Raw genomic sequence first — 144,179 nt, forward strand, 5'->3', positions numbered from 1 at the left:
ATAGTGGGGGCTCACCTCTCTTGCTACTTAAATTCCATCCATCTTACACATAACATTACTCCGCTATTGACATTTTTGTCGCAGTCCGACTTAGACAATTTGATTCCAAATTGTTTTAATTTTTTTTTCTTTTTTTTTGAATTGCCATCAACAGTCAACAGATATATTATACAAGAAAAAAAAGTAATTACACAAGGTTTTTAGTAGCATAAAGTTCTCCTTCACTCTAAAACTTTAATCTATACTCATTGCTATTCCTAATTCCATTCGAATTTAGGTCACCGTATTCTATAGACTAGCTGTAAATTGTGTTTAATTAAAGTATACTTCAAAAATATGTTGCATGGATACGGGTACGAATATCGTATCGGATACGATACAACAATTTTCAAAAATAAAAAATACGATACGCCTATTATATTATAAGTTTAATAATACTTGTATTATATAAATTAAACATCAAAAGTTCTGGATATACTTAAATATAAATGTTACTAGATTATAATATCAAATGTGAAGTTGTGTAGTGGTGAAGACCTTTGACGCTCTCAGCAAAGATCTTAGTTCAATTCTTCCTTGAAGCGTTAGAAAATAAAGCTTCAAGAAATTAAATAAAGTTTTTGGCGCGGTGTGCACAGGGAGTAGCGACCCCGCGGTGTATGGTGAATCATGCACAGTGCACGGTATTCAGGCCATATCCAAACGTGTCAGAGCGGTGTCCAGACCGTATCCAGACGAGTCAAAGTGTATCGGAGACCGTATCATAGGATTAAGGATACCATGTAAGTCGATACGCCAGCTGGCGTATTGGATACATATCATAAACATATCGGACCTGTATAGATTTTGAATACGTGTTTGACACGGATACGGAGTCCATACCGGAGTAACATAGCTTCAAAGTTAACAATTTTTATTTGCCATTCAGTACAATTTTGTTGGCTACATATTTGCGTTTGGGGAAGGTACTGGGGACACATTTTGGGTGCACGGTAATATAACTAGGGATGCAGCCGTCCATCTCTCTCTAATTAAGCTTGTCAGAAAATCAAGTGGGGACTAAATCAGTATATCCTCCTCGCACAAATTGATTTCTTTATGTATTCCAGAAAGGAATAAAGAGAATTAAGGTGGTCCTGGCGGCATTCATACTTGATAGGTATACATTGTTATTGTTTTTTTTCTCCGTGCAACCTTTTGTAGCTCTACTATGTGATAATTATGCGCCCAAAATGCACAACAACATTTCCCTAATTATTGATAATTATTGGGTTTTGTATACTCTATTATTGTATAAACAAGAATTATGTACTATAATATGTGCCGAAAATGCACAACAACATGTCCTCAGAAAATATTATAATCTGAGGCAAAGGTATGCAGAATGAATGATGTTAATTGATCCTATTTTTTTAATTTATATATTATTTTCTATATAACTTAGCGTAAAATATTATTGGTACTGAAAAATTAATTTTTATTCTCAATATGAAAATTGTATATAATCGATTCAGATTTATATTTGATCTCTATAATTTGAAAGTCTGATTTCACATTTTTCAATGTTATGATAGCCAAAGAGTTGATGAGGTAATGCCACAGAAAATCTATAATATCAGAATTAAAAAGCATGTGGCAGAAGTAGGGGTGCACAAAAAGCTCATGACTCGAAACTTAGTTCGGAATCAACTCGCTAATAACTCGAGTTGAAACTGACTCGAGTTTACTGACTCGGTTGATTTATGAGTCGAATCAGAGTTACCTCCAACTCGGTTGGACTCACAGCAAACCCTAATCCATATATTCCTAATTATTGCGTCCTCAAATCTTATATTAATTTGTTTCCCACAATCTATTGTAATGCTACTTGAAACTAAACAAAAAATCATCACTTCTCAGACGAGTAAACCTTATCTGTTTGGTAAATTTTAATTATGTACTGCTTTAATTGTATATTATTTTAGTAAACTATGTAATATATATTTCTTTTGTTATAATTAATTAGATTGTCTCTGTATATACTACATTATGAGTCACGAGCTGACTCACCTCGACTCGAGTTGCTCGTGACTTGATTCTAAATTAGAGTTTTTGACTTGGAAGTGAATTAGCAACTCGGACTCAACTCAGCTCATGAATTCGCGAGTTAATTTCAAATTATTCTTAACTCAGACTCAACTGAACTCATGAGCAGCCCTAGGCAGAATGTCAATTTTGGCTGAACAAAGGAATTAAATAATTTATTTGCCGCTCAAACTTGACACCCTATTTCAAATCAAATTATCGTAAAAGATATCCTAAACAAGCTACTCTTGAGCTGGAATATTTTTTTCTGCTTTCTATTTTTTTTTAAACCCGTAGACAATTGTATTTATAGAAAAAGTTAAAATGTAGCTGTTACATAAGATTAAATAAAAAGTGTTTGTGAAAACATACAACTAATTAAAAGTAAAAACGCACAGAGGTATATGTATTATGTGAACACAAATTTGATCATCTTTACTTGATTGGAGTGATAGAAGTCTAGTATTGGTTTCCTCTGTACGCATATCACAGCCAAAAGACACTAAATTCAAACTAGACTAAAAATTAAATCGACCGGACCAGAACAATCACCCATCAACTGCGAAGCACTGAATCTACTATCTATTGTTTCAAACTACATTTAGAATATTGTAGATATTTATAGCGTGTTGGAACTAATTGAAGATTATTTTCGGAGTTTCAAAACCAACAACCTCAAGATCAATAAAGTTGATCCGTTTGTCCATTTAAAAATTGCTTTGAGGGAATTTAAGATGATCTACATGTATTTTTAAGATCCTGATTGATTAAATGATTGAGAATAATATTCTTTTTCAAATATTTGATAACTTTATTTTTATTTTTCTAGATTCACTCAATTTTGTTTTATCATCTCTCAAATGCAAATACAATATATAGCATCTATTTCACATACTAGATACTACTAATCTTTGCTCTCAAATATTTATGTGCAGGGGCGCGGACCTACATGGTTCAAGGGAAGGCAATCGTCTCTTGAATTTTGAGTTTTAGTGGTTATTTATCGGTTCCGACCGACTTTGTCTCATATGAATATTTTTTTCTGTCTCTTTATGGATATTTGATTTGTAATTCGGGTTAAATTTAGTGTTAAAATCAAAATAATTTTTTTGAATTATGATTGGTAATTATAATTATAAGTTGCATCATCGGAAATTACAAGTCAGAGAATTGGAAAGTATAAGTCAAAGTATTGTTTTTTTTATCGAATACCCAATTAGTTAATGAGTTTAAATCTAATTAGCTATTTAAACCCGATTCGATATTTTTTCGCTCTCCTTCTCCTGACAAAAATCCTGAATCTGCCCCTATTTATGTCAACGCATGTTTTCAAACAGCTGTAATTCAGTACCTTAATGCACATAAGATATTAAATGAACAACAAGACAAACACATGCTTTCAGATTTTTCTTTTTCTTTTTTTGAAATAGAAAGATGAAAATTTAATCCTCTAAATTTCATTGTTATTATTGTTCATTAAGAACTGTTTATCTGAATTTCAAACTTATGATCTCCTCATAACAAGTGTTATTTTTTTAACTAGATCAAAAGTTTGTTCTTTCATACTTCTAAATATTATTATGTTTTAATATTGTTTGATGATAACGCCAAAAGATATAGCGAAAATTACTACTTTTAGTACGGAAAATAGTGGAAATGCGTATGCAAAGTATCAATTTTCCTGAATTATTAACCGCAAACGTGTTTTTAGGCTATTTTGGCAGGTTTTGCAGAAAGTTGCTAATTTAGGCCGAAAACTGAGTAAAAATGTCATATTTAGATCAATTCTAAAAAAGACGTCAAAATAGGGCAACACATGGAGTATGCAAACACCTCACATGAAGTGCACAACATGCAACATGGCAAAATTCACTGAAATTCAGCTAAGTGCAGTGCCCTATGGCCTCGGGAATGTCGCATGCGGCATAAAAGCCTATACCGCAGGGGCACACAGATTGAATTCGTGGACTGTCTAGTTTGGATTAAATCTCAGCCGTTGAACAACAAGCTTCTAGAAGGACGCATTTCCAGATGTGGCAGGCCTTGCCTCGCCTTGAAGTCCGTGTTTAGCGCTCCAAATATAGCATTTTATGCTATATTTGGCACCCATGATCTCCATGTTCTCCATGACTCCTCACCCTTAGGTTAGGTTATATAAACCCTTCTTATAATAGGAATTAGTGTACATGTTTTAGTTGTGTAAGTCCATAGTTTAGAGCAGAATATTGCGTGAAATATTTGAAGTCGTGGAGAAGAAGAGGCGCTCAAAGTCCAAGGCAGAAGAAGGAGTCTTCTAAGGAAGAGGTGTTATAGGTTTTATGTTATGTCTTTCTTTTATTACTTCTTTTATTTTTGTCATGGCTTTGAGTAGCTAAGCTCCTCCTCTCTAGGGATAGATGTAATGAATTCTAATTGCTCTTTATTATAATATTTATTGTTCTTTTATGTCTATTTGAGATTTCGTTATACTTAGAATGTTATTGAAATATGTCCTTGCATAAATAGTTCTGTCTACAGATGGTCCAGTGTCCTCCACATACCAATAGGTATTATAAGTCGTTGTACCTCGATGTGAGACCCCATATATGTAAGTACTATAAACACTTCGGCTAACGAGGCCTGGCCACAGTTTAAAGGCTAGGGTTCGAACCCAGTGGGCTTCCTTGGCAGGATATAGATTAGATAGCATCTCGAGGTTTAATTAGGAATTTATTTATTACTTGTAATGAATAGGGTTTAGGGTTATTACTTAGAGAGTAATAGGGGACAATAATTAATTAGATTGGTGTGAGTGGTTTAATTACATTATATCCAGCGATAATTAGAATTGTCCCCCACAAGCCGACCTTAGAGTCGGAGAACCTTTCAAATACGAATAGAACCGAACCCAAGTAATCCGTGGAGAATAATAGTACCGATATGCTGCTCTGCGGGGTGGTCTATATCGCATACGGCAGTGACAGAAGGCCATAGGCAAGGTCGTATGCAGCAGTGACAGTGCCGTATACGGGTAGACATGAGTACCATAAATATTGTATTGAGTTAATTAGAAGGAATTCTTCCAAAATCCTAGAGGCTCCATAAACTTGGTTTACAACAATTAGCATCTCGACCTATAAATTTGTCAGAGTAAACTGTAAAATCAAACAGCAATTTTTTACTACTACTATTATTATTATTATTATTATTATTATTATTATTATTATTATTATTATTATTATTATTATTATTAGTATTATTATTATTATTATTATTATTATTTATCTTATTTTAATTAGTATTCACGCAACCCAAACAAACCCGAAGAACTTAAACTAGTGTTATTGTTGTTAAACTACTAAGATCTATCTCTGTGGATCGACACTTGACACTACTACACAGTAGGATTATATGCTTGTAATCCAACAGAGTAGCATTATGATAACTAAGTATATATTTATAAATCCGACAGAGTAGCATTATGATAACTAAGTATATATTTATATATACTAAAAGTTAGTAGTTTTATTTCGAGTATTTGAGAAATAAAAGTTGAGATTTAAATCATGAAAATGGAGATATTGTTGATAATTGTTTAACAAAATGAGATGGATGATAATTCCTACCTCAAAATACCCTTCCGTCCTCAAAATCAGCTTCTTGAAAAATAAAAATTCAAAAGAATCTCATCTTTTTTTCATATAGCCACATAATCATAGAAATGCGCCCCGGAAAAAGTAGGATCCAGCTCCTCTCAGGTACCGTAGAGGATCCTCCTCAGTTTACGGTTTGAGATTCGGACTAGCACAAAGGACAGTATTATTGGATTTTGAGATTCGTGACAAGTTAAAAAGAACAATCTGAATCCATTAATTATAAAATATTTCCTTTTCAGGTAATGGAGAGGATGTGATTGGAAAAAAATATCGCCACTACCAAAATAGTCTGGCAAAAGATTTTTTGCTATTCTAGAATGCACCGGAAAAAAAATTAAAACCACATGAAAATCAATTTTTTTTTCCCTATGCAATCTGATTATTATCAACCGGTCCAGAATAATATCAGCACACCTAAAGAAACATAACAATCTTCTTTTAGTTATCTCACAATCATATCTCAGAACTTCGATAGAAATTAAATGCTAAATAGAACAGTTTTTTAAGCCACACAATCGACGCATCAAACTATACACAACTCACAACATCAAATTGATGAAAAACCTTCAATCTATATATATCCTGCTCATAGCATGAACGAACATGGCTCGATCGACTTGTAGTTGATTCGGCTATATATATAAAGTCAGACTCAGTTCAATTTTACTCATTTCGATAAGAAACGAGTTCAAAACTTTACGTAACTTGATTCAACTCGGTTGGTTTACAACTCTAATACAAGGTATACCCGATTTTTATTTTTATTTTTATTTTATGAGGGTTTGATCCACTTTCCATATATATAGGAGCTGCTCATTATGGAATGTGCATGTCAACTGAAAAGCATGGATGGATATTAATTGAAGGCCTGTACATGGACCCCACTGATTAGCTAATCCTTTGCATGCTGTGCATGGTTGGTCTGGACTTGTTCTGGCAACAACTTGTATCATTCCATTGATTATTCCTTCTTTAATTTCTACACGCAACCGTATATATCCATAGAATTTAAATCACACAAATTTATTTTATTTTACATGTTATTATTTTATTTTATTTTACATGTTATTATTTTATTTTACATTGATTAGATTATAGGACAGCAAATTAAATGTTTTAAACAAACAATTGTGTTGCCCAAGACTTCAATTTTGTTAACTCAAGCAAGAAACTATTATGAGGGGAAGGGTTTGTAGGTTCTTTATTAATTTTTATAAAAAGGGGTGATTTCTAACGAAAAAAATTGATATATAGTTAAAGATAATTCTATCGTAAAGTCTGATATATGAGTATTTGATATCTTTAAAAAATATTGCTCAACTAAACCAATTTTAAATTATACATGTTTTCTTCATTTTTTAATAGTGTATATAAAATTCGAGTCAAATTTGGGACAATATTGGTCATCCATTTGAAATACATTAAAACACAACCGTTAAAAGTAGAAATTGTTTGATGGATTGCTAATTATATTATCAAATTAAAATTTGATACATATCTTATTTAAATAATGTGGAAACCTATAATTTATATAATTTTCGTTTGAGTACTATTTTAAATATATCAAATTATTTGAATGTATGTATGTTAAAACTACCATAGCAAATTATTCATGCTATAATGGTTTCTAAAAGTACAACCAAACTAGCTGAAATAACCTTATCAATCGAACTAAAAATGAACAGAACTAAATTTTAACATGTTGAGTTGAATTGAAATAAGAAGATTAATCATAAAATTTACTATTTATGTTGTAATTTTCATTTTTCTCTAAATGCTTTTGGTTTGGACGGGGAACAGGTTTAAATTTTTTGATAGGTTCAGTCTAACCGGTTTTAAAATTTTCTAAAATCAAATCGAACTGAATAATTAAACTGGTTCTAAAAATAAACTGAACCGATCCATTTAACCAGAAAAACCAAACCATTTAATCCGAACTATCTTGGTTTGTTTTAAAATCAACATCTCACCCCTTACCTCAGCTCCCACTTAAATTTATTAGTTCTTGATAGGGCTGGGCAAAAAAGCTCGAACTCGTAACTCGCTCATTTACAACTCGTTTAACTCGGCTCATTTACAACTCAGCTCATTTACAACTCGAGTTGGCCAACTCGTTTAATAAATGAGCCGAGTTCGAGTTGGCCCCAACTCGCTCATTTATAACTCGAGTTGCAAATTATTGGTCACAATAAATTCCAAAATAATCAAACCCAAATCTCTAAACTGTTATTTATGCTTTGAGAGTCGTGCAAAATATGTCTGAACTTGTGTTGTAATACTATCACTGGTTAAACGAGTTATAAACGAGTTGTGAGCCAACTCGAGTTGATAACGAGCTGAGTTTGAACTTGTGTTGTAATACTATCACTGGTTAAACGAGTTATAAACGAGCTGTGAGCCAACTCGAGTTGATAACGAGCCGAGTTCGAGTTGGCTCTACAACTCGTTATTACCATCTCAACTCGAGTTGGCTCGCTCGTTTATTAAACGAGCCAAGTTCGAGTTGGGGGTAACTCGCTCAAACTCGGCTCATTTACAGCCCTAGTTCTTGATAGTCGTGCTACATTCTCATAAGTTAAGAACTAGTCTTTGGTCTAGTGGAAAAGACACATGCATGGTTTTTATGTAGGAGATTATGGTTCGAAATACGAACATGAGAAATTCTTTATTGGAGAAATCCTTTATTGTATTATAAAAATATGGGTAAATTTTGCTGTAGGTCACTAAACTTTATTATTTGTCACGAATTAGTCACTAAAATTTGATTTGTCCCTTTTGAGTCACTCAACTTTGTTATTTGTTCTAATTAAGTCCTTTTATACTTTTACATTCAAAATTTTAACAGAATATTCCTATTCCATCCAAACAATTAACGGAATATACTCATTTCATTCAAAATATTAACGGAATGAGCATATTTCATCCAAAATACTAACGGAATTAGCATATTCCGTTAAAATTTTGAATGAAAAAATATAGAGGGACTTGATTGGGACAAATAACAAAATTGAGTGACTCAAAATGGACAAATCAAACTTGAGTGATCAATTCGTGACAAATAACAAAATTTAGTGACCTACAGCGAAATTTATCCTAAAAATATTAAAGAGTTAGATGGCTTGACCTCGAACCATTATTCCAAAAAACATTCTCATCAGTTAAGATAGATAGTAGGCTATTTTACATTGAATACTTGTAATCAGTTGATGAGGAGAAGTAATTAAAACATCAGTGTTCATATGATCACATCATTAATCATTTGAAAGTGCCATCTCCTTTACCATTACAACTTTGAGATTTGCATCCATGTGCTACAGTCTCCTATTATTGGATGGATAATGAAACATTAATTTGGAAGTTGAAATCTTCTTGATTTTTTTTATATCCTTGTTGTACCTGGAATATACAATATAAATATATTTATATAGATTTCATTAATTAATGAAAGGATAGAATGGCCTAATATCATTTTCATGAAATCATGTCTTGTACTTAATTAGTAATTAGGCAGTCTTCTCTTTTTAAAAGAATAGAAGCCATATATATCTTTGCTTCTTGTTGCCCATACTTAGTATTGGGGAAAAGTACCAAGTATTTTATGCACTTTATCAAAGCAACATGTTACATATATATATATATATCATAGTAGTATCACCTTAATTTACCTTACATAAGAGTTAGCCTTGCCTTTTGGCAAAGAGTAGGCAGATAGACTTGCCCTAAATACTTCATTTATGGTCTCTTTAATTAGGCATGACCAAAAAATGGTTCTACTTTAATATGTAAAAAAAAAAAAAAAAAAAAAAAAAAAAGGTTGGGGCTCCTTGTCTTACAACAGAACTTTTGTTTTCATTTTCACTGATTGGACCATGTACCAAGGGTCTTCACAGATTACTCTTGGGTTAAGAACGGACCGAGATAGAGCGTATCATTCACCTGCCTTTGAAAAGAGGGAAGCATATCCTCTTTTTATTCAAAATAATATTGGAACCTATTTGAACTATAAGACGTTCCTCTTTAAAATTCGTGCTAGGTTAAAAAAGATGATGCAGATCTTATTCTCATTCTATATGGGAGGGTTAAATGGGCTAAAGTTTCCAGCCTGGCTAAAGTTTGCTATTGTTAAATGGGCTAAGCCCAAAATTGTATCACTGTTTATACAGCCCAAAATTGTATCACTGTTTGCTATTGTTAATTTAGGATATCATGTTTGGTTGTCTTGAGAAGACTTAATTCGTATATAGAAATTAAAGAGGTTTAATTTAAGAATAGAGGTGCTTTAAAATTCTCATATAATTAAGATTTTGAATAAAAAGAGGTGATCTTAATCCTTAATAAATAAATAAATATTTGGAAAGATTAATCGACTGGTGCTACACAAATTGAACCACTGTTGTAAAAAAACATCTGTTTAGGTCGATTAATCGTTGGCGATAACCAAACCAATGGATTTTTCTGACTAATTGATCGATTATTCCCAATTATGGTCAATTATTTTCAATTAATCGCTTAGCGATACTATGTCTGTCCGACGACCGCATACCGTTATTTGCAACACTGGATTGAACATCAATCAATTCACCATTGTAATCAATACAAGTCCAACTTGACCTCTATATTTATTGGGCTGGTTGAATTGGACAGGTCATTTATTATTGGGCAGGAAATTTGGCAAAGGAAGTACAGAGTCAGGTAATGGCCCGAAATTTTTATTAGTAGGAAATATATTAAAAAAATATCGAGATTAGAGAACGCTTTTGATTTGTTTCGAGATATAGAGAAAATGTTTTGATTTATCACGGCCTCTGGCCGTTATGGCTTATCACGGCCAGGTTTAGCGTAAATCTCACGGCCAGGTTTAGCGTAAATCTTTCCTCTTACACTTATTAATTAACTTTTAAAAAAAAAAAACCTGGCCGTTATAGACTATTATGGCCAGGATTTTTTTTTTTTTTTTAAAGTTAAATGGCCGCACCCTGCAATCTATCTGGCTGTTGAATGAAATCACAGTATGTTTCCTGGCCGTGACTATCAATAACGGCCAAGAATATATATATATATTTTTTTTAGTTATTAGTTATTAGTTATTAGTTATTAGTAAGTTAGTGATTAGCATCACTAATCCTGGCCGTGATAAGCCATAACGGCCAAAGGCCGTCATAAATCAAAACGTTTTCCCTATATCTCGAAAAAAATCAAAAGCGTTCTCTAATCTCGATATTTTTTTAATATATTTTCTATTAATAAAAATTTCGGGCTAATGGGCCCCTGTAGGATATGCTGGGTCACGGATGAATGAAGAAAATAGGCTGAGAATTTCCGACAGAACCACAGATGCAATAATTGATAAATACTACAATTGATTTTGGGACCAGCAAAACAGTATATCATAAGGTTTAAGCATGTGGGAGGTACAGTATTTACAGTATTTTTCAGAAGTCTAGCTTATGCTATATAGTTGCAATAAAACAGTGGTTTCTTTAAATACAAAAGGGGGTGGAGTTGTAATATTTATGGGCATGATTAGGGCTGTACAAAGAGTTCGTAGTTCGTAATTTGATTTGAGTTTGATTCAAAAAAAAGTTCACAATTAATTCGATTCAAAATTAGTTTGTTTTGAAACAAATCAAACCAGTTCGGTTCGAATCTTATTCAAATCAAATTCAAACTGGATATAATTCATTCGAAATTGATTCACAAACTATTTAGGTTCAAATATCAAATAATGCAACTAATGGGTTTAACCATCAATTTTTTCATAATGTAGAAACAAAACTTATATCAAAGCTCAAAATTATTAATATAATGATAACTTATAATAGGAAAATGTTTTAGCAGCATAACAAATTAACAATGAAATAAGTTTCGTTTGACTAGGTCCATGTCGTGATTCTAAAAAATCCAGTAGCGTAAAAGGTAAGAGAATCTTAAGCTGGCTCATAATCCATCAATGTGAATTCGTAAAAGATAAAAGAAAACTGTGTGAATTTTGTTCCGCGAGAATAAAACTAATGCATAAACTACTGGTATAACTAGGGTTGCCAAAAAAAATTGTTGTTCGTAATTTGATTGACTTCGATTCGAAAAATTTGTAGTTTGCATAATTCGATACAAAATTAGTTTGTTATGAAACAAATCAAACCAATTCGGTTCGAATCTTATTCAAATTCAAACTCAAATTCAAACTAGAGTAAGTTCGATTCGGTTCAATTCGTTTGCAGCCCTAGTTACGCATGATAATCTCTAGTACTACATTTATAGCTTGTTGTATGTAATTAAGATTTGTTTTTTTATTAGTCTCATACTTATTTCAAGCGATTAGATCATCAAAATTGACAGTTGTACTCCAAATACAACCTAAGACATCAAAATTTTATTAGATCAATTTCGAAAGTGTAAATGCATTTTTTATGCATTACAACCTCTAGTAAATTTTTTGCAGTTTGTTATATGTTTTTTTTATTAATCATGTATTTATTTCAAGTGATTAAATCATCAAAAATAACTCAAAATATAATCGAATACATGTTAGAATATATATTATATCAAAAGAAAAGTATAAATGTATCTTTATGAATTATGTCACCAATAATACTAGAAGTTATACTCTGAATATAAGTAAGACTTGAACAAATATTTATTAGATCAATTTCAAAAGTGTAAATACTTTCAGACAGCTTAACCTCTGGTAAAATATTTATACTTTTTTGCATGCATCTTAGATTTGTTTTATTAAAACCAGATAGCTTCTATCCGGTTTAAAAAAAAAAAAATAGATTTGTTTTATTAAATTTTAAACACATTCAAGAGATTAAATCAACAAAACTAGTAGTTATACTCCAACATGATGCAAGGCGTGCAAATATTTATTATATCAATTTTAACAGTGTAAATATACTTCTAGGCATGCAGCATAAAGACTTGGGTCATGTTTGGTTGTGGAGTAAAGTTAAACCGGATTAAATTTCTTACTTCAAGCTAAACCGGAGTAAGTTAATCATGTTTGGTGGAGTAAGCTAAATCACCTCTCTAGGTGGTGTAAGTTACTCTGGTTTAGCTCAAATCTTACTCTATCTTAAACCGCCTATGTTACTCCTCGTTTGGCTCCTTAAGCGTGGAGTAAGGGGTTTACTCCACCTCTTACTCCACAACCAAACATGGCCTTGATGTGTTAGGTTTAAAGATTTGATGTGTGGTTAGATGAGAGATCGGGAGCCTGAACATTATTCTTAATTTATATATCAGAAATTGCAGCCACATAAGCACAGGCGTGGGGCATGTTACCAAAAAATAGAAAGAAAAATAAATGATAAAACTTTACATTAATTTTTCGTTCCCTTTTAAGTTTTAATTGATCTGCCAGTGAAAATAGCACAAAATGTTATATATGAGAAAATACATGTGTACGGGTGTCAACGACTAAGAGTCGGATGGAAGTATTTTTGTACTTGTATTCGTTACAAATTATAATTATTTGTATTTTATTTTTATCCGCTGTGATTTATTATATTATTTTACTCTTTCTCTTTATAGTTGTTGAATAACCAAATAGTAGTAGGTAAATAGCGAGTAATGCTGATATAATAATAATAATTATTATTTACTAAATAAAATATTAAAACACATTTATTTCACACATATACAAGTGTTTTAAAAGTCTAAATTATATTGGAATTTGTTAGAATTTATTTTGTTTTAATAGTTGATTAAGTGTAACACAACTACTTATTAGGATAGTCAATTGTTCAAATTTATAAAATTTAATAAAATGTATTTTTTTGAAAAGACCAAAAGTAGTTGGAAAATGAATATTCATTGCTCATATATATATATATATATATAAATATAACTTTTTTTTATAATTATCCAATCGGGTAACAGGTACGGAATAGACTTTACTTGTACCCCTACCTGTTTAGATAATGAAAAAAAATCTTTACCTGTATCCAATAAGTTTATGAAAAAAAAAAATTCTCAATGCTTGTCTTATCGAATACGATACGGGTCGGATAAACGAAGAAAAATATACCACATTAACACCCTCATACATGTGCTATCACACTATGTATACCAGTATTGTAAATAACAGTATGACTCAACGGGTGGACATGATACTGCCAAACTATTAATCAGCCATAATTAGAAATAATCAGTCAATTAGTCAGAAAAATCTGCGATGGTTTGATTGCTGTCAACAAGTAATTGGCTAATTAATCTTTTTAAAACACTGATGTATCAAAAAAATACATTTTTTTTATGTCAAAATAAGCAATGCGTTTATTTTGAACTTATTAGCGATAACTACAAATGTTTAAGTTAATGAAAAGTAAAATTGAAAAAAAAAAAAAACTCTCTTGAAAAAGAAAAACGATAAAGACTCCAACAAAAGTGAATGCATAGCAGTGGCAAGTTAGAATTCGTATCCTCTGCATTAACTCAAAAGGAATCTTTTGAGTTAATGAATATTGATCAGACTAAATCTGCACTAACATTAAAGGGCCTTCTAAGACCGGATTTGCTCCGTTTAAAATCAGACGGTTGAGATTTATTAACTCAAAAGATTCCTTTTTGAGTTAATGCAGAGGACATGCATTCGGCAATTTGGAGGACTCAAATATCTCCCAACTAAGATATTGTTCGTGTGGTGTACTTTCATCTGTTGAAATCTGATTTTTAATTTTTATTTTTGTGTGAGATCGTGGTAGGTACAAACACTTCTCTATTTCTCTAAATCATCAAAAATAATTCAAAATATAATCGAATACATGTTAGAATATATATTATATCAAAAGAAAAGTAAAATTTATCTCTATGAATTATGTCACCAATAATACTAGAAGTTATACACTGAATATAAGTAAGACTTGAACAAATATTTATTAGATCAATTTCAAAAGTAGAAAAATATATAAATGATAAAACTTTACATTAATTTTTCGTTCCCTTTTAATTGATCTGCCGGTGAAAATAGCACAAAATGTTATATATGAGAAAATACATGTGTAGGGTGTCAACGACTAAGAGTCGGATGGAAGTATTTTTGTACTTGTATTTGTTATAAATTATAATTATTTGTATTTTATTTTTATCCGCTATGATTTATTCTATCATTCTACTCTTTCTCATTATAGTTGTTGAATAACTAAATAGTAATAGGTAAATAGAGAGGAATGCCGATATAATAATAATAATTATTTTTTACTAAATAAAATATTAAAACACGTTCATTTTACACATATGACATATACAACTGTTTTAAAATTCTAAATTATATTGGAATTTGTTAGAATTTATTTTGTTTAAATAGTTGATTAAGTGTAACACAACTACTTATTAGGATAGTCAATTGTCCAAATTTATAAAATTTAATAAAATGTATTTTTTGAAAAGACCAAAAGTAGTTGGAAAATGAATATTCATTGCTCATTAATATATATCATAAAATATAACTTTTTTTTTTATAATTATCCAATCGGGTAACAGGTACGGAATAGACATTACTCATACCTCTACCTGTTTAGATAATGGACAAAAAATCTTTACCCATATCTGATAAGTTTACGAAAAAAAAACTTCTCAATGCCTGTCTTATCAAATACGATACGGGTCGGATAAATGGAGAAAAATATATCACATTGACACCCTCATACATGTGCTATCACACTATGTATACCAGTATTGTAAATAACAGTATGACTCAACAGGTGGACATGATACTGTCAAACTATTAATCAGCCATAATTAAAAATAATCAGTCAATTAGTTAGAAAAATTTGCGACAGTTTGATCGCTGCCAATAAGTAATTGGCTGATTAATCTTTTTAAAACACTGATGTATAAAAAAAACATTTTTTTTTTAATGTCAAAATAAGCAATGCGTTTATTTCGAACTTTTGAGTTAATGCATAGCAGTGGCAAGTTGGAATTCGTATCCTCTGCATTAACTCAAAAGGGAATCTTTTGAGTTAATGAATATTGATCATCCGATCTGCTTTAAGATTCGTGTAGACTAAATCTGCACTAAGATTAAAGGGTCCTATGTCATAAGCAGGGGCCGGATTTGCTCTATTTAAGATCAGACTGTTGAGATTCATTAACTCAATTTTTGAGTTAATGCAGAGGATATGCATTCGGCAATTTGGAGGACTCAAATATCTGAATTCGTATCCTCTGAGATATCTCAAACTTTGCGTGACTTTATGTAATATCCCAACCGTTTAACTATGTTCTTCACGAATCTCAAAGCAAACATAATACTGACCCCTACATCACTCCCGAATAGGCACCGGACACGTCGGTCTCGCAAAAGTTGAGATATCTCGAGGATACGCACTCCAAATATTTCCCAACTAAGATACTGTTCGTGTGGTGTACTTTCATCTGTTGAAATCTGATTTTTAATTTTTTTTTTTTTTTTTTGTGTGAGATCGTGGTAGGTACAAACACTTCTCTATTTATTTATTCTATAAAATATAACCAATCCGCTTGACTTGATTTGGAATTTGCCACTTAGGCAGCTAAGCTAGCTAAAGTAGTGTCGCTAACTCTCCTCCAATTTCTTGGTAGCTTCTTCTACCAAGTTTTTCAAAAAAACAAAACTCTCCTCCAATTTCTTCTATTTATTTTTCTTTTCCCCCCCTCTCTGGCTCTCTCTATCTCTGAGAAATGGAAGAGGAGAAGATAGAAGCAGCGAGAGAGCATCTTCTCTCAACCAAGCAAACAAGTCCGAAGAAAAACAAGTACGCATTGGGATGCGGTGTGCTCGCTTCCATGACCACTATTCTCATGGGGTACCGTAAGTTTCTCTTTACCTCTCTTTTCAGCAAATAATGTAACCGGTTCATGATTTTTGCTATGTTTAGACAGACATAACATATCTCATATCTTTGAGTGTGCTACTTTGGTATTTATCATTTATTCATACCGTACGGATATTCGGTTTAGGAATGGATTTTATTGCTTTCTCTTTTCTCTTTTGGTAACAAGCTTTAGAAATGACACTATGTAGGCGTGTCAATGGGTACAGTAAGGGTCAGGTAGAGGCATTGTCATACCCGTACCCATTATGATAACAAAAAAAATATTTATCCTTATCTGTCTTTTCGAATGCAGTACAGGTCGGAGGTCGGGTAAACAGATAAAAAAGTGTCATTGACATGTTGATTTGTATTTTCGATATAATATATTTTAAAACAAGAAAAAAAATAATAATAAATGCAACTAATTTGTATTATGAAAATTTAATAAAATACAAAACTTTTTTGTATCATGTATCATCTTTGTACAAATATATATCTATATATATAATTTTATTTTTACAAATTATCTTATATGATAATGGATGAGATAACGAAAAAAAACCCCTTAATTACCTTACCCGTACTCAATAAGCTAACGAAAAAAAATCTTACCCTTACCCATGTTTTCGGATACGATATGGGTCGGGTAAATGGATAAAAGGGTGCCATTGACACCCGTAACACTATGAGAATCATTATTGGAAAATAGAAAAGGTCAAAATTGGAAGATTTGGTGGTATGTCTTAATCTAAAATGAATTTTGTTTAGTTAGGATCAAGTACAACAAAACAAAAATGTCTTGTATATCCTTAACAATAACTTTTGTGTGAAATGAATTTAAATAATAACAGCTGTCTATTGGATAAATATTGTCAATCAAAAACTTTTTCGATGTATAGTAAGTTTAGACTGCACTAGTTTAAATTTGTACCAGCCTACCTGCTGGTATTGTAATCCAATATGGCAGTATCATACAACAATTTTAGATTGGTCATATATACCAAGCAGTTGATGCTTTTCTTTGCTTCCCCTCTACTTTTTGTTTGTTTATTGTCTTTGTTTGGTTGTTGTTTTAAACATCACATCCTGACAAAAAGAGTACCAGTCCCTGTCAGTACCGTAACCATCAAGATCAATACTGGTAATGTGAAATCAAATCAATGCAATTACATCTTGATGCCAAATCAATTTATGCAAAATTTGAAGTAATGAGCCTGAATTGAGAGGTTTTCTGATATGTAGATGTGGCAGTAATGAGTGGGGCCCAGAAATACATGCAGGAAGACCTGGGAATTACCGACACACAAATTGAAATCTTATCTGGTATAATCAATGTTTATTCTCTTGTGGGGTCTCTTGCTGCTGGATATACTTCTGACTGGATCGGACGTCGTGCCACAATCATTCTTGCCTCAGCTATCTTCTTTGTTGGAGCTGTTATCATGAGTTTTGCCACAAATTATGCTATTCTCATGGTACTTTTTCTTTCATCCTCGCTGTTTTTTTTTCCAAAGGTTTAAATAGCGTTTATCACGTTATAGCGGAATGGCTAAAAAAACAGCACTATGCCCATATGGCGCCGCTATAGCGCCATAACTTTTATGGTCCGAAAACGCTATAGCAGCACTATAGCGTGCTATTTAAAACCTTGCTTTTTTCGTTCCCATGTTTTAATGTATTATTGATGTATGGGGAAGTGTTTCTGGTGTTAAAAGTTCAATTATACTTGCCATGGACTATGCATCCTGATACCATGGTTGTGATTGCATGATAGTTCCATAGTCAGGTGGTGACTTTGTTCAAAGGAACTACATTGAATCGCAATAATGTCTCTAAATGTAAATTTGTGGTGCATGTGGTCCCAACTAAGCGGCATTCTTTTATATGATCTTTTTTTGGTTGGAATCAAGATCTTTAGACCTCTAGGAGGCCTATTTCTGAGTAAAATTATTCAATGAACAGTCAACAAGCAAAGAAAATCGCACAAAATAAAAGAGGCCCGATCAAACTTCTGAATTCAGAAGTTGCTCGTATATACCAGTATTGTTAAAATTGTGCACAAGACCATGCAGTTTTCAAACAACACAGAATTATATTTGTTTTTAATATTTATTCTGTTCCATTTTTTTTCCTTAGGCTGGTCGATTTGTTGCGGGCGTAGCTATAGGTTATTCATTGATGATTGCGCCAGTATACACCTCTGAGATAGCTCCCGCCTCCATGCGTGGCCTTTTATCATCGCTACCTGAGGTGTTCATCAACTCTGGTGTCTTGCTAAGCTATGTGTCCAACCTGGCCTTCTCGGGTTTCGCCATCAACCTTGGCTGGCGTCTCATGTTTGGTATTAGCTGGGAATTTTATAATCCTATTTTCTGGAACAGTCTATGCATGATGGTTTTTAGAATCCATTTACAAGTGAGAATATAGGTTATGAACATAGATATATATTTGGAAGTCCGTTCCTCAGAAACTTAGATTTGAAAAATATTTGATATTATATTATTTAATTTATAGTTGAATTAAAATTTTGTTTTACATTATTTTAAGTTGACTTATATCTGACTATGGTAAAAATTATATTTTATTCGTACAGGACACCAAAAACTTTTCTTGAAATACATTACTCCAGTCCATTACAATTTGCCTTTTTTAATGTCACTGTCATCAGATTATAATGAACAAAGACCTTTAAAATTTTTATAATGAACATAGATTAGATCCATATTATGCAGAACTTAATTGGACAAATTAATGGTTGCATGAGCAATGCAGATTTAAGCTCAAGACCTGATTGTAATCCTTTTTAACCAACATCCTTTTGTAATATCATTTAATAGAAAGGTTGATTTTTAGCTTCATTCTTATGGGCTTAACAGGAATTGCTGCCATACCACCTGCTTTTCTAGCATGTGGCGTACTCTTCATGCCTGAGTCACCCCGGTGGCTTGTCATGAAAGGTCGTATCAGTGAAGCCAGGAATGTGCTCGTTAAAACCTCTGATTCGCATGAGGAAGCTGAGGCTCGGTTAGAAGACATAAAGGAAACAGTTGGGATACCATCTGACGCTACTGGAGACATCGTGGTGGTGCCTAAAAATGAGAAAAATGGAGAGAATGTGTGGAAGGATATGTTCACCAAGGCGACACCCGCAGCGAAACGAATCATCATCACGGTGCTTTTGCTGCAATTTTTTCAGCAGGCGTCAGGCATTGACTCGGTGGTTTTGTACACACCACGGGTGCTCGAGAAGGCCGGTCTTAAAAGCGATACACAGTTGCTAGGCGCCACTATTTTAATTGGGGTTGCCAAGGTCGGGTCCATTTTGGTGGCGACGTTCACATCTGATCGGCTAGGCCGGAGGGTGCTATTCCTTTCAAGTGTAAGCGGCATGGTCATTTCGCTCGTCGTTTTAGGCCTCGGGCTCGAAATAATTGATTGGACTCATGAAGAGAATTTCTCATGGGTTGGTGTGGTTTGTATTGTGGCTGCTGTGACATTTGTCATGAGTTTTTCGATCGGGTTGGGGCCACTCGCATGGGTCTATTGCTCAGAGATATTGCCACTCAGGATTAGAGGCCAGGGCGCTAGTCTCGGAACGGCCATGAATCGGATTATAAGCGGGCTCGTGACAATGACTTTCATTTCCCTTTATGAAGCCATTACCGTGGCCGGGAGTTTCTTCTTGTATGCCGGCATTGCGGCAATGAGTTGGATTTTTATTTATTTCTGTTTGCCAGAGACGAAGGGGAGGAGCTTGGAGGACATAGAGGTGCTATTTGCAAAGTGATCAGAATGCACTGATATACACATATGCATCATACATACATACTGGTAAACTATTTGTTGTATTGTTCATCGATTGTAATTTATGCAAAATAAAGACGAAAGAATTTTCAATTTCAATTGCTTCATTCAACATAGAATTTTTGGAGTTCTGGATTGTTGATATTTTGCAAGCAATGTGTGATCATCCCTCAAATTAAATCTCCGAGCATTTCGTTAAACATGTACGCTATAAAAATGTAGCCTTTCTACTTTAACCAGCCTAAATACCCGTTATCGAAATTTTTATTAATATCCAAAAAAGTTTCAAAATTTCAAAATCTGCACTCATTTTCAACTTATTTATAAATTTGTCCAAACCAAAAAATTATTTTCTGGATCCAGCGTCTCTTTCCGGAAAATAATTCTTCGGATTCAAATATTTTCTTTCCAAAGAAATAGTTTTCAAATTTGAGGTTCCGAAAAATAATTCTTCACTTGAGACTCTATACTAAACATTCGAATTAATTTAGTATAAAGTCAAGCAGTTAAAATTAGAAGGTTAATGTATTCATTTTTTGAACCTTTTTTTTACCACTTAATTCTATGCAAAATTACAAAATTTTACATTAGATACATCATCGTAAGGTATATGGATTTCAACGGTTCAGATTTATTATTTTAAGATCGATTCGATGAGTTTTAGACTTTAGTTCATCAAGAGGCTTGGTTAACTTAAGAACACCCTAGTTCTACTCTTCTAAGTAATCAACTTTTATTTAAGCGGACCTGGTCAATAGGTTTTATAAATAATAAGTATTGTGTCCCAAAAAGGTCAGATATGACATGTCTTTTCATTAACGTCAAATTTAAAATGAGAAGAACGGGTTATGAAACAATAGAGCGTAATTGAGAAAAATAAGAGATATCTCAATTTCGTTATAAAGTTATACAAAGCATTTGACAAGTTATCCATATTAGTAAACAAACTGTCAACTTCATCAAAACGTTGATGATGTGTACACGTGTGATGTGTATAAAGAATTACATCATCACTCTAGAGGCAGATTCAGAATTTTTATCAGAGAGACAAAAAATTATCGAATTGGATTTAAATTCATTAACTAATTAAGTACTAGATAAAAAAACAATGTTTGAACTTATACTTTTCAATACTCCGACTTGTAATTTCTAATTCTCTGACTTATAATTCTAATTACCAATCATAATTCAAAAAAATTATTTTAATTTTAGCTTTAAATTTAACACGAGTTACAAATCAAACATTCAGATATAGGCAAAATTTTATTCAGAAGAAGACAAAATTGATCAGAATGTTCCAATCTCCATTAAAATTCAAAATTCATAAAAGACAACAGCCATTCTCCTCTCCCCTAGACTACATGGGTTCGCCCCTGCATCACCCCACGAGTGACAATAGAGTTCTCCCCCATACTACGTGGGTCCGCCCCTGCATCACCCCACGAGTGACAATAGAGTTCTCCAGGTCAGCTGAAGGATAGAGCATAATTGAGAAAAATAAGAGATATCTCAAGTTGAGTGAGTCTCTGGTACTATGCATATTACGGGTTGTTACCGTGCTACGGCTCTATATTCGAGTTTTCAAAACCTAACGGTCGATCCGAACCGTTCATCTTGTTCTCCATATTATTATGTGTTTGGAGACCAAATTTTATATTTTTTGAAAAAAATTTACTATTTTTTTAGATATTTAGAAAATCACTTCATCTGAAAATTCTGGACTATCCAAAAACAGTGATTTTTAATAAATCTAAAAAAATAGTAAAAAAAATGTAAAATTTGGTCTCCAAACACATATTAATATGGAGAACAAGATGAACGGTTCGGATCGACCGTTAGGATTTGAAAACTCGAATACAGAGCCGTAATACGATAACAAATCGTAATATGCATAGTACCATAGACTCACTCTCTCAAGTTTGTTATAAAGTTATACAAAGCATTTGACAAGTTATCCATATTAGAAACAAATTGTCAACGTTATCAAAACGTTGATGATGTGTTACATGTGTGATGTGTATGCAGAATTAAACTTCATCACTCAAGAGACAGATTCAGAATTTTCATCAGAGATTGCAAAAAATTATCAAATCGAGTTTAAATAGTTAATCGAATTTAAATCTTTTAACTAATTAAGTACTTGATAAAAAACAATGCTTTAACTTATAATATATAATACTCTGATTTGTAATTTCTGATTATCAATCATAACTCAAAAAAATTATTTTAATTTTAACTCTAAATTTAACTCGAGTTACAAATCAAACAGTCAGAGAGTGACAAAAAATTTTTCAAAAGAAGATAATCAATCGGAAGATTCCAATCTCAACTAAAATTCTAAATTCTAAAAAAACAGTTGTCCTCCCTCAGACTACAAGAATCGTATCCTCTGCGGAGTCGTAAGCTGCGGAGCTGTGCAGAGCTTTTAATCTGGTCCGTTCGTTTTGAATCGAGTAGACCAGATCAGATCTTATCCGAATTGAAAAGCTCCGCACAAAATTTGCCCTGCCCTCAGAAGATACGTTTCCTATCCGCTCGATTCAAAACGAACGGACCAGATTAAAAACTCTGTTCTGCAGAGGATACGCTTCCCGGACTACATGGGTCCGCCTCTGCATCACCCCACGAGTGACCAAATTTAAACATTTAAAACTGAGCTAGAGTTAAGACATTAAACTTCTGTAGTAATTTATGAGATTATTCAGTGATAGTGGCCTACAAAAAAAAATCTAGCAATTAAAACACGTGCTTTTATTTGTTTCTGGGTCTAAGAATCGTTTTGAATTTTTCTTTTACATTCACAGGTGTAGCTGTCGTGCTATGATGATCGAATAGACTTAGTTTGAATTTTTTTTTTTTAAATATAAGTTAAAAATCAAGTCATTTAACACATTTCAAATTTTTGTATATAATACTGAGAATTTTTTTATTTTATGGATTTCGAACTCATAATCTCATATGTAACGGGAAGTATAAATGTGTTATTTACTTATTTTAGCTCATAGATAATAGATAATTTTGATTATGAATGTGAAAAGTATTAAACATCATATTCATTTGAAAAATCGGTCTCAACTAATTTTAACTTTTAAAAATATATTTCGAAACATTACAAATTACAAAAGAGATAAACAAACACAATAAAACAATTAAAAGAGAGTAGAAATCAATCAAAAAAAGGTTGTGCGGATCTTCATTCTCATTGTTAGAACTTAGAAATTAGAACATTATAACAATTCCTTCAACGGATTTGATGATTGATTTTTGAAACTTGAGAACTCAGCTAATGAGACGGATTCGTATCCTCCCAGGTACCTGACTCAACACAATTGTAACAGACGGTCTAGATTTACTCTCAGCCGGTGTGTGTTCTGGATGATGTAGGGGGGCAGTATTATTTGTGCTTTGAAATTCGTGCCAAGTTAAAAAGAACAATTTTGAATCGTCCGATTCAATTCTACTCAGTCCGGTAACATGAGGGGATGTGAATTCCCAATGAGACAACATATTTGATGTCTCTCATTTTTTCCCCCAAAGCTCACTACATGAATATTTCATTCGAATGTTTATGAATTTTTTTTTTTTTTTTTTTGGACAGAATTATCATTATTTTTCCTTTTTTGTATGCTTTGAATCCTCTAATCAACTATGGAGATGAAGTGGTTATAGGATAAATTTGAAGCTTCTTAGAACTGAAAAACGTGCTAAACTTAATTCATCTAGTAATTTATTAATAATCATTCAATAGTTTGAAACATTAATTGTCATAACATTATACATTAATTATTTTTTTTGAATGCAAATTAATAATCTTCAAACTTTTGTCATATTCTAACGCAATAAAACAAAAATTAACTTATTGTCCTTTTCATCAGCCTTATGAAATAGCACACACATTTCTTCTACTGAAATAAACCGAGGAGTTCAGTGCAGGCTGCAGACTGAGGCGTGGAATTTTCCTATTTCCTTTTCTCTTCTTTGTTCCGTAGTTCCAGCCAAGAAATGGAAGAGGCGAAGATAGAATCAGTGGAAGCGCATCTTCTCCCCTCCAATTCGTCCAATCAAGGAAGAAGGCTCAAGAAAAACAAGTATGCATTGGGATGTGGTGTGCTCGCATCCATGACATCTATTCTTATGGGCTACCGTAAGTGCTCCAATTTCTTCATAAATACATATATATATAGGTGCTAATTATAGTTATACCGCACCTCATAACTTGGTTTTCTAGATGGTGGCTAGAACTAGAATATGGGCACTTGCAATTAGCACTTCATCTCTTGTTTGTGTTGGTGTTTGCCTATAACATCAATACCAGTAAGATGTACTAGGGTAATATTTAGGCAGGATTCATTCTTAGTTATGAAATCAACTCAAATTATCTCTTGTTTATCAATTTTGTTCATAAAAACAGTAAAAAGCCCTTGAAATTGCTCAATGTTCTACGGAATTTGTTCTGGCGAGTGAAAGCATTGAAACTTCAGCCTTGAATCTTTGTGCAAAATTCTAATTTCCAAGTGTTTCGAACCTGAATTCAAAGTTTTTTTTTTTTTTTATCATTCAGATGTTGCAGTGATAAGTGGGGCCCAGAAATACATGCAGGAGGACCTCAATGTGTCTGACACACAAATTGAAATCTTAAATGGCATACTCAACCTTGCTTCCCTTTTTGGGGCCTTTGCTGCCAGCTATACATCTGACAGGATTGGCCGTCGTGCAACCATCACTATCACATCAGCTGTGTTCTTTGTTGGATCCCTTATCATGACCTTTGCCACCAGTTATCTCATTCTCATCGTAATTTTCTATCTTACTGGTTCTTTATTTATTTATTTTCTTTTGGTGTACATTTTTTTCTCCTGTGTGTTATTACTCGGATAATATAAGTAAATCTATAGGGGCACTTGTGCAAAAAGCTCAACCAACATTATGGTCCCGATTCTGACCGCATATTTCTTTGTGGTTTTCTTGGCTTGATTATGATTAAGGAGCTAAGTGGGGGGTGAGGCAAGGGGGGTTTTGCCCCCTATAGACCAAAAGAAATTATGTTTTTCCATGTTGAATTGATGCTATGCTGGAAATTTTCAATAAGCAAGCCCCTAATAATGCAAGAAAATTTGATAACCAAGCAGAATATAGTGTTACTTCTCATTGACTAATTTTGTTGCATTTCTTTCTTTCTATTATAAAAAACTTCGACCTCTCTTATGGTAGTTCTCTGGTTCAATTTCTGGCTGCTGGTAATGATTTTGGACAAGACCCTGTAGATTTCAAGTAACATAGATTATTCTTTAGTTCAAATCCTATACTAAAACATCACTATTGTTAAACCATTCCTCAGGTCGGCCGGTTCGTTACTGGCATTGGCGTAGGGTATGCATTAATGATAGCACCAGTTTACACCTCTGAGATAGCCCCCACATCCATGAGGGGCCTACTATCATCGCTACCTGAGGTCTTCATTAACTCTGGTATCTTGCTAAGCTATGTGTCCAACTTAGCCTTCTCAGGCTTACCTATCAACCTCAGCTGGCGCATCATGTTCGGTATTAATTTCAAATCTTATGATCTTATTGAACTTTTAGCACTCGTCCCACGGAAATATGAATACTGCAGGACAAGTCAATAATAGGAGCACATAAATTTTAACTCTGGACCTCGTATACTGGTACCATATATGTTCAGTTGTTGGCTAACAAGCTGCTCAAAAAGGTAATGTGACTATTTATTTTATATTAGCTTTAATTTTTGTGTGAATAGGCCCATCACTTGCAGTTATAGTACCTAAAGAAATCACTAATGATAGCTAACTGCTAACAAGAGCATGTAGATTTGAAGCTGTAGATCTTCCGTTTTAATACATTTTAAGTCTTCAACCATCAGTCCTTTTTAAAAAGTGAGTAAAAGGATGATGATTTTGATTTTCCTTCTTTATTAACAGGGATAGCTGCCATACCACCTCCTTTCTTGGCATGTGGTATACTCGCCATGCCAGAGTCACCTCGGTGGCTTGTTATGAAAGGTCGTCTCGGCGAGGCCAGGCATGTGCTTGTTAAAACCTCCGACTCACCAGACGAAGTGGATGCTCGGCTACAGGATATAAAGGAGGTGGTCGGCATTCCATTAGATTGTAGTGGAGATGTTGTGACTGTGCCTAGAATTGAGAAAAATGAAGAGAACATATGGAAGGAAATGTTCACTGATCGGTCAACACCAGCAGTCAAGCGAATTATCTTCACTGTGCTTGCTATACAATTTTTTCAGCAGGCATCAGGTACCGAAGCAGTAGTTTTGTACACCCCACGAGTGCTTGAGAAGGCGGGCCTCAAATCTGACACAGAGTTGTTAGGGGCTACAATTTTGGTTGGGTTGGCCAAGCTTGGGTTTATTTTGGTCGCTACATTCACCTCCGACCGGCTCGGCCGGAGACTGCTATTCCTCCTGAGCACAGGTGGTATGGTGATCTCGTATATTATTTTAGGGCTCGGGCTTGAAGTAATTGATTGGACTCATGAAGAGAATTTCTCTTGGGCCGCAGTGGTCTGCATTTTGGCTGTGGTGGCTGTTGTGATGAGTTTCTCTATCGGGTTGGGGCCACTTGCTTGGGTCTATTCCTCGGAGATCTTACCACTAAGGCTGAGAGGTCAAGGTGCGAGCCTCGGCACAGTGATGAATCGGACATTGAGCGGGGTTGTGGCCATGACCTTTATTTCTCTTTATGAGGCAATTACCGTGGCCGGAAGTTTCTTCCTGTTTGCTGGCATTACAGCGATGGGTTGGGTTTTCATTTACTTTTGCTTGCCAGAGACGAAGGGAAGGAGCTTGGAGGATATAGAAGTGCTATTTGAAAAGTGAGGAAGATGCACAGGTGTAATGATCTGCACAGGGAATCAAGGATAATATTATATATGGATATACATATTGTACTGGAACACTATATTGTTGTATGGATGATTGATTGTAATTCTTGCAAAATAAAAGACGAAATAATTTTCAATTTGGACAACAGTGAGTCAATATTATTAAATTTTGGAGCTCAGGATTGTTGAATTAACCAAGCAATGAACGATGGATACCTCAACCTGAGTATCTACACTAAATGTGTTAGCCCTTTTACTGTGAACCAGTCTTTACTTTTTACAGAACTCATACATCCCAACAACCGAAATATGAATGCATTTATAAAGTAGGTATTCAGAATGTTCACCTGTGATTTCCTCCCTGTTGAATACCTACTCGTATAAGCCACAGGATGCTGACAATTTCATTGCAGAAACTTCAAGTTTCTGTTTATTGAAATGTTACTTACTGTACATAACATGCTAATTTAACATAGGTTTTAATTATTCTTGCAAGTTAAATAGGTGAAGAAAGGAGATGGGTCGGTAACACAGTTGGCTAGGAGAAAAAGTTAAGTTCTAAAACTGTAGTTACTACAAAATCGACAGCGTTTTAAAATAAATAAATAAATAGGTGAAGAAAGATGTGGTGACAGTATAAAACTAGTACATTTTGTATCTTGCAAAGTTTATAAGCACTGTGGCGTCCTTATAGACGCGATAGTTATAACATCCCAGAAACCATGCCAGACGCCATAAACTAGGACGTTCACCAGCGCGCACGCCCAACCCCCTTAGACTGTCAAGCAAAATGGAGATACCTTAAATCAGCTTTTATTTGAACAAGGGATGAAAAGCGGGGTCATTAGAGAGAAACTTTTGGACAAGGTTTGATATATATATATATATGTTTCGAAGGTTAACAGCTGACAGTATGTTTTTATACAGTGACAACTGTTACAAGTAGACAGGAGTGCAATCTTCATTTTATTTTAATATCAGCTTTATGTTAGTTACTGCATTTTCTTCTACATTCCGTCTGTGTTGATGAAGAAAAGACTCCATGGCACGAGTATGATTTGGAGTACAAGGAAGCACAGAAACACGAGGCAACCAACCAAGAAGAAACCATAGAAAATCAGCTCTATTCGTTGGGCTATATATAATTAATTGTGACCAAACATGAGCTCAAAATTTTTCTTTTCTTTATCATAACATGGCCAATACATTTTTTCCCTCAAATAAAAAAACAAGTGGGCCAAAAAAAATTTAACAAGAGAAGGACACTATTCTACTATCCTGGCGAACTTAACACTGCCTTCATCGACAAGGCCCACTTGCTTCCTTTTCCTGGCAAGGGATTTGAAACCGCTATTTTCATCCACAAATTGAGCTGCAGTTCTCTCTCTCAGTTCCTCCAAACTTTCACCTTCTTTTGCTCTTTCAATGACCTAAACAAAAAAAATACATATATAAATATATTGTATATGAAGTAACAAATGTAAGTTATATAGTTATGGAAATTGCTCCAGAAATTGATTGCTCCAATTAATGAAAAATATTATCAAAACTTGCATCTTGTACCTTTTTTTCAATACATTTGCAGATTAAACGGAAAAATTAAGATTCACAAATTTTAAAAGTTTTATCTTGTTAAACATTTCATGTACTTGCTACCATTTTAATTAAAAAAAACTTGCTTCCTCAAGCTATAATTGAACTAAAAGCTTGCGTAAGAATAATATGAAGCCTACATGTATGTATAGAGTACACATTAGAAGGTAGGAGAAACTTGGTTAGTTTAAAAAGAAATTTTTTTATTTAACTTTGAACAGTAAATTTAAAAGCAGGATTTTATTTGCAATTGATCCAAAAAGATCTCCATGATTGAGATAATAAAAACAATTTGCAAATGCCCAAGAATAGCAGTAACTTATGAAAAAAAGGCAATAATACTGAAGGTCCAAAGAGATGAAAAATACCAAATGTCGGCCATAGAGATGAGTATTGGATAGAGATTGCATGGCATTTTGGGCTTCCTGCTTTGTAATATACTCCACAAATGCAAAGCCCCTGTGGGTCCCAAATTTCATTGGCAATCTAACACTCCTTATCTGAGAATTACAAAAAAATATGAAGTTTCGTCAGCAAAGGGTTCCAGTACTAGAAAAGAACCAAATAACTAGAAAAATGAAAGACCAAAGTCCTCAAAGGGCTGCATTTAATGACAAAATCTATTTGAAATAATCTCAACTGTAAGGGTTCCATTACAACCAATGTATTTGTTCATTCTTTTAGGTTTAGATTGGGTAACACAGAGAGAAGACTAGTCCAACTTTTTTTTAAAGGATTTGTAGACGTGCTTTTATTATGATTGATATGTTGATATACCTTACTCTACGTTATGGTCCTTTTCTGAACATGTAAACTGAAATGCACCAGGCAAACCAAAGAGCTAAATTGTGGTCTAAACATCAAGAGATGACCAAACTACATTTCGAAAAAGCTGGTAGATAAGAGCACCTAAGGGTGATAATTCATATTTTAGAGGGACATATGAGATATTTCACATTTGGCTAGGTTACGAGATATCAATACTTCATAGAGACAAACAGAAATTATGAATTTTAAAAAAAAAAAGGACAAGAAAATTATGTCAATAAACCAACAAAATTACCTGGCCAAAAGGACTAAACAACTGCCTTATATCTTTTGCTGTTGCTTCAAAAGCCACATTACGTACAATTAGTTTTGTAGAACTATACTCCTTTCCTTCTTTCTTTGGAACTGCATCCTCTTTCTTTGCATGGCAGAGTTCTAACATTAGAGCATGCCCATCCAATACAGTTCCCTGTATGAGTACAAAACAGAATATAATACCTTCAAGACAGGTAATTTCATACAAAGACAACAAACCATAATCTTATGTAATATCGGAAAATTTCAGGTCTACCCTGATCCAGCCTGTCAAAGTTACAATTTGGTGCACATCATCATCCCAAATAGATAGAAAGAGAAAGATTAAATAAATTAGCACAATTGAATAAAAATATTAGTTGGGCAGGGAAAATCAAAACCTTCTAAACAAACCCAACACATGCCATCAGCTAATCAAGAAATCATATTCTTCTAAATTGCAAATCCTAATCATGCCTAGTACAACAAGTCCAAAGTGTAGTAGGACCACAAAAGAGAAATGAATCTATAGAAAAGGAGAGCTGTCACAAGCAAACAAGTGCAGCATAGCCCAGGAGGGAAATGATACCTGAAGTTCTTTCAATACATTGGTAGCTGTCTCGACTGAATCAAACTCTATGAAGCCAAAACCCATGGAGACGTTCTTGCCATTTTTAAGGTGCTTTTTGATCTAGCAAGGCGATAAAGAACAGTTTAAGAAAAAAAGTGAAAGCTGAGATAGGAAAAAAAAACCAATTAAGAAAAGATACCTTCACGCTTCTTATAGTTCCGCTCTTAATATTGTTGCCAAAATGTTGCTTTAATAATTCTTCTGTTGTCCTAAAGTTCAAGTTCTTGACAAAGAGTGACCTCGACTGCAAGAAAATGTTGAAATGGTCAAAAGCCATTTAAGGGGTGAATGATGATAATTGACTATCGATAAAATCCTGTAAAGAAGCTTTCAGTCGAAATAATGTAGAATGCTCAAGGTAAGTCATATTAATTGACTTGACACCCATTGTAATGTTTGAATGTTCCTTACAATAAGCCAAAAAAGTTGGAAATCAATACTCAATAAGAGAAATGCAGGGTATTATTTGCAGACAGGTCAGACAACGGGTGTAACTTGGAAGTAGAAAACCATCAGATATTGTAGCATATGATTCTTTTAAGGGAGAGAAGGCAAACCTCAACCCTGTCAAGATCAATTTCTTCTTCGTCTACTACCCCTAAACTTTGGTCCAACAGAACCTTCTTCGTTAACTTCTCCCCTACTGCTGGTAGATCATTTGTTTCTTCTTGAGTAACAGTTGCTGTTGTTTGTGACAATATATTATCCGGTGCCCATTCCAGATAGAGAGGGGCATCTCTGTTAAAACAGAAAAGGGAAGAGGGGGAGAGGGAAAAGGAAAAGAGAAGATTTAGTCCTGGAACTATTCAATAGCTCAGTAAAATTGAAAACCTTCTCAGAGTTTTGCTATAAATTTCAAATTTAGTTTTCTATTTTTTTTTTTTTTTTTTTGGGGGGGGGGGGGGTGGGGGTGGGGGTGGAGGGTGGGGAGGCTCCGAAGTACTTGAAGATCAAATTTCATCCAATTAGATTGAACCAATTATTTGGATGTTCCTTTTCTTACAAATATTGAGACTAGATCAGGCTGAGAGACATAAAACCACTAAACCCCAAATCATTGATCTAAACTGCATTCTCTATTACAAGTAAATATTATAGGCAAAATACAAATCCTTGATCTAAATATATTTTCAAGGACTTGGAAATAGTACTTGTAAGCAAAACCAAAAGTACAGAATGAGGAACTACCTGTAACGCTTGTAGGCTAAACCCTTGAAAGCTGAACGAGCCTCTGCCGGTTCAATATAGATTACCTGAGATTCAGATCAGCAAAAACAGGATGAAGTTCCATGATAGATGCAATGAAAAGAATATTATGCAAACTATCTGCAAATTAAACAAAAGTTTCTCGTAGTTGCAATGTAGATCTAAAACATTTTGGTATATAACAATTAATTGACATGTCAAGCAAAATATTTTATTAAATTACACTATATTTTGCATAATAATTGGAAAACTAAGAAAAAATCCATGCCAACTAGTGAACCCGACATCTGCTTTCCCTTGACCATATCACAGTCAAATATAGCAAATATAGGCTCAGGCAGAGGAAGTCTTTTAATGGAGTATTCATTTCCATTACAATGATCCAATAGTTTTTCATAGCAACATCTAAAAAAAAATGCAAAAATGTCATTTGCAGATGCAAGATTGCCAGGCATTGTTTTTGCAAGCAAGCTACATGTCCAGAATGCCTATACTTAAAATTTATCAGCAATAACAATGAAGAAAAATGGAGCACAGGAAAACAGGTAAATACCACGGCCAAAGCTCGAGTTGGCGGTAGAATAATCTTTTCAATGATACCAAATTTACCAAACATGGCAAATAAATCCCCCTCTGAACAACTATAGGGCAAGTTCTTAACCAAAATTATGTGATTGCTTCTCTTTGTACTTTCACACTTCTTTGCAGCCAACTCTTCAAGTGCAGCCACATTAACCCCCAAATTGGAAAGAGATCTTTTCATCTCAGCTATAATTTGGGTCTCACCAAGAGCAATACGAACTGCTAGATCATCAGCCTCCCTGTCGAGCAACTCGCTTTTTGATATGCCGTGCTTTCTTGCTATATTCTCTACGACCTGGTTGTAAAGCAAGAGACAGAGGTCAACTAAACTAAGGAAGTCAATCAAATATTACGGACAGAAAAATGACTATTCTTACATGCAACAAATATTCTTTTTTGGAAGAGAAAAAGTACTTTATCAAATTTGCAAATAATGCCCAACCTGGATTTTGCAAAACCCAACATTTTCATACTATATCGCATACATGACCATAAGATCTTGAAATGCAGAAGGATTAACAATTTTGGCCCAAATTTATAAAAATATGTTTTATTTTTCCTTATCTCAACTTGAACATATATCGATCCACACAAAAATTGCTGGGTTTCAAATTCAAATGATCCAAATATGAATTTTGGTTATGATACAAATTATGTGCAAATATGGTAAAACAAGAGAAATCAATTTAAAAGAAGGTTGAATTATAACTAGATCTGTGCTTCTGTATTAATTATTCTGCATTTGTGGTTTGCTTTTTGGTGGGTAATTACAAAATTAGTTCATATAGCAACCAACCCAGTAGTGCAAACCAAATAAATAAGAGCTAAATAAACCTATCTACAAATAATAGCACGATGCAAAACAAAACATAAAAAGATATCAAATACCACTTCAAGAGAGAATGCATACAGTGTCTGGCCGCATGAAGAGACTATTCCAGGCGCGTGTATCACCACTTGCTTCTGCATCTTTTCTCTGCTCCTCTCTTTTCTTTTTCAAACTCTTCTTCTCGCCACCCAGTGTATCATCAACACTTTTGAAAATTTAATATGTTAAAACGAGTACTCTTAATTCTCTTGCAGCCTATTAATCTCATAAAGCTAAGTGTGGCAATGCAAATACAAAACATGTTGAGAATACAACAGATAACCCAGATTCAATCAGGATATTTCAGTCCACTAGAAGGTTAGGTTCAGGTTAGTAGGTCATGATCAAACTCTTACCTGATTAAAACATTTTTTATATATAACCAACATGCCAATTTTGTCATTTATACACTAGTTCACCCAGAAAAATTAACTGAGAATACAAATAAGCCTCCTGTTTGTACAAGTTCAGTTTGCAAGTATTAAATATGATATATCAGGTGTCTACCATTTGGCTTAACAGGATCACCACAGCTCTGCTAAGCTTTGCTTTGTTTGTTGGTGATCCAAGCATGGCATGAGCAATGAAGTGTCCCTCCGAGGGCATAGATAGACATGTGCATAACAAAAACAAAAAAAAGGGAAGTATATTGAAGGAATATACTTACTCTGCTTTGTCATTCTTTTGAGGCTTGGCAGCCATAACATGCAACAATCTTCCTTGAAAAATTGAATTGTCTAATTCTTCTAGTGCCCTGAAGTAAAGGATGGTCATTAACTGTATCAGGCTATCAGAAAATAAGGTTAAAGAGAAGAGAGGATTTCAAGTCATAAGCACAATTGCAAAACCAGAACTGCATGTCATTTGGAAATGGCAATAATTGCAGATTACATTGAGTACCTATTTTTCCATGTATGACATAGATGCAAAAAAAACAAGAGATGTTGGGTTTCTGTGGTGGAAAATATTTAATCTATTGATTAAAGATTATTATACCCCTACATCCATACCTTCAACAATTCATTTTTTTTCCTTTTCAACTTGTGAAAAGTAAAATCACACCAGCAGATTTAGATTCTAAATTCCAACCTTCTAGGGTTTTTTTTATGACATGAGTGGTTGAGCTAACATATATTTTTCAGAAGAGAAATATCTGCCAAATAGATACACTTTGAACAAATGAGATGCTACATGCAAATTACCAGATGGTAACGAGTGTTACTAATGCAATAATGAACTGAGGGATGTTTCTTTAAAACATGTCTAAAGTTCTACGATTAATCTTTTTTCCAAGAAAAGAAATAAATAGATACCTGACTGCAGACTCAGGAGAAGCATAAAGCACATAACCAATGCCTTTTGATCGTTTTGAGTCTCTGTCAACCACCACGTGTACCTGTGAAACATCTCCGTGCTGGTTGAAGAGCTCTCTCAGTTCATCTTCACTGAAAATCATAAAGAGCAAGAAAAACAAAAAAGCAAGAAGAAACAATAAGACAACGCCCACAAAAGGGTTATGCCAGAAGGCATACAAGTACACCTCAACTATGAATCAGGCACTTATCAGTGCCAGACTAACCTTGTCTGAGATCTCAAGAGATCTAGGTCTAAAACTAATGGTTTTAAGATTATTAGGGGCTATATAGTCATTATTTTTTGTTCTCTTTTGCCGACTAACCTCAGTTTTTTATACAGCAGAAAAAATTTGATAGCAAGATGCTAATAAAAGAAAAAAGGTGTAATTTCGAGTATTAGTAAGAAGAGGAAAGCTTAAAAAAAAAGGCGAAGAACATAATGAACAGAACTGGATCATCACCAATAGCCAAGATTTAACCTGCAAGGTACAGGAACCTCATAAAGGCCTCAGTTTGTGGCGTGATAGCTTTCAGGTGATACTTTAGACATTTTGAGTTACAAGGACCATCTATACCTTATACCACAAATGCTGCTGCAGGGAACTTACTATGCACAACCTAAATGCTCGGCAAATCCAAAACTACCTTAATAAGGACCAAAAAGCTAACCCAACATTACAAAGTAAAAAAAAATAATATGCCAGACAAACTCACGTCGTTGTGTATGGAAGATTCCTAACAAATAAGCGCCCCGTATCCAAAACCAGCTTCCTATCATCACTTGGGTCTTCTAAATCTGAACCTGATTTCTCATTTCCATCCCTTTCTGTGTGCTTCAAATCCGATTCTGATTCCAATTCCAACTCCTTCTCTGATTCCTTTTCCGACTCCGATTCTGACTCAGACCCCAGTTCTGATTTTACCTCCTCATCCGATTCCGATTCCGACTCAGATTCAGATTCAGATTCTGAATCGGACCAGTTTTCCTTTACTCTGCTTTTGAAATAATCCATATCTGTGACAGCTTCATCCTTTGGTTTCTTCTCCTTTCCTCTATCCTCCTCCTCGGATGGTTTAGTAATTTCAGTAGAAGATTCTACTTCCCTGGCTTTATTTTTCTTCTTGCTAGGTTTCTTCTCTTCGGCTTTGACCTCTTCCTCAATACCTTATTTAGTAAGGAGAACAAAAAGATATGAAAGAAGAGGAGAGAAGAAACAAAGTGCAAGAATGAAATCCAGTTTCAATAATAAAACCCTACAAAATACTTAAATTACTCGTGAAGGAAAGGAATTCTACAAATTAGAGCTACTATGTCACCACAGTTGCAAACAATACACAATGTTTCTCATGCTTCAAGCTGACATTAACTTCTTTATTTTTTTTGCTATGTAATAACAAATCAAATTAAGGTTATGATAAACAAAAAACTTGTTATACCTCTATGATTTTTGCTCAACCAAGTAATACAATTTGGGCTTTAAAGTTGGAAGATACCAACTAAGCACAAGTCAATATCTAACAGGTTTAAATTGCTAAATTCAATGCATGCCAAAATATCCAGGTTTTTGCCACAATTTGTAAATATCAGAAGTACCACACACAAGTTGCAAATAAAGAAACTTATTCATTCTAGTTAGCAACCAAAAAGAAAAGAATAAAAAGCCAATATAAAGATAACAGTGTTTTAATTAAATTGATACCAGTCATGTCATTTTCCCATATCTTGGACTTCGAGCGGGGCTGCATAACATGCAAGAAATCCTGTAGCTTCGGATCAGACAAATCCTTGCTCTCTGATATTGTTGCTTGAGACGAATTCAGGTCTCCTTTATCATTTTTGAATTGAGTGTTACTTTTTATATCTTTCTTTGAAGAGTGTCGAGACCAAGGCCGAGGCAATGCTGTGTCACCCACCTTTCGAGCAACCTAAAGCAAGTTCAATTGATTGTATAAGCATGTTTAATTGATTGTATAAATTTTGGATACTTTGGACTACGCCTTAATAGTTATCATCATAAGTTAATGGGTTTGCTCACTTCACGTACATTACACAATTGGTTCCTCCTCAAGTTTAAAGTTTATACAAATCATTAGAACTAATATGAGAAATGTCACGTAAACATAATTTCAAGATTGGCATGGACAAGATATGAATTTTGAAAGAGGTCACCAGTGTGAATTTACAGTTTTCTCGTTTGAAAATGCTTTGTTAAGATAATTTTATGATGTAAAAGGTAGGTGATTAGTAGGAAAGAAATTATTACTATAAGAGCTAGAGGAAACAAATATTATTTACATTATCTGTTTATCAACAAAGAGTGTAGCTTATATTTAAAAATGAAAAAAGTTAATCAATTAAAGTAAAAATTTAAGATCAAATGAAGAAATGTCAACTAGGATTTGATGCTTCACGTGAATTAGTGGCTTTAATATCATTATATGAGGGTAGTTTGGAGCTTCGGCCTGGTATCTCAGCTGAGATATAAATAACAAGTGCTAAACGAGTCAGGTCAGGATGGATCATGATGAACCAATGTCCTCGACCTTACAAGTAATGAAGGGTACCTCACAAAGAATTTTGCAAGTATCCATGTAGGTGTTGTTGAAGTAACTAATGGCTGCTTGTGCCTCATTCTCAGTACGAAAGCCAACAAAAGCAAATTGCCTACTCTTCCCATCACTGTTTAATAACCAACAAGAGATATAAAATGAGTTTCTCTTTTATGACCAAGAAAGATGTATTAGCTGATTGTACATTTAGCACCTGGCTCGTTGTCTTTCTGTACTAACAAGTCTGGTTATCCTTAGTTAGAAGGAAGGACTATACATCTGCACTAATTCTGTGTGGCTATGAACCCAAAACCAATTTTTCATGGTGATGGGCTGAACCTTAATTTCAGTATAGTAATCTACTAATGCAATTTACCACAAACAATAATGTATACCTAGTGCGTATGACCTTCGCATCAGTAACCTCTCCTTTTCGAGAAAAGAACTCCCTTAACCGCTCTTCATTTGCATATTTCGGCAAGCTCTTTACACAAATCCTGGACCTATTTCATGCAGAGAAATAAGAAAAGGTGATTTGAGAAAAGAAAAAATAAATTAGTAAGATAGTTTGGAAATGAGTGATATTTTTTCTTCCTCTCCAGAGTCCACTTCTGCTCAATCTATCTATCCCTAATTTGCACTTACATCCTTTAAAGAAAGGAACTTCTGGAGATATTAATCTTTCTCCCCGCCGCGGGAGATATTAATCTTCCTCCTCTCCTCTGTCCGTACAAGATCGAGCCGACGAGGTTTTATATTAGGGTTTTACCGGAATTCGCATCCTCTGAGATATCTCAAACTATGCGCGACTTTTTGGAAAATCTTAACCGTTCAAATATGTTCTACACGAATCATAAAGCACAAATAATACGGGTCCCTGCGCTATCCCCGAATAGACGAGTGCGTATATCTCAACTTTTGCGTGACCTACGTGTCCGGTGCCTATTCGGGGGTGATGTAGAGTCAGTATTATGTGTGCTTTGATATTCGTGCAGCACGTTTTTAAACGGTTGGGATTTTCCACAAAGTCGTGCAAAGTTCGCACCCTGTTCATCAATTAAGTGTTCCAAATAAATAACATTGGCATGAAAAGAAGCTTGTTTTTTTCATGAGTAATGATCATTGGTGTGGTTATAAAAAGTGATCAAGGCACATATTAATGTTTACAATTTTTTTAATGGCAGATAATTAAACATATTAGTTCATGTGTCACTTATATCTGAGACCTCAAAAATATTTTGACTTCCTGACTTTTCTTCTATTGACACAAGCAAACAAACTAATTAGTAGAGAATATGATTTTCTTCATTATCATAACGATACATAACATCAATAGTACATCCAAATCCAATCATTAAAATATTATTTAAGTTATATGCGCTATCTTAATTTTTCAATTAAATCATTTGAGACATTAGAGGAGACCAAATTAATACAAAAACAAAAGACATGACACTGTATATTTACTAATAAAGTAATAATAGCATCTCTTGTTTTAATGTCCTATTGTGTACAAAAACTCTATAATTGAATAGATTTCCATTGAAAACCATCAGTAAGATTAGTTAAAAAAATATGTATATTATACAACATATAATTGGACCACCTGTTAAACCAGTAATTACGATGTTCCCAACTAATTTCCCTAAAACATAAACATAACCAGAGCTAAACCCTAAAATGAATACTAGTACTTACATCCTTTAAAAAAATGAATTCTGGAGAGATTAATTCCGCCACAAACAAAATTATTGCAACTTTTTGTAAGCAGGAACGAAGAATTTGGGAATAGATTTAACGAAACCGGTGTACAGCACAGCTCGCGCAGAGAGAGGAGAGAAGAGAGAAGGTTTTAGTTCTAGGGTTTTCGATCTAAAACACCGAACAAGACAGGGCGATAGATAATGAATTGGGCCGGATCCTAGTTCTGCAAAGCCCAGTCATTTTTATTAGGCCCATATCTTAGCAATGTCTTAGAGCAATAAAAGTTGCAATTCATCTCACATCATACCTTTCGCTTTAATCCATAGTAACACTACTCTTCTCTCTTGGGCCTGTCGGCTCCATTATTGTTCGCGTTGGAAAATAAAAATTCAGTTCAACTGAATTTTTTTTTCCACAAAAATAGTAAAAAACAGTTCAATTCTTATGCCTACTTTCATTCCCAATGATGGACCGAATAGGCCCTAATATCCTCCTCTCTCTCTCTCTCTAACCTCTCTACCTATATTTCAGACTTGTCAAACGCAAGAAATGACAATATATACTTGTAAACTGAATTTTATATATTTTTTTTAAATTTACTATTTTAAAAATAGATATAAAAATCACTTAATTTGAAAATTTTGAACCATAAAAAACAGTGATTTTCTACCTATATTAAAAAATAGTAAAAAATTCTAAAAATGTAAAATTTAGTCTGTAAATATACATTCATATTTAAATCATGTTGAATGGTTCGAATCGACCATTAGAATTTTCAAAACAAAGATATTGATCCGTAGTACGGATCCATCCATGCTATGCATAGTGCCATAGACTCACTCAACATTTGTAGTTTAATAAATTAATAGTTTATTTATTAAAGAATAGCACGTCAGTTTGTAATTAAGAATAGAGATTACGTTAAATTTGTCGAAAAATAATTACTAAAATTGTTCATGTGATAAAAAAGAATCATTTAATTTTTAGGAAGAAAAATATTCTTCGGCTGACAATTTGTGAAGCACGACGAGGACCAACTGAACACTTGTTAGTTGTCAGTTGTTATATGTTTCTAAACTGATAAAAGATGATTTTTTTTTTCTAATATCAAACGGTACAGTAATTATTTCTCAATAAATTTCATGTCATATTCCTATGATTTTAGTTATTATTAGTACAATTTTAAATTTTACATCTTAGTAATATTACATTTTTTTTAACATATTACTTATTATTATCTGATTAACAATTCAAATCTTTCTAAGATGATATAATGAATCTGTACAGCGACAGAGGAGAACTTCAGCTAGTAGGCTCAAACAGGGGCGGACCCATGTGGAGCTAGGGAGGGGCAATTGTCCCCGCTAGATTTTGAGTTTTAGTGGTGATTTATCGGTTTCGATCGACTTTGCTTCCTTGAAATTTTTTTGCCTCCTTTTGGATGTTTGATTTGTAATTCATATTAAATTTAGGGTTAAAATCAAAATAAATTTCTTGAATTATAATTGGTAATTAGAATTATAAGTTAGAGCATCATAAATTCCGAAATTTTTAAATATACCATGGTTCAAAAAAAGATAAACCCAAACACTATTTTTTTGAAATTTTTTGAATTTTGACACTGCCGCATCCCGAGGGAGCGGCCACCCTGTTTTCAGTTCAAAGTCACATGAGAAAAAAGCAAAAAAGCAAAAAAAAAAAAAAAAAAAAAAAAGGGCCGCTGCCCCTAGATGCGGCCCGCAGAAAAGTGGCCGCATCTAGGCGATGCGGTCATGTCAAAATTCAAAAATTTTCAAAACCGGGGTGTTTGGGTTTATCTTTTTTGGAATGATGGTATATTTAAAAATTTCGGTCATAAATTACAAGTCTTTTATTGAAAAATATAAGTTAAAGCATTATTTTTTTTATCAAATATCTAATTAGTTAATGGATTTAAATCCGATTCAATAATTTTTCTCTTTCCTAACGAAAATTCTGAATCCACCTCTGAGCTCAAACACCTCCAAAAAAATATCTAACTGTTCACATCATCTACTCCAAGTAGTTTACCTGCTGCATATTTCTTTTTTCTTCCTTTTTGTCTATTTCTTTGTAAAATATTCTAATTGACAATTTACTTTTTTAGCATTTTTAAGTAAAAACCCATTCTTTGTAGTAATTTTAGTATTCTTCCTAAAATTTGAGCTTCCATTATTTCAGTTCGACGCATATATAGAAAATTTTAATCTATTCATTCGGGTACATATGCACTTCAATATAAGCATAAATTAGTCTTTCTTGTTAAAAGAATAGATGGCAAAAATTAGTCTTTTCTACTGTAACATGCTAGATGTCGTCTATGAACCAGAAAGGGGTAGGCAATTGTCTATTCCTAAATTTTGAAAAACCGGTTATAGGTTAATGTATAATCGGATTGTTGTCTATTTCTGAAGAAAATTTTGTCTACCTCTAAACAATTTAGAGAGATGTTGCATGAAATGAATTATGTCTATTATGATTCAACATATTACAATTGACTGTTTATATAGGCTACAGCTCACAGGCTCTATTGCAATTACATTCGTCTCATTGATCTAACTACTTACAGTTACATGACCAAATCTAGTCTAACTAATCTAACTCCTCTAACTGCCTTCATGCCTCTATTACGCCCCCTCAAGCGAAACATGGTGCGTGGTAGCAATGTTGAGTTTGCTCCAAAAAGAAGAAGGTCGATACCAATATCTCAATGCCGTTTTGCGATTTGAATCGCCATTCGGGTCTCCTTGAAGGTAGAAGAGAAGAAGGAGCTCTTTTGACTCAAGAATGCTTCCATGTACTCGAGAGGCTCGTTTGAGTCCTCTTTGAAAAATAAAAACAAAAGAGAAAATAAAATGGAATAGCTCATGGCTTAATTTGTGACAAGTACATGGTTTCAAGAGGCTTTTTAGCTCTCTTGTCTCGTTTTCGAGAAGCATTTTGTAGGGAGAGAAGAAGAGAAGAGAAGAAGGAGCCCGGCATTGGTTCGGCTTGATTAGACATGATCAGTAAGGCTGAGCAGCACGGTCTGTTGGAACTGCAGTTGGAGAGGATCAGGAATAAAAGAGGCGTAGGAAAGTACGTGATTTGAAAAGGCCACTGAGAACTGATTTGAGTAGTGGGCTGTTGACTTTTTTTTGTATTGAAGAAGGGGCTCTGTATTCTTTAAACCGGATCATAAAAAAATGATTTGGGCCGAACAACACAATAGATTTTGTTGCAATAGCCTGTATGGGCTATCTTTTCTTCTATTCGTACACACAGCAGAGACTGTTTCTTGCTCCAAATCCCTAGCCGCAATCAGAGAGAGAGGGAGAGGGGTTGAGGACCTAATAGAAGGTCGCCATGCCATCTGGACACGGTCTCCGGTCGCGCACAAGGTGGTGTCAACACCTTCTCGGTGGTGGCTGAGTTGTGTCGGATCATCGTAACACGGCAGAGATCGGAGATGCTCACCATGAGAAGGGTGATGCATATCTGATTGAGCGATAGCAAGTCTCCACTCGGATCTGGTACGAATCTGGCAGATCGTCAATCCACCTCGGCTCGATTGGCGTGTTAGGCGATGCTGAGACATAAACGACGCCAGGTCATGGACGGTGATTGTGCGGCCTGTGCAAAAATGAGACTGCGACGGGGCTTCTGTCCACCGTGGTGGAGTTTGATGATCTCCTTGCGAGTCTCGTCGCCTCAGCGGTGGATCTGGTTGTGTCAGCTCGCAGAGCTCCGTATCAGACGACGAGGTGCGTACCTCTACTGGTCTGGATCAGTGCTTGGCGATCTATTCTGGTGTTCTTGATCTCGCCTGATTCTTGAACTGATCTGATGTGATACTGGTTATCGATTTGTTTTTTTTTTTCATTTTCTTGTTTTGTTGGAAGAAAGGAATAGGAGATAGGAATAGAGGGAATAAGGGAAAATAGAGAATAGAAGGGATTTAGGCTAGAATAGAGAGGAATAGAAACTTATTTCTGGAATAAAGGTTTTATTTTTTTTTCAGATCTAGAATGGAGGGTTTTGAGGCATAATTCCTGGAATAGGCGCAAGCCTAATTCCAGCTTTACCAAAGCTCTCTGATACCATGTAAACGATTTAGAGAGATGTTGAATAAAATAAATTATTTCTATTATGATTCAGCAGATTAATTACAATTGACTGTTTATATAGGCTACAGCTCACAAGTTCTATTGTAATTACATTCATCTCATTGATCTAACTACTTACAATTACATGACCAAATCTAATCTAACTAATCTAATTGCTCTTAAGCAATCTACAATTTAGTTTATTCACTGCAATCATCTAGTCTTTTTAGTAAATGGCCTACTCCTGATAAAAATTCTAAGGGGATGTCTATGGTGCAGCAAAATTGTTTTGGCTATAGTACAGCAAAATTATAGCCATTCATTTTTTAAATCCGACGATTGGGAATATTAGAAATTTAACAGTATTTCTCCGTTACATTTAACAAAAATGTTAGTCGGAAGGGCAAATTGGTCATTTTACAATGAACCTTATATTTCATACTCTCAGACATATCCTCTTCGCCCTTTTTAAACGCTCGTGACCACCCCCTCCTCCCGTCTGTATTGGTAGCCGAGCAAGCGGGCCGCCCCTCTCCGCCATTTTCTTCGCTCTCGCTCTCTCTACGGAACACCGTGCCCAAATTCCCCCCCCCCCTCTCTCTCTCTTAGCCCGAGCACTGAGCACAAGATGAGATGAGAGCCAAGCAAATACAGATGAATCCCTCCATCCAAAGCATGTATGACACGGCAAGATCGAAGTACAATTTCTATATGGCTCAGACTCTCTGACCACCTGGGCCCCATCATCCACTAAGTGATATTTCATGAGTTGGGGTTGTGTCTGGGATTGTATCTAGGAATTTCATAATAGCATGTAGTTGATTTCATATTATGTGTTATGTAATTGAATTAGTATGACTTAATTTTACTTTCTTCTTAATTAATCGCAAGTTTTGTGCTATTGAATAGTTCTATGCATGTTTATTTCATACCTGGACTGATTCATTGATCCCCAAACATAGCATGTAGTTGATTGTACCTGGACAATACTGGTACCAAACAACAGAATCAAGAACGAAAGCAACTGGTATTTAAGTAAAAGAAAAGTAAACCTGAGGAGTCCATTTAATTTCTGATTTTGGTTGAATTATCTCCAAAATTGATATTGATTAAAAGCACAGTTAAATAATTGCATTTAGGACAAATCAACCATTCTTTACATTAACAGATTGATCAAAATGAATGAAACAATTTCATCCGCCAAAAAATGAAAGAAAAAGTCAATTCAGATTTTGAGTGAAACGGAAACTAACATCTTTGACAAAATTAATCAAGTTAGCACATAAACATGATAACCTGTGCATAACGAACAATCTTAAGCTAACATTGAAATCAAGATAAACCATAGTATAGTGGTACAGACAACAGTGAGTACAGGTACCGACAGAAATTATGCCTACACGATTTCTAATACAATCCCTGACAGGAGCAACAGTACAACACATAATATGAGGGAGAGTAGCGATTCATGAAGGTGAGGGTCAAGTCGGGGTGGAGAGGGTGGGGTCGGAGGAGAAGAGAAGTGGCGCGGAGGAGCTAGGGTTTTCCTCTGGCGGAGTGGCGAGAAAGAGAGTGGAGGGGCTTAAAGGAAGAGGGAGCGGCGAGAAAGAAAGTGGAGGAGAAAGAAATGTCGTGAGAAATAACGGAGCAATTAAAAAGACTATTCTATCCCTAAACAACTTAAAAATGGAGACATCCGATTAAAGGTCAGGATTTAATTAAAATTAATTACTGTACTACAGCCAAAACAATTTTGCTGCACTGTAGACATCCCCAAATTCTAATAACTTGTTCAAGCCCCTGATACGCAAATATTAGAATTAGCTCAGTTCTCTGAGGAGATGGAGAAAGCAAAAGAAAGCACCTCAGAGACAACACTGAGCCACTCAGCCATCCCCTTTTATCATCAAAGTTCAAGAAGCCTCCAAAGAACAAATATGCATTTGCGTCTGCTATGATGGCTTCTATTGCTTCACTTCTTGCTGGATACAATAAGAAAAGTCGATCAATATTTCTCTATGGAATCTATTTCATCATCCCCTTTGATAAGTAACAAGAACGAACTAAAACATGTACAAAAAGAATCATTACCCACCTGTTAAAAAATAACAAGGGAATATAGTTTATGGTGTTGTTTCTGTGATGTTGTGAGAATTTCAAATATTAATCCCAATTTTTTCTATCAATAAAAATTCGGTAGCTTTTGTCTACTATGTTAGATCTTAGATGCCATGATGAAGTCGAAAATATAATAAAATAAAATAAAATAAAAAAAACGATCCACCGGTCTAATCCGGTTCGTTTGGGTTCAGGTCATACTGATTTTTTAGATTGCGATTATAAAAGTTTTTGTCAGGTAATGGCCGAATAAAATTTGGTGTTTTGTTGTTTGTTTGATACAAAAATGTAGATCTAAAACTTAATTAATTATTTGCCATGTGACAGGACACTTGACGGTATCTCAGTTCGTACAATCTGACAACGATAGCTCTACCAACTACATAATATAACGCCTACGGCTACGGACAAGTTGTCAAAAAAAACCACATAATATTATCAGATGAAAAAAATCTAGATAAAACTATGACCGTTCGGGTCACCTGCTCCCGGCCAAAACATGATCTTTTGACGCTTGTTCTTTAGTTATATAGCTTTGCTAAATAACTTATCTTTTTTTACTATCATATTATGGCTGCCAAAGTTATGTTACACGGAGGAAAAATAAAAATTTAGGAGAGCCAAAGTTAAGTTATATCTATATTATTTTAATATTGGAATCCGCTATCTGGAACTTTTTTTTTCAGAAATCATAAATAAAAAAAAAGATTTTATTTCTAGCATAAATTTGATTATTTATTTCTAGCATTTGTAGTTACATAATAACATATTTGTCTATATCAAATCCTATTAAGCGTTCACATTTTATAAATATAATCATTATTAAGAGTTAATTTCATAAAAGAAATAAATCAAAACCACTCGTTTTAGTACCATGAACTTCAATTTGCCAGAATTATTTGAAGCAATGAATGAAATCACAAGTTTATTAAGCGAAATTTAATTACAAAGAGATTCAATACTGTTACACCCAGTTTGTTTTTCCTTTCAATACATTTCAATTTGAAAAGTAACAAAATACAAACTTTATAGGGTATTAACTATCCAATTGAACAAGATTATGAAACTTTCTTCTCCTTCAATTTCATCTTTAGCCCCTACTCTCCAGGGGCGGAGCCAGACATTTACCGAATGGGGGTCAAACACATACTAAAAAAAAAAAAATCAATAACATAACTATATTTTACACAAAATGTTCTAAAATAATAGATGTATCCCAAGATTTTACACAAGTTATTCTTTTTTGAAATAGAATGGGGGTCAATAGTATAAAAATTCACAAAAAATATGGGGTCAAAGTTCATGTACATGTAGCATTTTCATATAATTTATAGAACAAACTATATTTTTTCACTAGTTTTTGAAAAAAAAATGGGGGTCAATTGACCCCCATTCTATTGAAGTATCCGCCTCTGCTACTCTCTATCCGAATATATTAATTGTCACTTGTCAGTAGTTTCGGTTCAAAAAGCTTTGAGAGAACAACTTTTATATCGCTAAATCATCACTCTGTACTCACTGCGCTTGTTGGAGTGAAATTAGCATTGGCCTCCAATTCCGAATATATATGATTGCCTCCATACAACATGCTGGATACAACATGCAGGGGCGGATTCAGGATTTTTGTCAGGAGGACAAAAAATATCGAATTGGATTTAAATTCATTAAATAATTGAATACTCGATAAAAAAAAAAAAAACAATGCTTTAACTTGTATTTTCTAATACTCTGATTTGTAATTTCGAATAGCCTGACTTATAATTCTAATTACCAATTATAATTCAAAAAAATTATTTTGATTTAACACTAAATTTAATTTGAATTAGAAATCAAACATTCAGAGAGGACAAAAAAATTTCAGAAAGGACAAAGTCAATCGGAACCGATAGATCACCACTAAAACTCAAAATTCAGAAAGAACAGCTACCCCTTAAAACCATGTAGGTCCGCCCCCGACAACATGATGTCATATCAGCAGGAAAAAACAAAAACAAGAAATACATATAACATGACTTAGGGATCTCACCAAGGGATTGAGTCTCAGGCTAGCTAGTGATTAGTCAATTTCTTCCTAACTCCGAGGAGAGATGGAGAAAGCAGAAAGCTCAGGTGATATCATATTGACTCATCCTCTGCTCAAATCAGACCAGAAGAGGCCTTTAAAGAGTAAATATGCTGTTGCCTCTGCCATAATAGCTTCCATGGCTTCTCTCCTTTTGGGATATAGTAAGGAGCTTCTTAATTTGAGACCTTTTTTTCATTTTTTTTCTTATTGTTTCTTCTTTGAGGAATAGGGAAAAAAAATACAAAATTGTAATTAAGGATATTGTTCAGTAGCTTTTGCTCTACAGCTTGCATTAGGATTTTCACAAAGTATCAATTACATGCAAAAATCATATTCATGTAAATGAGTTCATGACAATTATGGAAATAAATCTGCTGTTATTCAGATCCCAACCATTCAATTTTTTTCATGTGCGAATCTCAACGTAACAGGTTTCTGTTATTCCTGTATAATAACAGCAGATTTATTTCCGTTATGTGTTGCAAAACCAGAAAAAGACAGAAGTTCATGAAAAAAAATGACAATTACAAAAGCTACTTTCAGAAGTTAGCACAATTAGGCATTGCAATTTTTCCTGTTTCAGCAAGTGTAATTAAACTCTGTATATATATATTTATGTTTAGACATAGGTGTGATGAGTGGTGCACAGATCTTCATAAAAGACGACCTTAAAATGACCGACACCGAGATTGAGATTCTGACGGGGATCATGAACGTCTACTCCCTTGCCGGCTCTCTGACCGCCGGTTGGACCTCAGACCGCTTTGGTCGCCGCAAGACTCTCACGTTAACCGCTGTCATATATTTTGTGGGTCCAGTCATCATATGTTTCTCTCATAACTACTTCTGGCTTATGGTCGGCCGGTTCGTCACAGGTATTGTCTTTTCCTTTTACAAGGAATGGAGAATAGCGGCTATTCTAACTATTCCGAATAGCAAAAATATTGTTTGGATGCACATTGCTATTCCGAATAGCCCATATTCTAGAATAACTTCTATTCTTGACAAGGTTTGTCTGAAAGCCTGAAACTGATAGAACATGTTGGCATATTACATATACCTTCATGAGTAGAACTAGGGTGCTCTTAAGCTCACCAAACTGTTTGGTGAGCTTGACTCTAAAACCCATCAAATTAATTTCAAATGACGAATCTGAACCGTTGAAACCCGCCTACCTTATGTGTGATGCGTCTACATGTGAAATTTTTAAACATTTGAATTAATTTAGTATAAAGTCAAGTGGTCAAAAAACGTTCAAAAAATGAATGCACTAAAATTAATTTATTAACCTTCTAATTTTGACCGATTGACTTTATACTAAACTAATTCAAATCTTTAAAAATTTCACATGTAGACGCATCACACGTAAGATAGGCGGGTTCTAACGGTTCGGATTCGTCATTTGAAATCGATTTGATGGGTTTTAGAGTCAAGCTCACCAAACACTTTGGTGAGCTTAAGAACACCCTAGTTCTACTCTACCTTCATTATTACTTTAAACTCTTTCAACTCATATGGAAGTAGCTGAAACCAGTTTTCAATGCTTGTTAGAACAGGGAACTGCTAGTAATTTAGTTCAGATTATTAGGAAACAGTAGTGGGGAAATAAGAGTGCGTATCCTCTGAGATATCTCAACTTTTGCGTGACCGTGTACGGTGCCTATTCGGGGAGAGCGCAGGGAACCAATATTGTTTGTGCTTTGAGATTTGTGCTGAACGTATTTGAACGGTTGAGATTTTTCCAAAAAAATACTTAAAGTTTGAGATATATCAGAGGATGCAAATTCGAAAAATAATCTGGAGTAGAACTAGGGTGCTCTTAAGCTTACCAAAGTTTTGGTGAGCTTAACTCTAAAACTCATCAAATCAATTTCAAATGACGAATTCGAACCGTTGAAACCCATATGAATTTAGTTTAATTATCCGATCCGATATTCATATAAATATTCGATATTATACTAATATAATTCTTTACAATTAATTAATATAAAAATATATATTAATAACTATCGAAATACAATCATATATAGTATTTTTAAGAAACAAATATTTATTTAAGTAGTAAGCTATACTAGAAAAGATACCGAAATATTTTTCCTTTACTATTTGAATGCAAAACAAAAAGCAAGTAATAAGAAAAATATTGGACAGAGAAAAATGAAAAGAAGAATTGGAAGGATCTGATTTAATCACATAGATTATTTTGATTCCATTAAAAATGGGGATATGGAACGAAAAAATTCATAATATCATATCATAGATTAATAACTATGAAAAGAAAATCATCATCTTCAATATTTTAAATTCTAAAAATTATCTCTTCTTTAATATTTTACTTTTAAAAAATTATCTCTTTTCCTGAATTCTAAAAATTATTACCGACGAAATTAAAAATTTAAATCTTTTCAAATGATTTTGACATGTACTTGACCTGGCTCCGAATTCAGATCGGACTCGATAATTCATAAACAAATTATGAATATCTTTCTATCCGGAACCAAAATATTGAACCGGAAATGTTCACTACCTAATTCAATATCCGAATTCGAATCCGATCCGGATTGAAAATAATAAGAACATTCAAACACTACATACAAACCGACCCCGTAGCATCTCGATTTGAGAGAGAGAAACGCGCGCACGGGTGAATTCGTATATAATAATATAACATAAATTTTGAGTTTACATCCGGATAGTCCGACCTGTTTTTGCACGAATATTGAAGTATCATGTGCATTCCACGCGGGCCCGATTAGTCCGGATTCTCATGAAATTCGTTTTGGTGGTGGTGGGTCTCTGGTGCACCTCCATGTAATGTAGAATGGTGTGCTTAGTGTGACAATGCAAGCCGCGTAGGTGGTGAATCCTCATGGTTGATAGAGGTGTTTTGAACCTTTTGGTGAATTCTCTACATATATAGCAGCATGTAGTGCAAAGATCACAAAACTTTTCTTCGAAGGTTTTTTGAGGTCTGCGTTTTCTTGGTAAACACTAAACAAGATGTTGCATCCGTGGTATTCTTGTCAATCTATTGGTTCCAAACATGTAATGCATTATTATTTTTATTGAAAACTCAAGATTAATTTCTTCTGTTTGGCAATTTCCTTTTCAGGTATTGGCATCGGTTATTCAGTCATAGTCACAGTATACATATCTGAGATCTCACCAGTAAGCATGCGCGGATTGCTTACTGGTGTAGCAGAATTAGCTGTTAACATCGGCATCCTCCTTGCATACATTTCCAATTTCATGTTAGCCGATCTCTCAGTGCATCTCAGCTGGCGGCTGATGTTTGCATTGGGAACCGTGCCCGCAGTACTTCTTGGGTTTGGTACTTTCGCCATGCCAGAGTCTCCCCGGTGGCTTGTCATGAAAGGGCAACTTGGGAAAGCTCAAGAGGTACATTGAGTAAAATTATTAATTATTCCTTTGTCAGTATCAACTTTACCAGTAACTGGAACAAATCAAGGATTATAATGCCCTTATACCATTAAAATATCAGTTGGCCCAGAAAATATGAACTACTGGCTTCTATCCGCTATCAACCATACATTCATTGTGTTAAAGCATTACATTTCAATTTGGATTGATTATTGTGATACCCTTTTTGTGAATTTTTCCGTTCTTCAACGAACATTTTTACGAATCGATTTTATGCTAATGTGTTTTGTTACTGTGAAAACAGCAAGTGATTTTATTAACAAATGGACTAATCTCGGGAATCACAGGTGCTCGTTCATTTATCAGGCTCACTCGAGGACGCAAAAACCCAACTGGAGGAAATAAAAGAATCTGCCGGTATACCGAAAGATGACACTGCAGAAGTTGTACCAGTACCAAAACAGAGCCATGACAAAAGTGTGTGGAAAGAACTAATCATGAAACCAACTCCATCTGTGTGCCGTATTCTGATCACAGTTCTTGCCATTCAATTTTTCCAGCAAGCTAGCGGTATTGACACTGTTGTTCTATACAGCCCAAGAGTATTTGAAAAGGCTGGCATGAGATCAAACTCCGATTTGTTAGGTGCAACAATGGCCGTTGGATTGATAAAAACCATATTAATTCCTGTATCCATGATATTGTCAGACCGAGTTGGGAGGCGCTCGTTACTTGTAATTAGCACGGCCGGTATGGCAGCTTCACTTGTTATACTGGGTTTAGGTTTACAGATCGTGGATGGTTTTGTAACAAACCAAACATGGATGGCCGTGGTCTGTATCATGGCAGTGTTAGCTTATGTCAGCTTTTTCTCCGTAGGCATCGGGCCACTTGCCATGACCTATAGTTCTGAGATAATGCCCCTAAAGTTGAGATCACAAGGGGTGGCATTAGGGATGGCCATGAATAGAACCGTCTGTGGTGTTGTTACCATGACTTTCATATCTCTGTATGAAGCCATTACCATTGCCGGAAGCTTCTATCTCTATGCTGGTATCGCTGGTATGGCAACTGTTTTTGTGTACTTCTGTTTGCCAGAAACCAAAGGAAGAAGTTTGGAGGAAATTGAGGAGTTATTTAGAAAGAGAGAAAAGGAAACAGAGTGTGATGGAAAGAGTCTACAGGTTGCTGTTTGAATCAACAAAATTATGTAAAAAACACTGCCATTTATTTAATTGTAAAATTATGGTGATTTTTCAATATGGATAATTTTGGGGCAGGGAAAAGCATACCGTAATTTTAGTAGATTTATTTAATCTGTATCGGAACTATTCGACTTCATTTTGTAATACAATCTATTCTATTACATTGGTTACAAAGTACTTCCAATTAGTTAAGCCTGGTACCTGAGAGCAAGGAGCCTGAGTTTGATTATAAACCGTTTAATCAGCTCCAGCGACACCCTTAAAACAACACCCTCACACACATGCGTACGTGCATATGGACACATAAAAAGAAAAATTTAGTTCAAAACATTTTTTATCTCGGTTTTATTACATAACATTCACATTTAAGTTGCACTCAACAGAAGCATGCTTAGGATGCCAGAAAACCATTACACTACATGCCTACCGTATAGGATGTATTGCCCCTGCCCTTGTTGGGGCCATAGAGGCGAAAGAGGTTAAAAGCTGAGAGAAAAGAGATGGTAACCATGCTTAGGCTCGCTAGAAATGAGCTCACAAGACCCTCTCCTACTTGGTTACAAAATTTCCTGTAGAGGTTGCATATCTTCATCCATTGCATCTCTGGCTGTCCGAACTCACCCAACACGGCCGATTGCATAGCAGCTGCTACAGCTGCAAGGAGCAAATATGCCATCACCTACAGTGTAAAAAATGAAATTAAATGCATAATTTAAGTAAGTCCATAATACAAGGTACAACAGTAGGGACTTGATTTTTGGCATCTGTTAGTGCAATTGGAAATTAGGATTGCAGTGTCGGACTCAGACCTCGGTTCTGGAACAATTATATCTTATATAAAAGTGGCTTCCTTGATTAGTTTCGTTCTTCATTACTGTTAATTTTGATTGTGTTTAATTGGGGGTTCCTGTATGGATTAGGGTTCATTGATGGTTTAAAACAAATTTGGGCAAATTGATTCAAGATCCTCTATAGCGCATAAATGTGTTGTGCAGCCCTAAGCTGTCCGATCTCCTCATGATTCGTGCCAAGGGCTGAGCAACACACGCGCGCGCACTGCATTGCAGAGGATATCAACTTGTGTTGTTAGACATAAGTACATAACTCTGGTATGGAAGTCAGGTGATCAATAAAAGTATTAAAAGCTCAATGAATTTATGCCACTGAAGTCATCTGCCTACAGCGCCTACATTCAATGAGCAATCAATATCACAACATTAAAGGCTAAACAGGGGAAGACTTAGTCATCTTAGAATCTTAGAACTGGAGGGTACCATATACTAAAGAAAGGAATGTTTTTTGTTTTTCAATATACTCCCATTTTTATTTCTAATTTTCATAATTTCATGCTAATTTGTGGGCCTCTTTGATTATGAATAAGTTTCAAATGTCATAGTCCAAATTATTCTCCATCTTTACTGTTAGATGTTAGACACACTGATACAGAATTATCACGCTGCACATGGCGCCTATTATCATTTTCTTGTACTTTGACATTATTTTTTTAAAATTGTCAGAAAATATTTAAGTAGCTAAGACCAACTAATTAGTGAGAAAATTGACATGTTACCTGATCACAAGAGAAGATAGCCCAGGCCAAGGTTTTGTTGAACAAAACACTGCCTCTAGTCATGGCAACTAAACACCTTACCCCTTGTATCAGGCTGTATCCAGAGGCTATACCATTTGTTATCACTAGAAACCTACATCCAACCACTAATCTATCAGAAATGCAAGCTTGAATTGGGAATTCAGATAATGATGTCAGAAATTAAGTAATCTGAAAAGCTTGGTGGTTTACCCCAGAATAGAACTCCAAATGTCTGAAGTAGGATATTATATAACAACCTTGTTAAAGGAGGTTGTTGTACAACTTAAATTATCTTGGCATATAAGAAGGGACAAATTTTTATAGGTTGGGTACAAACTGCACCTATCACGTCTGTATTGTACTAAGACAATAGAAAATTTTAAATGATGGTTTTGCTAGAGACCAAGTTATTTAAGGTCCACCAACCTCATAATTTAGTTAACAAAGACAAACCTTTTTTTCTGTACACAGGTGAAGCTTGAGTAAGGAATTAGCTTACGCAATAACAAAAATTGTAAAACAGAACAATGCCACTATAAAATGATAAAAAAAAAAAAAAATCAAATGGGCAATTTGCAATTTCTTGTGTACTGCAAAACCTCAAAAATCCTCTATTGCCCGCAATAGTTGGTCCACCGTTTTAAAATATATATAACGGTTTCAATATATGTTGATTTGCGGAAGTATTAAATATTTGGAAAATACTAAATAGAGATAAAGCAAAGTTCAACCAAAAAATAACACTGATTTAAGGCACCACAAAATAAACCAATAAAAATGAGTCCCCATATTGCAAAACTTTACATAACATTCTAAATCTATAGTTTGCTAGACCTATCAAAACTGTTATACTTTATTGAAGAAAAGGGCGATATATCAGAAAAAAAAATGTATACTGACCCAAAAGGATATTATCATGGAAAAATAAAATAAAGGTATTATCTGATATTGTAAGAAGGTACTGTTTTTTTTCATTTTTTGTGCTTTGGGTTCAAAAAGCTATTTCAATAGTAAAATGATTTTTTAAGCCCATGTTCAGCATCACATCTTCCTGTGACAACGTGGTATATAACCAAGAAGAGAAAAAGGTAAAAGCTTTCTATTTTTTTTTTTAAAAAGAAAGAACTTTTGTTTTTTTGTACAGTAAAACAAAAAGAAAGCATAATGTAAAGTAAAACAGTTGAAGGCTTAAGCAGCTAGCTTACACAAGTGCTTTCATGTCAGTGTACTTGGCCTTCTTCTCCAAGGAGAAGATCATTCTAACCTGGGTATCGGTACCAATCAAGGCACAAGTAATTACACACAGACCACACATAGCCAGCCTTAATACCACCTCTCCTATCTTAACTCTTCTCTCCAGTGCCTTCATCCTCCCTCCCAAGCTGTAAACTGGTACATCCCCAAAACTCATTGAACCAATAACTATATATATATATAGTCTATTAAAGTGGGATTGAAATTGAAGTGAGGTAGAGTGACTGGGTGAGAAATGAAAGAGGGAAGGTGGTGCTTCTTTTTATATATGAAAGGGATTGAGACAGCGAGAAGACGAGACTGGTACTGAACTTAATTTAATGGCAACGGAGCATTAAATTTAGCATAGAAAGGAGTAAAGCCATAAAGATAGGAACCCGTATCCTCTCAGGTATTGCACAATTATTGCTGAGGATCACTTACTTTACGGTTTGAGATTAAATCTCAACCGGCTTGGAATTCGGGTCACTTTAGGGGCCCCATTTTTGGGCTTTGAGATTCGTGCCAAGTTAAAAATTACGGTTCAGATCTAGTAATTGTAAAAGATTCCCTTATCAGGTATTGGAGAGGATGTGAATTCTAAAGGTAGGGCCTATCTACACACAAAAAAGAAGAAGGAGAATTTCATATATACCTCTCAAAAACGGTGAAATTACATATTTATCATCCAAATTTATGTAATTACATATTTACCATCTAAAAATCTAATAACTCACATATTTACTCAATTAATAAAAAAATGAGATTAATTAAGTTTAATGTTATATAAAAAAAAGGTTTATTTAGTCTCTCCCCCTTCCTCTTCTGCGCATATATTTGCCTCCCGCTTTTTTTTGACGTAACTTTCCTTTTCCTGCTGAAATTCTCTCCTCATCTCGTCTCTCCCGCTGAAATTCGGAGAGAAGAAGGCAACAGACTCAAAGATTACGATTTCAGCTCCAGCTTAATCGTTTAAAAATAATGTAACCACTCCATCTTTTCCAATATAACAACTCTAACTGAATTTGATGTTAATAATTCTTTTGTTACTGGCTCAGTTTGGAGTGTATGTTTTTAATCTATTATATTGGGTATAAAGGGGAACATATCTAAGAAAAAAATACAGGGAGTTAAGTTAATCCTTGATTAATTATAGTTTTAAGAATATTAAACACAATTAATCTGAATTTTGGATATATTACTAAAGTTATATTGGATAAATGTGTGAGTCATTAGATTTTTAAATGACGTAATTATAGAAATTTGGATGATAAATACGTAATTTCATAGTTTTTGAGGGATATATATGAAATTCTCCCAAAAAAAAAAAAGCATTTATGGAGGTGTTACTTGTCTTAAGGGTTCCATACTTTCAGTGACGCTTTAATTTGGGGGATTGAGAGTCCCCAAAATTGGGTTTTACTTTTACACCCTTTAAAGAATCAATATCTAATTCTACATATAAAGTTGTACATATAAAGAATCAAAATCTTGCTTTACACCCTTTACACCCTGTTTGGATGGAGAGTAGAGCAAGGGAGGAAATAAAAAGAAAATAAAATTTTCTGTCAAATCGTGTTTGGTTGATAAAATTATATCGAAGATGAAGGTTACAAAAGGTGAAAGGTTTAATCTTGTATTATTGTAATCAATAGAATCGGTTTCCATTCCAATTTGTTGTGTAACAGATGAAAAGAAATTTTGTTGCAAATATTTTTAGGAAAATTAACACAAATGTCCAACCCTATATCTTATCTATATAATTTTCATACGATTTTTTTGTCACAATCCTACAACAGTCACCGAATTTCTCATTAGTCTTCTAAATTTTAATCAATCAAACAAGAAATAAGACGGAAGTGAGAGTTAAATTTATTTTTCCTAATTAATTATTCAAACACAGTAATTAAATATGTTAATATTCCTTTCTATTCCATTCCATTCCCTTCTATTCTTCACCTCCTCTTTCTTTCTCTACTCTCCATCCAAACAGGGTGTTAAAGAATCAAAATTGTACATATAAAAAAATAACATAGATCATATCCAGTGATTTTATTTTTTATTTTTATCTTTACAATTATAAGAAACAATTATAAAATCCTACTTTTTACAATTCTTTATTGAAGCTATAACATCTAAAATTAAAATTTGTACTATGTAAAACTTTATACATGGAAATGCAAGGTTCTTGCAACTTTTTTTTCACAGTGAATAAAAGTAATAGAATTGGTATTAATATTTGTGTGGGTTCACCTTATTCAATATATAAATGACTATATTGTATTATCATTCATAAAATTTAGTACATTTTTTTATTGTATTTAATAGTCACTATCTCAATTAAAAAATTCAATTATTTCTCCAACATATTTTTTTTTTCTCCACACGAAACTCAAATATAATCCTAATAGAGTAGGGTTCCAATGCCTCATGCCTTCCATACCTCATCATACTCATATCTTCATTTTCAAAGTCTAAATTATCGATCCAAACCGTTCAACATGATATCCATACTAAAATATGGTTGGGGATGAAATTTTACAATTTTTGGAAATTTTTTACTATTTTTTAAGATGGATAGAAAATTATTGTTTTTTCAACGGTCCAAAAATAATGATTTTGTACGTATCTTCAAAAATAGTAAAAAAATCCAAAAATTATAAAATTTCATCCCATGCATATTTTAGTATAAATATCATATTGAGCGGTTCGAATCAACAATTTAAACTTTAAAAACGAAGATATAAAATATGAGGTATGAAAAAAAGAGGTATTGGATCCCTCCTCATCCTAATATTTGCTGAATTCAGTAATTTGAAATTCTATTATACTTTAATCATTGTGATCTACACTTAGTAAAAATGTATCTTCTTAATTCACACTCTCCTGATATAAACTTGTACTAATTGTTCAAATATAAATAAATGTATTTGCTTAGGGCATGGAAAATAAATTATTTTTTTAATAATTATACAATAAATAAATACTTATAATTACTTTTTCACCATAAAAATAGAAGGTAAGTAGAGACTATTCTTTCCATTCATTCACTCTTCAAAAAATCTGTACTCATGCCTTACATCAAACGATTATAAGTTTTCTTAAGTTTTCAACTTTTTGCTAGATTTATTAACCCGACTATGACGAGTCTAGCTAGTATGATATCAGTGTCATTTCAGTCTATATAATATCAACTCTAAAACCTATCGAATCGACTTCAAATGATGAATCCAAACCGTTCAAACCAATCTATTTCATTAGTTGCGCGTTTACATACCAAATTTATAATGTTTCAAATTTATTTAGTATGAAGTCAAGCAGTCAAATGTGTGAGTTTTAAAGTTAATTTTAATGCATTCAATTTTCAACATTTTTGATCGCTTTATTTGATACTAAAATAACTAGAAAATATACAAATTTTGCATGTAAATGCATCACTAGTAAATCGGTTTGAATGGTTTGAATTAGTCGTTTAAAGTCTATCAAATCAATTTTGTAGTTAGTGTCATATGACACCGATGTCATACTAACCGGACTCGACTATAACATGCAGTGGCTTTTAACCAAAAATAAATTCATACATCAAAGAAGATAAAGGAAGGACTCTTCAGTAAATTGAGCATTTTGTAAGAGTTTATACGGAATTCGCTTCTTCATTTGAGAAATAATAACATATAAAAATAATAAAATTGAGGCAGGGTCGGCCCTGGTGTTGGACAGCCAGGGCGACCGCTCCGGGTCCCAAGATTTATGGGGCTCCAAAAGAAACAAAAATATTTTGCATATATTTAAAAATAATAATCTGTATATATTAAAAATAAATAAAATATTAGGGCCCAAACTTGGAATATTCAAAGGGTTCAAACTTTTCTATAAATAGATATGATCTATTTACAAATCAATAAAAAAATTGTGTATATCACTATTGTAAATAATGGTATGCGCTTGTCGAACGAACGAGATACTGTCAAGCAATTAATCGGTATGCGGCCGATTAATCAAAATTATGCAGACAGTAATGTATTTTCATTAAAATTATGTGTATATATTCATAATTATTTAAAAAATAATTTATTTAACTCATCAAACTTATCAAATAAACTTAATTTAACTTAGTTCTATTATTATAACATGAAACTACGCTTAACAATACACACGCACTTTACATGTGTAAGTAATACATTTATTTAATTAAAAAATAAATTCGAGAATTAAGCATTTTCAAACACTAACAATATATTATTTGAAAGACATGAAACATTCCAACATAAAATCACTAAAGTTAGTTTGTAATAACAACTTAATTTAATATATGAACATGATGTACTAATTGAAAAAATTACATCAGTAAGTAAGAAAAATATATGGTATATATATATTAGAGGAATTAATCAATTAATTCAAAATAAGTAAGAAGAAAAAACATATATAAAAAAATTGAATGTATAGCCAAGCACAAATAAAATTGCAATACATGTTTATGAAACTTATTATCACACAATTACAAAAAAAAACAATGTAAAAATAAATAATCACTGGAATAAACGAAAATAAATGGGAATAAATGGAAAAAAAAAACGGACGATCAAATGAGAATAAACTAAATAATTGGGAATAATCGAGAATAATTGACCAATTAATCGGAAAAATTAACTAATAGACCTTCGATAAGTATATTCATAACTGTTTGACAGTCATTAACAATTAAACATGCATATAATAGGCCATTAAGCTCCTTTTTTACAACACGGGTATATACAAAGAGTTCAAAAATTTCTTCCACCCCGGATTCCAAAATCTTCGGGACCGATCCTGAATTGAGGAAAGATGATTCCGGTAGAAAATTAGAAATTGTGACACTTGTGCATATGCAGCATGGCCGCAACCATTTGTTAAAAGCCGGGACACGTGGCACCCGGACCGTTAGAGCATCTCCATTCCTTAATTACTAAATTTGAATTTATCTGTAACATTTAAAATTTCAAGTAACTTTAAAAATTGAAAAGTAACATTTCTAAAAGCAAAATTGAAAAGTTTGTGATATACAAAACTTCTCCTCTTATCTTAACGCAGCTAAAAAGAGATGGATCTAATCATTGCGCATGGCATATTTTATTTTATTAAAAAAGAGAGAGAGAGAGAGAGAGAGAGAGAGAGAGAGAGAGAGAGGAAAACACTGGATAGACTGAGCGTGGATCAAATGTAGTAGCTTAGTATGAACTCCGTGACAAAACATGAGTCGTGAAAAGTGATTAGAGAGGTTTTGTTGTTGTTCATAGTCGGTAGGTCTTTGCTAGTGGAAACAAAAGGAGACAGACATCATTTTACCCCACACGCAAAATGGAGACATCATTTGCTTTGGTGGCCAAAATTTGTTTGGTGGCGACTGCCGACTGCCGAGTGCCTGCTGCCTAGTGGAGGAGGATAGTGCTGGACAAGATTTAATTTCATCTTTTTCTGCCTTCACCTCTCCTTTGCCCACAACAATATGCCTCCATTTGTAATAGACCAAAAGCAGTGTTTTAATATTCGGTTTATATTCGGTATGCGGAAAGTCATCGCATACTGCATATACGATATGCGGCTGCATATACAGATTTTTATACGTATTTTAAATGAGAATTCATATATATATATAAATAAGTATATGATAATAGAGGAGGGATCGGATGACACCCTTTTTTGGTGACATCGGATAACATCATGGATTTTCAAAGTTTTCAAAGTCCAAACAGTCGATCCAAACCGTTCAATATAATGAATATGTTAAAATGTGCTTGCAGATCAAATTTTACATTTTTTGGAATTTTTTTACTATTTATTAAGTATTTAACAAAATTGCTATATTCATACTGTTGAATTTTTGTACCCATCTTAATAAATAGTAAAAAAATTCAGAAAAATGTAAAATTTGATCTGCAAGCACATTTTAACATATCCATCAAATTGAACGGTTTTGATCAACTATTTGAACTTTGAAAATGCACGGCGTCATCCAATGTCACCAAAAAAGAGTGTCATCCAATTCCTCATGATGATAATATGTGATATAAATCACTGTTAATATACTATAAACCGGTAATATGCTATAAACCACATATTCGGACCGAATATAAATTTTCTATTCGAATTGCAAGTGAATATGAATATTTGGCCGAATAGACCGAATAGATCAAATATTACTACACTGGATAAAAAAAAAAAAAAAACATCACACGAGATTAAAGGACATGAAATTGAGGCAATGGAAGTATCCTGTTTGTGTGACTGGAGAGCTATTGGTTAAAACGTGACGTCACCAAAACATCACCTTGATTTCCGCGAGATTGGTTCAAATAATTTAATGGTTAAAAGTTAAAACTCTATTTTTTTTTTTAAACTTGGTAGTAGCTATCAAGATTCGTGTGGAAAAATTAAGTTCTCGACTTTTGGGTATAACAACTCTATAATATTTTTCTAGCCAATTGTGCTACCTTCCATTTCTCTAAAAGTTAAAACTCTATTAAAGAGACACATTTGGTGACATAGTGTGAGCCTTTGAAAGATGAAAATTTATCTAGCTTAATTAAATGAGGTTTTAAATGGGGCATTAAGTCGAGCATACATCTTGATTCATGGTAGGACATGCCGTAAGTAACGTGGAACAATTTAATCATGCAAATAAAGTAAAAAAGAGAGAGAGAGAGAAATTAATAGGTTAAGCCTTGAGTCTTAGTTGCCAAACCACAGCAATTGACATCAAAACATATTGAAATAAAAAATAAAATAGAAGCGCACTCTCTCATTTAGATACACTATATTAAAAATATAGCGCAATGTAATTATTTGGTCAACTGTCAAAAGTAAATAAAACTGAATCATTTAATTTTTTTAATTGTTGGATTGACTATTTTTGTTTTCAAAAATGACAAATTTCATATATTGTTTATTTGTGTGATTGAAAACACATACAAACAAACAATAGATATATTGTTTATTTTGAGTAAAAGAAAACGTCCCTTAAAATCTTGTTTCTTAGTTTTGCTTTTGTTTGGAAGATGAGAGTTCAGTAGCTTCAGTTTGATAAACACAAAAAAGCTTACAGTGTAGTAAGTGTAGTAATATTCTGTCGGTCGAATATTTCTATTCGTAGTAATCCGAATAGAAAATCTACATTTGGTCCGAATATGTGATTTAGAGCATATTATTGGTTTGAAGTATATTAACAGTGATAAAAATATCGATTTAGAGTATATTAACAATAGTTTATACCACATATTACCGGTTTAGAGTATATTAACAGTTATAAAATTATCAGTTTAAAGTATATTAACAGTAATTTATACCACATATTACTGTATACTTGTTTATATATATATGAATTCTCATTTAAAGTTTGCATAAAAATCTGCATATACTGTGACTTTCCACATCCCATATAAATTGAATATTAAAACACTACAAGTTTGTATGGTCCCGCCAGATGTCCTTTATCATGTAAATCAATACCTTGAAATGCGTGATGGAAAGACTTCCAAGCATTGCAAATTTGAAAACGTGTACTCGTCCAGGTTGTGGGTTCCTTTTGGGACTCGGTCTCGCAACGATAAGGTACCTTTAGGCTTTATCGGTTGATCACTTATCCTCACTTCAGTTTACATTTGAGGGAAGTTGAGTATTTGACTGGATTTTATCTTTATTTTTGTTCCCAATGCTCTTTCAATAAGAAAAATACAAGACGGCAAGGGAAAGCCAGTTTTTAGATACAATGAATAATGACAACAGCAGTATTTTTTTTTATTTTGACATTAGTCTTGAGGCACACACACTCTAAATCCTGCTAGCCAGAATCAAACCTAAAAACTCTCACATGGAGGCATATGCCTTAGCCACTGTGCTACACAGTGCTTGGCGACAATAGCAGTACTACTGTTGTAGCAAAGGTAGTAAAAACATGAACAGAAATTCAATTGTGTTCGATTTGATTAGTAATATAAATCTAGCATGGAGATTCAGCAAGTGGTTTTGTTTGATCCTATTTAATTGGCTGAAGCATTTGGGGCGGATCTAAGGCTTAGCCAAAAGTGAGTAAACCACTTTTAACTTTTTATATATTCTGATCCTCTTAATAAATAACAAATATTTAATTATAACCTAATAGTTAAAGTCCAATTTTATATCTGAGAGAACTTGAGTTCAAATTGCACTCATCACATATTATGCATTTTAATTTTTAACCACCCCAATTAAAATTTTCTAGTTCCGCCCCTGCTAATCAACTCTTAAATGGCCAAGTTGCCTTGGAAGTTCAAATACATCAAAAGATGACATATGACCAAAAATGTAAAAATGTAAGAAACACTATTTTGGTGCTTGCTGATGCCCCGATTCTGCACTCCTTCATACTCTACTGATGTTAACGATTTAGTTGCATAACATACTGTTGTAAATCTTAACTCACATAACATATAATCAAACATTCAAAACTAAAGTTATGATCTCAAATGAGGCATCTTTGCCTTTTCAACAGTGTACAACTGAAACATCTAGGCTATACATAACAAATAGACGCAGCATATTTTGAACCAAAGAACTAATCAGCACAACTGTTTAGCCAAACATTTTACAACATAGAAGTAACCCGTCAAACTTACAACATCAGTTAACCTCTACAGCGCATAATTAATACATACTATTTCAACTGAGACCCGTCAGACTTGGTTGTGGAAATGCTCCTGACATTCTTCAACAAATCCTGAATCTTGGACAGCATGAGCATCTGTGAGTGGTCCCCGGCACTGCTTGCGGTACCACCAGTAGGGGCAACTACTGGAGGTGTTCCTGAGGAGCCAGATGGGCCCTTCTGGCCATCCTGAAGCTTGATTTTCTCAATGAGGTATTGCTTCTCAGCCTCAGCTTCCTCAAGGCGACGTTTCAGATACAAGCTTGCATAGTCCTGCTCTGCCTTTTCTGATTTTGCCATTGCTATGCTCTGGAGTCTCTCTGCCTCCTGCAATTATGAAGGTGTTGAAAAAGATACATTCATCCGCTATAGACCAAGAGGCACACTTGACCACAATTAATTAGATCAAGTTCACAGTTCAAACCAAAGCTGCTGAAGTCTGAATTATTTATTGACGGCGTGTAAAACTATACAGGCATCAGCCTACAATGTGGTTAAATGTGGTATGTTGGAAAACACACCATAATCTAAATTTTGGTTGAATTACATGATTTTCCCTATTTACTTGTGCTTGAAAGCTTTATCTCAGCATTCAGGTCTAGCTAAACACAACCCCTCTCCCTCTAAAACCGGAGGTTAAAAGAAAAGAGAGAACAAAACAGACAGTAGTTTGAAAACAACAGAAGCACCCTTAAAGTAATTTAAGGTCAGTGCAAAAAATTAACATCCCATAATCTCAGTTCAATCTCTTCATTACCTAGGAAATTCAACTGTCTTCAGTTTTTTCTCTTTTTTTAATCTCAGCATAAATATTGGCCTCTCAAACATCTAAGTAAAAGAAAAACCAAAGCTTTGTACTGGACGAGCGAAACACCAGTCAGGTGCTGTACCGCCTTAACACCAAACATCCAAAGGTACATAATAAACAACATCACACCAAATCCCCAAGTTTACCTGACGAGCCTCATTGGCCTTGAGCTGGAACATCTCAGCCTCAGCCTGCTTAAGGCGGACAATACTCTCAAGCTCCTCAACTTGCAGGTGCTGGCGCTGACGGTCAGCCTGCAGTTGCGCCACCTCACGCGTCTTCTCCTCCATCTCCCGTTCGCATGCCTCCACTGCCATGCGGGCCCGCTTGTACGCCCGCAACTTCTCCTCCCCAACTGTCTCCATCTTTCGCACTGCCTCCTGTACCACCTCCGCTATCTTGCTGCACGCTTCCTGAGGTGTTATTAGACGACCTCCATCTTCCCCGTCCCCTCCCTTTAATGGAGACTCAATCTCCAGCTCTGCGAAACAAAGATTGTAGATAACTTTAGTGAAGGAAGGCTAAAAGGGTACCACTCAGCATTTCTCATGTTGAATCAAAGCACTCTTTGAACAACATGAACTGTGAAATTTATCAGAGAACCCATGAACCAAGCTGAAGAATGACCGTGCTATAATAAGATATATTAAGACGATTTTATTTTAGTTGCTGAAAACCTATGTTTTTTCATTTTCCTTTTTGTTTGCTTGTATATGTAATCTTAACTAATGACTATTCATTTGCAGTAGATTTACTTAATACAGCAACAATGCCAATCTTTCAATTGATTGCTCTTTCTTTTCTTTTTCAAGAAAAGCTGTCTATATTGAACAGGAAAAAACATAAACAGTGGAATCAGATGATACGATTGGATGAGCCAATTAAGAGGTGGTTTCCATTAACCTTTATTTGGCAATTCAATCTCCATTTCTCTTATTTTGTTTTTTCTTTTGCTTGACTAATACTAGTCTCGAGATTAAATTCTATGCACAAATAACAAAAATTCTTGGGTAACAGATGCAGATAGGTGTTACTACAACTAGAGCCAGATATTGGGTGGTCCAAACCAACCGTGTACTTGTTATCTGGCACTGGTTTCCAACGTAGTCCTTCATGAGGTCGATAAAAAAAAAAAACAATCAAATAGACGTAAATACTTCTCCAATCCCATTCAAATTAAACCAATAAAAGGTTGCAAGCAAACCACCAAGAATACCTTGGAGACACTGTAACAGCATCCGACAAGCCACTGTCTCGGCCACTCCGCTCCTCATCTGCTCTATCAAATTCCCGCACTTAAAAAACAGCTTCCTCCCTCTTGGATCCTCACTCATACGAAAGATCTTGCAAACAAAATCAAGTTCCTTGATCAGAGCATCCCGGTCCCACCCAGGGGCACACTGTTGGAATACATCCCTAACCCAGCCAAGCAGCTCTGATGCACGCTGGCAAGCTTGGCAACGAAAAAGCATCTCAGCTTGGCCCAGGCCGGACTTGACCTGGCCAGGCCCAATCTGGTTCACACGGATGGCACAATCAGTGTGGGTCCAGTGTGAGCAGAAGTCACACCCAATCCAGCGGCATGTGTTCACCTCAAAATCAAATTTGTTGCAGATCACACACATGCACAGGTTGCAAAACCCTTTCCTAGTTGTGCATGTTTCACACCTGCATGCAGATAAGATAATATAGTCATTTGAATCGTTACCAGTGATCATATCTCTGGCCAACTATACAAAATACATGAATCCCAACTAATCTCATTAGTGTATGTAACTGTTGAAGTATAACTGTCGGAGCGTGCCATAATTTGACTCGCACATATTTAAGATTAAAACAAATAAGAATTCGCTGCTTAGAAATCAAGTCTTGAAAATTCAATAGGCAGACTGAAACAAGAGAGCACTACGTGACACCGCCATTGGTTTAGAAACAGTTAACTTATTATCAACACAGGCACAAAACAGCTGAACCAGGATCTACATTCTCCAAACATCTCAACAATTCTAACTTCTACATGACACCGATATTGGTTTAGAAACAGTTAACTTATTATCAACACAGGCACAAAACAGCTGAACCAGGATCTCCATTCTCCAACCATCTCAACAATCTAACTTATCTACTCTTCAGAATGGATATAGCCTTTTATATTTCATATTTTTAGTAAAAATCAGAAGGTAAAAATAGCAATATTAGTTTGAATGTAAGACTGACCGGCACTCCTCTGCAGGGAGAGGGCTCTGGCATGCAATATTCCTGCACCTCTTGTAAAAGAAGATCTCCACAAGCCGGTTTGGGGGTATAGTCACACTGCGGTGCAAAAATGCCTGGATGCCGGTCTTGATTGCTACAAGCACCTCAAGCTGGACCCGGTGTGCCATGGAAAGCGCACTAGCTGTCAGGTCAACCCTGGACTGCACCAGCTTCTGCAGGCCCATAAACTCCTCGATCTGGTGGGACCCGCCTGTGCCCTCAAGGATTACTCTTAGTTCATTCTTCAGATCTTCTAAAAGCTCCTCTGACATCACCTTCATGCGCTCTGCTATTAAATCGACCCTATCCCGTGCAACCTCACGCAGGGACAGCCGATCAGTAGTCGAGATTCGTCGGATCACCTGAAATTAAGGTTTCAAATAGATCAGAATCAGGTGTGGACTTGCACAAATCGAATTTGCACCACTAAGATCTTGGACATCCAAATGCAGAAAAAAGGATAGAAACTTGAGATTATTCCCTGAGAGCTTGTTCGGTACCATCAGTAAGGATGGAACTAAATTTCATTTAGAAAACTTCATCAATTTGAATACCTCCCAATACCACTAACTACTTAGTTCGGTGCATTTGTTCCTTATCAAATTATGATTTTATAGGCATCTGGGGGCCTTATAGAAATCATTCTCAAGTCATTGCTCCTTTGGTTTTACACAAAAGTGTGTCCTATACAATGATTTAATTGTGTAAAATTATATTGCACAGAAAATATATCTGCACGTGCAATTAACTGGTATATCCCAGAGGTATGCAGATATGAGGCGCTAATAGGTCCACAATCAAAGTTCTTTAAGCATGAAAATCTTATGCTTATCTAGTTATTACCAAAATAAAATCTCCCTAGTACTAAAAAAATAGTGCATGGTCAAAAGCTTATACAGGAATTAAAATTTTGGGCAAATATACAACAGTAAGAACTTTCTGTAGATATGAAAAAGAGAAAAAGCAACTTTACCTGTAACTCAGGTGCCACAACACCACCTCCATTCATAACCACGACCTCCTTCTCCTTCTCAGCTTTCTTTGGAAGGGAGTTGCTATGATTCGTGGTCTCAACTGGCCAGGTATCACGTGAACTGGCACTCTCGGTAGCTGAGTCATGGCCCATGTCCGAGTTCGACCCTGGCTCCTGCATTTCAGGTGACCCGACAGCCTCTGACGAGGCAAGAGAGAGTGACGTGTGGAGCCCAGAGGACCTTGGGTGGAGCTGACGAGGAGGGAGCATGGCTGGCGGTGGCTGGTTGTTGAAATTAGCGCCTGAAGACATTCCCATTCGGAGAATATACCTACCCCTGCAATCAAAGATCTTCTAGTTACTAACTACAAATGGTTATTTGTTTTCTTTCATTTTCCCCTGAATAAAGTAAAAGGATCCATCAAATCATCACTCACTGTTACCTTAAATAACCTGAAAAATCCTAATCTTCTTAGCCCCAATTCATTGACCCTAAATAACCTGAAAATTCCCAATCATCGGCCCGAATTACCTCAATATGCGCCAATTACAACCGAGAAATACAATCACACATTCATCGCATCTCTCGAACTATAAATATACAAAGAGAGCAGTTGTGAAGGGAAGATGGACCTTGAACTGACCTGATCTAGAGATCAGTCGCCGTAGCAACAGATCGGGGTTTCGGCAGGAAAATATCAGCGGCGATGAGCTAGGGTTTCCACGGAGGAGAAAAGCTTCTCTCTGTCTCTCCCAGCCTGCTCTAGGTTCTAGCCCTTAGGCTGCGCGACAGTTTTGGCTTTCTTTCGGTGAAAAAGAGAAAAAGGAGGAGAAAGGAGACGCTGATATTTTTCCGCGTAAAAAGTAACTGACATCGTGGTCCCACTCAATGTTAATGTATGAGTATGACCGTTATACGAGTGAATTAGGATACGAAGTGCTTTAAATTGTTGGGTGTAGACATCTTGCCACAGGACATTAGTAATAGTACCAGTACGCGGACGCAGTCAACGCACGGAAGACTAGCACGAACCTCGAAAGCAAGCTCGCTAGTAGGAGACGGCTATCAGATGACTCCGGGTTCTCTGTGGCAATATCGCTAGAGAGATCTGAATATAAAACCCTGAAAGAGTCAAAGTCTTTCAAAAAAAGAGTTTGTGATGTTGGCACTCGCGACGTATATTATCCAGAAAATATGCCATAGAAAATCGGACATGCTAGATTTATTACATCCCAAATTCCCAATTCTTACCAACCTCAGCAGTGCTAACATTGAGTTCGTATAAGCCCAGGTACCTGAGGTACAATTTAAAAGAAGTAACGATCCAGATTAATTCTATCCAGTTTAATACTGTAGAGGGGTTGCTTTGTGATTTGCGCCAAGCTAAAAGAACGGTCCAGATTTTAGGCTAGTACCTCAGGTACCTGGGGTGATACGGATTCGTTAACATTATCATTTACTGTTTTGACCCTGTTCGCACTAGTCTTAGTTAGACCCCCAATTAAAAAAGAACGACTAAATAAAAACATGATTAACGCTCCAATTGACAAACAGCTGGTCAGTTGGGAGTTGGGACGTTCTTGTCTTTTAAATCAAAATTATATTAAACTTAACCGCGAGCGCTAATTGCGCATTGACCTCGGGGATTCAATTGGGCCCCGCAAATACAGAAGGACGACTTAGATGAGTTCGCATCGTCTGCAACCCAGGAATAGCAGCTATTTCTAGCGAGTTATTCTTTGTTTTTCACGTTTAGATGAAAAAAAAAAACTATTCTCAACACAAGAAATAGCTCGGGTTAGCTGCTATTCCGCTATTCCTTAGAAATGTTGGGTTAGTAGCTATTCCGAAATGTCGGGTTAGCAGCTATTTCGAGCTATTCTTTGTTTTATAAATATTATATAGTTGAATAACTTACTTCAGATATTTATAAAAAAATAGTTATCTCTTGAAAAATTATTTTATTTTACAAGTAACTTGGAAATTTTGTAAGCAGCAGCTTTTCTTTTTAACTTCACATGTGAACTCGGGCAATACAAAAAATCAGGCACGAAGGTAAATTTTCTCTTTCTTTTCTCATATTCAATTCAATTATGTTTACCAATTTAAAGGTAATATAAAAGAGTATATATGTGTAAATAATAAATTTAATGAATAAAAGGAGATAAAAAAATAATGTAATTTTTTTAATGTAGTTATTGAATATTAAAATGTTTCCATGGAAAAATTAGTTATTTTAAAATTAAGTTTACATGGTTACACTAACTTATTATTATTACTACTACTACTATTATTTATTTATTTCTCTTCGGGTTTTTTTTTTCTTTTTTCTTGTGTGTAGTGGTGAAATTGAGAGAGAGTGTGTTTTATAAATGAGTTTGGCTATGTTACGTTACAAAATTTTTACAATTAATTTTTAATGATTTAAAAACAAGAATCGAAAATCGTGCTAACAAAATGGAAGTTTAAACCTTAATTAAGGTTCCTCTAAATAAGTAAATTAAGTATGAATCGAAACCGCGTCGAAATTTCGAAGTTCTGAACCTTTATAGGTCCAGTGCGTCCGCACTGGTGGAGAGTGCGGATGGTTGATCCGCACTCGCTCCAATTTCCTTGTTAATTATGTTCTGAATCATGCCAGTGCGTCCGCACTGAGGTTGAGTGCGTCCGCACTGATGAATTTTGTATTGGCTGAATTTTTCTGAATCTGACTAAGAAATTGTTACACTTAGGGGCACCTCTAATTGCTCAAAAACTGAAATTAAATTGCAATTGAAAGTAAAGAGATGAGTTTAGAGAAATTTGACACGCGGGGTGATAACGGAGTTCGGCAAAACAAAGGCCTACGTCTCCGGGGCGTCGCAACCTCTTTCTAGGTGCGTCTTTCTATTACCCAATATGAAAGGATTACAATTGTGAACCGTGAGCCCTTACAAAACGGAAAGTCACGGCCAACGAGAGATGAGCGCCGGCGAGCCCTTACAACCAAGGGAAGTCACACGAGCAACTCGAGGTTTGAGCCGGCGAGCCCTTACAAACAAGGGAAGTCACACAAGCTACTCAAGAACAAGAGAAATACTCAATAGATTACTCTAACCTAATCTAATTAGAGATTAGTGAAGTGGATTTGAGGTTGTTTGAGATTGATTGAGAGATATTGAAGTTTTAAGTTCAATCAATAATGGTGGAACCAAGCTCTCAGAAAATCGCCTCTTTTGAAGTTTAGGGACGGCTAGGTTGAGTGGGGAAGAGACTCCACTGCTCTATTTATAGAGACAGCTCAAAAATGAGCAAATTGAGCTAAAACGTTAGAACGTTTTCTGAAAACGTTACAACGTTTTATATTATAATGCGATTTTAGGTTTTCAATTTCCTGACAGCTCAGCTAATCGTTCAAAAACGTTACACAACGTTTTGCTCTGTAAAATCTTGATCAAAACAGGAATTGTTTGAAGGCTGAATTTAATTAAAACATTACATAACGTTTTAAAACGTTACAGAAAACGTTATAACTTTTTAAAACGTTACAGCACAATTTCTAAAACGTTACATAAAACGTTGTAACTTTTTTAAACGTTACAGCACAATTTCAAAAACGTTACAGAAAACGTTGTAACTTTTTAAAACGTTACAGCATATTTTTTTGATTCCTTTGCCTTTGATCAAGTTGTTTCACAGCGTTTTCTTAAGGTATAATCATTATAACGTTTTACAAATGTTACCAACGTTTTTATCCTGTTTAAACAACATCAAAAATACTTTACCAAGTTTAGATTTTACAATTTACATTCTTGATAAGTCTTCACGATTTCTTGAGTTCAAGTATTCCATATTGCAATTCCATTTGACTTGAACCTGCATAATTCTAAAATAGAAGAAATCGTAAAATTCAATAATTGTATGTTTTTGCAAATTAGTCAAATAGACTAAAAAGATTATTGCTAGAACAACAATATCTCCCTTTTGACGATTTGCAAAAACATACAATGCGAGTAAGTGCATAAATCAAAAAAATTTCAAATTGGTTCACCCAATTGTGATTTTGCATGTCAAGCCATTTGTACCTATTTCTCCCCCTTTTGGAAATCGACGAAAGGGTGAAAAATTAACACTAATTTAAAGTGCTCTCCCTCAAAATATGCACTCCCCCTCAATTTAGTAATATGATACCGATAATTCACAAATGAGATAAAATTGAGGGATTACTCTAATACTTCATGTCAAACATTTTACAAATTCATTTAAATGTCGCAATTTTAAAGCAATGATTATCAATCGACAAATCAATTAATTGCATATCAATTCATATAAAATAATTCAATTCATGTATTTCAATATATCACACAACTTGTCAAGATTCTAAGATACACAATTCTACTCATTCAACAATTTTGCAATTTAACCCTTGACAAGTTATCAATTCACACAATTCAAATAATTCATACATCTCATACACCAACAACAAATACCAAATTAACTAAGATATAACAATTCAAGCAATTAACATTTTTGCATTCAAACCCTTAACAAGTTCACAATTCATGAGACTCAACAATTCAAGGATTTCGTAAAAATATTGACAATTTGGTTTTTGGTGTCGATATATATGAGTTTTTAGTTCTAAAGTGAAGAACCACATTTTGAAAATCATTTTAGCACTAGTGTTGTCACACATAATTGGTATGTTGCGGAAGCGAATTTCATAATCATTCAGAGTTTGGATAATCCATAAAATTTGTGTGCAACAACTATCAATGATCCAAGCATTTTCATTACGAGATTTAATCAAACACTCCTACCTTGTTTAATCTCCCCCTTTGTTTTTAGAAATTTGAATAAATTAGGGGAGATTTAGTATAAACTTAAGCTAGTTTAGCTTTAGGAACCCAAACAACATTTGGGTTGTTGTCTCCATTCCTAAACCTACACTCTAAGGAGGTATGTCCAATTTTGCAACAATAATTACAAAATGTAATTGATTGTTTTTGAGTAATAGAACCTTGTTTGAAAGTGGCATGATAATTACTTTTTATTTCTTGAAGTTTCTTCTTATGAATATCAAGCGACCCATATGCAACTCTAGATGAAACATTTTTAGGTTTATTAGAATCAAAATGATTGTGATGTTGGGAAACTTCTTTTATCAAATTGTTTTTTTGAGTTTGATTTTGCAAAGTAATTTTATTTTTAAGTTCATAAAACCATCCATCCGGTCCTTTGAAATAAGTTTTGTTTGACCTTTTTGGATTGAATGTGCTTCTATCATTATTTTGAAAGTTATTTTTATTTTTATAATTTCTATTGTTGTATTTGTACTTAAATGCATAATTTGGTGACTTTTGATTATGTTTAGCATTTGAGGTTTTAGAAGTTTTCTCTTTGCTTTCTTTAGGACTTTGTGAGTGGTTGGATTCAAATGAGGATTGACCCTTCTTGTATCCGAGACCCATTGTATCCATCTTGCGATACGATTGGGCATTGATTAAACTATCCATATAATAAGGATCTAGACTAGTGACATTTGAAAATTCACTAGGAGACCTTAATGCCTTATTTTTTGTTTCTAAGGTTTGAATTTTAACTTTTAATATGCCTATTTCACCTATGTGAGATGCACATGTGTTGATCTCATTTAGTTTTTGTAACTCTACAACTTTGGACTCTAAGTCCTTAACCTTAAAATCTAGAATTTTATTTATTATGTTTGATGCTTTTAAATTCCTATTTTGGCATTCCAAAATATCATTTTTGGCTATTAATTTTCGTATAATATCTTCATTTTCAAGCAAGGTCTTATTAGACTCATCAAGGAGAGATTGCAATTTTGATTCATCATCATAGCATGACATGATCTCATTTTTTAAAATGCTTGACTCATTGATTTCTAACCGATTGGTGTACAAGTTATTTTTGGTCTCATCAATGGTACCATTGTATTCTTCACCACCTTCTTCCTCATCGGTCAATTCATCTTCGGACTCAATACCATCAAGACCCCAATTTAAATGTACCTCATTAGCGGAGCTAGTCGAGGCTTCGATTCCATCATCGCCCTTCTTGATGTTCCTTGATTTCACAAGGTCCATGAGAAATTCGATAGTGGTCTCGTCGGTGATGTTCTTGCTTGCAATAATTGAATCCACATCAATTGCCGATGGGCCTTCATCTACACTTGCCGTCAATGCAAGACTGAGATCTTGTTCATCCATCTTTGTCTTACTCATTTTAACCTGGGCATTTACTTCAAATCGATTGATTAGATCCCCCCATATTTTATGGGCACTACACGAATCATTAATCAATGATGAGATAGATTCACTAACTGAATTAATTATATAATTTATTGCAATTAGATTCATTTGCTTTTCAAGTTTGGATGTGGCAGTCACATCATTATTGTCATCAATTTTTGGTACATACCCATTTTCTACAATGTCTCAAACCTCATTGGTTTTAAAAAATTGAATCATAAGATTTTTCCAATGACTAAAATTGTTGGTTGTATTACCGAAAATTGGAGGTTCTCTCACACATCTATACGGTGCCATTTCCCAAGTTGATCTAACTCAAACTAAGTGAGTCTTAATTTGAGCAACTTGCTCAGATACCACTTTGTTACACTTAGGGGCACCTCTAATTGCTCAAAAACTGAAATTAAATTGCAATTGAAAGTAAAGAGATGAGTTTAGAGAAATTTGACACGCGGGGTGATAACGGAGTTCGGCAAAACAAAGGCCTACGTCTCCGGGGCGTCGCAACCTCTTTCTAGGTGCGTCTTTCTATTACCCAATATGAAAAGATTACAATTGTGAACCGTGAGCCCTTACAAAATGGGAAGTCACGGCCAACGAGAGATGAGCGTCGGCAAGCCCTTACAACCAAGGGAAGTCACACGAGCAACTCGAGGTTTGAGCCGGCGAGCCCTTACAAACAAGGGAAGTCACACAAGCTACTCAAGAACAAGAGAAACACTCAATAGATTACTCTAACCTAATCTAATTAGATATTAGTGAAGTGGATTTGAGGTTGTTTGAGATTGATTGAGAGATATTGAAGTTTTAAGCTCAATCAACAATGGTGGAACCAAGCTCTCAGAAAATCGCCTCTTTTGAAGTTTAGGGACGGCTAGGTTGAGTGGGGAAGAGACCCCACTGCTCTATTTATAGAGACAGCTCAAAAATGAGCAAATTGAGCTAAAACATTACAACATTTTCTGAAAACGTTACAACGTTTTATATTATAATGCGATTTTAGGTTTTCAATTTCCTGACAGCTCAGCTAATCGTTCAAAAACGTTACAACGTTTGTAAAACGTTACACAACGTTTTGCTCTGTAAAATCTTGATCAAAACAGGAATTGTTTGAAGGCTGAATTTAATTAAAACGTTATATAACGTTTTAAAACGTTACAGAAAACGTTATAACTTTTTAAAACGTTACAGCACAATTTCTAAAACGTTACATAAAACGTTGTAACTTTTTTAAACATTACAGCACAATTTCAAAAACGTTACAGAAAACGTTGTAACTTTTTAAAACGTTACAACATAATTTCTAAAACGTTACAGAAAACATTGTAACTTTTTAAAACGTTACAGCATATTTTTTTGATTCCTTTGCCTTTGATCAAGTTGTTTCACAGCGTTTTCTTAAGTTATAATCATTATAACGTTTTACAAACGTTACCAACGTTTTTATCCTGTTTAAACAACATCAAAAACACTTTACCAAGTTTAGATTTTACAATTTACATTCTTGATAAGTCTTCACGATTTCTTGAGTTCAAGTATTCCATATTGCAATTCCATTTGACTTGAACCTGCATAATTCTAAAATAGAAGAAATCGTAAAATTCAATAATTGTATGTTTTTGCAAATTAGTCAAATAGACTAAAAAGATTATTGCTAGAACAACAGAAATGAGTGCGGATGGGTTGACCCGCACTGGATATCAGTGCGTCCGCACTCATAATCTTTCTGTGTTGATTGAAGTTCCTGAATTTCCAAGTACTAAGTGCGGGTGACTGACCCGCACTGAAATTGAGTGCGTCCGCATTACGCTCAGACATTTCCTTTGTTCAGTGCCGTTTTCATGAAAATTTGACTAAGTAGGGAGTGCGTCCGCACTGATGGTGAGTGCGGGTGGATGACCCGCACCGACACCTGTTCTTTCCTCTGGAAGGCGCTGGAAGGCTCAGCCGAGTGCTGAGTGCGTCCGCACTCAGATCCAGTGCGGATGGGCGATCCGCACTGGATGATCTGAGGGCTTATTTGCATAATTCCTTTGCTCTCTCTCTCCCTCACTTCATTTCATCCTAACTTTTGAGTGACAATCTGCCAAGAGAGAAGAAAAACAGCGAGAGAGTTTCCCATTCCTCTCAAACCCCCAAGTATTGCGAGAAATCGAAGCTAGAACCGAGTAAGCGCCCGTGAATCTCTCCTAACTCTCCGATTCGATATTCTTTTCTCTCCTTCTCTCTTTCAAAACCTCGAATTTTCTCGATTTCTCAGATTTTCGGTTTAAACTCGAGATTGGTGTTCGAATTTCTCGAGGATTAGTTCCTCTACACTCCTTGCTTGTTTATTTGTCAATCTTTTTCCCGATTTCCTTCCGATTTGTGGATTTTGATTTCTAGGATTTCGTGCCAAAACCTAACTTGAGCATAATCGTGAATTGACTCATTTAATCCAACCGATTAGATTTATAATCGGTAAGGTTACCCCTTGATCTTGAATTTCTAGAACATTTAACGACTGATTTGAGATTTGACCAAATTAGGGTTTAACCAAACGGTAAATCGAATTGTCACGAGAACCAAATTGGTGAACTAGTAAGTGAATTGTTAGCCAATTGAGAGTTTGTAAGGTCCAGAGGACCTAGATGAGATTGTGTGAGGTTTTAGAGGATTTTGGTAAGAGATAATGAATCGAACGAATTGGTACCAAAGGATAGGAGATTAGTTAAGGTATGAGCCCTAATACAACTCGAGTAAACTCCTCGATCATGAACCAAGGTTAAACCTAGTATACGTGTAATATAGGTGTAGGCTCGATCGAGCAAGACGTTGCGAGGCAATTCGAGACGCCCGATCCTTAACTAAGCGGTACGCTCGTCGTATTCAGGTGCGGGATTCTTGGACTTGTTTGATACTTTATTTTCAGGAATTAAACTATGTATTCGTTTGTCATGTTGAATATCATTGATTGCATCCTTGAATTGTGTAAAGCATTTGCATAGCCCAATCAAATTAAACTCGAATTTATGTGACTTGAGTGATTTGCATGCTGGTATGGTTGTTGGTTGTGTCGATCTATTATGATCTGATTTTGATTGAAAGTCACCACGAACTATGTATGTGAATGGATTTACGAAGTTAAGCACTTGGATCCAATGAATTTGCAAAGTCGGGTTGTATGCTGACTTTGATTCCCAGGATCCTAATGGCCTTAGGTGAACGACCCTCAATGTTTCCCAGTACCGGTTGGGACGAGGGAGGGTGATTATGTTACGATGTGTGAATTAGAATCGTGGGTGACTAGTGTGTAACGTCTGTGGCTCGGTGGCATTCTCCTACGTGTTAATGCATTTGGACGGTCAATTGAATATTACGAATATTTGAAACGATTCTAAAGAGGATTTTCTTTATGTGACTTGAACCAGACCTTAATAACTGTTAAGCCAAGCAATTGCAGATGGGTGTCAGATAAAGGGTCCAGCTCGGTGGGCCATCTGTAGGTGTCAGTAACCCTACAGATGTGGGTTTGATAAAGGGTCCAATTTGAAAGAACATCTGTAGTTGCTACAAGCCCTAATAAGTCGAGTTAAGCCAAATATATGTTGTGTTTGAATTCCATCTTGGAAATTCCGTAAATTGTGATTCAGTTTGATTAATTGTTGTCAAGCATTGGCATTCTGTTATTTATGAATATATATATCTGTTTGAATTGTTATGGTTTGGGTTTCATTTTTGAATATAGAGTTTGATTGCAAGTCCAATAATTCAAATGTGGCAAATTTCGCACTGAGGATTTATTCTCACCCCCCACCCTTCAGGTTACTTTACAGGTACTGGTGCGACTGATTTCGGAGAGGCACGCGAGTAGTAGGCCTTAGTAGCTTACCAGTATATGACCCTAGATATGTTTTGTTGTATAGATTTAGGGTAGGCCTCGTGGTTGGTATCCGAATGAGATACTTTTGTTGTATTATATTCTGACCAGACTGTGTACTCTGATTATATATTAGAAACTTGTTTTATATTGCTTGTTGTTTTGTTTGAACTGTTTATTGTCTTGTAAGCATACACGACATTGTATGCTTACGGCGGGGGACTGTTGCGACCCGTGGCCTGTGACAGGCTAGTATAATATTAGTGTTATTACAGTCTATATAATACTAATTTCAAAATCTATTGAATTGACTTTAAACAACGAATTCAAACTGATCTATTTCATTAGTTATGCATTTACATGCAAGCTTTATAATTTTCCTAATTTATTAAGCATCAAGTCAAGCAATCAAATGTGGAAGTTTTTAAGTTCATTTTAATGTTTTCATTTTTCAAATTTTTTTACCACTTGACCTGATACTAAAATAACTCAAAAAAATAAAAACTTTGCATGTAAATATATCATTATGTAAATATACCATTTTATTCCATCCAAAATACTAACGGAATAAGCATATCCCGTTAGCATTTTAAACAGAAAAGTATAGAGTGACTTAATTATGACAAATGATAAAGTTGAGTAACTAAAAATTGACAAATCAAACTTGAGTAACCAATTCGTGACAAATAACAAAGTTTAGTGACCGAGTGAGTCTATGGTACTATGCATATTACGATTTGGCACCGTGCTACGGCTCTATTTTCGAGTTTTCAAATCATAACGGTCGATCCGAACCGTTCATCTTGTTCTCCTCTTAGACACAGCTGTTAGGATTAAGCTTAGAATGCTTAACGGGTCTGTTATTGAATAATAGGATCCGATATTGTCATGTTAGTTACAGGAGCTTTTCTATAATGCTCTCTGTCTATATATAGACTGATGATTGTAAGAAACAGGTTAATGAAAATGAAGAAATTCATTTACTCTACTCTCTCTGTTATATCCTTTCTCTGTCTTATATGGTATCAGACGGTTCTATCCTCTCTTCTTTCTCTCTAGTCTCTTGATTCTTGCATTCTTGCCTTTTTACCATGGCTGATCTCACATCTGAGTCTACTCCCACTGCTCCTCCCTCTTCTCTTTCTTCTCTTCCACCTGCTTCCATTGTGCAAATCACTATTCCAGTTTCCACCAAGCTTGATCGGGATAACTTTCTCACATGGAAATCCCAAATTGAACCAATTATTCTCGGTTATGGTCTTGGTGATCACATTGATGCTTCTTTTACACCTCCGCCTAAGGATCTGATTGTTGATGGTGTCTCCCGGACTAATCCGAATTTTCAACCTTGGGTTCAGCAAGATATGCTTCTTCTTGGCTGGATGCGTTCGACGATCTCTTCTACCATTCTCTCTCAGTACATTACTAGCAAAACCGTGGTTCATCTCTGGTCGACACTGCATCGGGTCTATGCGGCGGTGTCAGCGGCTCGCGTGATGGAATTGAGGCGCTCTCTTCAATCAAGAACTCGTGGTGCTGGTTCTTGTTCTGAGTACTACACGAATATGCTGCACATAGCTGATCAATTGGCCTCCGCGGGTTCTCCTATACCTGATTCGGATCTGGTAAGCTATATCCTCACTGGTTTAGGCCCTGATTTTAACTCCTTCGTTGTTGCTTTGACTACTAGGTCAGAACCCATCTCTCTTGCCGAACTCCATGGATTTCTCCTTGCCCATGAGAAGCTTCTTAGCTCTCAATCTCAGTCCAATACCTCTTTTTCCACCGATCCTACTGCTTTGTATACCTCTCACCATGGTCGGGGTAGAGGAAAATATCGGAACTCAGGAAAGGGAGGTGGCAATGGTTCTATTCGGGGTTCTGGTCGGGGTAATGGGTATGGATCTGCTCCAAATTCGGAACCACTTCTTCCTACTCCTTCTTACCCAGCTGGCAGTGGAGGCCCAGTTCAACAATTCAATTCAGGCCCAGTTCGCAATTCTCACTATTTTCCCAGAGGCACTGCTACTCCATACACCTCAGGCCGTGGCAATTACTCTCAGTCAGCACCTGTTCCCTCTTGCCAAATCTGCTTCAAACGTGGCCATGTTGCTCTTGAATGCCGTCATCGGTTCAACAATTCCTACACCATGCCTTCTCCACCTCAATACCAAGCTCTCTTCAACACCACCACCGCTCAACCGCATGAAAGTTGGTTTTATTGATTCGGGTGCTACTAATCACGTCACCTCCGATCTTACCAATCTAAATTCGTTCACTCCGTACACCGGTGGTGATCAACTACAAGTTGGTAACGGCTCTCACTTACCTATTCGACATTTAGGTCATTGTACCCTTCCTAGTAATGGTGGCAATTTAAATTTAAAAAATGTTTTACATGTCCCTTATATTACCAAGAACTTGATTAGCATATCTCAATTTACTTTAGATTCTTGAATTTCATCCTTTCTTTTGCATTGTGAAGGATCGTCGCACCAAGATTCCACTACTTCAAGCCAACCTCAATAATGGTCTTTACAATGTTAATTGTGCCCCTCAAGCTTGCATAGGAGAGCGTGTATCGGCCACTATGTGGCATGCACGCTTAGGCCATCCATCTACAAACACTACTCGTTTTATAATAAATTCTAGTGGACTTCCTATTACCTCAAATAAATTGAACCTATGTGGTGATTGTTGTAAAGCTAAAGCTTGTATTTTACCTTTTAGTTCATCTACTTCTATTGTTTCTTCTCCTTTAGAGGTTATTCTCAGTCAGCACCTGTTCACTCGGATTTATGGGGCCCTTCTCCCATTATTTCTTGTAATGGATTTCGCTATTATATACATTTTATTGATGAGTATTCGAGATTTTCTTGGATTTATTTTCTTAGATCAAAGAATGAAGTAGTGCATGTTTTTGCTTTATTTAAAGCACAAGTAGAGAATTTATTTGGTACCACAATCAAAACTCTTCAAACCGATGGAGGCACGGAGTATTTACCCATCACCAAGCGCTTTCCTCAAATTGTCCATCGCATCTCGTGTCCATACACTCCACAACAAAATGGCTTAGCGAAACGCAAACATCGTCATATTATCGAACTTAGCCTAGCGATCATGTCTCATGCCTCTATTCCTCCTCGTTTTTGGGATCAAATTTTTCAAAGTGTGGTCTTTTTAATAAATAGATTACCTCCTACTACTTTACCTCACACTTCTCCCTTTACTATTCTTTTCCAAAAGGAACCCGATTATAAGTTCCTTCGAGTTATTGGTTGTTTATGCTTCCCATTTCTACGTCCCTATAATGCCCATAAACTTCAATTTCGATCTTTACCTTGTGTTTTCTTGGGTTATTGTCAAAATCAAAAAGGTTATAAATGCTTTCATTCCTACTAACAAGATTTATGTGAGCCGCAATGTTCGTTTCGACGAAACAATTTTTCCTTTCTCCAATCATTTTTCTACAGCACAGATTCAGGCCTCTCTGGACCGTTTTTCTTCTCTGCCACCTGCTCTTACCTCTTCTCTGCCTATTTCGAACTTCACTCAATCTCCTCCTCTCTCCATTCCTCTACATGTTCTTCACCAGCCCACTACTCGGCCCATTTCACAACCTTCTTCTCAGCAGCCCAGTTCAACCACTTCTCCTCCCCAGGCCGAAGTCTTGCACCAGCCCGTCAACCCTTCCACTACTTCTTCCCAGGCTACTACTTTCTTTCCCTCACAGGCCGCTCATTCTACCTCCTCTTCTGTGGATCTTTCTTCAGCTCCTGCTACTCGGGTTCCCTCCCAGGCCGAGACTTCTACTTTGAATTTGCAACCACCTTCCAATTTACTCTCTGCTTCACAGCATCATATGATCACTCGTCAAAAGGATCGCACTCGCCGCCCAAAACAATTCCCGGATCACGTCACATTTCTTACTACTCGCCATCCTCTTCCTTTTCCTACAAGTGATGAACCAACCTCTTTTACAAGTGCCAATAAATTACTCGAATGGCGTGAGGCGATGTCAAAGGAATTGAATGCACTTGCCCACAACAAAACATGGATTCTTATACCACCTTCTCCAAATCAACACGTCATCGGTTGCAAATGGATCTACAAAATCAAGCGCAAGGCCGATGGTACCATTGAGCGTTACAAAGCCCGCCTTGTTGCCAAAGGTTTTAGTCAAGAAGAAGGCATCGATTACCATGAGACGTTTAGTCCCGTTGTAAAACCAACGACTATTCGTCTTATTCTTTCTTTAGCCGTTTCTCGCAAATGGTCAATGCGTCAACTTGATGTCAATAATGCCTTTCTCCATGGCGATCTTCAAGAAAATGTTCTTATGGCACAACCACCGGGCTTCGTTGATCCTCTTCATCCCTCTCATGTGTGCTTGTTCAAGAAGGCTCTTTATGGCCTTAAACAAGCTCCTCGTGCTTGGTTTCATAAATTAGCTTCCGCTCTAACCGACCTTGGGTTCAAGCCCTCTCAATCCGACTCTTCTTTATTTATTCGTTTTTCTAACAATTCCATTACTTTAATTCTTGTTTATGTAGATGACATTATTATTACCGGTTCTCACCCCTCTCTTATTACATCTCTTGTTAGTGATCTTGCTTCTAGGTTTTCACTTAAAGATCTTGGTCCTCTCCACGCCTTCACCTTCTCTGCTCCAAACTTGGTTTAGCTCCAGTTCCTCCTTCGTTTGCGGGGGGCTCTTAGACACAGCTGTTAGGATTAAGCTTAGAATGCTTAACGAGTATGTTATTGAATAATAGGATCCGATATTGTCATGTTAGTTACAGGAGCTTTTCTATAATGCTCTCTGTCTATATATAGACTAATGATTGTAAGAAACAGGTTAATGAAAATGAAGAAATTCATTTACTCTACTCTCTCTGTTATATCCTTTCTCTGTCTTATATCTCCATATTAATATGTGTTTGGAGACCAAATTTTTCATTTTTTACTATTTTTTAAAATTTATTGAAAATCACTGTTTTTGGATGGTCCAGAATTTTCAGATCAAGTGATTTTCTAAATATCTAAAAAAATAGTAAAATTTTTTTAAAAAATGTAAAATTTGGTCTCCAAATACATATTAATATGGAGAACAAGATGAACGGTTCGGATCAACCGTTAGGATTTGAAAACTCGAATATAGAGCCGTAGCACGGTGCCAAATCGTAATATGCATAGTACCATAGACTCTCTAGCAAAATTTACCTAATAATAAATATAAGACTTTCTATGTGGGAGATCGTAGATTCGAAATCCAGATAAAAAATCTCTTATAGATACTAAAACAATTGAATGACTTCACCCTTAACTTCATTAAAAAAAAAAGTTTACATGATTCAAAATGTTCAAATCATTTAAAGAATTAGCTATTCTCAAACCAACACACTGACCAAAAATATTTTAGTAGTGATCAAAAGTCAAGAAAAAAATTAATTGAAATTGAGTCTTTAAACCGTTAATGACCGAACAAAATAATTCACTAATCTTTGGTGTCTACTTAAATGGATCAATGTTCAGTCCAGACCAATGGTTTAAATAGCGTTTATCGCGAAATAGCGTACGGGTTAAAAAAATCGCGCTATGCTCAAATAGCGGCGCTATTTGGGCATAGCACCATAGCTTTTTTGGTCGGAAAACGCTATAGCGGCGCTATAGCGCGCTATTTAAAACACTGGTCCAGACTCTAGACGACTTTATTTAATTAATAAATAATTTATCCTGAACCTACTCGACACGTGTTAGAGATTGACTACAGCACACAAAACAAATTTTGATGAACGGCTGGGATGAAAATGCTATTACAGATCCTTCCGAAAGCCTCCACATCTCGTCCGGATAGTAAAATAATGCGGAACAACGGGAAGTTGTTTAGTCCCACAACACAAGATTTTAAAAAGAGAGAGCGCTCCCTCCATCTATATAAGTGTGCTGCCTTCGACCTTTGAAGAGCACGCAGCTGCGTGGTGAGCACATAGCGAACTATTCTTTCGCCTTTTACTAAAGAATACCGTGTGCACGCCACATTCAAGCAGCATACGCCAATTTTTGTAGGGGTGTTCTTAACGGAGCTCCCCAACAATTCTTAATATTAAATGTTGTTATTTAATATATTGATATATTGATATTCTAGAATATATCAATTAGTATTATTTTCTCCTATTTTACTAAATATAATTTTTAGTCATTAAATTTCATAAAATTAAGCTCTGATGGTGGAGTAATTTTATAAAACTTTTTAAAATAACTAAATTTTGTTTTAAATATTTTTTTTTATCCTTAACTTAAAATATTAAATTAAATCGGTCCTTATACTTGTTACTAGTGTTTTAAAATGTGGTTTTGTTCATGCATGCGGAAGGTCACTGCATACCGCATATGCGGTATGCGGACGCATATGCAGATTTTCATGCGGATTTTAAAATAAAAATTCACGTTTATATATATATTCATATTCATATATTTGAATTTATTTTCACATAATAATATAACCCAACAATATTTTTTTGATTTTTTTAATATAAATTTTAATTAAAATACAATCAAATTATCAAAACCGCATGGGAAGACTGCATGGCCGCATATTTCAGTCCGCATGGCCGCATATGCGGCCGCATGGAAAAACCGCACGGGCATTCTGAGCACGGCCGCCGACCGCATACGCATATGCGGCCCATACGGCCGCATTTTAAAACACTGCTTATTACTGAATTGTTCTATTTATTACGAGAACTTACCGACATTTTTATTTTTACTCCATTAAAAAATTATTTTAATAATAATAACCAAAGTTTAGTGATAATTTTAAAAATACCCCACCCGTGGAATTTTTCCACGGGTTGGAATTTTAATTCTAATTTTTTTTTTATAAAACAGAAATTTGTTTTTATTTTTTATTTTTTGTATTGAAATATTAGAAATGTTGGATATATTTCTTTGAAAATAGACGAAATACAATATAATTTGATTTATTAGAAAGACTGTAACAAATAACCCGGATCAATATTTTTCAGGCTGGATTTTTCGCAGCTGTAAGAAAAATTAATATATTTCTTTATGTGTTATTGGAAAAAAAATAAAAATGCTTAGATTCTGAGTTATTGATCCCGGTTCAAAAGTCACTTCTATGTAATCTAGAAAATATTGTGATTCTTCTAGGACATTTAATTTATAAAAAGTTGTATCTATTTTGAGAATTCTTTTTGAATAATAATTATTAAATAACTTAAAATTTTTGTTTTTTTTTAAATAGATACAACTTTTCATAAATTAAATGTCCTAGAAGGATCGCAATATTTTCTAGATTACATAGAAGTGACTTTTGAACCGGGATCAATAACTCAGAATCTAAGCATTTTTATTTTTTTTCCAATAACACATAAAGAAATATATTAATTTTTCTTACAGCCGCGAAAAATCCGGCCTGAAAAATATTGATCCGGGTTATTTGTTACAGTCTTTCTAATAAATCAAATTATATTGTATTTCGTCTATTTTCAAAGAAATATATCCAACATTTCTAATATTTCAATACAAAAAAAAAAAAATAAAAACAAATTTATGTTTTATAAAAAAAAAAATTAGAATTAAAATTCCAACCCGTGGAAAAATTCCACGGGTGGGGTATTTTTAAAATTATCACTAAACTTTGGTTATTATTATTAAAATAATTTTTTAATGGAGTAAAAATAAAAATGTCGGGAGAACTTATCTGTCATTTAGATTTAAATCAGGAGGAAAGAAAGTAAATCGAAATACTTTTCAAACCAGATTCCAATAAAATAGACTCTAAAATTTAGAGAAAAGTTCAGTGTTATCAACATGATGCTAAAGATTTAAATTAAAGGGAATTAGATTCGAAATAAATATCATAGATATATAGACTTGATTTCTATAACTGTAAATCTACATGACAAATTAGATATTTACGTGTCAAATAAAATACTTCACATAAGGAGTAAAATCTGTTGAAAGGAAAGTTTGTTCCTTTAAAAAAGTAAAAGGTTATTAATTTTTTGAAAGTTTAAGAACTACTTTCAAGTAAAAATTTGAAGACTAATTTAGTTTCTTTTATAGTAGAATTAGAGTGTTCTTAAGTTTATCAAGTCTTTTTGTGAACTAAATTCTAAAATCTATTAGATTGACTTTAAACAACGGATTCAAATTGTTGAAATTTATCTGTTTTACGAGTGAAGTGTCTACATGCAAAAAATTTAAAATTTATAGCCAATTTTAAAGCATTTATTTTTTACTATTTTAGAGTAGAATTAATGTTTTATTAAGTTCATAAAGTCTCTCTATGAACTCAATTTTAAAATCTATCAAAATTGATTTCATACGACAAATTTAAACTATTATAATACATTTGTCTTCCGAATAATACATCTGCATACAAAAATTTTAAAATTTCAAATAAACTTTTGAATTAAATTCACACAAGACTTAATGAACTTTAAAACACTCCAGTCTACTCTTCTTTGTAAAATTTTGAGAATAACTCAATATCTCTTTTGCGGAAATAAATCAGCGATTTCAAAGAATCACAGGATCCCTACGATTCTAGTCTCAACCGTTCATATGTTTTGAGATTCGTGCATAAAAACTAACTTCTTTCTAGATTCGTGCATTCCAATAAATAAATGGCTGAGCTTGGAATCGCAGCAGATTTGCTTCCCTCTTTTGCTGTCTGGTGTCTACTGACTACTATGAGTGCCATCGTGGGACTATCACAATCCAAAATCAGATAAATACAGACGAAAAAGAAATATCTTTCAAAAATCACATTTTCTGATAAAATCGCCAGTTCTTCCTCATTCTTCGACTCACTCCCGTAGAGTGTAGACTCTTCTCTTCTGGATAGAGAACTCAACGGGCTGTGTCCCTATGAGTGCCACCTATTCCTTCTGCTCAATCCTCCCCTCGACCTCCACTCAAGCCAATCGCTTCCTGCCACGTCACCATCAATTCCTCGTCCACCGTGCCAAACCCCTGTATTCAACCCGATTACGAGTCGTCAAGGAATTAATCGAGGGCGGGACTAGCGAGAAAGTAGAAGATAAAACTGATGGAATCGCTTTGGAGAGAAGAGAGGAAAAGGGATTGCTTGATTTGGGCAAGGTAGAAGAAGAAGGTAAAGAGAAGAAGCCAAAGAAGAAGAAAGTTGAAGATGAAGCAACTGGAGAGGATAGGTTCAAGTTACAGAATGGAAAAGAGGTATGTGTTCTTACAGAATGGTAGAATTTGGTACTAGCAGTGTACAACTTTAAGTTCACAAATGTTACATTAGACCAGATATGGCCACTGACTGTATCAGTTTTGTTCATACAAAGGGACATTTGATTTTAACATGCTTATGATAAAAACCAGTTGAACTGAACCTTCCATATTTAATACTGATTCCGGTGGTCTGAGTTCGATCAACTCGAAGAAAACAGATGTAGTTGTGTGACCTTCCTATAATTTGCTCGTGTGAAACTAGGTCCTCGGAGAAAACACATATCTAGTTGGAGTGGAATGCAAAGGAAATGAAGAAGATATATTTAGTATAGAAGACTCGCTTAAGGAGCTTGCACAATTAGCCGATACTGCCGGGCTTACTGTTGTTAATTCGACCTACCAAAAGTAAGTTACTCCATTTCAGTTTATAAATGAGCAAAACAAGACTAAACACATCAGCTTCTTTATGGGGATTAGTGAACAGTTTTTGCTACAGGAATGCACAATTGATAGAATAGGACTTCAGTTTATGTACTTTTATTGAATGTTTAATTCAACAGGTTGCCAACCATACAAATGGGACTTTTTTTTATTCTCAGAGACCAATGTCCTGATCTATATAAACTTCAATGCTATCCAAAATTTTCAGCTTTCTTCCTGCATAATATTACAACCATTATTAAGATTGTTTATTTTTGTAAGGATAAGCTATATCAACTACATATTAAAAGTGCTTTTGTTTCAGGCTTGCTGCTCCAAACCCAAGGACTTATATTGGATCGGGGAAGGTCGCTGAGATTAAGAGTTCAATTCACGCTCTTGGTATAGAGACTGTTATTTTTGATGATGAGCTCTCTCCTGGGTGAGATGCTGAGTTATTTAACTCCTTTCTTTATGGGCTTGAGGTTTTTCAAGCGATGTCTCAATCAAATGGATACTTTTTTGTGCTACTCTCTTCTCTGCTTTGTTCACCTAATTTAATCATAAACTATACAGTATCACAATCTATAGAAACAGTAATGAATTATAATACCATTACTGAATTATATACCAAACTAGTGTCTGGTAAATGCTCAAACGTTGCTTGGAGTAATTAATTCCATATTTCCATCTTTTCAATCTGTGAATCATGAACTAATTTAATTCTTATCTGTCAGGCAACTACGAAACTTAGAGAAGGCATTTGGTGTAGATGTACGGGTGTGTGACCGCACTGCTCTAATTCTTGATATTTTTAATCAAAGGGCAGCCACACACGAAGCGGCTTTACAGGCAAGTCCTCTTGGAGGATTTTATTTTCATAGATTGAGCCTGCTTTAGTACAATTTGATGTTAAGTTGACATTAAATCACTTGTTTTGATAAATACAACTTAAGATTGTTCTCGTGGTGTTAAATGAAATGAAGAACATCTAGCTTACTATCAATTATCTCTTGTAAGCAAATATGGTGTTTTACAGATGTTTCAGATGTTTTACCAGACACTTGTTTTGATAAATACAACTTCTTTCCGTGCTTACTTAAAATAAGTATAAATCATCAATTAAGATTGTTCTCGAGGTGTTAAATGAAATGAAAAACATCTGGCTTACTATCAACTAGCTCCTATAAGCAAAGATGGTGTTTTACAGATTTTTCAGAGTCTAATTTTTTTGTGAGAATTATTTTATATCTTCACTATTAAAGAAGAAACCGTAAAATATGAAATTGTTGCCAAGTGTTTTACTTGATATGGGTATCTGATCGCTTGGTAAGTTGCATCCAATATATATTGAGAGTAAAAAGTGTTCTTCATGCGGACAAAATTTCAAATTCCACGTTTTTTGTTTAGGTTCGGTTGGCACAAATGGAATATCAACTGCCGAGGCTGACAAGAATGTGGACCCACCTTGAGCGTCAGGCAGGAGGCAGGGTGAAGGGTATGGGTGAGAAGCAAATAGAAGTTGATAAGCGTATCTTGCGAACACAGGTACCTTTATCATGTCAGTATTAGGACTCACTTTTCCTCTTTTTTTCTGAAATTTTGAACAGTCTATAGGCAAGGTTAAGGATAATTCATTTCAATATAATTGTATAAGACTGATAAGTACCTTGAGCTTGAAATTTATTTCCCTACAATATTCCCTAAATTTAAAAGCCAAAAATTACATATATAATGGCCTTATATTACTAACTTTTCTCAATAATAGTACAATTCCCATTGACAGTGGTTGGGTGCTATATTCATTTCCAGTGGACAGAGGGGGTTTCTTTTTTTTTCAATTCAATTAAATAAATCTCCATCCTTCTGTCTTTATATTTCCTCCTAATAAAGTAAAAGGAATTGTACCTGATATGAGATCCATAGACTTCTCCAATAGAAGGTTTGAATCCTTGTATAATTTTCAATGATTTTGACCAGATAACTGCATTGAAGAAAGAGCTGGAATCAGTGCGAAAACATCGTAAATTATACCGTAACCGTCGCCACTCTGTTCCCATGCCTGTTGTATCTCTGGTAAATTATACTACAATATCAATTCTCAGAGATGTTTATTTTGTCTTGCATATTAGGAGTCATAACTCGGTTTTTCTCAGGTAGGCTATACTAACGCTGGCAAAAGCACACTTCTGAACCGCCTTACAGGAGCTGGTGTTCTTGCCGAAGATAAGTTGTTTGCCACACTAGATCCAACCACAAGGAGGGTTGAGGTGAAATATTTTTGTTTCTGTCTGTGCAAGCAATTTGACATGCTAAACTACTTAATTAGACATAACCTGGCAAGTAAGGGTTGGAGTGTGAAAGGGTGTAAGGTGGTTTAACAGAATTTTTTTACATCTTACTGCACACACTGGTATTGAGTTGATTGGTTTGTTAAAAGCTGGCATTGCTGCCTGGTTTCGAATTGCTTTTACCCTCCCTTTTTAAGCCCTTTGATGCAGTGGAACGTTGAGATGGTAATGCTTGTTTTGAACTGACTTGCAGATGAAAAATGGAAATGAGTTTCTACTTACTGATACTGTCGGGTTCATCCAGAAGCTACCAACTATGGTGGTAAGCACGATTTTTTCCAGGAAATTTCCTTTCCTAAATCCCCTTTCCTCTTTTTCTATGGGATCTCTAATCAAAACTCAAAAAAGATAATAGAATATTGAGTGCAGAAAATAAAGGTTTATTTAAACTAGAAGTCTATAATCTGAAAAATATTTATCCTGGCTTCAGGACCATTGTATAGAAGGTTTGAACTTCATATTTGTACTGAAATGGTTAATTGTTAAGAAAATCACCAAGAGAAGTGAAGGAAATTACACTTTTAGTAAATATCTCGAGTTAAATTGTTCCTTTGTAATAATTTGTTTTTCGACCTCTTTAATCTTTGGTTAGGTTGCTGCATTCAGAGCAACATTAGAGGAAATAGCAGAATCTTCACTTATAGTTCATCTTGTGGATATCAGGTATGGGCTTGAACCAACATAGCAATCTTGGTCTTATATCCTCACTGTTATGGTGAGTTACTACTTGAGGTACAATTTTGATGTGATTTAAGATGATAAGCAAAGGGTTATGGAGCATTCAGATTTCAGATTGTCTATGTTGAAGAGACTTAATAGAAAGAGAACAAAATAATGAGTAAAAATAAAGAGTTAAATTGATTCACTGTCATGAGCTGCTTTTTTGAACCTGTACAAACCAGTTTCTAAACAAACTGCAATACTAAAATCTCAGATTGCAATTCTCAAGTTGCAACCATCAAAATTTGAATGGGAACAATTTCTATGGTAGACTACTTGCACAATTACATTATAATATATTTTATTTGTGATTTGATTTTACTTTAACAGCCATCCATTAGCTCAGCAACAGATCGATGCTGTTGAGGAAGTATTGTATGAACTGGATGTGGAATCAATTCCTAAGTTAACTGTATGGAATAAGGTGCCTATCCTGTGACCCATACTGAACAGATGTCATTTTGTTACTATTTTGAGCAAACAAAAATGTTAAACTGGATGCTTTTCTGCTTTAGATTGATAAGGCTGAGGATCCCTTGAGACTTAGAAAAGAAGCTGAGGCAGAAGGAATTGTTTGCATCTCGGCTATTACTGGGGATGGCTTGGACCAATTCTGCAATGCAATTCAAGATAAACTGAAGGTGCCTTTCGTGTTTCTTTCACTTTTCTAGGCAACCTTCTTTGTAAAGCATGTTTCATCAATTATTTTTTTATATAAACAGAACTCCTTGGTACCGATCGAAGCAATTGTGCCATACAACCAAGGGGAGCTCCTGAACAGCATCCATCAGATTGGTATGGTTGAAAGAACGGTAAGGTCCACTCTCACATCATCACTTGTTTTTTTTTTATTATACAGAATATTTATTACCCATTTGAACTTTTTGTGATCATTACCAACTGTCCAGAGTTTATACTTATTTTCCAGTGCAAGAGATCAAATGGGTTGATTTTCTTTATTGTTTTCTGATATTTCCACAGGAACATTCAGAGAATGGGACTTTTGTCAAAGCACACGTACCTCTTCGGCTTGCAAGGCAGCTGGCACCACTGAGGCAACAAGTGACAGCTATTGCTTAACCTGACTATAAATTTGCTACATCAGTAACATTTTGATTTAATCCTTCTTATTTCAAATCTGTATAGTTTAGGGTCAATTTTACTACAAGATGTTATTTTCTATACTGGGATTTTCTGTTAACTCGCTCTGTAAATAACAGGAAGATGATACTTAGTATACTGAAACTTTCCAATCCATGTTGTTACTTTTGACTGCAACTAAACCTTTGAGAAATTCAGTTAGTTTCAGTAATTTTGTCTCATTTTGGTTACGGGTGGGGATCTATTACAACAAATTAATTTGAATATCTCAATTATTTGTAATTTGAAAATTCCAACAATTAGATTGTAATCTGTATATCACACATTTGAAAAATGATGAATTTTGTTGCAAGCTTCACCGTTTGTCTTGAATTTTACAACTGTTCATATTTTCACCCTTTGGGCTGCATCAGTTGGTCGTCTCATTTTGACACAGCCCTAGCAAAATTTTCGTCCAAATTGCTTAATTCCGGAACAGTTGTAGAAGATTAGGTTCTGTAGAGCAAGGAAATATTTGTTCACTGTCGGAGTAGATTCATTTTTTCATGCGCCATGGCCTTTATACTATTATATAACCCCCCTCGACATTATCTTAAAATAATAGTAATAACAAAGGCCTACCCCTTACTACCAAGAAACCGAGAAAGATAGACCTACAACCAATAATCAATGCGATACAAAACTGAATTGAAGGATGGAAATCTAACATTCTCTCGTATGGTATGGAGGTAGAGTGACACTGGTCAAAGTAGTCCTAACAGCTGTGCCGTTACATTACATGCAAGTGCTCATCATTTTCAAGGGAGTGTTGAAACACCTAGACAAAATGAGGAGAAATTTTTTATGGGAAGGCAACGAGACGTGTCGAGGCATTAATTGTCTGGTCAACTGAGAGACGGTGTTTTCGTTAACACAAAACGGGGGAATGAGCATCATAGACCTAGCCATTCAGAATAGCCATTTAGAACGAGATACTTCTCATTAAATGGCTATGGAAATTGGACAGTAACCCGACTAGTCAATGGACGCAATCCGTACATAAAGGATCTAGAAAGAAACTGGAATTTTTATTAGGTATCAACTGAACCAGACCCGACAAATGGAGGGAGAGGGTGGAGATGGACACAGGAAGGCCAATACTTTGTGCCATTGTATACAAAGCCATACATAACAGGGGAACTATATGCCCATACTACAAAGCATTGTGGAAACAAAAAATTCCAACTAAGGTTAAAATCTTTGTATGGTTGGTAACACAAAATAGTCTGCTGACGCAGGAGGTGCTTATTATTATTAGAGGTTGCAATGTGCCGCATGGATGCGCGCTATGTGATTCAACAGACGTAGAAACTTGTGATCACATGCTTTGGAAATGTCCTTATGCAAAGTCGTTTTGGAGAGGCCTGATGACCGAATTTAACTTGGCATATAGACCTTTTCATGACAAGAAGCTAGGGATATATGGTTACATGTAAGATTGTCATTACACAGACTAACAAGAGTTACATGAGACACGGTATGGGCGGCAAGAGCATGGGGCCTTTCGAGAGAAAGAAATAGGAGGCTATTTGTGAGTAAGAGTAGGCCATCCGGGATGGTCATTGCGAGCACAACACTAGAAATCAATGATTGGATGCACCTTATGTAAAACAAGTTTGGCTAACAAAAGGGATAGAAAAAGAGGGAACGCGAGCGCCTATAAAGCTAGCATAATGCTACAGGCAAATTTTGATAAATAGTTAAGAAGAATTATAGTGGGATATAACGGGTCTAAAGACCTTGTATAATGCTAAATATGTAAATAACTTTTCTTATAATATATTTGTTAGCTTGACATTGGCTAGCTAACCAAAAAAAAAAAAATAGTAATAACAAACGTTGAGGTTCCATTGCCAATGACTCTAACTACCCCGATGGGTAAAATTTACTCTTGAAATATAGTATATTTGGCAAGCACAAATGAACTTTTTTTGTATTTCTCAAGTTGATTAGACTAAATTGATAAGTTGGCCCCATGTCCCTTGCACTTACAACATAACATAAAAAAAATGTAATGTATGAACAACAAAATAAAACACAGTGCATATCGTAGTTTCATAGATTTGAATTTTTTTTTGCTAAGCACAGACATATTATCCTTGCACCATGCCTCGATGCTCGATTCTCAGGATGACGTCGGTGATGACAAGGATCATGATGACGACAATGACGACGATGATGAGGAGGAATATTGGTCGGATGTGTTGGGTTTTGCTCGTACCCTTTTGCTATTAGGCTTAAGCTGCGAAAAGACCGTAAAATAAAATTTTTACTTCTAACTTAAGCCGAGAATTAAAAGTGGTATGTCGAAAAGAACACCGAAAGTTCCTTTTTCAGTCTTTCTTTGACAAAACCTTTTTAATCCTTTAAAGTCTACTCCTTGATTGATTTTTAAAAATTAAATCTATTTAACAATTAAATAAATTAATATAACATTTATACCCCATTTCCAAATTTCAATTGGAATGAAGCCTGACTCGTCTCGGAGCACCAGATGTCTAGTGCCTCTATAGGTTATCCATCAGGACTAGACAGAGAGCGGTTTATTTTTTTTGCCAGAAATATTGAAAATCTCAAAATTCTGTAAAAACACTATTCACGGGAAATGTAAAAACACTATTCATGATCCGCAGATATACTGATTCATAAATATGCAAAAACAAAAATACCACGATCTTCGCAAAAACACTATTCAACAACCAGCAAAATTATACGTGGATTACGTATAACTTTTTTTTTTCTAACCGAAACACTATTTGGGAGAGAACGAGAAAGAAAGAAAATAGATATTCAAATAGATCTGATACGATATCAAGTGAATTAGTAATTTTCTCTCTACCCCTCCACCCATATTTATAGGCATTTATGGCAGTTTGGAAAAGACAGAAATGCCCCTAGTTGTGGCGATTTCAAGGGAAATGATAAAAATGCCCTTGGCCCATTATGTATTGAATTATTTTGGACTTTGACTTTAGGCTTTTAAATATAATTAAGGTTTTAATTCTAATGGACTTTAAGCTCAAAATATTAATACATAATTAACATTTAAAATTCAAATCAAATCTATATAATTGTCTTGAACAATTATATTTCTTGCGGTTGTTGTTTCGGTAACTTTTATACAACGTGTCATGCACGATTATAAATTTACCGTTATTTTTGCTTGTCATCTACATGACATTTATAATTTAATGATATCACGTATAATTAATTATAACCTTTTTATTATTAATTATAATCAATTTATAATTAACGATAAGATTCTTTGATTACTTCCTATACGGTGTGACCTGATAGGATTTGTGTTATTTTGGTAAATAGAATTAAAACTGTTTTAACTTCTACAAATCATAAGAGGCACCTGATAGAATGCATTATGATCATCCAATTACACAGATGATGATGTACTGTACAATATCACGATCCAGTAAACTGTTTACTCGTGCTAATTCTTTTATCTCATAGCTATCAGATCAGTTTCAAGGTAGGTGTGTGTCATCCTTGCAAACTTAATCTTTTCTTGATCTTGAGCAGATTATCAAATATGGTTACTCTTGTAATCATACCGCTAGCAGATAACCTTACTCTATCAAGGGGTCCAGTGATACTATTACTCGTATAGAAATACAAAGGACAATAATACTTTTGGTGAACATCTCTTCCTCCGCATAAGTTATGTATACCAAAATTCCATCGTTGTAGCTACCTTTTACGGACAGCATTAGATATCACTCACACATATACATCTCTTATGTAGGAAAGATGAATACCTCATACTTTAGAACTTAACACTGAATAAAAACATTAATGACACGAACATAATTTTATTTAATATTTCATTTGGAGTCTGTCAAATACCATGTTCCTGGAACATGTATCTATGTGATTAAAATGACATCTCTTGTCTATGGTCTGTAAAACTTAACTATCTTTTTATTCCCATACTAACCTTGTAGCAGTTAATTAGTGTTCCTGCTAATTACCTCAGTTAGAGACTTTTAAAAGTACATATTATCTATATTAAGAAGCTTCACAATTTCAGTCATGAACTTGAAATGATTCATAAATATAATAATACTCAAGGCAATAAAATGACATTTTATTAGTTATCCAATTCATGAACAAAACATATATTATAAAATTATCGTATTATTGACTTCTAGATTATTACATACTAACAGGATGTCGGCGGAGATGGTACTGTTTAGATGTTTAGATATTGTTTAGATATTACTTGAAATGGTGCTGTTTATTTTTGATACTCGATGTTTATGTTTACTATTAGTTTGACACTTGATGTTGATTCTCGATGTTTATGTTTATTAGTTTGATATTTGATGTTGTTTATGTTTATGTTTGATTGATATGAATGTTTGGTACGTGTGGTACCAAGTAAATAACAAAAAAAAAATACAAAAAACTGACAGAAGGGTATCAGTGACCGATTTTGAGTATCAGTGACCGATTTTGAGTATCAGAGACTAATTTTTTTGGTCGCTGATACCCAGGGCATCAACGACCAATTTTTGGGTATCAGCGACTGATTTTTTTGGTCGTCATTGTCCAGGCATCAGCGATCGATTTTTTCGGTCACTGATGCCTTTACAGGACGTCAACAAAAACCTAATTTTTTTGGTCGCTGATACCTAGGGCATCAACGACCGATTTTTGGGTATCAGCGACTGATTTTTTTGGTCGTCGTTGTCCAGGCATCAGAGATTGATTTTTAGGCATCAGTGATCGATTTTTTCGGTCACTGATGCCTTTACAGGACGTCAACAAAAACTAACAGCGATAAAAAAATTGATCGCTGAAAAACCATCAGCGATCGAGATGACGTCATTCAGCGACCGATGATGTCATCGGGCGAGCATCAACGATGAGTCCTTTAGTGACCGATTTTGGCATCAGCGACCGGTGACTTGGCTATCAGTGACCAATTTCATCGTCGCTGATGCTCCGATCTGCTGTAGTAAGATGATTCCTTATATTATATTCTTCATTTTTGCATTGGTCTTGAAATAATTCTCATGTTCAAAATTAGATCTATCATGTTCTACTAGTTGTTTTTCATGTTCTACTAGTTATTTTTCATGTTCTTCTAATTTTCTTTTATGTTCTACTGGTTGTCTTTCATCATCTTCTAGTTGTCTTTCATCTAATAATTGTTGTCTTTCATCTTCTTTTAGTTGTCTTTCGTGTTTTGTAGGCTGTCTTTCATCTTGTACTAGTTGTTTTTCATTTTGTACTAGTTGTATGCCATATTTTACTGGTTGTCTTTCACCTTGTACTTGTTGTCTTTTATGTTCTATTGGTTGTCTTTCATATGCCTTTCATATTGTATTAGTTGTCTTTCATATTCTACTAATTGTCTTTGAAGTTGTACTAATTGTCTTTCATGTTATACTGATTGTGTTTCATCTTCTTCTAGTTTTCTTTTATGCTCTACTAGTTGTTTTTCATGTTATAATATTTGTCTTTCATGTTCTACTAGTTGTCTTTCATCTTTTTCTATTTATCTTTCTTGTTCTATTGGTTGTCTTTCATGTTCAACTCGTTGTCTTTCATCTTGTATTGGTTGTCTTTCGTCTACTACTAGTTGTTTTTATCTTATTCTAGTTATTTTTCATTTTCTACTAATTGTCTTTCATATTCTTCTAATTTTTTTTCATCTTATACGGGTTGTCTTTCATGTTCTGCTAGTTGTTTTTCATATTCTACTAGTTGTCTTTCATCTTGTACTTATTGTCTTTCAAGTTCTACTAGTTGTCTTTAATGTTCTATTAGTTGTATTTCATCTTCTTGTAGTTGTCTTTCATTATGTATTGGTTGTCTTTCATGTTATATTGGTTGTCTTTCATCTTGTATTGGTTATTTTTCATCTACTACTAGTTGTCTTTAATCTTCTTCTAATTGTCTTTCAAGTTGTACCAGTTGTCTTTCATGTTCTACTAGTTGTCTTTCATGTTCTTCTAGTTGTCTTTCATGTTCTACCGGTTGTCTTTCATCTACTCTTAGTTGACTTTCATTTTCTTCTAGTTATCTTTCATGTTCTACTAGTTGTTTATCTTGTTCTACTAATTGTTTTCAATCTTATACTAGTTGTATGTCTTGTTCTACTTGTTGTCTTTCATGTTGTTATAATTGTCTTTCATCTTGTAATTGTTGTTTTTCATGTTTTTTATGTTGTCTTTCATTTTCTTCTAGTTTTCTTTCATGTTATACTAGTCTAGTTGTCTTTCATGTTCTATTGATTGTCTTTTATCTTTTTTTCTAGTTATTTTTCATGTTTTTCAGGTAGTCTTTCATCTTCTTCTAGTTTTCTTTCAAGTTGTACTAGTCTAGTTGTTTTTCATGTTCTATTGATTATCTTTCATCTTTTTTCTAGTTATTTTTCATGTTCTACAGGTTGTCTGTATTTTCTTCTAGTTATCTTTCATGTTCTACTAGTTGTCTTTCATTATCTACTAGTTGTCATTTATCTTGTACTAGTTGTATGTCATGTTTTATTGGTTGTTTTTCATGTTTTACATATTATCTTTCATCTTTTTCTAGTTTTCTTTCATGTTTTACTGGTTGTCTTTCATGTTCAACTGATTGTCTTTCATTTTCTTCTAGTTGTCTTTCATCCTGTACTGATTGTCTTTCATGTTCTATGGATTGTCTTTCATCTTCTTCTAGTAGTCTTTATTATTCTGCTGGTTGTCTTTCATCTTTTACTAGTTGTATTTCATCTTGTACTGGTTGTGCTTTATCGACTACTTGTTGTCTTTTCACGTGCTACTGGTTGTCTTTCATGTTATACTAGTTGTTTTTCATTTTGTGTTGGTTGTTTTTCATCTACTAGTGGTTGTCTTTCATCTTCTTCTAATTGTCTTTCATGTTATATTAGTTGTCTTTAATAATCTACTTGTTGTCTTTCATCATGTATTGGTTGTATGTCGTGTTCATCTGGTTGTTTTTAATGTTGTACTAGCTGACTTTAATCTTATACTAGTTGTCTTTCTTCTTCTTCTAGTTTTCATCTTGTACTGGTTCTTTTTCATGTTCTATTCAGCTTGTACTTGTTGGTTGTATGCAATCTTTTAATACTTTGTTTGACTAAATTTGTAAAACATACATAAATTGAATTTAACCATTTACATGATTGAGTGAGTTTGCAGGTTCAAAGCTTTAATTACGAGATTATAATGAAGAACCAAAGATAGGTTCAGAGCTTTAATTACAAGATTTATAATGAAGAACCAAGGTTCATGAAGTGCTGAATTTCAAGATTCTTTTGATGAACCTAAGAAGTCAACAAGACTTTATGCAATAATCAAATAGTTAAGTAAATTATATTTGAGTCTTGTTGATTTCTAGAGCATCTGCCTTAAGCGGACCAAATTGGATGGAACAAATTTAAACGAAATAAGTTGGAGAGTTCCAGTTTGGTTTTGTCCAAGACGGATGACATTCATATGGAGCACTTATCAAGTTGTGTGGGATAAATTGTACTAACCATCATGAACGGGAATAAACATCTAGAACGGTTAATATCAATTTAAAATTAAATTGCAGAAACCCTAACTTTAATATTCGTACACTCTTTTCTTATCGAATCTTCTCTGTTTGAACGAATCTTGACAAATCTAAATTCCCCACTATATACAGAGTTATCTCACTTCAGATTTGTTAAGCTAGCCTCCCACATTAAAAAAGGCATTTATTGCAACTCTTGAAAGTTTCCATTATTGAGTGAGGTTAAACTTCAATATCTTCTCAACACTCTCAAATCCACTCGACTTATCTTCTTGGAGATAGTTTAGTGTCTAGGATTTAGTTTTAGAGCTTTTCCATCCTAGCTAGTGTGGCATGTTTGTAGGGCGCAAATGGGTACACTAGCTCGAGCGTTTCCGCTCACATATATCCATAGCTGTGTGACGACCTTGAGCTTCTAGGCTCAACCTGTACACGAGTTAGGCCGTGACTTCCCACCATTTTTGGGCTCACATGTCATGATCAAGACATATTTGTGACGAAATTACGTAGAGTTTTGCCTTATTTTCTCGCCTTTATGCTTTATTTATTATTGTATTCACTTATTGTTAAAGATATAAAGTCAGAGGTGTATTAGCTGTACGGATTTAGGATTAGCTGTGTGAATATTTGTAGTTATTTTTTTCCTAATTTTATCGTTTGTCTTTGATTATATATGTATGTAACGTTGATTAGATGAATATACATAAATTATAATCTTTCCAAAACTTACATGGTATCAGAGCTGTATCAGGCTTCTGTATCCTAGACGGCGAGGGTTCTGTCAGATCCATGGCAGTCCTCTCCGCTCCGCCGTTTCGTGCACATCGCTCTGCTCAACGCTACCCTCCGCTCCGCACTGCCCTCCGTTCCGCTCCTTTCAGCGCACCGATCTACCCTGCTCCACTCCATACTGTGCGCACTCAGCTCCGCACCGCACCACTCGCTCCGCTCTGCACCTCTCATCGTCAGGAGGAGTCACGCTCCGCACCCCTCTCTTTCTTTCATCGGTACTGACCTCTCCTTTTATTTTTCTTTCTTTCTTCGGGAGAAGAAGCGCCCTGAGAAGGAGTTCGGATCCAGTGAAGCAAGGGTTCGAATCCAGTAAAATTTCTCTCTATACCTTATTTTGTTTTAATGGATGCTAAAATTGTACCTATGGTTCCACAATCGATATCCATCCAGCAACTAAAAATTCCCGTTAACCTCTCTAGCTCCAACTGGGAACAATGGTCCACATTTGTTGTGACTGGGTTAGATTCGCTTCGAAAGGGAAAATATCTGACGGACGAATCACAAGCTACCGAAGACTGGAAAGCTGAGGATAACTCTATTCGCATGATTCTCTGGAATGCGATGGAGCCTGATATTTTATCCACTGTACACACCTTTAAGACCACTAAGAAAATGTGGGAGCACTTCCTATCCACATATTCTAAAAAAAAACAGCATGGCACACGCATACGCAGTCTCTCAGGTACATGCAAGGTGTGAACAGGGTGATGCAACTCTGACCGAGTACTTCACCAAATTCAAGAAATTATCTGATGAGATGAGTGATTTATTTCCCTTCGGTGCGGATTCAACCACAATATGGGAGCAGCTGAATACACTCACATTTATTGGAGGTATGTCATCCAGATACTCCTCAGCACGACCGATCCTTCTTGGTCAGACGACTATACCATCATTGTCTGCTACCTATCATCTTCTGTGGGAGATGTTTCCATCTGATGGGATTGGTTCATCACCTATTACTAAAAACTCAGCATTAGTGGTAAAATCTTACAAAGGTAAGAGCACAAGTCAGTCATTTGTGAAAGGAGGAAAAGGATCTGAGGGCACTTCTAATTCTAGTAGTAATAAGAATGTGCAGTGTCGCTATTGCAAGGAGTGGGGTCACATGAAATGGGACTGCCCAAAGCGCCCAAAAGGTTCACCACACCCTCCTCGTGCTCAGGTGGACACTGTCGATCAATCACCCAGCACCAATTCAGATGAAGTTGCTACACTTGTCTAGCGACTTGAGCAGCTGGGCTTCTCTCGTGCCGACATGACCTCTCAGCCACAGACTCCGAGGGCTACTTTAGCCCACCCAGTTATGACTTCCAACTGTTTTATAGCATCAAAATCATCATGGATTGTTGATTCAGGCGCTACTGACCACATGACTGGTAACAAAAGTATACTGTCAGGACTTGCCACTACCTCACAACCACCTGTCCAAATAGCCAATGGCTTTACCTGTAATATAGAAGGAATTGGATCCACCCAGATTTCACAAAACATGCCCTTATTATCTGTCTTATATGTTCCTTCTTTTCCTGAAAACCTTATGTCTGTAAGCAAAATAACATAACAGTTATATTGCTCCGTTACCTTCACCCCAACTAAATGCACCTTTCAGGAACTGGGGACAAACAGGTTGATTGGTACTGCATATAAGGACAAAGGTCTGTATTGCATGGAGAGCTCACCCCAGCGAGTCGCATACCTGAGTAATAGTAGTGCTAAGGAGGTTCATTATCAGTTAAGGCATCCATCTCTCCAGGTGTTGAAGAAGATACGTCCTGAATTTCAGTCTATTTCAGAATTAGTTTGTGAGTCCTGTATCCAGGAAAAGCATGTTCGTGCTTCCCATCCACCTAGAGTCATTAGTCGGTCTAACAGTATTTTTGCTTTAGTGCATTCTGATGTATGAGGTCCTTGTCCAGTTACATCTGTATCAGATTTTTGATATTTTGTTACTTTTGTGGATGATTTCTCTTGTGCTACTTGGATTTTTGTTATTAAATCTAGATAAGAAATTTTTGCAAAATTTTCAATTTTTTGTTCTTTTGTGAAAACTCAATTTGACACCACTGTTAAAACTCTTCGTAGTGACAATGCCAAAGAATATTTTACAAATGAATTTGTGCAATATATGAAAGATAATGGTATCATCCATGAATCATCATGTGCTTATACACCTCAACAAAATGGAGTGGCTGAACGAAAGAATAGACACATACTTGAGGTGGCTCGTACTATGATGATACATGGACATGTCCCTCATCGTTTCTGGGCCGATGCGGTTCTAACTGCATGTTATCTGATAAATTGGATGCCATCCTCTGTACTTGATGGTGCAATACCCTATAATGTCATATTTCCATCTGCACCTTTATTTCATGTTTCACCCAAGATCTTTGGTTGCGTTTGTTATGTGTATGATAATCGACCAGGTCATACGAAACTTGATCCCAAGTCTCTCCGATGTATGTTTGTAGGCTATTCTGGAACTCAAAAAGGTTATTGATGCTATAGCCCCACTCTTAGAAGGTACTTTGTTTCATCTGATGTTATTTTTATGGAGTCTGTACCGTATTCCTTAAATTCTAAATCTGGTCCATTATCTACATCTAGTAATTCTCCACCTATCATGACTTTTCTGAAATATCCTGATGTTCACATCGGCTCTTCTTCAATCCTCGAGAGTGGCGTGCCACCAACACCTCCTGCGCCTCCTATTACTCAGGTATATACTTGAAGGGGTAAGAATCTCCCTGTTAATACTAACTCTATCCAGACTATGCAGGAACATAAGACTTGTGCATCTCCTGTTGAACCTGACCCAACCACTGAATCTCCACAATCTCCTACACAATCACCTGACCCAACCACTGAATCCCCACAATCTCCTCCACAATCACCTGACCCTACCACACCTAGTCCACAGATTCTTGCTCCATGTAACAACCCGAAAAATTTAGTAATCATTATTTGTGTTGAAAATATATTAATTATAATATATACTTCATTGTTTAAAAAAAAAAAAAGTTAATTAAGTGAAAAAAATACATATTAGTATATTATATTTCGGTTATTCATTTTAAAGTGAAAAGCGGTAACCACTGGGAATATATAATAACCGGTTTTATATTCTTTATTTATATTTATAATTATTTATAAAATAAATATTTAAAATAAAGGAAAAGACGCCTTTAAGCGGTTATTCTTAAAATTTAACCCCTGTAAATGCTCCCTGTTTGAACCGAACCGCTTTGTTTCATTTTATTAATGCCGCATGCCTTTTTGTCGTATAACCGTTCTCCATTTTGATTTCTCCTTTATAAACTCTCATACCCAAATTTGACTCAAATAGATACTGTCTCTCTTTTCTTTTTCTTTTTTATCCGTAGCCACAAGAAGAAAGAAATTAAAATAAAAGAAGTGTTTTGCAAATAAAATGAGTGATATCAATGATTATTCCATTAAATGTCCGATCGAATTCTGACTACGTCGCAGTGATTATGAACCATTGATGCAATTCGATTTGAAATTCTGGAGATCTCGCTATTAGGTAACCGGACTTCTCTATAACTGTGTTTTCGTTTTGTATGGTTAATTTGAATATTGGTATTGCATATTGAATTATGATGGCATATTTAACGGGATAGCGGGTCTGAGGTTGGAATTTGATATGTGATTGTAGCCTCTCACTGTTGGATGGATTTCCCAGTGGGTTGGCGGCCTTCCAATGTTGGATGGATTTTCCACTGGATTGGCGGATTAAAGGAATTGTGTGTTATGAGAATGTGGGAATCACCTGTGACAGGGATTACACATGTGTGAATATGATGTGACTTGTTTTATGGATAACCTAGACCGACGTGCTATTGCTAGTTAAATATGCGTGCATAATTAGATGTGTATTTGTGTGGATTAATCCGGCCTATTTGAATGGTTGTTAAATTAAGCCAATTGTAGAGAAGCGCGTCGTTAAATAACCGGTTACTGAGCTTTGTAGCTGACTCCGTTTTGTTGTTTTGTTTTCCTTTCTGTTGGCGACGTAGGTTGACGGGCCAAGGAAAGGTGTGAAGATGCTTATATAATCACGCTCCGGATGGTAAAAATCTGGGGTGTGACACTCCAATCCCACCACCTCAAATCTCTGATCTTGACCTTCCCATTGCCCTTCATAAAGACTCACGTAAATGCACCAGTACCAGATATCCCCTCGACCGCTTCTGTTCCTATGCAGCCCTATCCATAGATCACCGTGCCTTTAATACTAGTCTTGACAGTTACTCTGTTCCTAAGAATGTGCCAGAGGCTCTGCACAATCTGGGGTGGTTTAGTGCTATGCAGGAGGAAATGTCAGCTCTGTGGAAAAATGAAACGTGGATTCTTTGTCCTCTCCCTCCTGGCAAAAAGGCAGTCGGTTGCAAGTGGGTCTTCACGGTCAAGGTTCATCCTGATGGGTCACTGCACCGACTCAAAGCTCGCTTAGTTGCTAAAGGGTAATCTCAGGTCTATGGCATTGATTATGATGAGACATTTTCTCCTGTTGCTAAGATGGCATCTGTTCGCATATGTATCTCTTTAGCTGCTGTTCGTGTTAGTTTGTAATAATCTAGAAGTCAATAATACGATAAATTATCATAAAGCTTTGTTCATGAATTGAATGTTTATTTATATATCATTTTGTTGCCTTGAGTATTATTGAATTTATGGATCATTTCGAGTTCATGACTGAAATTGTGAAACTCCATAATATAGATAATATATATACTCTTAAAAGGTCACTGACCAAGGTAATTAGCAGGAACACTAATTACCGCGATAAGGTTAGTATGTGGATTAAAAGATGGTTAAGTTTTACAAACCACCTGACACGAGATGTCATTTTAATCACATAGATACATGTTCTAGGAACATGGTATTTGACAGACCCCGAATGAAACATTAAATAGAATTGTGTTCGTGTCATTTATGTTTTCATTCAGTGTCAGGTTCTACAGTATGAGGTATTTATCGTTCCCACTGAGAAATATGTATGTGTGATTGTTATCTACCGCTGTCCGTAAAAAGCAGTCATAACGGTAGCTTTTCCATATGTATAGCTTAGCTGAGGAAGTGATAGTTTACCAAGAATACTATTTGTCCCTCGTATCTCTATACGAGCTATAGCATCACTGGGCCCCTTGGTAGAGTTAGATTATCTGCTAGCGGTATAATTACAAGAGTAATTATATTTGATAATCTGCTCAAGATCAAGAAAAGATTCAGTTAGCAAGGATGACACACATCTACCTTGAAACTGATCTGATAGCTATGAGACAGAAGAACAGACACAAGTAAATTGTTTACTGGATCGTGATATTGTACAGTACAGCATCATCTGTGTAATTGGATGGTCATGATGTGTTGCCAGATGCCGCTCATGATTATAGAAGTTAAAACAGTTTTAACTATGTTTACCAACATAACACAGATCCTATTGGGTCACACCATATAGGAGCTACTCGGAGAATCTTACTGATTAATTATAAATTGATTATAATTAATATTAAGATGGTTATAATTAATTATACGTGTTATAATTAAATTATAAATGTTATGTAAAAATAACAAGCAAAAACATTGGTTAATTTATAAACGTGTGTGACATGTTGTATAAAAGTTAACCGGTTAATTTATAAATGTGCAGGACACGTTGTATAAATTACCGAAACAACAAACCGCAAGAAAAATATATATATAATTGTTCAGAATAATTATACGAATATTATTTGTGTTCAGGCTGAACTTGGAGGGCATTTTGGTCTTTTGCAACTGACCCTAAACACTATAAATAGGGGTGGAGGGGTAGAGAGAAAATAACTAATTCATTCGTACCGTTTCGTGTCGAAACGGATCGGTATTTTCTCTCTTTCTCGGTTTCTCTCCCAAATAGTGTTTCGGTTGAGAAAAGAAAGTTATACGTAGTTGACGTATAATCTTGCGGGTTGTTGTAGAGTATATTTACGGGATCGATGAATAGTATTTTACCGAATTTAGCGGTATGTCAGTTTTGCATATTGATGAAACTGAGCAACCGAAAATTCGTGTTTACGGGTTTTCGTCTTTTCCCTATGAATAGTGTTTTTGTAGAATTCCGCGGTTTACGGTATTTCTGGCAGAAGAAATAAACCGCTCTCCGGTTAGTCCTGGTGGATAACCGATAGAGGCATCAGACGTCTGATGCTCCGCTCCGAGTCAATTCCTTCCCTGATGAGGCTCTACTCGCTCGGTCTGCATTCCAACTGTGATTTGGAAACAAGGTATAAATATGCTATATTAATCTATTTAATTGGTAAGTAGATTAAAGTTTTAGAAATCAATCATGGAGTAGATCTGTAAAAGGATTAAATTGGGTTTTGATGCCAAAGGAATACTGAAGGTGGACTGCCTTGGAAAGTTTCCTGATATACCTCGTTTAATCCTGAGCTTAAGTTGGCCGTACAAATTTTTGTTCTACGGTCATTCCGCAACTTAAGCCTAAACGGGTTTTTGGTTAGCACCGTAAAACCCCAACAGTTCTCCACTGGCCGCTGCACCAATTAGATGTCAAGAATGCATTTCTCAATGGCATCCTTGAGGAGGAGGTTTACATGACTCAGCCACCTAGATTCATTGTTCAGGAGGAGGCTTCCAAAGTCTGTCGTTTGCGGAAGTCTCTATACGGTCTGAAACAATCCCCCCGAGCTTGGTTTGGGCGTCTCTCCCAAGCACTTAGTCAGTTTGGCATGACCAGGAGTGCTAATGACCACTCAGTCTTTTATGGACACTTAAAGGAGAAGACCACCATCCTAGTTGCATATGTCGATGATCTGATTATCACCGGTGATGATGTCGAGGAGATCTCGGCATTGAAGAAGTGTTTGAGCGAGTAATTCTAGATTATAGATCTTGGTAAACTCAAGTACTTTCTTGGCATTGAGGTATCACGGTCTCCTGGTAAGATCCTTATTTGTCAAAGAAAGTATGTTCTTGATATGCTTTCAAAATGCGGGTTGCTTGGATGCAAACCCATTGACTCACCGATGGTCCCTGAGACCAAGCTCATGCCTGATGACGGAGCACCCCTACATGATCCTAAGAGATATCGGAGATTGGTTGGGAAACTAAATTATCTAACAGTTACTCGACCGGGCATTGCTTATCTAGTGAGTGTAGTGAGCCAATTTATGTCAGCCCCGTACACTACACACTAGGATGTAGCTATTCGGATCCTTAGATACCTCAAGGGATCTCCAGGTAAAGGACTCGTATATTCTGATTAGGGACATAGTAGGATTGCAGCGTTCACTGATGCCGATTGGGCAGGTTGTCCTACTAGTCGAAGGTTGTTTGTGTTTTTCTATAGCTAATTATGAACCCTAATACATCTAATTTGGTTGCAAGCATACAACCTTGTCAAGTAGTAGTTCGGGTGTCGAATCCACAGGGACAACTCGTAAAGTACTAGTTCTCGCCAATTCACTAAGCTAGACTACCGGAGTTTGGGTTGGTTTCTAAATCTAATTAAATCGAAAGAAGCAAATGATAAATGTCTTGGGTCTGATTCAAGTGTAGGAGTTCCAGGGGCTTTGGTATTCCTATCCACTAGGGTCTCGATTCATGTTTCTAAAGCATACGTGGGCGTCCTGTCTAAGGTGATAACAGTGTACACTTCACGGTTAAGTACTTCGCGAGCTAATATCGTACCTTTAGGTTACTTCGGACTTCTCGGTTAAGTACTTCATCCTAATAACCTATTCTTTACTCTTTTTGTTTAGGGAGTTAACACAAGTGATTTTTAGTCATTGATAATAGCGTACACTTCACGGTTAAGTACTTCGCGGGCTAATATCGTACCTTTAGATTACTTCGGACTTCTCGGTTAAGTACTTCGTCCTAATAATCTATTCTTTACTCATTTGATAAATCCCTAAATCCATGTATCGGAGGAGTAAGGTATCCATGTATAAATCAAGCATTAAAAGAGTAAATCACTAATAGTCAATAAAAACCACAAATCGAGTAAGATAGAGTGCACCTAGTTTCGTGTTTTACATACCATCGCCCCTAGAGAGGAGATTAGCCTCTCATGGGGGCATAAACAGTTACAAAGGTAATAAACAAGTTGTTACCAAAGTCTAGAGAAAGGAAAATAGAGTAGAGAATACAAATCCAAGCACAAATCTCTTCTCCCTCAAGCTTTTCATTCTCCAAATCGCCCTAGATCTGAAACCCTAGCTCTTGAGGTCGCTCCCAGCTGTAGTGATGTGTGAAAATGTCGGCCTCTGGTTTCTCTCTAAGAGCCCCCATCTATACCCATCGTTCTAGGCCTCTAACAGCCCAAAAATAAAAAAACTGTGAAGAAATTGTGGGTCGCAATCATGGAAATTATGGGTCGCAATAATGGTGCAAAAAAGTGGCAGTGAGTTGTTCGCGTCTGGACTTGCTCCAAATTGTTCTCATTTGCTTCTAATACCTGAAAATATATCAAAATATAGTAGTATCTCGAACTTGGTGCGATATCTAAACAAAATGGCTTTAAACTAATAAAAGAGGATAGTTTTAGAGACCAAATCCTACCAAAAAATGTATATAAAATTTAGGCTTATCAAAGGTCAACTACTGGATATTGTGTCTTCTTTGGTGGTAACCTTATATCCTGGAAGAGTAAGAAGCAGACAGTTATATCTCGATCCAGTGCAGAGTCAGAATACCGCACAATGGTAAACACATCCTGTGAGCTAGTTTGGACGAAGTGTTTACTTAGCGAGCTAGGTGTTGGCCATGATGGTTTGATGAGGCTACACTGTGACAATCAATCCGCCATGCATATCGCCAAGAATCAGGTCTTCCATGAGAGGACAAAGCACATTGAGGTGGATTGTCATTTGATTCGAGATCTTGTCATAGGAACATCCTCTTGTCCCCCATGTATTCAACTCATTCACGTTTGGACAGATCTTCAGCTCGCCGACATTCTAACCAAGCCTCTTCGCAAAGCCCCAATTAATACTATATGTAACAAGTTGGGCATGTTAGACATATACGCTCCAACTTGAGGAGGAGTGTTAAAGATAGAAAGTCAGAGGTGTATTAGCTGTTTGAATATTTGTAGTTATTTCTTTCCTAATTTTATTGTTTGTCTTTGATTATATATGTATGTAACGTTGATTAGATGAATATACAGAAATTATAATCTTTCCAAAACTTACACTTACTATTGCCCAAGTTTATGTTTTAATGCAGGAACCATATTTTGGGGCTATTTTACATCATATAGAGCAAGAATCAGGTTGATCGGAAGAGCGTATCATCGGTTCTGGGGTTTTGTTACGGATTGTATCAACCAGTTAGGGGTCAAGTCCATTACGTACCAGGAGATAACCAAATCCAGTGGAGACACCGTATGGTTACGGATTGTATCAACCCATACGGTCCGTAACAAAGGCACCCCTTGAAGAATAACTGCTCCACCTGTATCCAAATTAGATCCATTGGACTCTAACTCATTATTGCCAGTGCCCCTACCTCCTATAAATATACTTCTGGACTGAAGAACAATTCATCTAAGATCTACTTTGTATTCTTCTTTATAGTTTAGTTGTAAGGAGTGTAGGCATGTCGTTCCGCGGCTAGACATATTTTCTTATGGCTAGGTTATAAACCTTGTTACTCATGATGCTTTGATATACATTTTGTGTTTGATCATTGTTTAGTCTTTTGTCATTTGACTAGTAAGTGCCGGCCACGCGTTGCTGTGGAAAATAAAAGTATGTTTAGTCATTTTTTTAAATGTGATTAATTTAAGAATTTATTATATAATCATGTATTAGTTAATTACACGAATAGTTTGCGATAAATCTTTCTTGAGATGAAAATCAAGTTGACTTCGTAATTTTTGCTTTTAAGAATAATTGTTGCAACTTCTTTCATTGAAAAACTTGAATTCTTTCTATTCCTGTCGTGTAAATCACTCTCGTTCCCATCGGCGCCAATTTATTTTTTCATTTTAGTGCCAATATCTTTTCTCAGTAAACGCCCCAATTAAGAGAAAAAACCCTCAATTGAAGATACTCCTCCATTAAGACCTCTGAAGAAAGAATCCTCTTCCTCCACACTTCGCTTCTCATTGTTCTCAATCTTCATATACAAAAAAAAATTCTCCCCTATTCGATAGATTAATGATGGAAACTACTTTTCTAAATTTTATCGTCTTGTCTTTTTTGTCTTGACATGGTTTGTAATGATAGAAATTATGCTACTTCAGTTGCAAAGTGTATTTTTTCTGCTTTATTATGTTATGATTTGGTAGATTGAAATCTTAGATTAATGTTATAAAGTTCATTAACATTTGTTTACACTTTTATTTAGAAAATAGTTGATTTCTGAATATAATAAATTTCTGATTCATATATGTAATATAATCTTAAATTTTTTTAAGATTAGGTGGCTGATATACCAGCTGATGAATATTCGTGAGTAATAAGGTGGCTGATATACTAGCTGATGAATATTCATGGAGAAAATATAGTCAGAAGCCGATCAAAGGCTCCCCGCATCCAAGGTATTATTACACATATAGTTTCTTTGATATTATGTGATTCTACGTGCATACCGAGGCAAGAAGTAGGAGCGAGGCTGCCATCACCAATGGCTTTTCAACCAAGCGGATGTTGTCGATCGATTAGAGGAACCCGTGCAAAGCATATTGGGATCAAAATTGAACCGTCCCTTGATCGCTGAATATTTCACTCGAACATTATCTTGTCTTTTACTTCATTCTAATTTTTCTGTCTGCACAGGTTTTTAATGTTGAGTCTCCAATTAACATTTAACATAGCATTAATCAAATGAAATAAGAACTAATGATAGATAAAGAAAAACAATCCTCTATTAATCTCAATGCAGTGACAAATCTCTGCTCTGAAAATAAGTTTTTTTTTACAAACAACATCAAATTAAAAAGGTTCTTCTAATGAACTACAACTAAAAAAAATAATTGATACTTAAAATTACTAAATTTGAAGCTTCTCTTCAAGTGATCACATGATTAGCAGCTCTAATTTTCTAATTTTAAGTATAGAAGAAATTACAAAACTTGATCAATATCCAAAATTGGAGACTAAGTATCTGTTCTAAAAAATTGGAAGATCTACTCAAAGCAGCGAGAGAGAGAGCATCTGGTACCTGTTGTGAGGTATAGCTGATTTTGGAGAGAGATCGAGTTACTGCTGCTCTAATTCTTTCTCTTCTCTTTTATCTCTTTTAACAGACGGAGTTGCGAGTTGTGATTATTGAATCAAGGATTGACGGGCTAGAGAGGAGGAGAGGAGAGGCAGGGGATAAGCGTGGCTCAACGGAGGAGAGAGGCATGGCTCGGCAGAGGATAAAGGTGTGCGCAACAGGTGGATGGGCGGAGGAGAAGAAGGGTGAAGGGATTGGGTGCGATCGGACAAAGGAAGGAGATGTAGTTTTCATGGTGCTCGATTTTAAAAAAGGAGATGCGGTCTGGAGTCGATGCTGCTGCAGGGGGATTTTGAAAAAAATGAAAGAGGAAAAGTGAATTGATCTCCACCAGATATGCAGAAGCTTAGTCAAGAAGAGAAAATTGGAGATCGAAGAGAGAAAATAGGGGCGAGATCAAAGAGGATGAATGGAAGAGAGAAAAGCAAAAGGAGAAATATGCGTATTCAGTGTGCCGAGAAAGGAAATTTTTTTTGGAAAAACGAGACGTGTGGAAAAGAAAGAAAAAAGAAAGGTAATTTTGATGTGGTTTAGCATGTGGCGAGTTAGTTTATAGCTAATTTCAGACTTATACATGAGCAGAGACATTTTAATGTATGTATAATATCTCATATTAAGCACAATAGTTTAGAACTGTTGGATTTACTAAATGAAATGTTGAGATCGTCTCTAGACAGATACACCATCCAGTCCCATTTATTTCAACGTGCTATTATAGGAGTTCTGATATCTTTTACGTTTTATGTTCAATCTCTCTCGATTTTGCTTGTTATTCTAGATCGCCACTGTGATGGCCACACATGGAAGTTAGTCACATGGAGTGTTGTGTTAGTGTTGTAAATGCCATATTATCTCACCATATAGAAACACTACAAAAATGCTCCAAACACCTTCATTGGAGTGTTGATATTAGGGTTGTAAATGCCCTTTTATCATGCCATCTTAAGACACTATTAGAGTACTCTAAACACCCTCAATTGGAGTGCTGTATTAGGGTTGTAAATACCTTATTGCCATATAGAGACATTACTAGAGTACTCCAAACACCTTAAATTCGAGTGTTGTATTGGGGTTATAAATGTCATGTTATCCTGCCATATGGATACACAACTAGAATGCTCCAAACACCTTCAATTGGAGTGTTGTAGGGTTGTAAATGGCCTATTATCTTGCCATATGGACACACTACTAGAGTGCTTCAAACATCTTCAATTGGAGTGTTGTATTAGGGTTCCAAATGCCCTATTATCATGCCATCTAGAGACACTAGTGGAGTGCTCTCAACACCTACAATTGGAGAGTTGTATTGGGGTTGCAAATGTCCTATTATCTTGCCATATAGAGACACTACTAGAGTACTCCAAACACCTTCAATTGGAGTGTTGTATTAGGCTTATAAATGCCCTATTATGGCTTATTTATCTTGCTATATGAAGACAGTAGAGTGTTCCAAAAACCTACAATTGGAGTGTTGTATTATGGTTGTAAATGTCCTATAATCTTGCCATATAGAGACACTACAAGAGTGCTCAAAACACCTTCAATTTGAGTGTTTATTTATGGTTACAAATGCCCTATTAGCTTGCCATATAGAGACACTACTATAGTGCTCCAAGTACCGTGAATTGCAGTGTTGTATTAGGCTTGTAAATGCCCTATTATCTTGCCATGTAGAGACACTACCAGAGTGCTCCAATCACATTCAATTGGAGTGTTGTATTGGGGTTGTAAATGTCCTATTATCTTACGAAATAGACACACTACTAGAGTGCTCGAAACACCGTCAATTGGAGTGTTGTGTTATGCTTGTAAATGCCCTGTTATTTTGCCATATAGAGACACTACTAGTGTGCTCCAAAAACCTTCAATTGGAGTGTTGTATTAGGGTTGTAAATGTTCTATTATCTTGCCATATAGAAAGAGACTACTAGAGGTCTCCGAACACATTCAATTGGAGTGTTGTATTGGAGTTGTAAATGTCCTATTATATTGCGATATAGACACACTACTAGAGCGCTCGAAACACCTTCAATTGTAGTGTTGTATTAGGGTTGTAAATACCATATTATAATGTCATCTAGAGACACTACTAGAGTGTTCTAAACACCTTCAATTGGAGTGTTGTATTGGGGTTGTAAATGTCTTATTATCTTGCCATATAGAGACACTACTAGAGTACTCCAAACACCTTCAATTGGAGTGTTGTATTAGGCTTGGAAATTCTCAATTATCTTGCCATAAAGAGACAATACTAGAGTGTTCCAAACACCTTTAATTGAAGTGTTGTATTGGGGTTGTAAATGTCTTATTATCCTGCCATATGAAGACACTAGAGTGTTTCAAAAACCTTCAATTGGAGTGTTGCATTATGGTTGTAAATGTCCTATAATCTTGCCATATAGAGACACTACAAGAGTGCTCAAAACACCTTCAATTTGAGTGTTGATTTATGGTTACAAATGCCCTTTTAGCTTGCCATATAGAGACACAACTATAGTGCTCCAAGTACCTTCAATTGGAGTGTTGTATTGGGCTTGTAAATACCCTATTACCTTGCCATCTAGAGACACTATTAGAGTGCTCCAAACAAATTCAATTGGAGTGTTGTATTGGGGTTGTAAATGTCCTATTATCTTACGAAATAGACACACTACTAGAGTGCTCGAAACACCATCAATTGGAGTGTTGTGTTATGCTTGTAAATGCCCTGTTATTTTGCCATATAGAGACCCTACTAGAGTGCTCCAAACACCTTCAATTGGAGTGTTGTATTAGGGTTGTAAATGTCCTATTTTCTTGCCATATGAAGACACTGCTAGAGTGCTCCAAAAACCTTCAATTGGAGTGCTGTTTTAGGGTTCTAAATGTCCTATTATCTTGCCATATAGAAACACTACAAGGGTGCTCCAAACACTTTCAATATGAGTGTTGTAATAGTGTTGTAAATGTCCTATTATCTTGCCATATAGAGACACTACTTAAGTGTTCCAAACACCTTCCATTGGAGTGTTGTATTTGCGTTGTAAATGCCCTATAATATTGCCATCCGGAGACATTACTAGTGTGTTCCAAACACCTTCAATTGGGGTGTTGTATTAGAGTTGCAAATGCCCAATTAGCTCGCCATCTCTAGACACTACTAGAGTGCTCCAAACACCTTCAATTTGAGTGTTGTTTTATGGTTGAAAATGACCTATTATCTTGCCAAATAGAGACACCACTAGAGAGTTCCAAACACCATCAATTGTAGTGTTGCAATAGAGTTGTAAATGCCCAATTATGTCACCATCGAGAGACACTAGTGGAGTGCTCCAAACACCTTCAATTTGAGATTTATATTATGGTTGCAAATGCCCTCTGATATTGCCATATAGAGACTACTAGAGTGCTCAAAACACCTCCAATTGGAGTGTTGTATTAGGCTTATAAATGCCCTATTATCTTGCCATGTAGAGACACTAGTAGAGTTCCCCAAACACATTCAATTGGAGTGTTGTGTTAGGGCTGTAAATGTCCTATTAACTCGCCATCTCGAGACACTACTATAGTGCTCCAAACACCTTCAATTTGAGTGCTGTTTTATGGTTGAAAATTCCCTATTATCTTGCCAAATAGAGACACTACTAGAGAGTTCCAAACACCATCAATTGTAGTGTTGCAATAGAGTTGTAAATGCCCAATTATGTCACCATAGAGAGACACTAGTGGAGTGCTCCAAACACCTTCAATTTGAGATTTATATTATGGTTGCAAATGGCCTTCGATCTTGCCATATAGACACTACTAGAGTGCTCAAAACACCTCCAATTGGAGTGTTGTATTAGGCTTATAAATGCCCTATTATGGCTTATTTATCTTGCCATATGAAGACAGTAGAGTGTTCCAAAAACCTACAATTGGAGTGTTGTATTATGGTTGTAAATGTCCTATAATCTTGCCATATAGAGACACTACAAGAGTGCTCAAAACACCTTCAATTTGAGTGTTTATTTATGGTTACAAATGCCCTATTAGCTTGCCATATAGAGACACTACTATAGTGCTCCAAGTACCGTGAATTGCAGTGTTGTATTGGGCATGTAAATGCCCTATTACCTTGCCATCTAGAGACACTACCAGAGTGATCCAAACACTTTCAATTTGAGTATTGTATTATGCTTTTAAATACCCTATTACCCTGTCATATGAAGACACTACTAGAGTGCTCCAAACGCCATCAATTGGAGTGTTGTATTTGGGTTGTAAATGGCCTACGATCATGCAATATGGAGACAATACTAGAGAGCTCCAAACACCTTGAATTAGAGTGTTGTATTAGGCTTGTAAATGCCTTATTATCTTGCCATGTAGAGACACTACCAGAGCTCTCCAAACACATTCAATTGGAGTGTTGTATTGGGGTTGTAAATGTTCTATTATCTTGAGATATAGATACACTACTAGAGTGCTCGAACACCTTCAATTGGAGTGTTGTATTAGGGTTGTAAATGCCCAATTATATTGTCATCTAGAGACACTACTAGAGTGCTCCAAACACCTTCAATTGGAGTGTTGTATTGGGGTTATAAATATCCTATTATCTTGCCATCTCAAGACACTACTAGACTGCTCAAAACACCTTCAATTTGAGTGTTGTATTGGGGTTGTAAATGTCCTATTATCTTGCCATCTGAAGACACTACTAGAGTGTTCCAAACACCTTCAATTGGAGTGTTGTATTGGGCTTGTAAATGCCCTATTATATTGTCATCTAGAGACACTACCAGAGTGCTCCAATCACATTCAATTGGAGTGTTGTATTGGGGTTGTAAATGTCCTATTATCTTACGAAATTGACACACTACTAGAGTGCTCGAAACACCATCAATTGGAGTGTTGTGTTATGCTTGTAAATGTCCAGTTATTTTGCCATATAGAGACACTACTAGTGTGCTCCAAACACCTTCAATTGGAGTGTTGTATTAGGGTTGTAAATGTCCTATTATCTTGCTATATAGAGACACTACAACAGTGCTCTAAACACCTTCAATTGGAGTGTTCTATTGAGTTTGTAAATGTCCTATTATCTTTCCATCTAGAGACTCCAAACAACTTCAATTTGAGTGTTGTATTATGCTTGTAAATGCCCTATTATTTTTCCATAACACTACTAGAGTGCTCCAAAGACATTCAATTGGAGTGTTGTTTTAGGATTGAAAATGTCATATTATCTTGCCATATGAAGACACTGCTAGAGTGCTCCAAAAACCTTCAATTGGAGTGATGTATTAGGGTTCTAAATGTCCTATTATCTTGCTATGTAGAGACACTACAAGAGTGCTCCAAACACCTTCAATTGGAGTGTTGTATTAGGCTTGTAAATGCCCTATTATCTTGCCATCTAGAGACACTACCAGAGTGCTCCAATCACATTCAATTGGAGTGTTGTATTGCACTTGGAAATATCCTATTATCTTGTGATATAGAGACACTACTAGAGAGTGCTCCAAACACCTTTAAATGGAGTGTTGTATTGGGATTGTAAATGCTCTATTATCTTCCCATCTGGAGACACTACTAAAGAGTTCCAAACACCATCAATTGCATTGTTGTATTAGAGTTATAAATTCCCAATTATGTCGCCATCGAGAGACGCTAATGGAGTGCTGCAAACACCTTCAATTTGAGATATATATTATGGTTGCAAATGCCCTCTGATCTTGTCATATAGAGACACTACTAGAGTGCTCAAAACACCTTCAATTGGAGTGATGTATTAGGGTTGTAAATGCCCTATTACCGTGCCATATGGAAACGCTACTATAGTGCTCGAAACGCCATCAATTGGAGTGTTGTATTAGGGTTGTAAATGGCCTACTATCTTGCAATCTGGAGAAAATACTAGAGTGCTCCAAATACCTTGAATTGGAGTGTTGTATTAGGCTTGTAAATGCCCTATTATCTTGCCATGTGGAGACACTACTAGAGTGCTCCAATCATATTCAATTGGAGTGTTGTATTGTTGTTGTTAATGTCCTATTATCTTGCGATATGGACACACTACTAGAGTGCTCGAAACACCTTAAATTGGTGTGTTGTATTGGGGCTGTTAATGTCCTATTATCTTGCCATATGAAGACACTACTAGGGTGTTCCAAAAACATTCAATTGGAGTGTTGTATTGAGGTTGTAAATGTCCTATTATCTTGCCATCTGAAGACACTAGTAGAGTGCTCCAAACGCCTTCAATTTGAGTGTTGTATTATGCTTGGAAATGCCCTATTATCTTGCCATATAGAGACAACACTAGAGTGCTCCAAACACCTTCAATTGGAGTGTTGTATTGGGGTTGTAAATGTCCTATTATCTTGCCATATAAAGACACTACAAGAGTACTCAAAATACCTTCAATTTGAGTGTTGTTTTATGGTTACAAATGCCCTATTAGCTTGCCATATAGAGACACTACTAGATTGCTCCAAGAACCTTCAATTGGAGTGTTGTATTGGGCATGTAAATGCCCTATTACCTTGCCATCTAGAGACACTACCAGAGTGATCCAAACACTTTCAATTTGAGTATTGTATTATGCTTTTAAATACCCTATTACCCTGTCATATGAAGACACTACTAGAGTGCTCCAAACGCCATTAATTGGAGTGTTGTATTTGGGTTGTAAATGGCCTACGATCATGCAATATGGAGACAATACTAGAGAGCTCCAAACACATTGAATTAGAGTGTTGTATTAGGCTTGTAAATGCCTTATTATCTTGCCATGTAGAGACACTACCAGAGCTCTCCAAACACATTCAATTAGAGTGTTGTATTGGGGTTGTAAATGTTCTATTATCTTGAGATATAGAAACACTACTAGAGTGCTCGAACACCTTCAATTGGAGTGTTGTATTAGGGTTGTAAATGCCCAATTATATTGTCATCTAGAGACACTACTAGAGTGCTCCAAACACCTTCAATTGGAGTGTTGTATTGGGGTTATAAATATCCTATTATCTTGCCATCTCAAGACACTACTAGACTGCTCAAAACACATTCAATTTGAGTGTTGTATTGGGGTTGTAAATGTCCTATTATCTTGCCATCTGAAGACACTACTAGAGTGTTCCAAACACATTCAATTGGAGTGTTGTATTGGGCTTGTAAATGCCCTATTATATTGTCATCTAGAGACACTACTAAAGTGTTCCTAACACCTTCAATTGGAGTGTTGTATTGGGGTTGTAAATGTCCTATTATCTTGCCATCTGAAGACACTACTAGAGTGTTCCAAACACCTTCAATTGTAGTGTTGTATTGGCCTTGTAAATGCCCTATTATATTGTCATCTAGAGACACTACTACAGTGTTCCAAACACCTTCAATTGGAGTGTTGTATTGTGGTTGTAAATGTCCTATTATCTTGCCATCTGAAGACACTACTAGAGTGCTCCAAACACCTTCAATTTGAGTGTTGTATTATTCTTGAAAATGCCCTATTATCTAGCCATATAGAGAGACACTATTAGAGTGCTCCAAACACCTTCAATTGGAGTGTTGTATTGGGGTTGTAAATGTCCTATTGTCTTGCCATATGAAGACACTACTAGGGTGTTCCAAAAACCTTCAATTGGAGTGTTGTATTAGGGTTGTAAATGTCATATTATCTTGCCATATAGAGACACTACAAGAGTACTCTAAACACCTTCAATTGGAGTGTTGTATTGAGGTTGTAAATGTCCTATTATCTTTCCATCTGGAGACACTCCAAACAACTTCAATTTGAGTGTTGTATTATGCTAGTAAAATGCCCTATTATTTTGCCATATGAAGACACTGCTAGAGTGCACAAAAAACCTTCAATTGGAGTGTTGTATTCGGGTTCTAAATGTCCTATTATCCTGCCATATGAAGACACTGCTAGAGTGCACAAAAAACCTTCAATTGTAGTGTTGTATTTGGGTTCTAAATGTCCTACTTTCTTGTCATATAGAAACACTACAAGGGTGCTCCAAACACTTTCAATATTAGTGTTGTAATAGTGTTGTAAATGTCCAATTATCATGCCATATAGAGACACTACTTGAGTGTTCCAAACACCTTCCATTGGAGTGTTGTATTCGCGTTGTAAATGTCCTATAATCTTGCCATCCGGAGACACTACTAGTGTTCTCCAGACACCTTCAATTGGGGTTTTGTATTAGAGTTGTAAATGCCCAATTAACTCACCATCTCGAGACACTACTAGAGTGCTCCAAACACCTTCAATTTGAGTGTTGTTTTATGGTTGAATATGCCCTATTATCTTGCCATATAGAGACACTACTAGAGTGCTCGAAACACCTTCAAATGGAGTGTTGTATTGGGATTGTAAATGCTCTATTATCTTCCCATCTGGAGACACTACTAGATTGTTCCAAACACCATCAATTGAAGTGTTGTATTAGAGTTGTAAATACCCAATTATATCGCCATCGAGAGACACTACTAGAGTGCTCAAAACATCTTCAATTGGAGTGTTGTATTAGGGTTGTAAATGCCCTATTACCGTGCCATATAGAGACGCTACTAGAGTGCTCGAAACGCCATCAATTGGAGTGTTGTATTAGGGTTGTAAATGGTCTACTATCTTGCAATCTGGAGATAATACTAGAGTGCTCCAAATACCTTGAATTGGAGTGTTGTATTAGGCTTGTAAATGCCCTATTATCTTGCCATGTAGAGACACTACTAGAGTGCTCCAATCACATTCAATTGGAGTGTTGTATTGGTGTTGTAAATATCCTATTATCTTGCGATATGGACACACTACTAGAGTTCTCGAAACACCTTCAATTGGAGTGTTGTATTAGGGTTGTAAATGCCCTATTATATTGTCATCTAGAGACACTACTAGAGTGTTCCAAACACCTTTAATTGGAGTGCTGTATTGAGGTTGTAAATGTCCTATTATCTTGCCATCTGAAGATACTACTAGAGTGTTCCAAACACCTTCAATTTGAGTGTTGTACTATGCTTGAAAATGCCCTATTATCTAGCCATATAGAGACACTACTAGAGTGCTACAACACCTTCAATTGGAATGTTGTATTGGGGTTGTAAATGTCCTATTATCTTGCCATATAAAGACACTACTAGGGTGTTCCAAAAACCTTCAATTGGAGTGTTGTATTAGGGTTGTAAATGTCATATTATCTTGCCATATAGAGACACTACAAGAGTCCTCTAAACACCTTCAATTGGAGTGTTGTATTGAGGTTGTAAATGTCCTATTATCTTGCCATCTGGAGACACTCCAAACAACTTCAATTTGAGTGTTGTATTATGCTTGTAAATGCCCTATTATTTTGCCATATGAAGATACTGCTAGAGTGCACAAAAAACCTTCAATTGGAGTGTTGTATTCGGGTTCTAAATGTCCTATTATCTTGCCACATGAAGACACTGCTAGAGTGCACAAAAAACCTTCAATTGTAGTGTTGTATTTGGGTTCTAAATGTCCTACTTTCTTGTCATATAGAAACACTACAAGGGTGCTCCAAACACTTTCAATATGAGTGTTGTAATAGTGTTGTAAATGTCCAATTATCATGCCATATAGAGACACTACTTGAGTGTTCCAAACACCTTCCATTGGAGTGTTGTATTTGCGTTGTAAATGTCCTATAATCTTGCCATCCGGAGACACTACTAGTGTTCTCCAGACACCTTCAATTGGGGTTTTGTATTAGAGTTGTAAATGCCCATTTAACTCGCCATCTCGAGACACTACTAAAGTGCTCCAAACACCTTCTATTTTAGTGTTGTTTTATGCCCTATTATCTTGCCATATAGAGACACCACTAGAGTGCTCCAAACACCTTCAATTGGAGTGTTATATTAGGGTTATAAATGCCCTGTTATCTTTCCATATGGAGATACTACTAGAGTGCTCCAAACACCTTCAATTGGAGTGTTGTATTATGGTTGTAAATGCCCAATTATGTCGCCATCCAGAGACACTAGTGGAGTGCTCCAAACACCTTCAATTTGAGATTATTATTGTTGCAAATGCCCTCTTATCTTTCCATATAGAGACACTACTAGAGTGCTCCAAACACCTTTAATTGGAGTGTTGTACTAGAGTTGTAAATGCCCTATTACTATGCCATATGGAGGCACTACTAGAGTGCTCGAAATGCCATCAATTGGAGTGTTGTATTAGGGTCGTAAATGGCCTACTATCTTGCAATTTGGAGACAATACTAGAGTGCTCGAAATACCTGGAATTGGAGTGTTGTATTAGGCTTGTAAATGCCCTATTATCTTGCCACGTAGAAACACTAACAGAGTGCTCCAGTCATATTCATTTGGAATGTTGTAATTGTGTTGTAAATATCCTATTATCTTGCGATATGGACACACTACTAGAGTGCTCGAAACACCTTCATTTGGACTGTTGTATTAGGCTTGTAAATGCCCTATTATGTTGCCATCTAGAGACACTACTAGAGTGTTCCAAACACCTTTAATTGGAGTGTTGTATTGAGGTTATAAATGTCCTATTATCTTGTCATCTGAAGACACTACTAGAGTGCTCCAAACACCTTCAATTTGAGTTGTTGTATTATGCATGGAAATGCCCTATTATCTTGCCATATAGAGACACTACTAGAGTGCTCCAAACACCTTCAATTGGAGTGTTGTATTGGGGTTGTAAATGTCCTATTATCTTGCCATATATAGTACAAGAGTGCTCCAAACACCTTCAATTTGAGTGTAGTTTTATGGTTACAAACCTATTAGCTTGCCATATAGAGAGACACTACTAAAGTACTCCGAGCACCTTCAATTGGAGTGTTGTATTGGGATTGTAAATGTCCTATTATCTTGCCATCTGGAGACTCTACTATAGTGCTCCAAACACCTTCAATTGGAATGTTGTATTAGATTGGTCAATTCCCAATTATCTCGCCATCCAAAGACACTAGTAGATTGCTCCAAACACCTTCAATTTGAGATTTTTTTATGGTTGCAAATGCCCTCTTATCTTGCCATATAGAGACACTATTAGAGTGCTCCAAACACCTTCAATTGGAGTGTTGTATTAGGGTTGTTAATGCCCTATTATATTTCCATCTAAAGACACTAGTGAGTATTCCAAACACTTTCAATTGGAGTGTTGTATTTTGCTTGGAAATTCCCTATAATCTTTCCATATAGAGACACTACTAGAGTGCTCCAAACACCTTCAATCGGAGTGTTGTATTGGGGCTGTAAATGTCCTATTATCTTGCCATGTTAAGACGGTACTAGAGTGTTCGAAAACCTTAAATTGTAGTGTTGTATTCGGGTTGTAAATGTCCTATTATCTTACCATATAGAGACACTACAAGAGTACTCCAAACACCTTCAATTTGAGTGTTTTATTAGTGTTGTAAATGTTCTATGATCGTGCCATATGGAGACACTACCAGAGTACTCTACACACGTTACATTGGAGTGTTGTATTCGGGTTGTAAATCTCCTGTTATCTTGCTATCAAGAGACACTACTAGAGTGCTCCAAACAGCTTCAATTGGATGCCCAATTATCTTGTCGTATAGAGACACTAATAGAGTGATCCAAACACCTTTAATTGAAGTGTTGTATTAGGGTTGTAAATAACCTATTATCTTGCCATATCTTACTACTAGAGTGCTCCAAACACCTTCAATTGGACTGTTGTATTAGGGTTGTAGCTGCCATATTATCTTGCCATATGGAGACACTACTAGAGTGCGCCAAATGCCATCAATTGGAGTGTTATTAGGATCGTAAATAACCTATTATCTTGCGATATAGAGACACTACTAGAGTTCTCCAAACACCTTCAATTTGAGCATTGCATTTGGCTTGTAAATACCCTATTATATTGCCATCTAGAGACACTACTATAGTGTTCTAAACACCTTCAATTGGAGTATTGTATTGGGGTTGTAAATGTCCGATTATCTTGCCATATAGAGACATAACTAGAGTGCTCCAAACGCCTTCAATTGTAGTGGGGTTGTAAATGCCCTATCTTCTTGCTAAATATAGACACTACAAGAGTGCTCCAAACACCATCAATTGGAGTGTTATATTAGAGTTGTAAATAACCAATTATCTCGCCATCTTGAGACACTACTAGAGTGCTCCAAACACCTTCAATTTGAGTGTTGTTTTATGGTTGCAAATGCCATATTATCTTGCCATATAGAGATGCTACTAGAGTGCTCCAAACACCTTCAATTGGAGTGCTATATTAGGGTTATAAATGCCCTGTTATCTTTCCATATGGAGACACTACTAGAGTGCTCCAAACACCTTCAATTGGAGTGTTGTATTATGGTTGTAAATGGCCTATTATCTTGCAATCTAGATACATTACAAGAGTGGTACACACACCTTCAATTGGAGTCTTCTATTAGGGTTGTACATGCCTTATTATCATGCCATCTTGACACATTATAAGAGTGCTCCAAACACCTTCAATTGGAGTGTGGTATTAGGATTGTAAATGCTCTATTATCTTGCCATATGGGGACACTACTAGAGTGCTCCAAACAGCTTCAAATGGATTGTTGTATTAGGGTTGTAAATGCCCAATTATCTCGCCATCTAGAGACACTACTAGAGTACTCCAAACACCATCAATTTGAGTGTTGTATTATAGCTGCAAATGTCCTATTATCTTTCCATACAGAGACACTACTAGAGTGTTCCAAACACCTTCAATTGGACTATTGTATTAGGGTTGCAAATGCCCTATTATCTTGCCATATGAAGACACTACTAAAGTGCTCCAAGCACCTTTAATTGGAGTGTTGTATTAGGGTTGTAAATGTTATATTATCTTGCCATATAGAGACACTACAAGAGTGCTCCAAACACCTTCAATTTGAGTGTTGTTTAATGGTTACAAATGCCCTATTAGCTTGCCATATAGAGACACTACTAGAGTGCTCCAAGCACATTCAATTGGAGTGTTGTATTGGGATTATAAATGCACTATTAGCTTGCCATCTAGAGACACTACCAGGGTACTCCAAACACCTTCAATTTGAGTGTTGTTTTGTGGTTACAAATGCCCTATTAGCTTGCCATATAGAGTGCTCCAAGCACATTCAATTGGAGTGTTGTATTGGGATTATAAATGCCCTATTAGCTTGCCATCTAGAGACACTACCAGGGTGCTCCAAACATATTCAATTGGAGTGTTGTATTGGAGTTGTAAATGCCCGACTATCTCGCCTTATGGAGACACTACTAGAGTGCTGAAAACACCTTCAATTTGAGTGTTGTATTATGGTTGTGAATGCCACATTATCTTGCCATATAGAAACACTACTAGAGTGCTTCAAACACCTTCAATTGGAGTGTTGTATTAGGGTTGTAAATGGCCTATTATCTTGCAATCTGGAGACACTACAAGAGTGCTCCAAACACCTTTAATTAGAGTATTGTATTAGGGTTGTTAATGCTCTATTAACTTGCCATCTAGAGATACTACTAGATTGCTCCAAACACCTTCAATTGGATGCTGTATTGGTGTTGTAAATGTCATTTTATCTTGCCATATAGAGACACTACTAGAGTGCTTTAAACACCTTCTATTGGAGTGAGGTTGTACATGCCCTATTATCTTGACATATATAGACACTACTAGAGTGCTCCAAACACCATCAATTGGAGTGTTGTATTAGGGTTGTAAATGCTCAATTATCTTGCTATTTGGAGACACTACTAGAGTGCCCGTAACACCTTCAATTTGAGTGTTGTATTAGGGTTGCAAATGCCTTATTATCTTAACATATATAGACACTATTAGAGTACTTCAAACACCATCAATTGGAGTGTTGTATTAGGGTTGTAATTATTTTGCCATCTGGAGATACTACTAGAGTGCTCCAAACACCTTCAATTGGAGTATTTTATTAGGGCTATAACTACCCTCTTATGTTGTCATCTGGAGACACTACTAGAGTGCTTCAAACACCTTTAATTGAAGTGTTGCATGAAGGTTGTAAATGCCCTATCATCTTGTCATATATGGACACGACTAGAGTGCTCGAAACACCTTCAATTGGAGTGTTGTATTAGGGTTGTAAATGCCCTATTATCTTGCTATGTGGAGACACTACTAAAGTGCTCCAAACACTTTCAATTGGAATGTTGTATTAGGGTTGTAAATGCCCTATGATATGGTCATATAGAGACACTACTAGAGTACTCTAAATACTATGAATTGGAGTGTTGTATTAGAGTTATAAATCCCCAATTATCTTGCCATCTGGACACACTTCTGGATTGCTCCAAACACCTTCAATTGAAGTGTATTAGGGTTACAACTACCCTATTATGTTGTCATCTGGAGACACTAATAGAGTGTTGCAAAGATTTCAATTGGAGTGTTGTATTAGGGTTGTAAATGCCCAATTATCTTGCCATCTGGAGACATTAGTAGAGTGCTCCAAACACCTTCAATTTGAGTGATTTATTAGGGTTACGTCTACCCTTTTATGTTGTCATCTGGAGACACTACTAGATTGCCACAAAGACTTTCAATTTGAGTGTTGTATTAGGGTTGCAACTATCATCTTCTCTTTTCATGTAGAGACATTACTATAGTTCTCCAAACACCTTCAATTGGAGTGTTGTATTGGGGTTGTAAATGCCCTATTATCTTGCTCTATAGAGACTCCAACCACCTTCAATTGGAGTATTTTATTAGGATTGTTAATGCCTTATTATCTTGCCCTATAGTGTCAAGAGAAGAGGGTCATTGTAAACCTAATTGAACATTCCAATCGAAGGTCTTTATAGTAACACTAGTAGTATCTCCAGTTCACAAGAGAATAGGGTAGTTGCAACACTCTAGTGGTGTCTCTAGTTAAAGGTTTTTGTTGCACTCTAGTAGTGTCTCAATAAGGCAAGAGAAAAGGGTAGTTGTAACCCTAATACAATACTCGAATTGAAGGTCTTTGGAATACTCTTGTGGAGACTCCATATGGCAAGAGAAGATAGTAGTTGTAACCCTAATACAACACTTCAATTGATGGTCTTTGCAGTACTCTAGTAGTGTCTCCAGATAAAAAGAGAAGAGGGTAGTTGCAACCCTAATACAACACTTCAATTGAAGGTCTTTATAGCACTTTAGTAGAGTTCTCATATGGCAAGAGAAGATGGTAATTGGAACCCTAATACAATACTCCAATTGAAGATCTTTGCAGCATTTTAGAAGTGTCTCCATCAGGCAAGAGAAGAGGGTTGTTGTAAATCTAATACAACAGTCCAATTAAAGGACCTTGTGGCACATTAGTTGTCTCTACAGATAATGAAAGAAGAGGGTGGTTGCAACCCTAATACAACATTTAAGGCCTTTGCAGCACACTAGTAGTGTCTCAAGATGGCAACAGAAGATGGTAGTTGTAAGCCTAATACAACACTCCAATTGATATTCTTTGCAGCACACTAGTAGTGTCTTTAATTCGCAAGAGAAGGGGGTAGTTGCAATACCAATACAACACTCCAATTTAAGGCCTTTGCAGCACTCTAATAGTGTCTCTATATGGAAAATTAAGAGGGTAGCTGTAACCCTAATACAACACTCCAATTGAAGGTCCTTGTAGCACTCTAGTAGTGTCTCCAAATGGCAAGAGAAGATGGTGGTTGCAACAACAATACAACACTCCAATTGAAAGTATTTGCAGCACTCTAGTAATGTCTATATATGGCAAGAAGAGGGTAGATGCAACCTTAATACAACACTCCAATTGAAAGTTTTTGTAGCACTCTAGTAGAGTCTCCATATGGCAAGAGAAGATAGTAGTTGGAACCCTAATACAATACTCCAATTGAAGGTTCTTACAGCACCCTAGTAATGTCTCAAGATAACAATAGACGAGGGTGGGTGCAACACTAATACAACACTCCAATTAAAGGTGTTTGCAGCACACTTGTAGTGTCTCGAGATGGCAAGAGAAGAGGGTAGTTGTAAACCTAATACAACACTCCAGTTGTAGGTCTTTGCAGCACACTTGTAGTGTCTCCAGTTCATAAGAGAAGAGGGTGGTTGCTCATTACAACACTCCAATTGAAGGTTTTTGCAGCACTCTAGTAGTGTCTTCATAAAGCAATAGAAGATAATAATTGCTACAACACTCCCATTGATGGTCTTTGGAGCACTCTAGTATGGTCTCCATATAGCAAGAGAAGATGGTAGTTGCAAACCTAATACGACACTCCAATTGAAGGTCTTTGCAGCACTCTATTAGTGTCCCCAGATGGCAAAAGAAGATAGTAGTTGCAATCTTAATATAACACTCCAATTGAAGGTCTTTGTAGCACTCTCAACGAATAACTCTAATAATTCAGTATTTTTTTCTTTAAGATCTTTCCTTTTTATTTCTCCACGAGTTGACTAAAGGTATTTTCCTTTTTAAGATAATTCAGTATTTTTCTCTCAAATTTTTCTACCTTTGTTGTATTATATCGCTAGGAAATGCCATATCCAAACATACATTTTCTCTAGTGAATTGGGTTGATCTTCCTTTATGACTAAATGATCCCGCTTCTAAATCCCATTTCAACGAGATATTGTGTAGTATTGGGCGACATGACAGAGTGTTTTTGTTTAAAGTGGAAATGTGAAAAAAGTCGTTCTTACCCAGAGTATAGACTGCTCCAGGTTCAACTTTGGGAAGACCTTGTCATGTAAAAATACCATTGCTAGTTCAACAAAACAACCTGTTTGAATGATGGTGATTTCTGTCAAGAGCTTGACAAGGTTTCATTATGTTAGTGAGTGAGTGAGTTAGTGAGTGAAGGAAAGGCAAGAGAAGAGAAGAGAAGAGAAGAGAAGAGGAATTAAGTTATATCCGCTGTTTGTGTCAAAATTCAAAGAAAGCATAGTACGCGAGATATAGAGAGAGAGGGGGGGGGGAATGGCAAGACTTCTCTATTGGATGTTTTTTATTCTCTAGATGGGTAACATTAACAGTAACGATCAGAGAATGTATTTTCTTTGAATTGCAAGCATTTAAGAGACGCTACCTACAGCTATCTCTCTATTATATTTTTTTTCTCTGATGGAATTAATTGTTATTCCGTCAGAAGCATGTTTAAAGAGCCTAGAAGGATTGTAAGCAACAAATTGAAGGAGGAGTTTAGGGTAGCGCGTGGAGTACAAGGGTATTATTGTACCAGTAAAAATCAGCAGCTAGGGCAATATGGTAAGGGGGAATAAGGTTTTTAGAAGCATGGAGAAATCTTTTTTTCAGTTTAACCCCTAACTTATTCAGTTTGCTGAGTAAAAATTAAAGGGGCGGAACCATGGAGTGGTTAGATGGGAGCTCAAAAGGAGTAGAAAGCTTTTAGGGGGCGTTTGGTTTGTACTTTTAGACGGTGATTCCTTGGCATCATAATTTCCTGGAAAGCGATGTCCGCATTTGGCAAAATCAACGAGGAAATAGCCATGGGAATCGGTGATTCCTGGCTATGCTGATGACCTGATTTGTGGCTATCGCGATAGCCAAAAAAAAGGCGGAATTTTTCGATGCCCGCTCGATGGACATACAACCCAGGCGCGCGATATTTTTCTTTTCTTTCGGTGAAACCCTTTTCCTCTTCTCCTTCTCACTCTCCGAGACCTGATGGTAGCCCAAGCTCGTCAATGGCGTCGATCTCCGACGGATTCTCTCCTTTCTCCACTCTATTTCGGTCGTGCCGCCACCAGTCCGGCGTCATCTCTGCCTTTCCTCTTCACCGCTTCCGTCCGCTTCAATCCATCACCAATCTGTCCAGTTCCTCCTCTCCTTCTTATCCCTCCTCTTTCAGTAAGAATTTTCTCAAATTGGAACCTGTATTGAGCGAATCAGAACTTGTAATGTTGGAATTGCATGCTGTGAGTTTTACCATCATTTGTTTATTTTGAGCAGATTAAACCACCGTCTTCTCTTGCCGGTTGTTTTAACTGTCTGGTTAATATCAGTTTTGATTGTTTGCACTGTTATATCTAGAGATGCAATATAGGGTCGGTTAAACCAAATCTACCAATCATAACTGCTGTGGTTCTTGTTCTCGTTTCATACTTAAAATGAGTTTTATTATTTGAACTTTAGGTAGTACAACAACCATTTCAAAAGATGAAGGTTTAGTTAAGAGGTTTTGGTAATAATAAAAAAATTAGGGTTCCACTTGAAGTTTTGCATATCATTGTTGTCAGTATTGTTTTCTTTTGACATTTCTGCTTCTCTGAGTCTATTAAATCAGTGTATATGTCTAAAAATAAAGAATAGCATGTAATGGTAGAAAAGGATAATTCGATATTGTTCTTGAGTAAGAGAATATGTCACACCCCGGAACAAGGGGTCGTGCAGTTACGCCGTGAATATATAGATGACTATACATTCACAAGGCAATTACGGTGTAAACCTAACATAATATCGGTTTACAACATCACCACTTATCATTTAATTCGATTTAAAATCATGTTTATACAAATACATTTATAGATTATCAAAATATACTCAATAGTATATATAAATTCGTGCAAATACTATATAATTGAAAGATTAAACAATCCCAAATCAATTCCCATTAACATTTTATACACAGTTTAAAACATAAAAAAATTCATATTAAACCACAGTAAACGTTTAATATACAATTAGGTTTACAAAACCACTCGACACGGTCCGATAACATGGTTATACACAAATACCATACCAAAACCCTATCGACATCAAAATGGACTCAATGTGAGGCATACCCTATCGCTATGCGGCTTAAACCTCACTGGTCGAGCACTCGAATCCCTTCTATTCGCGTTTACCTGCAAACACATACAAAAGAATAAAGTTCCCCGAGGGGATAGGGGGTGAGAAAACTTGTCAACCGTTTTCTCAGTGCGGAATTTAGTCAGGGCTACTGGATTTGTAAGAAATCCATTACCGGAACTAAATAAACCCGCAACGAGTTTCAATTCAACAATTCGATAAAAGAAATGCATATGCAACACCTATAGAAGCAATTGAAATCCAACTCATATCACAATCAAATGAAATCGAAGAATTCATAGAATGGTTTGGTATAACAGATACAATTGCTAAGTCCGGTTACAATTGATAGATATCGACTATCCATCTCATTTGGCTTAACATTTCTCTGGTCTGGTTTATAGTCAAACATCCATATCAATTCGTCAATTTTCAATTTAGGATTTCATATCTCCTGATCATGCAACGGGTTGTCACTCTTCCAAAGAGAGACCAATAACAATCAATTATCCACATTTTCAATCCTCCTGCTATACTCTACCTTTTTGGTATCAGTTAACCTAGCTCTGCCTTTCTCCTTGGTTACCGATACCCTCCACAATTAGGGTTATTCACCGTATGCGCATATGGGCCCTGAGACAAAGTCTAGTAGCTAGATAGACATTGTCCCTACAATTCACTCATTTCATTCACAATTAACTTATCCTCTGCCCTCTTCACATTTCAGTACTGTGGTTCCATTCAATTATCAAAACGATAGAACAATCAATCGAATAACAATACCAACATGCTAGATCAACAATATCATATCAATTCAATTATATCATTACTTATTTTCATGCAATGCTGCAAATAATGCTAACAATAGAGATCCAACATGAGGTCATGCACAATAAGTCAATTAACAATTCAATCGGTATATATATATAAGCACATATATATATATACATGTACCGTTATTTAATTCTAAGTAATAGAATCCAAAACAGATCCCGTGAACCCCCGCACCTGATCACGTAGGGTACTTGGGTAGGATCCGGTATCGCTAAACTCGACGACCTCGTCTAATCCGCTAATCCTCGGTCAATCGGGTCTATGCCTAAATTACATGGCATAGCAAGTCAATTTCAATATAATTCATAATTCCTATACCCAATCGCATTCTAATACTCGTAAACGGTCATTTACAATTCAATTCGTTCGAAAGTTGGTTCAAAACCCTAATCAATTTGGGATAATCTCACCATTCGGGTTTTAGTTGGAATTGAGACATGAAATCAATCAAATAACGCTCAAGAAGCAACAAAGACATTGATTCTCGAGTTTGGTTCAATTTGGTCGGGTTTCACCAAAACCCTAGAAAATCAAGAGAAGGAAATGTAGAGAAAATGAGAAGAGGGAAGTACCAATGGAGTAGATGAGGGGGCGAGAATCAACCTCCTCTTCGATTTTCTCAAATTTTTCGGGTGGTTTCAAAGAGGAAGCTCTCTCTCTCACTCTCTCTTTTTCTTTCTTCTTTGGGGCAGAACACACAAGAGAAGGGGGAAAGGACGGAGAGAAAGAAGGAGAGAACAGGAATTTTGCTAAATAGACCCTCACTTTGTCGGATAAAACGTTATAACGTTTTGGTAAATCGTTATAACGATTCAGCTAGTGAAAAACGCAGGAAATAGTGTATAAAATGCATAATTTAATGTATAAAACGTTATAACGTTTTGGTAAATCGTTATAACGATTCAGTTGGTGAGAAACGCCCTTAATTTAGTCTATAAAACGTTATAACGTTTTCTGAAAACGTTATAACGGTTTAATTGAATCCAGCCTTCATAAAATTGCCATTTTTATCAAGTTTTACAGTGGAAAACGTTACATAACGTTTTAAAAACGTTATAACGTTTTAGGAAATTTTTTTTTTTTTTTTTTTTTTTTTTTTTTTTTTCACGGTGTTACAGAATATTCTTCATCAGTACCAATATTCGAGCCAAATACCCCTTAGAGGTTAGCTAGACCAATGCATCAACCTACTACTGGTACAGTGCAGCGCATCAACCTACTAGCAAGACCAATGCATTTGATTTTTCTGATATGCTTTCTTTTCTTTTCTTTTTTTACTTTGCTGAGTTCAATAATCTTTAGGGACTAATTTGCTTATTTTCATGTTTTTACTGCTTCGTTCTTGCAAAAATATAGACTACAAAGTACCAGCTGGGTTGGGATTAGTTCATTAGCTGTTGAAATATTAAGAGATGTGGAATTGAGGGTTTGTGTTATGGTAAATTTGTAGCTTAGTTGGTCAAGATAACCTACTACTGGTACGCCAAAAGTCTGTGCTGGTAATCATAAGAACTGGGTTACAGTTAGTTACAGTCCAAGAGAAGGACTTAAAGGATTGCACATTATAGCAAATCACGCAAGGAGACAAGGATGTGAAGATGGGATGAAGAAATGTGTAAAAAGGGGAATTGCAACCAAGCTGGATAATGAATTCTTCGAGTAAGCAAAAGCAATACCAGTAAACAACAGGCACATAGAGAGCAAGACAAGACCTTATAAATGCTTGTTTTTAGGAAATTTTAACATTTCATTTATACTAGGTTTTATGCTTATTTAAATTATATTTTGAAACTAATGTCATGCAGTAGTTAGATTTACATTTATTTCAATCTATGTCAGGTGTAATACAGTTCTCATTTTCAATGGAATGCCTAAGGGCTTTAACTCAAAAAAAAAATGTCTGTGCTGGTAACAAATTAAGTAGTGAGTTAATATATAAATAATGCTTTCAACTGTCTCATTCTAGTGTGCTTTTAGTTGTGAAGAACTATATTTGATCTTGTGCTGGTCAGATTCAGAACTTACTGGTCCGAAATAATCACTGAGTCAATATATTATTAGTTGAATGATATAGTTATTTTTTCATCTTGTCATTTAATTTTTTTAATGGATATGAAGTTCATGGTTTATGTCTTAAAAAGTTTTTGGAGATTCTCAGACAGTATTTAGTTTCTGATTTTGCATACTCTTACATTAATTTTAATGTTTTACGCAAGCATAATCTGAGAATTATTTTATATCTTTAATTTTTAATTAACGATCTATGATACATAATTTTTTATATTTGTATGAAACTTTGACCAAACAATTAAAATATAAAAAGAAAATGGAAGAGAAAAATTTATTATATTTTTTATATTTGTATGAAACTTTGACTAAACAATTAAAAAATAAAAAGAAAATGGAAGAGAAAAATTTATTCTATGCTTTGTACCAGTTCACGGAGATATTAATTGGTTTGGTATATAATTATGTTAATTAAATAAGTTTTTATGAACAAAATTTAGTTAATAATTTAAAAGAAGTAAAGAAATTTCTCGATAGCTATTACAATGGCTATGTGCAAACCAAACATGGTAATAACTATTCCATGTAATGCTCAAGCGATAGTCATGTACAAACCAAACATGGTAATGTTACATTCCTTGGAATGATATTCCTTGGCATAGCATGTCTGGGAATCTTTATATTCCCTGGAATGATATATAGCGTGAACCAAACGCCTCCTTACTCTAATTTTAGATTCCTAGCATTTTAGTTATTTTAATATTGTAATGTAGACTAAATTTTATTTTATTTAATGAAAGATTGAAACCGTCTACTTACAATTGATGTGTTTAGATACAAAAATTTTAAGCCTTCAAATTAATTTTGTATAGAATCAAGTGATAAAAAAATGTTCAAAAAATAATAAATTAAAATTAATTTATAAACCATCTAATTTGACAGTTTGATTTTATACTAAACCACACACAGATGTTTTCTTTTTGCGCCAGCCACCATACTAGATTCCATATGGATGTTTCAAAAATTCGTCAGATCCGTGTGTAATGTGTCGTTACTTATTGAGCTTTTTGTAGTAGTGAAATCTAATTAAGATTAACTAGTAAATTTTTATAAGAATACTTAATTTTAATATGAAACCTAATTAAGAAGTCATTTTCAATATAAACAATTGATATGAAATAAACAATGGAGAGTTATTTAGGACTCTAATTAGAGTGATTTTCAGAGAAGTGGGGAAGATATTTACTCACTTCTCTCATAATTGATCCTATTATGTTATCACAATGTAAAAACAGCTAAACTATTAGTGTCTTGTTCTTTCAGAATTGATCCTATTATGTTAGACAATGATATGGACGTACAAATTGATCCTTCAAAATTAACCGAGAGTCGTTGTGGCTTGCTTCTCATGGCAATATTGACGATGGTTTTGCCATATTATAAAAAATCCGATATTATTGATTCATCCTATCATATCATTTGGCTGCATAATTTTAGTTTATTGGCACTTGACAAGATTTATTCGACATGATATTGATGCTAGTTCCTGTGTGCTTCAATTACTAATGGATTTCAGTTTAGTTTTTAATTATATATACATTAGTATACTGCTTCGCAATCCATCGTAGTGAATTTGGTTTTTATATATTTATAATCTTCTTAAGAATCAATTATACTTTTTATGTCGTGTTAAATATAATTTATGTTGTGTTATATGATGGCTTAAAGAGTTCACTCTATATTAAAATTTTGTTTCTATCCTGTTCGTAGTTTATATTATGTTCTTTTCTTATTTAATGAGGTTTGTAATTCTCATTGGATAATATAGTTATTTATTTCTTATTTAGATGAATAATATGGATTTTCTTTTCGTTGATCATATATGTGTTTTTAGATATCAATCTAAATATTTTTCACTGTGACATGTATATCTTTATAATTAAAATTTTACTAGGTGTCATTGAAATTTTTATACTTTTACCTTTACAAATCATTTTGGAATTTTAAATTATTTTGAATTTTTTTAAAATTAATCAGTCAATATTCTAAACTATTTGGAACTTTTAAATTATTTAGACAATATTCTAAACCATTTTGAAATATCATAAACTACTTTATTATTTTCTAAATTAAATATTAAATATTAAATAAAAAATAAAAAATACCTGAACCAAAGTACCGATCGATAAAAAAGTCGGAGAGACTGAGAGAGAGAGAAAGCGAGAAAGGGATATGGGAGAGGGGTGCGGTGGGTTTTATAGGCAATGCCCAAACTATAAAAATAATTTCCGGTTCTATAAAACCGCGAAAACAATCACGGTTTTGCAAACCTAAAACTGCAAAAAAAAAATTCTGGTTTCCAAGAACCGTAAATATAATCTACGATTTAGGAAAACCGGAAAAAAAATTGTTGTTTTGGAGAGGTTAAAACCGTGTATTTTATTTGCGAAAAGTAGGTCCAAAACCGCAATTTTAATTTACGGTTTGTGCATTTTTCGAAATCGTGTCAAATAGGGTGTAGATTTTGAAATTTACTATTTTTTTGGATAATAAAAATTTTGGGTTTTCCTAAATAAATAAAGTGCTTTGGGCATAAAAATATTTTTTTTGTTAATTTTGTTAATTTTGTTAATTTTTTTAAAGATGGATTTAAACATTTTGTTTGGTTCGGTTTAACCGGTTTTAAATTAAACCAAGCAATATATATTATGTAATATTTTTTTAAATGTTTGGTTTGGACAGGAGATGTGTTTAAAAATTTCAATTGATTCAGTCTAACTGATTTTAAAATTTCTAAACTGAACCGAACCGAACTATTGAACCAGTTTTTAAAATGAACAGAACCGATCCATTTAACCGGTAAAACCGAACCATTTAAACTGAACCCTTTCGGTTCAATTTAAAACCAATTAAACCAGACTTATGAACACTACCAGTTACAGTCGCTCCATAGTGTGTCTATCACTCAGCACGATTTTAATGTGTAAATTTCTACATAGTCGGACTTACTAGAAAAAATATAATGAGTTTACACTTAACAAATATAAATTATGTTTAAATTTATTTTGACAAGTGTGAACTATGCACAAATTTTGTAACATCCTGAACAAATTGATAATTATGATTTATTCTTACAAGGCTTTTTCACAATTTAATAAAAACAATCCTATCTCAAATATATTTTTGCAAATAATCTCAAGTTTGGTCGTAATGGATGTTGATTGTAGGGTTTGAATAGGGTTTATATTTGTTTGAATAATTTACACATAATTCAAACAACGATGGATCTAAATAGGGCTGCACAAAAAATTCGTAGTTTGAAATAGTTCAAAATTAATTCAAATCAAATTCAAACTGGACCTAGTTCGTTCGAAATAGGTTCACAAACTATTCTAGTTCGAATCTCAAAGTAACGTGAACCGTTGATTTCCGCTGATGACTTAAAAGTTAAAACATAAGGCCGCTCAGCCATAAGTCATAAGTCATAACTCATAAGTTGTAACTCTCGCTCTTAGTTCTAAAACCCTAGATGGCTTTCACCTCTCGCTTTCGGCAACTACGATCACTCTTTCTTGTCATAAAAAAGTTCGTAAAAGATTCGAAATTGAGTTCGTAAAAAATTCGATTGAAATTAATTCAAACCAAACTTAGTTCGAAATTAATTCAAACCAAATTCAAACTGGAGTAAGTTCGATTCGTTTGCAGCCCTAGATCTAAAACATTAAATACTGAAAGGTTGAAAAATTTATTGTAGTCTAATTTTATTTTGAGGAGGGATCTACTTACAACATTTATAAGTTACAACATCTTATAACAACTCGGTTTTGTAATTTTCATAGTCCAAACAGTCGATCCAAACCGTTAAAAATGTATCTATATTAAAATTTACTTGGAGATCATTTTTACATTTTTTTTGAATTTTTTTACTAATTATTAAGTATTTTAGAATTACACAACACTAAAAAATAACAGTTTTGTAAAATACTTAATAAATAACAAATAAATTAAAAAATATATATATAAAATTTGATCTTCAAACAAATTTTAATATAAATATCATATTTAACAGTTTGAATTGACTATTTAGACTTTAAAAATCAGATCGTTAACTAGAAAGCATAGGACCATACACAACAGTAAACAACCATTCAAAAGTTTCAGTCTTATTTCATTAACATATATAGTCGTTTGAATATCTTACCCTTAATTCAAGAACCGGATTTTCAAATTTCATCCTAACTCGTTTTTTTCAATAAAAATAAAAGAAAGATTGGACTTTTAATCACCGCCCTTAAGGGCTGCAATTTCAAATCACAGCTTGCTCGTTTCTTCTTGGACGAAAGAAAAGTGTGGAATATTATTGTTTTTCAGTACTCAATATTTTGCTTTAGAAAAGAAACCATAATACTAGTCCAATATATTATTTTTTTAATTTGATTACAACCATTGTCATATTTTTATTTATATTAATCAGCATGGTACCAAGTACCAGCAAGTTTATCGAACTTTTTTATTGTACATTCACAGAGCAAGCTATTATACTAAATGCACTGCTAATTGCTTAAAATTAAAAAATAATTGCGATTAAAAGTAAATAGATGAGTTTAGAGAAATTTGATACGTGGGATGATAACGGAGTTCGGCAAAACAAAGGCCTACGTCTCCGAAGTGTCGCAACCTCTTCTAGGTGCTCCTTTCTATTACCCGATGCGAAAGGTTTACAACTTGTGAACCGATGAACCCTTACAATCAAGAAAAGTCACACGGCCAATTAGAGATGAGAGTCGGTGAGCCCTTACAACCAAAGGAAGTCACGTGGACAACTCAAAAAGAGAACGAAGTCTCTAAATTAATGTACATAATAGAAACACTCAAGATCTCACTCTAACCTAATCTAACTCAAGATTAGTGAAGTGGATTTGAAGTTGTTTGATAGATATTGAAGTTTTAAGCTCTCACAACAATGGAGGAACTCAAGCTCACAGAAATCTGGATTTTTGAAGTTTGGGGCGGCTGAGTTCTGTTGGGGAAGAAGCTCAAAGCCCTATCTATAGAGATAGCTCAAGAAAGAGTTTTTTGACTTAAAACGTTACAATGTTTAGTTTCAAATTCAATTTTTTTTTTTGTGAACTGAGTCAAAATGGTACTAACGTTTAGGAAACGTTACCAATAATTTAGTCCTGTGAAAACTTGATCGAAAACAGAAATTTCAGAAGTTTGAAAATTAATTAAAATGTTACCAACTTTTTAAAATGTTGAGCCAATTTTTTAAAACGTTACCAACTTTTTAAAAAGTTACAGTCATAACTTTTTAAAATGTTACCAACTTTTTAAAACGTTACAGTCATAACTTTTTAAAACGTTACCAACTTTTTAAAATATTACAACAACATTTTTGATTCCTTTGACTTTGATCAAGTTGTTTCAGAGCGTTTTCTTAAGGTATAATCGTTTTAATGTTTTACAAATGTTACCTACATTTGTATCCTGTTAAAACAACACCAAAAGCACTTTACCAAGTTTAAAATATTACAAATTAAATTCTTGATAAGTGTCTTCATGATTTTTTCAGTTCAAGTATTCTACATTGCAATTCTAATTCGGCTTGAACCTGCATAATTTTAAAATAGAAGAAAACATAAAATTCAATAATTGTATATTTTGCAAATTAATCAAATAGACTATAAAGATTATTGTTAGAAACAACAATCTCCCCCTTTTGACGATTTGCAAAATATACAATGCGAGTAAGTACATAAATTGAATTTTTATTCCAATTTAGTTTTCCAATTATCGGTTTTGCATGTCTTGCAATTTCTCCTCCTTTTGAAAATTGACGAAAGGTAAAAAAAATAGCACAATAAACAAGTGCTCCCCCCTCAAAATATGCACTCCCCCTCAATTTTGTAATATATGAATAATACAAGAAAAAATGAGGAATTCATATATGATTTCATAAGAAAATTGGCAAATCTATTAACAATTGCAATTTTAATCAAGGATTGTCAAATTACATTCTGACAAAGCATGTACCATATTACATATATCACTAAGCTGCAACAATTCATACATTACTAATATCATAGCAAATCAAGGAATTTTGGAAATTATTATAGCACTAATGTTGTCACACATAATTGATACATTGCGGAAGCGTATTTCATAATTATGCATAATTTGGACTATCTATAATATTTGTGTGCAAGAACTATCAATGATCTAAGTATTTTCTTTATGAGTTGCAATCAAATACATCTTTAAGAGTATATATTAATTATTTTTGGATTAATAACTAACATGTACCTTGTTTAATCTCCCCCTTTATTATTGGCAATTTGAATAGTTTTTGGGAAATTAGCTATGGAATTTATGCTAGTTTAGCTTTAGGAACTTAAACAATATTTGAGTTGTTGTCTACATTCCTAAATCTATATTCTAAAGAGATATAGCTAATTTTGCAACAATAATTACAAAATGTAATTGATTTTTTTGAGTAATCAACCCTTGTGTGTAAGTAACAAGATAATTGTATTTTACTTCTTGAAGTTTATTCTTTTGATTATCAAGAAGAGATCTCAATTTAATTCCATCCCTATGTGTTTGACTCTCATCAAAAGAGCTACTTGTATCATCAATTTTTAAATCAAAATCATCATTTTCAAGTTATAGAGTTACCTCATTGGAGGAGCTTGTTGATGCTTCACTTGAATCATTCGAGTCCATCTTAATTGTGGCAATGTTTGTTAGGACTTTAATGGTTTTATTATTGGTGATGCTCTTATTTGTGATAATTGAGTCGACACCGATTATTGAAGGATCTACATCTATATTTGTCACCAATGCAAGGTTGATCTCTTCTTCATTTTCTGACTCTGTGTCGGATTCCTCCACCTCGCTCTCATCGAAAAACAAGGCTCGCATTGCTTTTGCCTTTTTTTCTCCCTTTATATCCATCATACTTTTGTCTTGGCATTCGGTCTTGCTTATCTTCACCATCCATGTTCTTTATGTATGAAAATAGTTCTAAGCATGTTTGGGTGATGTGCTCCTTTCTATGGCATGCAAAGCATATTACTCGTTTGTTTTTCTCTTCACATTTCTTGTTGTACTTTCTTTCGAAATTAAGCATGCCTTGGAACATGTTGGATAAGAGAATGGCATCTTTAGATGATTCATGGTCATTATTGTTGAGAAATGTGTCATTTGATAGATGGGTATTTGAGGAGCTAGGAAGGTTACGGTTTTGTGCCGAAAATGCTACGATTTTTATTTTGATTCTTTCTTTAACTCTCTGATTGTTGAAGTTTCTCTTTGAAACTTCGAAAGTGTGCATAAAGCTCATCCGGTGTGAATGATGCATGTGTTCCTTGGATTACTTCTAGGGCGCTCATCAAGCCTTCCACCTAGGTCTCCTAAGCATGACTCTTGATAGCTTTCCTACAATTTTATCATTGGAAAGTTGTTCTCCCAATTCAATAAATTTATTTTGGATATACATAAGTCTATTATACATATCTTCAATGGTTTCACCATCTTCTACCTTAAATATTTCAAATTTGGTTTCCAAATCGGTTATCTTAATTCGTTTAATTTATTTTGGATATACATAGAGAGTTTTCCTCATACCGATTTACAAGGGCATCCCACATTTCTTTGGCACTTGAAATATTAGCAAATATCAAGGCAACCGATTCACTCACTTAAGTTATATATATCATTGGTTGTGAAATCATTTTCTTTCTTGAGTATTTTGGATTTGATGGTTTCAATTTTAGTGTCATCGGTAGTGTTGGTATTGAATTTGGATGTGTATCATTTTTGAACAATATTCCATACCTCAAGAATATTCAAATAGTTAAACATAGTTGATTTTGAATTTGGACAGCTCACAGAAATCTGAATTTTTAAAGTTTGGGGTGGCTGAAATCTGTTGGGGAAGAAACCCAAAGCCCTATTTATAGAGACAGCTCCAGAAAGAGTTTTTTGACTTAAAACATTACAACGTTTAGTTCAAAATTCAAAATTTAGGGTTTTCTTTTTCTGTGAACTGAGTTAAAATGTTACCAACGATTTAGTCCTGTGAAAACTTGATCAAAAATAGAAATTTCTGAAGTTTGAAAATTAATTAAAATATTTCCAATTTTTTAAAACGTTGAGCCAATTTTTTAAAATGTTACAGCAATGTTTTCGATTCCTTTGACTTTGATCAAGTTGTTTCACAGCGTTTTCTTAAGGTATAATCGTTATAACATTTTACAAACGTTACCAACGTTTGTATCCTATTGAAACAACACCAAAAATACTTTACCAAATTTAAAATATTACAAATTAAGTTCTTGATAAATGATTTCATGATTTATTCAGTTCAAGCATTCTAGATTGCAATTCTTATTCGGCTTGAACCTGCATAATTCTAAAATAGAAGAACTCATAAAATTCAATAATTATATGTTTTGCAAATTAATCAAATATAATAAAAAGATTATTGCTAGAAACAACACAAGCAACAGATTATCGAACATTTTTTATCTACATCAGATTTTTTTTTTTTTAAATCTTCAGGTAAAACTTTCAAAAAAAAATGTTGATTGTAGGGTTTGAATAAGGTTTATATTTGTTTGAATAATTTACACATAATTCAAACAACGATGGATCTAAAATATTAAATATTGAAAGGTTGAAAACTTTATTGTAATCTAATTTTATTTTGAGGAGGAATCCACTTACAACATTTGTAAGTTACAATATCTTATAACAATACAGTTTTGTGATTTTTAAAGTCCAAACAGTCGATTCAAACCGTTAAAAATGTATCTATATTAAAATTTGCTTGGAGATCAAATTTTTTATATTTTTTTGAATGTTTTTACTATTTATTAAGTATTTTACAATTATGGACCACTGAAAAATAATAGTTTTGTAAAATACTTAATAAATAATAAACAAATTCCAAAAATATAAAATTTAATCTCCAATTAAATGTTTTAAGTGGATCTCCGGACATTATTATTAATACCCTAAAAATATATATTTTTACAAATCTACCCCCGATTTCATTTTTTTTTTAAATGCCCCAACCGCCCAGCAGAGGGGCGGTCCATACTCAGAGCTGACTGCCCGGGGTAGGGGCGGTCCTCTTTTTTTTTTTTTTAGAGATCTGATCTTAATATTTTCATTTGTGAAGTTTTAGTTTTTTTTATTTAGGGTATATGCCAAAAAATAACTTTGATTTGATTTATCAGTTAGATATCACAAGTCTAAAGATAATAATTTTTTAAGACTTGACCTTTATTCTTAATAATTTATTTTATTCAAATATATACAAGAAAATATGGTTAGATTGCATCAATAATGTCAATTTTTTTTCTTTTTTTTAGAGAATAATTGGAGAGCGAGAGAGAGAATAATTGAATTATTTGATTATTGTCAACATATACCATTTGCTCAGAGATAGGCAAACGAACACAATAAATAGTAAATGCATTTTTAAATAGTTATATGGATAATTCTTGAATAATCTCTTAGGCTTTGGATTAAACAAAATATCGATCATTGTATGCCTACCATTGAACGAAAACTTAAACTGAATTTTTGAGGCAATAAACGATGTTTTTTTTTTAATTTTGATGCTTCAAATGCCTAGGGGTTTTCCCTGGGGCAATATTTGGATCTGTCTCGTCCTCTCCTTTTTGAAAAGTGGTCATACGCACAAATCCGAATTTTCTTGCCAAAGTTATGGATGTTTAAAATTTTTTCAAAAGCTGAAATTTAGAAATTCATAACTAATTATAGAAAAATCCAAATAAATTGAAATTTGTATCAATTCTGTGTATTTTTTAATGTTCTACATGCTGGTGTAATCACTTTTGTATTTTGATCCCTGTATCAGTCCAGAATTGCTAATTTACTAGCAGATGTCAAATTTGATATTTTTAGTGCATTACACTATACCAGTGGCCTTTGCCTAGTGCTTGGCTGCTGAGTTTGGACTTAGTATCATACCAGAGGTCAGTCTAGGGTGCTTTGTGCATGGACAGAGATCTAACTTGAGGTTTGAACATATTTTAGTAGCTCTAAACTACTATTTTTTTACCAGAAATAAAGTGAAGAACAAGCTATCAGAGCTTGAAATTTTTTTAACCAAGGCCAAGTCCTTGATTAGTGTTATCTTTAGACTTGTGATATTCAACTGACAAATCAAATCAAAGTTATAAAGAGTTACGACATCACTTCATAAATATATCAAATGTCTTATTTTTGACATACACTCTAAATAAGAAAACTTTTTCTTCACAAAATTATTTAAATCAAAATATTAAGATATCTCTAAAAAATAAAAATAAAAAGAGGACCGCCCCTGGCCCGGGCGGTCAGCTAGGAGTATGGACCGCCCCTGCCCCGGACTATTGGGGTAGTTTTTTTTTAAAAAAAAAAATTGAACTTGGGGTACTTTTGTAAAAAAAAAAAATTATTTTTAGGATTTTAATAAAAATGTCCGTGTTTTTAGCAATGATATTTAAATTGGGATTAATTGAGGTTGATATGAGCAAGGTGATACGATATTTGTGTTTGATTGAGGTTGATAGATAAGTAAGGTGATATGGGACACGCTTTTTAGCAACGATATACACATAAATTTGACTTGGTAGCATTCATTGAGGTTGATGCAAGTCAATCTAGCTTCATATCATATTCTCTCTCTTTCATTGAGGTTGATGCAACCCTTGTTGTAAGGAGTTGTGAGTCCGCATCGTCTGCATTAACTCAAAAGAACATCCTTTGAGTCAATACATATCGGTTGTCCGATTATAAACATAGTTCATTCGGCTTCGGTCTAAAACATAGAAGATCTTTAATAGTATTGCGGATTTAATTCACACAAATCTTAAAGCTAATCGTACGGTCTAGATACATTAACTCGATTCCTTTTTGTGTTAATGCAGAGGATACGAATTCTGTTGTGAGGGATAAATGGACATGACATCCCTTACTACCCTTTTATATACCTAAATGGACAAATGCATGTTGCTTTATTTTGGTGATGCTCTGTAGCATCGTTTGTGCTGCCCAACATGAAATGAACTTTCCACTCCATAGAAATTTATCCTTTAAGAGTTGGGGTGGCAACGAGCTGGCTTGTCACAAGTTGGGTTTAGCTTGAACTCGTCACGAGTTGGCTCGTTCAAGTCATGAGCGAACTGAATTTAGAGGTACAAATTGAAATCTCAGTTTGAAATAGTCACGAGCTGGACCGAGGTAGCTCTCGAGCTGGCTCGCTGAGTCTGGCTGGACCTTGTTTTGAGAAGAAAATAAATTTTACAAACTTTTTGGACCGAGTTGGACCGAACTAGATAGTATAAAATGCACACAAATTTATACAAATTCACAAATTGATGCCTAATCGAGCTAGCTCGCGAGTTAGGCTTCAACTTGAACTCGTTAATTCTGGACCGAGCTAGTGGTGAACTGGCTCGTTAACAGCTCGATCCAATAACAAACAAATTGTTAGCGAGCGAGTCAGATACGAATCACGATCGAGCCACAGACTATGAGATATTTTGCCACCCCTACTTGAAAGTATGGTTCTACTTTTTCAAATTCCAAATTCTAAAAGAGTTGAATTTGAATTTTGAACTTATAACCATACATAAACACCGAAACAAATGAAAATTTAAATAGCATTTATCTCGTCATAGCAGAACGAGTAAAAAAAACGACGCTATTGTCATATAGCACCGCTATAGCAATATAGCGTGCTATAGCACTATAGCGTCAAGTCGCAAATAACGCTATAACTTTTATGATTCGAAAATGCTATAGTGACTCTATAGCGCGCTATTTAGAACCTTGATAACAAGTAATGTTTTTTCTTCCATACTATTTTAATAGTTTCCAAAGTGCAGTTTTAATTTTGCGCTAAAATGCTTCTATATATAGAT

General features: G+C 35.0%; 7 protein-coding genes and 1 non-coding gene across 10 annotated transcripts; 5 read left to right on the forward strand and 3 right to left on the reverse strand.

The window, feature by feature from the left end:
* Positions 1 to 16,258: 16,258 nt before the first annotated feature.
* Positions 16,259 to 20,421, forward strand: LOC144565908 (polyol transporter 5-like). The gene is made up of 4 exons (XM_078315748.1): positions 16,259 to 16,494; positions 17,741 to 17,973; positions 18,635 to 18,839; positions 19,375 to 20,421. The coding sequence occupies exons 1-4, from the start codon at positions 16,365 to 16,367 to the stop codon at positions 20,283 to 20,285; spliced, it is 1,479 nt and encodes a 492-aa protein (XP_078171874.1). The 5' UTR covers positions 16,259 to 16,364; the 3' UTR covers positions 20,286 to 20,421.
* Positions 20,422 to 24,199: 3,778 nt separating this feature from the next.
* Positions 24,200 to 27,305, forward strand: LOC144565911 (polyol transporter 5-like). The gene is made up of 4 exons (XM_078315753.1): positions 24,200 to 24,446; positions 24,864 to 25,096; positions 25,641 to 25,845; positions 26,241 to 27,305. The coding sequence occupies exons 1-4, from the start codon at positions 24,305 to 24,307 to the stop codon at positions 27,152 to 27,154; spliced, it is 1,494 nt and encodes a 497-aa protein (XP_078171879.1). The 5' UTR covers positions 24,200 to 24,304; the 3' UTR covers positions 27,155 to 27,305.
* Positions 27,306 to 28,321: 1,016 nt separating this feature from the next.
* Positions 28,322 to 38,898, reverse strand: LOC144565909 (uncharacterized). 2 transcript variants are annotated; one of them, XM_078315749.1, is made up of 16 exons: positions 38,705 to 38,898; positions 37,402 to 37,509; positions 37,022 to 37,136; positions 36,157 to 36,382; positions 35,171 to 35,621; positions 34,415 to 34,546; positions 33,769 to 33,855; positions 33,144 to 33,267; positions 32,205 to 32,528; positions 31,634 to 31,698; positions 31,003 to 31,183; positions 30,585 to 30,689; positions 30,404 to 30,505; positions 29,816 to 29,989; positions 29,121 to 29,252; positions 28,322 to 28,589 (listed from the first exon to the last, which is right to left on the reverse strand). In XM_078315749.1, coding segments are annotated over exons 1-16 (2,493 nt in total). In that variant the 5' UTR covers positions 38,707 to 38,898; the 3' UTR covers positions 28,322 to 28,424. The 2 variants fall into 2 exon arrangements, with proteins under 2 accessions (XP_078171875.1, XP_078171876.1); XM_078315750.1 differs by lacking the exon at positions 38,705 to 38,898 and adding an exon at positions 37,652 to 37,732.
* Positions 38,899 to 46,896: 7,998 nt separating this feature from the next.
* LOC144565910 (polyol transporter 5-like) lies at positions 46,897 to 51,761 on the forward strand. Its single transcript, XM_078315752.1, has 4 exons — positions 46,897 to 47,157; positions 47,620 to 47,871; positions 50,109 to 50,395; positions 50,725 to 51,761. The coding sequence occupies exons 1-4, from the start codon at positions 47,019 to 47,021 to the stop codon at positions 51,571 to 51,573; spliced, it is 1,527 nt and encodes a 508-aa protein (XP_078171878.1). The 5' UTR covers positions 46,897 to 47,018; the 3' UTR covers positions 51,574 to 51,761.
* A 137-nt stretch (positions 51,762 to 51,898) lies between these two features.
* On the reverse strand, positions 51,899 to 54,801 carry LOC144565912 (CASP-like protein 2B1). The gene is made up of 3 exons (XM_078315754.1): positions 54,379 to 54,801; positions 53,153 to 53,285; positions 51,899 to 52,261 (listed from the first exon to the last, which is right to left on the reverse strand). Exons 1-3 carry the CDS (start codon positions 54,582 to 54,584, stop codon positions 51,998 to 52,000), a joined length of 603 nt encoding a protein of 200 aa, XP_078171880.1. The 5' UTR covers positions 54,585 to 54,801; the 3' UTR covers positions 51,899 to 51,997.
* An 8,053-nt stretch (positions 54,802 to 62,854) lies between these two features.
* On the reverse strand, positions 62,855 to 68,019 carry LOC144566540 (OBERON-like protein). 2 transcript variants are annotated; one of them, XM_078316576.1, is made up of 6 exons: positions 67,750 to 68,019; positions 67,106 to 67,442; positions 66,094 to 66,494; positions 65,093 to 65,544; positions 64,023 to 64,357; positions 62,855 to 63,395 (listed from the first exon to the last, which is right to left on the reverse strand). In XM_078316576.1, exons 2-6 carry the CDS (start codon positions 67,421 to 67,423, stop codon positions 63,078 to 63,080), a joined length of 1,824 nt encoding a protein of 607 aa, XP_078172702.1. In that variant the 5' UTR covers positions 67,424 to 67,442; positions 67,750 to 68,019; the 3' UTR covers positions 62,855 to 63,077. The 2 variants fall into 2 exon arrangements, with proteins under 2 accessions (XP_078172702.1, XP_078172703.1); XM_078316577.1 differs by having other exon boundaries at positions 67,739 to 67,935.
* A 15,169-nt stretch (positions 68,020 to 83,188) lies between these two features.
* Positions 83,189 to 83,304, forward strand: LOC144566937 (U5 spliceosomal RNA). The gene has a single exon (XR_013515311.1). It is a non-coding gene; the product is annotated as a U5 spliceosomal RNA (small nuclear RNA).
* Positions 83,305 to 85,966: 2,662 nt separating this feature from the next.
* Positions 85,967 to 91,244, forward strand: LOC144566187 (GTP-binding protein, HflX). Its single transcript, XM_078316126.1, has 13 exons — positions 85,967 to 86,444; positions 86,710 to 86,852; positions 87,193 to 87,309; positions 87,605 to 87,719; positions 88,278 to 88,415; positions 88,848 to 88,943; positions 89,024 to 89,137; positions 89,412 to 89,480; positions 89,811 to 89,881; positions 90,269 to 90,362; positions 90,454 to 90,579; positions 90,661 to 90,750; positions 90,920 to 91,244. Exons 1-13 carry the CDS (start codon positions 86,115 to 86,117, stop codon positions 91,016 to 91,018), a joined length of 1,602 nt encoding a protein of 533 aa, XP_078172252.1. The 5' UTR covers positions 85,967 to 86,114; the 3' UTR covers positions 91,019 to 91,244.
* The last annotated feature ends 52,935 nt before the right edge of the window (positions 91,245 to 144,179 follow it).

This window comes from Carex rostrata, chromosome 15, assembly GCF_964058835.1.
Source record: "Carex rostrata chromosome 15, lpCarRost1.2, whole genome shotgun sequence".
NCBI classification, from domain to species: Eukaryota; Viridiplantae; Streptophyta; class Magnoliopsida; order Poales; family Cyperaceae; genus Carex; species Carex rostrata.

Bases quoted from the DNA above. Each gene is read 5' to 3' on its own strand.
- LOC144565911 (XM_078315753.1), top strand. From the start codon at position 24,305: ATGGAAGAGGCGAAGATAGAATCAGTGGAAGCGCATCTTCTCCCCTCC. The intron at 25,097-25,640 runs GTAATTTTCTAT...ACCATTCCTCAG, and splicing joins CCAGTTATCTCATTCTCATC to GTCGGCCGGTTCGTTACTGG. The intron at 25,846-26,240 runs GTATTAATTTCA...CTTTATTAACAG, and splicing joins CAGCTGGCGCATCATGTTCG to GGATAGCTGCCATACCACCT.
- LOC144565908 (XM_078315748.1), top strand. From the start codon at position 16,365: ATGGAAGAGGAGAAGATAGAAGCAGCGAGAGAGCATCTTCTCTCAACC. The intron at 17,974-18,634 runs GTACTTTTTCTT...TTTTTTCCTTAG, and splicing joins CAAATTATGCTATTCTCATG to GCTGGTCGATTTGTTGCGGG. The intron at 18,840-19,374 runs GTATTAGCTGGG...TGGGCTTAACAG, and splicing joins TGGCTGGCGTCTCATGTTTG to GAATTGCTGCCATACCACCT.
- LOC144565912 (XM_078315754.1), bottom strand. From the start codon at position 54,584: ATGAGTTTTGGGGATGTACCAGTTTACAGCTTGGGAGGGAGGATGAAG. The intron at 53,286-54,378 runs GTAAGCTAGCTG...GGTTGGATGTAG, and splicing joins ACTGACATGAAAGCACTTGT to GTTTCTAGTGATAACAAATG. The intron at 52,262-53,152 runs GTAACATGTCAA...TTTACACTGTAG, and splicing joins CTATCTTCTCTTGTGATCAG to GTGATGGCATATTTGCTCCT.
- LOC144566540 (XM_078316576.1), bottom strand. From the start codon at position 67,423: ATGGGAATGTCTTCAGGCGCTAATTTCAACAACCAGCCACCGCCAGCC. The intron at 66,495-67,105 runs GTAAAGTTGCTT...CCTTAATTTCAG, and splicing joins TTGTGGCACCTGAGTTACAG to GTGATCCGACGAATCTCGAC. The intron at 64,358-65,092 runs GTATTCTTGGTG...TTTGTTTCGCAG, and splicing joins GCTGTTACAGTGTCTCCAAG to AGCTGGAGATTGAGTCTCCA.
- LOC144566187 (XM_078316126.1), top strand. From the start codon at position 86,115: ATGAGTGCCACCTATTCCTTCTGCTCAATCCTCCCCTCGACCTCCACT. The intron at 88,416-88,847 runs GTACCTTTATCA...GATTTTGACCAG, and splicing joins AGCGTATCTTGCGAACACAG to ATAACTGCATTGAAGAAAGA. The intron at 90,363-90,453 runs GTGCCTATCCTG...TTTCTGCTTTAG, and splicing joins AGTTAACTGTATGGAATAAG to ATTGATAAGGCTGAGGATCC.
- LOC144565909 (XM_078315749.1), bottom strand. The intron at 33,856-34,414 runs GTATCTATTTAT...CCTTTACTTCAG, and splicing joins TCTCCTGAGTCTGCAGTCAG to GGCACTAGAAGAATTAGACA. The intron at 33,268-33,768 runs GTAAGTATATTC...AATTTTCAAAAG, and splicing joins CAAAAGAATGACAAAGCAGA to TGTTGATGATACACTGGGTG.
- LOC144565910 (XM_078315752.1), top strand. From the start codon at position 47,019: ATGGAGAAAGCAGAAAGCTCAGGTGATATCATATTGACTCATCCTCTG. The intron at 47,158-47,619 runs GTAAGGAGCTTC...ATTTATGTTTAG, and splicing joins TTCTCTCCTTTTGGGATATA to ACATAGGTGTGATGAGTGGT. The intron at 50,396-50,724 runs GTACATTGAGTA...CGGGAATCACAG, and splicing joins AACTTGGGAAAGCTCAAGAG to GTGCTCGTTCATTTATCAGG.